Genomic DNA, 144,179 nt, shown 5'->3' with positions numbered 1-144,179 from the left:
ACTGGTGATGGACTCATGATGTCCTCTATGAATCAATGAATAACTGAGGAGCTCTCTCAGACAGATTGCTTTGTCACGGTTTAAATAGCATCCCACTGGTCCCGGATTTGTCCAGAGGGGCCATAACTCTTCCCTATCTGATCCCAGGTCAGGTAAAACTGGATGGGACTGTCTTCCTAGGCGGGGCTTAAACTTTAGGGACTTTGTTCGAAAACTACAGTGTTTTTCACACTGTCGGAGCTGCGGTCAGCGGCTGTCCAGGACTTTGAGGAATAAGCGGAAAGCTGCGGTGCGCAAAAACCGACCTGGAACCAGCCGACATGATGGGCCTGTTCAAGTTTCTGCGTGCGGTTATTACCAGAGCGCTATTTATCCTGGTGTCTCTGGTCGGGGTCTGGAGGGTGACAACAGTGAAGAAAGATCACACTTACTGGTTCCTCACTTTCCTCTTTCTGCCGCTTGTCGCTGAAATGATAATAACACTGAGGAGACGAAAGGGAAAAGATTACAAATGGTAAGATGGGGTGCATGCATGTGTGAGTGGTAATTATATTATGCTTCGTGATGCAATTTTAATTTAATATATTCATTTTTTGTGTAAAAGTGCTTGGTTTGTAAATTTTTGTACACTTTTACAGTAGGCTATAGTACATAAATAAATTAGGCTTTTGTCATCTCCTCCCTAACTTCATCCCTTCCCCCACCTCCCCAAATAAACTACATCCTGCTTGTCCCTCCTCTGCTATTGTTTAATGGGTGCTGGGACGTGAGGATGGGGTGGTACCCCCTAACTCTTATACCAGACAGTCCACGCCCAAACTGTGTTCTCTATTTTATTTTCTTGTGGCGCTTAGTTTTGAACCTTCATTGACAGCAGGCATTTCAATTTAACATGTCATAAAGACCAGTGCAGTACAGTATGTAAGATGATGAGGTTTGATATGAAGAGCAGCAAATGTTCACATTTTGGCCAGAAAAATTGTTAAAATGATCACTTCATTGCAGATTAATGTTTTCCTATCGTCTAACTATCTCAGCTCTAAATAATTGTAATATCTAATTGAATATTAGATGTTTTAAAAAAGAGAATTAAGGTCTTTTTGACATCACATTGATGAATTGCTGTTGGTTGTCTTGCAGGTTTTCTCCGCCAATCTTTCTCTTTCTTATCAGTATCATTCCCTCCATCTGGATCCTGGAGCTCCACCACCAGCACAACAAAGCCAGCGAACCTCAGGTGCTCCACGCCAGAAACAACCATACTTTGTCCACGTCTAACTACTTAAAAAAACATTTCTCATGCTTTCCAAACATGTAATCTAATGATGGATGTCAGTGGGTGGAGGGTTTCTACTCTCTAGCTCTTCGCACTCTTTGCGTCAGTTCATCATTTATTCATTTGTTGATTCCATCAAATCCTGCATTTACTTTTAAACTTGAAGGTTTGAAGCTTTAACTACAGTGAAAAGTTGTCTGTGAAATTCAGCGTGTAATAAGCCTCTTTCAACTGTTTTCAGTGCCAAGAGATTGACTCTTGGGAGGACATGCTCAGAATGATCACTGTGAATGAGACCATGGGAAAACTGACACACCAGAACTACCTGAAGGTGAGAGTGACAAACTGACTTAACTTCACTTGTCTCTCATAGTCGGCCTAGATCATATTCTCTTTCATGATATGCCTACAAAGAACAGAAATGATCTCAATGGTGAGAAAGATGGAAAGTCAGTCTAGGAAACCAATTTCATTGCAGCATGGATTTCAGTAGATACACTATGTGAAGGAGTGAAACTAAACAGGAGCTCCAAAATAGCTATAAAAATACACAAATTTCCCAAGAAGCTCTCAGCAAAATTGCTCACTTCTCTTCTCTTGCTTCTCCTTAAGCATATTCACTTCTTTTATCCATTTGGTGATGCTCTCTTTTAGCGTGATCCACAGTTTAATCATATCTCTGACTTGTCGTTACCGTGAAGCTGCCAAACAATCAGACTCTAGGAAGCCAAACCTGAAAAGGAAATAGCCATTCATTTAAATAACACAACTTGGCATTTCTACTCTTCAGTCTTTGCACTTATTAAAAAAAAAACGCTTTCAAGGTGCTGGTGGGTGGATTTTTTCACCTTTCTGCTGAGCTCAGCTAGCTGATTCCTTTTGCTTCTAGTCTTTATGCTAAGCTAAGCTAACTGCTGGTTGGCTGTAGCTTCATATGGTATCAATCTTATCATCTAACTATCACCAATACTTGAAAATTAAAATGTTCCTCCGTATTCTCCTCCCCTGCTGCTATCTGTGTTTTACCGTTGTTTTTTCTTTTAAGCCTGTACAAAGAGTCAGAAACAGTCTGACAACTGAGTGATGCTCTTCTTGAATGATGCATTGCACTTGGAATTTGCTGTAGAAAATGAAATGATATACTGTCACACTGTCAAAAACGTAAAAACTTTGACAACAACAGCAACTCCCCTCAGCTGTATTTAGTGTTCCTGTCTATCTCTTCTGTGGCAAAGAGTAAAAGACTGTGGTTGTGTAAGGTAGTTTTTTAAATCCTACATCTGTTCAGAAGCCAGCACTGGGCTAATATGGATTCTCTGAGGAGTACTTGGTATTGAAGAGCAGAGTTTTAGACAGATTCCCTGATTTCCCTGAGTTTGGAGTGAATACACAAGAGAAAAACATGAACATCAGAGGATTGGAAAGCCGGATGCCCCTGTAGGGTTTAAGAATTGAGAAAGATTCCACACATGGGAGAGACACAGAGTCTTCTCATGAACACAGGCCTATATCCGCTTCGTCATGGAGATTTTGAGATGATCAGCACAACAAAAGAGTCAGTTAATTGTGCTAGCGATGGGATCAGCGAGGGGTCTAAAGAATCTTCAGTCATCGGTTGATTGTTGATTTATTCAGGCGCCTTTATCTTTGCATACAAGAAAAAACTCACAAGACACTCTCTCGATACAGTCTACTGTTGCACACTACTTATTTGCCCATTACAATAATATATTCTGTTCAAAGGAATTCATACATCCTCATGAAGAGCAGACATTCAGGATGCATTAGTTGCACCATTAGTTGGGTTATTATAAGCCTAAATGCTTCGGTGGTATTGCTTTGAATGAAAGAGGTCTGATCATGGGCAAAGGCAGTTATTTCCGATTTACTGTTGATTTGATACATATAAGAAAGCTATGAGTCATCCAGGCTCTGAATTCAGCAAGACATTCAGCAAGACAATTAAGCAAAGTAGTAAACCTTGAGAGGCTACAAGGCTTTACTTACCAAAATTGAATATCATCACCATAGGAATAGTAAGAGACAATGTGCCCTGAAAGCAGCAGGTAGAGGGAGAATTAAAATAAAATAATTGACCTTTGAGGAACTCGACAGGTCAGAGGAGCTCAGTGAAACAACCTGCCAGAAATACAAAGAACTTGCAAAGTCATAAAATAGGAACTCAGTGTCGTAGATATCCCGGCTCACTTTCTCAACTAGTAAAATGTTATGATCAGCAGTATCAGCAGCGGAATTTAAATCAAGTGTAAGTACGTAACTTTCATCCTGATCTAACTGCATCAGTAATACACTATGAGCCATCTTTTTGCTTTGCTTCAGATGAAAAGAGACAGAGCTGAGAAAAAACCTAATACTTACAGACACTAATGCCAGTATCTACATGAAAACTAAATAAACTAGAAGAGCTCTGATCTCCGCCAATGCCAAGTCCAGATCCGCTATTATTTGCTTGTTTGTGAGTCTGATCCGCCCTAAAATATAATGGATTCTTCCCTGGTCCATCATACACCCATTTGCCGAGTTTCATGAAAATTGGGCCAGTAATTTTTCCATAATCCTGCTCACAAAAAGACAAACAGACAAATGGCACAGAAAACATAACCTCGTATGCAGAGGTGACCATTTTATTTTTACAACCACAGCAAAATAGTCATGGAGTTTGGATGAAAAGTTTTGCTGTGATAGACCGATCACAATGCAACAGATTGAATTTCTTCTGAAACAAATATAAGAGCCTGAAAATCGGTGTGGTCAAGAACAATAAGAAGAGAACATTTAAAATTCTGCATAGAAACAACAGCCAGACCACCACCACACGCATTCAGCCAAGGAGAATTGAAAGCTCAAATTTGGTGGGCTCACATCCAGAAACTGGCTGCATGCTTCAGCCCTTTACTGTGTTTTAGTCTTAAGATCAAACTCCAAGTTGTGCAACATAATGGAGTCATTTGAGGATAAGTCTGGTGATATTCTATATTTTTCTTCTTGTCAACAAGAAAAACAAAGCAATGAACATTGAATTTATCCTTCAAACAATTAGCATCTGTGTTATCAAAGCTCATTTCTGCGTGCCAAAGAGCTCCACCTTTGTCGGAAAGCTACTGAAGAAACATCAATGACTCACAGTGTTGCACAGAGTTCATTATCATGAACAAGGGCCCTGTGGTTTATTTTGAGTCAGTGCCACATACACCAACCCACTGCCTTGAATACTCACTGGCGCATCAAAGATTGGAGTGGTCCCCAACAAATATTATTAAATACTATTAAATACAGTGTGATGCTGTTTTAGGAAATTACTAAGCCCTTTTTATGTGGCCCAAAGGTTTCCATCTTCAGTAGGAATGATTGTACTTGGGGCTGAGAAATATTTAGAGATGGACTAGCACACTGTTGACTTTGGTATTTTCATTGGATTCTTTGACAATAAGAACTAGAGACCATCTTGTGATGGGATCACACCAGCTGCAACACCAAATCAGTGTGTTTGATGCACTGGAACACATGACATGAGAGAAGTGGTATTGGCGAAATAGGCAATCAGTTTCAGAATTAGATTTGTAGATTTTTAAGAAATAACTGTAAATCTCTCCTCCTTTTTCAGAACATTAACCAGATGTTATCAGCGGTCTGTTCCAACATCTGGATCCTGGCTCTTCATCAGATCCACCTCATCCTCCTCATCGTGGGGAAGTGGCTTCTTCCTCTGGGAGGCGGAGTCACACGAGATGAGCTCTCGCAGCTTCTCCTCATTTTTGTTGGCACAGCTGCAGACATCCTCGAATTCACTAGTGAAACGCTGTCACATGTCAAGTGGGTGGCTTTTCATGTCGCTTGCTGGTTGTGAATGTCCTTCATAGTTTCATGCATGTCTACTGAGATCTGTGCATGCATACACACTTACAACATATGCAAAAGTGTACTTTTAAGGTGAAGTTACCTAATCTGTGCTGTCCAGTTCTTTCTGATATGTTGACATATCAATACATGAACTCAAATAAGCAGCACCATATGTATTGACACTCCTGGGACTGACTATGACTTTATTTTCCAGAGAGAACAGCCCTCAGCTGGTCTACATCATCCTATCTGTATGGACGTGGAGCATGTTGCAGTTCCCCCTACATCTGGCCGGTCAGTGTGCGTTTGTGTGATAAACCAATAACTTTGGTGCTCATTAAGCAGTTACAGCCGTGTATTACTGCATGACCTCTTGCTAGTGTGGGACAATCCAAACAATGTGTTTAGAAATTGGCAGAACATTAGTAAAATCAGCAGCATCAGTGCCAGTGCTCTAAGTAAACAGTGAGAAATGGCTGAAATCACTCACTTTGTCAAATTATTACTCCAAAAATCTGTTTTCACTTCCTAATCCTCGAATAAACCTCAAGGGGATTTATCATAGATATTGTCATATCGCTACTCTGAGATATGTAGTTCTAAAAACAGACTTCCCGCAAAAAGAAATCACTAACAGGAAGGTTGCACTCAAGGAGTTTGTGTAACTGTTGACGGTCAGTGTCAGAAATCCAGTTTCACTTGTTCATTACATAAATAGGTTTGGACTGACAACGTCTCCAGTTCTCAGCTTGGCTGATGAGGAGGCCATTATCAGGCAAGGCATTATAAAGTGATTAGTAACACCACAACTTTGTTCTCTTAAAAAATAGCCCCCACTAATGATCTCAATTATTCATAACCTGACCTTTAATAATTTACAAATGGATTCTTAATATTGATACTTTCATGTGCAGCTTTACTGTCATGATGCATTTATAGAGCACTTAGCGCTTGAATGCACAGTGTTTTATGATGAAGCAGCGTTTCCTTCACTGTGTCAGGATGTGCTTGTATCTGCTCATGTGGGTGTGTCTTTTTGTTAGTGTGGATGTGCAGTCATGTCCAGTATGTTCGAATTCTGGGTAAACACAGCAAGCGTTGACATACAGGTGCAACATGTTCATACATCTGAGCCTCAACATTCAAAATACAGACAAGGGCATCTGGCTGAAGGTAATTAGCAGCCCTCACCCCTGGTTAGACTTAAAATTAAAATTAAAATAACTAAACAAACGAATAGATACAGCAGGTTTTTTTTCTGACCTTCTGTTTTTATTTTCAAAAGTGGTGAGCTCCAAACCAGACAGTGAGGGCGAGCAGGAGGTCAAGGAGGTGTCCCTCTGGACCAAACACAGCACGGACATGTGGACCATCCTGGAGGCCTTGTTTATCCATGATGGGCCATTCCTGGTGGTCAGGCTCATAGTCATGACCTACTACAACATCTTGCACCAGATGCTGATTTTCTTCGCCATCAAGAACTTCCTGGTGGTCATACTGAACTTGTACAGGTTGGCTGTCATATGCCAGGACTTCAGACCCTCCAGCAGCGGCAGCGGCAGCGGCAGCGGCAGCGGCAGCGGCAGCGGCAGCGCTGTACCATGAGTTTGACGGGTAAAAACTACAATGTGAGCAGGAATATAAGGAAATGCTTGTTTTCTGTTTTCTTCTCGCAGTGCACTTAACTCTCTGGAATCAATTTATTGTGAATAATTAACACTGTTGGGAGCAGAAAACTGTGACCAGCCATTTTCCTACAATTACAAGGGCATGAAGTTCACATCCACACTTGACTGCCTGGTGTCTGACTCATTTTGAAGCTGACACTTTTTCTGTCCATATGGACCTTACCTCAGTCAACTCATCTAAACCAGTCATGCATGAATTGCTTAAATATAACTATATGAGCATGAACATGCTGCGCTAAAACCTGCTATGAGTCATGTTTTTAAGAGGCCTTATTGTTCAGCTGCAAGACTGTGGTTGGTTTGATTGAATAAGTGATGTGACATTAGGATAAAAGGCATCAGGCATAGAGGAAAATAAGTAAAGGTCCAAGTCCAAGTGAAAAATATCCAGATATGATCAAATGTACAGAGATTAGTGAGGCTGTAGGCACAATAAAATGAATGAAAGTAATCTCAAAGCACTGCCTGTCCCTGTCAACACAGCGCCTACAGTAAGTGAAGCCAGGCTACTGCTTAGATAAGGATTGGACAGATTTGTAGCAGTTTGATGTCTGGCGTCTTGCTGAGCGGAAGTGAGGACAGGGAGGAGAGGAAGAGAGGAAGACAGAGAGATATACTAGATGACACAACGGCTGTGAGGTGCTGACAGAGGCTGAAATCACAGGGGAGCAATTTTCCTGTCTCAACCCGGTCAGGAAGTTAAAACTGATTATAAAAACATCCCGTCCTTTTGTAGTCAGCAGCTTGATAAATGAATTCAAATTATTTGTTTTGGAATTCAAAAGTCAGGAAAGCAAGCAGGAAATAAACTTTGACTGATTTTATGTTATTGCATAATCACCCTTTAAAAGAAGGAGACAAGCTATTCAAACCTCAAAAATAACACAATGTATTTGTTATCGCTAAGTGATTCTACCCTCACTGTCACTGTTGGCCAGCATTGACTGATGGTTGTAGCTGTGTGACATGCTAGAAAGAAATTTTCATTTATGCAATATCCTTAAAAATAAAGAGATCAAAGACACATAAAATATTGCACTCAAGATAATCAACTAAATTTGAGTTGAAGTACCCTTTTAAAATCATGAACTGTTGTACACTTTATACTGCCAAAGAATCAGTATTATGACTCCCTGGTTTATGTGAAGATGTTTACATCTTAAGCACAAATAGTAAGTATGTTTGCTTTTGACACATCATCTTTTCTATTTTTCTACCCAAAATATCATTTCCAGGGCTGTGTTAGTTTTACTATGTCATATATTCATTTTTATATGTTAATGCAGCTTTGTCTGACCCAGCCCTAATAAAACAAATACAATGATTATTTGTCATTATTTCAAAATCATGTTCTTTGATTATTACTTTACCATGAGCAGTGGGTTTAGGTTGCTTGCTGAAGAATACTTTCTGATTAGGTGTTCTGTGGCATATCCTGACCTGAATTATTGTACAGTGCTGTTTATTTATTCAATCTGTAGAGTTGCCAGTGCTGGAAAGTAACTAAGTGCATTTACTCAAGTACATTTTTGAGGTACTTTTATTGTAAAAGAAGTGGACTGGTTTCCGGTATTGAAAAGTGAAGCTATTGCGTAAGTGCTTTAAATCTGCATTCTTTGCAAGGACCAGCAGGGGGCGACTCTGCTGGTGATTGAATGAATGGATGGAATTCTATGAAAAAATGAGCCTATTTCTCACTTGATTTGTTCCCCCAGTAAACACTTTCATAAAGAATTGATGGTCTCAGTCGCTAGTTTTAAGTCTTTTTCAACACAGCATGATGTTCATTTAGTAAATCATGGTCCTATTTAGATTAAAATTGACCATAAAGCAGCGTATGCTTTAGAGCGGGACTACGTCGTGACTAACCAATCGGTCTTCGTAGAACGAACGTCACTTCTGGCTCCAAAACCAAGATGGCGGCACCAGTAAAACAAAGATGGCGACGGAGGTAAAGCGAAACTCTGGGTTTCAAAACAGCGGTACACAAACCAATGGGTGACGTCTCAATGGCTACATCCGCTTCATGTTTACAGTCTATGAGAGAAACTAGCAGGGAGGACAAGTCCATAACAGTGTGGAGAAGATCATACAATCATACCAACGCAAGACAAACAACCGCCAGACCGTAATCTTACCTTTAGCTCATGACTGCTGCTCCGTGCTGTTAGCTCACTTAAAGACTGCCTGTGGAGGTCAGCAGCGGCTCTCTGCCTTCACTAGGCACCGTGGGTGTGTGCTTCATGCTGGTAAATCACGGCTCACTCTGACGCTGAGTTTCGGCTGCACTTTCTCTGCCATTGCTGTGTGACTAGCAGCTAGCTTTAAGATTGTTAAGAGTCGATCATGCGCAATGGATGCATGTGCGCAGATCTACAGGTAGGTCTGCCGTCCAGTGTGGATGAGTTTATCGTTGTCTGTGGAAGCACTTTTTTTTCCATCTTTTTTTTTTTTTCTAAATCAAACTATTCTTTTATCGAAGCCCGTTTCCGCCAGTGAAAAAAAAAGATGAGATAAAAAGTCATAATTACGAGATAAGAAAGTCATAATTACGAGATAAAAAGTCGAAATTACGAGATAAGAAAGTCATAATTACGAGATAAAAAGTCGAAATTACGAGATAAGAAAGTCATAATTACGAGATAAAAAGTCGAAATTATGAGAAAGGAAATGCACATGCGCTTCAGTTGTACCGACAGAGCAGCAGTTCTTGGTATGAATCCTGTATAGTTTGACACAGAAATGGACTGCCAGTACAGTGAGGACTACTTTAAACGGGGCTTTACAACGGATGAAATACTTCATGTACTCTCTGATTTGCATGGGATTATACTGAGCAAACGCACACTAGAAAGGATTTTAAGCAGGAAGAACCTTTGGCGTAGAAAGAATAAGACGCACTGTAACGAAGACCACAGAGTTAGACATTAGAAGATCATTTCAAAGCCACATTAAAGAAATTCTCGCAACTTGTTTTGCTCCCTGCAACAATGAATTAATTTAATATTTCAAAGCTATATCATGCAGTCATGAAGTCACTTGTAATAGCAACCTTTCAACCACAGGATAGCGTCATTGCTGTAGCTGGACAAGCGAGGCGTTCAAGGACCCCTTTCTCTGTCGGTACAACTGAAGCGCATGTGCATTTCCTTTCTCGTAATTTCGACTTTTTATCTCGTAATTATGACTTTCTTATCTCGTAATTATGACTTTTTATCTCGTAATTTCAACTTTTTATCTCATCTTTTTTTTTTTCACTGGCGGAAACGGGCTTCCATAATTCTTTGTATTTCAACAAATGTGAAAGTTGCTGGTCCTGCCTTTAATTTATATTCAATATATGCTACTGAATACTTCAAAACACTACAGGGAAATATTGTAATTTTTACACATTTATTACTTTTTAAATTTTCATTCACTTTTTACATTTATTGAACTGCTATTGTTACTATTTATTATCTATTATAATATATAAAACATGTGACAAACCTTTTAAATATGGTGAATTGTTAAGGCTCCACATGATCTCACATCTGTTCTCAGCTATGTTGCTGATTAGACCTACTCAGGTTGGAGTTGCTGTGAGGTCATCATGTACCTATAGGAATGATGAGGTCATAAACTCTGATGTCCTAAATAAAATATTGTTAATATACACAATAATGACCTGTGTGTACAAAGTATTAACTTGTGTGCATGTGTGTTTGGACCTTCCTGGGAGGGGCCATTCTGCATAGTAAATCAATTTACTTTGATAGTAACTATCAAGTACATCTTGCTAGTTACTCTTCCGATGCAGGATTTTACTACAGTGTTTTTACATTGTTCTACTGGTACTTAACTCAGAGATGGAAAGAGTATTAGTACATTGCACTTAAAAACACTGTTACTGTTTGGCTGCATGCATCATCAGGGGTGTGTTTGTTTTGGGTCGCTTTGTGTGCTCACTGTGTGGTGGTGCATTAATTAATTAATTAATTAAGGTAGATGAGACTTTTGAAATAATCAGAAAAGTACATAAAAATGGCTTTGTCACAGTAACTTCAGTAAATGCAATTTACTTCCACGCTGCTTCTAAAGGATCTGAGTAAATCTTCCATCCCTTGTTATTGCTAATGTACACAGAGACAAACAAATAATATCTTCGGGCCTTATTTGTTTTAATCTGATCTTTCAAAGAATAAATGCACTTCTCATCCAAGATCTAATATGAGGGCTCACCTTACAGCCCCAGCTACTCAATATTAAAATGAAAAGCCACTTCAAAAACAAACTGACATTATGCTATTTGAGTCATTTTGTAGGGCAAATGTCATATTTACAAACAAACATACGTCTACAGATGACGTGTTGAAGTCTTTTGATAGTGAACCACTGACAGAGTCTGTGGACTCTTACAGTTTTTCTTTGGTATATTGCATCAGTTTTATTTAAACAGAAGAGCTTACAGCTGTGAATCAGGCTGTGAAAGTGTCATCACAGTTGCTCTTTTATTCACTGACTGTGAAGAACAATAGACTGTCCCCAGATGGCAGCCATCCTACCAAAAGATTTTGTAGCTCATTCAGTGTTTTGATGATGGTGGAAATGCCAAAATCTTCCCATAATTTGCCTCACGGGGGCTAAAAAAATAATGCAAGACAGTAGTGCAAAAGATTATTATTCAACAAAAGATTATCCTGGATTTTATTTGTCTCATTTTTTAGTGTAGTTGAGTTTATTTGATACACTGAGAGAGAGGACCCAGGTCACACTTGTTGTTGAAGCTTATCTCCACTGTCTTAGTGACATCACATTACCATCAAATCCATTAATCACATATAATACATATAATTAATAATAGAATTATCAGTAGAATCACTCCAAATCAACATGAAGGAGTGCCATATAGGCTGGCCTACATGCTATAAAACGAGAAGCATTTAATATTTACTCTTTGAATCTGAGTCACATAGTAAAACACTTTTGATCTTAACCTGGTTTTGGAGCTATTTCACCATGAATGCATCACGGCTTTCAGTGTGCTGTAGCCCCACTACACACAGCTGGTTCCCTATTATTATTATCATTATTATTATCATCATTGTTATTATTATTATCATTATCATCATTGTTATTATTATTATCATTATTATTATTATCATTATTATTATTATCATTGTTATTATCATTATTATCATTATTATTATTATTGTTCCTCAGACAGCCTGGTCACTGTGCAATGGTCTCTAAATCTAAAGGAACTACCTTGTTGCACGGAACACAGCATAACACCTCAGATTTTCATGGTGAAACCCAATAGTTATGAACATGTTTTATTCTCCATAACTCTAGTTTTCCTTGGCTGTTAGAGTGAGCTGAGCTGCCATCTCGTGGCAAATATATTTACTGCATCATCCCCCCTTTTTGGTTCATTCCTCTTCTTTTCTACCTTCACACTCCACCCACTCACAGCCCAGTCCACACCTGCTGTAATCCCCAACTAAAACCTACCACACTAACTATTGTAAACCGTCGCTCTTTGCTGGGAGTCAGGACTCAGGTTAAACAGGCGCCTCAACAGTTGCATCCTGTTGTTTTTTTCCAGGCTGTAATATGACACAGTAAATGGGGCTGGGCCTGATTCGGCTCTTAAAGTCAAACAAGCCCGGCCCCTCAGGTCCCAAAACAGGTTGCATTTCTCACCCGGGTGGGGCTCTTATCTGGTATCCACACCACACCCTCTGACAGTCTTACTGCGAAAAAGACTCACAAGCCAGGTTACAACCGGACGGACTTCACCGCAGCTCGTCCTCCTCTCTGACCCGCTCCGCACGCTCCGATCGTCGGTCATGTTCCGCTGTGGGATCGCCTACCCCCGGTGCAGGTGGATCGTGCCCCTGTTACTGCTCTTCGCCATTATTTTTGACATTATCGCCATCGCCGCCACCTCTGGATGGGTGGAGGACGAGGACGCCAAGTCTCACTACGCCAGTATGTGGGAGCACTGCCGAGGCAGGGATAACGAATGGTCCTGCAAGTCCCTCATGGAGTTCTGTAAGTGTCACATTACATTTCATATGAGACAGAGTAACTGGACTAGAGCGAATAGCACCAAATTAGAGAAAATACCCAACATAATTCAGCCAGTAATATGAGTTGATTATTATGTGCTACTAGGGTGTCAAATTCAACACTCTCATACTGTTACCTGAAGGACTCGACCTCTGACAAGTAAAAAGTCCAGGCTGAGGGGAGGAGACAGGCCCAAAACACTCAGTCAGTCAGGCCGACTGAACTTTGGTCCTCACAATCTTGTTTATCTTCTCCAGCCTGGTTAAATACAGCAGAAAGTGAGGAGGTTTCATGCAGCTGCTGTATAAAAAGCCTCTTCTCCACCTTTGACTGTACAATGACGGATGAAATGTTTGCCTTTGCCTATTTTTGAGTTTATTTTAGTTTGTGTTGCCAAGTATCACATAAAGTGTTTCAGTGGGGTTTTACAGGAAAGGAAAATCATGGACAAAACAAAAGACTACCTGTTTTATACCCGTTTTTACTTGTTGTATTGTACTTTTATTTGTATTCTGTACGGCGACCTTGAGAGCCTTGAAAGGTGCCCTAAATAAAATGCATTATTATTATTATTATTATTATTATTATAGTCCTATCAGAATAACTCAATATTGTGCGGGATAAAATCGTGTGAAACTGGCAGTGGCTGAGCTGCTTCCTCATACAGGAACTTTCCCTGTTGTTGTATACAACTTTTCCGCAGCAGGCAAGATTTTTTTTTAATATCTCCTCCTGTCTGTTGCAACGTTGTGAATGTCCACATCGTAGGACTAATAAGGGAATATCTTATCTTAAAACATGTATGCTATCACTACAACTGCCTATGCTTTTACCTTGTGGACACAAATGGGACATTTTTACAGTACTACTTTTGCTACCACCACTTGTAATATTGACAATAATAAAACATCCGAGCTGATATGGACACTTGAAAGGGAGTCATCAGTGCAACGTTGATCTAAACTTATTTACTCTAAAACTGCACACAGTCACATCGGTTTGCTGGTTCTGCAAGTTTTAAGGCCACAAATTTACAAAACTCCTCAGGCAGACTTTGAATTTTAAATAGTTTGTGACATGCATTCCAGAAAATGTGGCTCAGGAGCAGAGTTTAAGACGACTATCTATCTGTCACACCTGTTGACACGAAGATGGATATTCATTGAAATGATAGCTGAAGTGTTTCTCCTTCAGTGCAGTGGCCCAACCAAAGACACATGAAGTCACTGACACATATATAGACTCTGAAATGATGTGGAACAATAACTGCGAACAGGGCAGACTTCTGTTCTCACTCTCTCTCCCTCTCAGGTTGTATTTGTGTTATTCCACACTCACTGTCACCCAACAAAGACAGTACTGTTGCTCTTATCGGACTCTGTGGCAGTCTCCCACTTAGGCTAATGGAGTGTAGCTCCATATTGTCATCTGCAGAACATAAACGCATATATTCCCAGAAACATGAGCAAAGTTAAAAACCTTTCATCTGTCCTTCAACTTATCAGTGATTTTGACTAGTTGACACGCTGTTTTAAGTCAGTATGACTTAACCCGAGTCTTTGTTAACAAGTTCTGTTAAGCATTTTAACAGTATCTGATATGGTGCAATGAGGGGCAGCAAAGGTTAGTTGATTGAAACAAAATGAATCAGAAAATGAAGAATTTTTCAAGCAAAATTTGCAAAGATCTGATGGTTCCAGGCTCTCAAATGTGACAGTTTGCTGATTTTCTTGGTCTCTTATATGATAATAAATGGACTTTTAGGAGGTTTTGGTCTATTTCACAAAACAAGGCATTTAGTATTACCACCCTGGACTCAAGGATATCCAAACTTTCACTGTTTTCTGACATTTTATAGACCAAAGGATTCATGGGGTAATTGGACTGTAATGTAATGAATCTAATGAAATGTTACTGCTTCTATTCTGGCCCGACTTCCTGTAGCCTCAGCAGGACTGAAGCAGTCAAACAAAAAACGACCACAGCTGCCAGAAGATCGCTGGCTCCTTTGAACATTCCTGTGTGATGGCTCTGGCCAAATACTTGTGGGGAAAAGTTGTTGAACTCAAAATGGAAGAAACAAACATGACCAGCACAGTTGATGCGTGCGATTGTTAAACCGATGAATATTGGCTTCGGACCAAACTGGCTCCTCTTCCCTTTAATGGTGTTCAGGCCGCTCCCTGTTCAGATATATTCTCAGGAAATGCAGGAATAGACATGTTTTCATGTAGATAATTACTCGCTTGATTCAGAAGGGCATGGCTTAATTATGCTGTGTACTATGAGATGGTTAAAAATTATACACAAGTCATAGCAAGGTACAGCTTCATGACAACATTTAATTCTTATATGAGTTTTGCAGCAATGCAATGAAATACTGTTTTACATTTTTTTAATTCTAAATGTTGGATTATCCAAAAACTCCAAAAATCCCTGTCTGTATCCATTAAGACTTTAGACTTTTTCTTTATTGATCCCCCATAGGGGGAAATTCACATGTTACAGCAGCAACAATAGAAAAAAAAAGAGTAAAGAAAACAACAGTAGAAAATAAGCAGTAGCAAATAAAAGAGCTTTCCAATTGAGTTTCCATATGCTACAACATATTAATGTTGCAATATAAAATTACAAGGGCTGCAACTAACTTTTATTTTCATTATCAATTAATCTGCAGTTATTTTCTCAATAATCATTTGTCTATAAATTGTCAACAAATAACTAAAAAAGCCCAAATCCAAAGATTTTCAGTTTAATATCAATTACAGTTTGACAAAAAAACTAGCAAATACTCATATTTGAGGGGCTGAAACCTGAGAATTTTATTTATATACTATCACATAAGTTACTTTTATAATTGCCAATTAATTTTCTGTTGATCGAGTAATCGTTGCAGCTCTGCATACCATCATTGGATATTTTATACATATCACCCACTCACCAGGCCATCACTTACTTTCTAGCACTCCTCCCGCTGAATTCCACTTACAGGGTTTTGTTTTCCACCTTGCAAGTAGGTACAAGCACCAAGAGCTGCTTCCCAGACAGTGTGTCCTATTACACCTTTTTAAGGAAAGTGCAGGATCTTGAGTTGATCCCGGCTGCCTGTATGAAAGCCTTTTTAAGAGGTTTTGATGAATATTATCCTTGATTGTAAGGTTAGGCCTGATCTGAATACAGGCTTTCAATCCCCTTCCTAGTTATAGAGCAAAACATTTGTCATTATGTGAAAGACTTCATGCAATATATGCGGGAGAGCCAAAATATGATTGAGTGTCTTTAGTGTGTATTAACTTGTACAATTCATAGATGTGTTTTAAAGAAAACAGTTAGTGTGTGTGTGTATGCAGTCGGAGTGCAGTCTAAGCTCTTAAGTTTTGATCAGAAGAGGAAAACAGATGTTGAACAGCTGGACAGCATTAAGTTAGAGTGATCGGACAGGCAGTTAAAGCGCTCACCCACAGACACACACCCAGACATTTTCACAATATTTAGTAAGCACGGCACAGTCCCCAGCTTCAAACAGAATTAAATACAGAGGTATGAGGACACGGCAAGACAACGCAGAGCTGTAGCACTCACATTTTACAGAGCCTGAGACATCTGAGTGTGTAAGTGGACTTAACAAATGTTGTTAATAAATGTGGTAGCACCCTAAAGGACGTCGTATGAATATTTTAACATATTTTAACCATAAAATGTAGCTGAAGTGGATCACTGTCTCTAGTTTATGAGACCAAACTTCCTTCCCCATAGGTTCATCAACAATGGTGAAGGCACACATTTACTGAATTAGAGTCTCGGTCTTTAACTTCACCGCAGCGCAGATGATAAATTATCACTGTGTCACAAAACCACAGAATGCTGGAATGCTAAGATAATTATGTTCAGCATTTCATTTTTATGCTCCTTTCGGAGGAACAAAACCCATATGCTTTAAACAGAAATAGTCTGATTGAATCTTCACTAAGGTTTCATGATACTTATATTGTAGCAAGCTGATCTCTGCCATGATATGATTGTCTCTAACCATTACCACAGTATTATATGGCATACATGTTTTTATGGGAAGGTCTGAGTCTTCCAGGACGGCTGAGATCGCTCCCATGCTGTGTTGATTGACAGTCTAATCTGGAAGAAGGATAATTAAAACAAACTATGATGGAGGCTCCATCATAGTTTCACACACCCTCCATAAACCCTCCGTTGGGTCTATGGAGGGTGTGTTGGTGCACAGATTTGCTTGAGTTTACTCGTGTGTGTGATGACATTTATTTTGTGGTAATTGAAATTCCCAATACAATCTGATGTACTATGACAATGTTTAGTTGGCTTTATCTCCTGCATCTTCGTCAGTATGCACACAAAAAAAGCTTTGAAATATTCCCTTTATTAGCTTTGTTTCTTGAGCTATTATGCTCTATAGTATGCTCTATCACCCATGTGAATACTTAAAAAACAAAAAAAAATTAAATGTATCCTGGTCAGGATAAGTCTGAATTCATTACTCTGGTCCAGACTGTGAGGAACTTTGTGCACCAGCTTGAGTGCCATTTAACATTGTTAGGATTATGGGAGGAAATCTAACCAGTCAAACTAGTCTGGTTTGTGTCCATGTGTGTCTGAACAGCTCAGGCTGAGGTGGGCAGGACATTACCTGAACACACAGGTCTGAATAATTTAGTGTGTTGACTGATCCAATTACAGTGAATTGGGTGTGACAGACGTTGAAAATGCACACTGTGTACCTGATGTTAGTCCAAACATGTAAAAATGTTGTGACTATCTGCACTAATGTTTGTTTGAATAATCATTTTGTGTGTTAAAATCGGACTTGTGTGTTTGCAGGAAGTGCAAAGCAGGTTTTTATTTCAATCCGAGAGGGCTTGAGAAACCTGGTCAGAACACAGTGAACATTTACCCAACATAGGTTATTGTATATGGTAAAGGCCTCTCTGCATACAGCAGTAAAATCCCCATTAAAGTCCATTTTATCTCACATTTTCTGATGATGGTTTGTCAAAGAGTGCAGTCCAGTTAAAATCTGTCATACGTTATTATTTTAATTAATTAATTTAATAATTTGATTATAATTATATGGGCCACACCTGTAGAGTGTCATACAGTGACAAAGAGAACAAGTTTTGTTAAGGGTGTGGCGGGTGTGTGCAGTAGACAGCTCGCCTCCCTCTTTCTGTGTATCAGCTTGAACTTGAACGCTAATCTTGTGGAATGTGCCGTCATTAGTTCACACTGTTATGGTGAGAGAGAGCTCACTAAAGACACATTGCACAACACGTGATATGACACATGAGTTGCCAGAAACAAAGCCACAAGAACTGATACTGATTTAGACCAAAATAATCACATTTTGACAAACATTTTGATGACAACATAAATAAAACATCATTCTGTAATCAGTTACTGCTTTAAATTGTGTGCTTCTCTTGTGAAAGTGCAAAAAACTTGATGACTTTTCAGGTTTTTATGAGTATTTCAGTTTGAGAGCATGTAATTAATCTGTATGTTGGTTTGTGTCTGACTCCAGCTTGGGCTGCGGCAGTGGCTGCTCTGATGATCATCGGCCTCATCATCCTCATCATCGCCTTCATCATCTCTTGCGTGGCTCTGTGCTGCTCACTCAACATCACTCTTCTGCCCCTTATAGGACTACTGTTGATTGTTGTTGGTAAGATACTCACACTCTCACACGTACGAACAAGAAAGCAAGTATTCATGACTCTTTTGAAAATTAGTCAGAAATGTCTGTCTGAAGCAGAGTCTGCTGCAGTTGGCAGCAGCAGAGAAGAAAGCAGGCCATAACATCGACAGTTTGTACTTTTGAGAAGGATACAATTTTAGGCAGATCAAGTGAAATCACCCTGATTCAGTCGTACTTGGTTAGAAAATGAAATAAGTCCTTAATTCACAAAGATCAACATTCAAAAATGATTAAGATGAACTGAAACTGATAACAAACAACTCCAGTCTTACTGGTACTACGGAGAACATGTTTATGCATGCTTATGTAACCTTAATAATGTCAAAAAATTTGATAGCAGTTGGAGGAGCCAGCCTCAGGGCAATGCCTGGTTGAATTCAAGAGTCAGTTGACATAAATCATCCAAAAAACAAATTTTTGTGGTACTCCTGTGGTATTAAGCTAAGGCTTTGAGATGTGATCGCCTCTGAGTCGTAAGAGTTAAGCTCTTGCTGTGGAGGGTTTTCATTGGGGATACTCTTTATTGAAGAAATAGTCCCTTCACGGCAAAGTCTGTGGATTACATGAACAGCTTGGGACCCGTTTCTAGACAGGTGAAATAATTCTTAAATATTTTGAGTCACACAAAGTGAATTTGTTTTACTTTAGTTGTATTGTGGTAGATCTCTCCAAACTGTATATAAAACCAAAACTATCTACATGATTTGATATCTCTCATGAAAGTGTTGTTGGCTCCAGCCCCCCAGTGACCCTTAAGGATAAGTGGTGTATGTATAATAAATGAATTATATGATTCCCAGGGTTTGGTACTAATATGAAAACAATGCCTTGCTTTGAAGAATATGGTCAAGTTCTTCTACAAAACTCTTGTGTCATGGAACTTTAGAAGCCAAATCTCTCAAATGTTGAATGTCGCAGCCAGACAAGAAACATGTTGAAATAAATCACTCTAAAGCTGACATAATCATGATTTTAAATCAGTAAATATCTGATTAAAAATAAGTATTTGATGCCAAACATCTCTGCTTAAAAGTTACAATACTGGTTGCTACATACATATTTTGATTGTATCAAAAAATTTAGGAATTAGTTTTGATACCTAGTTGTAGTGTCAAGTGAGAACTTTCTGATTATTATGTTATTTTGTGGATCTAACCATTTGTACAGATTTTTGAAGACCGTGTGGAAAGCAGTGCTATTGCTCATCATTGTCCAGCGAAAAAAATAAATACAGATTTTCCACTCAGTCTGACAGATAAAGACTAAAAGTCCTTAGAAGTTCCTTAAACCAATTTTGAGAATGTGTGTGGGGGAAGGGGTTTGACAGACTGAGAGGGAGTAGGACACATCAAGGTCAGGCAGTGAGACAAAGGTTATGTTGCAGAGGAGTTAAAGTAGTGGCTGGAAAATGTACATGTCAAGCTCTCTTCAGAGGTGATAGATTCTAAGTGGAGTGATAAAAGGACAAAAACCTGTAACCTGAATCCCAAAGAAAAAAGGGCGATCAGGATGATGTGTGCAGGTTTGACGTAAAAAGGAGAAGGACAAAGAGAAAGAGAGGGAGAGAAAGGAAGTGTACAAAACACAGTTAGACTTTGGCTACGGGAAGAAGGGAGGGTGAGGTTTTGGTGTGACGTTACCATGGGAACAGCTGGTTAAGTCTGTTTATCTGACTGACTCACCCCACAGAGAGCTTCACACCGTCTCACTGACAGTAAAACATCCTTTCGCAATTCACAGGCACTGTAATGTCTACTTTAAATGTGCTGGAGGGAGTTGAATATAGTTTGTATTTGCTTCACGCTGCTGTAGTTACAGAGAAACCTGACATTTGGCTCCCACATGTGACACAAAATGACTCTTGTTTCAGTCATGGAAGAAAAAGAAAGAGATTAGAAAAGAATAATTAGATTAGAACTACTAATACTGATCCCTCTGTAGTGCTTTCATCTCACCAGCACAAATGTTAGAAATAATATCCATGTCTTTGATCTGTGGATCATGCGAGCCATCACAGATCACTGTACCACACTTATTGATGTAATGTATTTTGGTTTAATCTTATGGCCACTTTGTGCTTATTAATTTGATGGAAGTGCAGTGCTGTCCTTTTTCAATGTGGTAATCTTACACATTTCCAAACTTCACTTAGATATAATATGAAAGGTTTGGGATCTCCACTAGAAAATAAAATGTGCATTTAGACAAACTTAAGTGATTAAGAAAATGTAAAGTTACATAAAATATTTATGTATTCTTAAGCTTTTCAGCAGGATTTCAAAGTATATTTTTACTAGTACAGTAAAATATACATATTTATACATCTGTTATTCAGTTGGTAGTGTTTGGCTATAATCCCTTAAATTTAGCAGAATTAGAGATGCAGGTATAGATAACTCTCATCTTTTGAAGTCTCCACAAGTTGCTTTTGAAGGATATACTTCTGACATTACAGAGCAAAAAATAGCCGAAACAGTTCTTTTAGGTAGAGTTCAGAAATTGTCCGGCTAAAATAAGGTATTATATATAAGTTATTACTTTATTAGCCCCACGATGGGGAAATTTACAGGTGTTTCTGATATATCGTGCCTGCCCTCTGTGATTAATAGAAAAGTTTGTGTTGTGCTGAAGTATCACACCTGACTCACTGCCTACCTTGACTTTACCTCAGGGCATAAAATACAATGCAAAACAGGTTTCCAGTGATGACCACAGAAAAGTACGTCACAGGGCAAATTGGCGTCACACCTTTCTCAAGAAAAGCTGTGTAGAGCCAAACACAGTGCTGGCAGCCATCTTATGGCTGTCTGTGAATACTGACTCACGTCGATCACACAGATACGTTGATATGTTGATCCCAGTCACTTGTGCACACTTGTGAAGGCATTTGCACACCCTAATGTTAGCGTCATTGTAGTCTATTTGTCCAACTGGGTGCATGGTTTCCTTATTTTGTGGAATGGTTTCTAACTCTCTAGCTTATGTAATTCATTTTTAGGAGTGAGTTTTACTTGGAAGATATCCCATTTTCTAGAGGTGTGTTAGGAGCCCTTTTTTTACCTCTTTCTCTTTCTCTTTCTCTCTCTCTCTCTCTGTAGTGATTCTCCAGTTCATTGCTCTGATCATCTACCCTGTCAAATTCAACGATCTGATCTACGAGGGCAACTATTACTACACCTGGGCCTACGGCTTCGGCTGGGGTGCCACCATCCTCTCCATTGGCTGTAGCATTCTCTTCTGCTGCCTGCCGCGCTACGAGGATGAACTGACCGGCCTGGCCAAGACCAAATACATCTATTCCTCTGCTTAAAGACAAAACCTGCACACTAGCCCAGTCACAGCCATTTCAGCTGTCCTGGCCATTGAACATTTTTACGCTGTACCATTTCACCTAAGATCCACAATGGCTCAATTCAGTTAAATTTAGTTTGGCAGTGGAAACCCCCTTCCACCATCCAAAAGCAAGGGGTGATTCCTACTGTGATTGGATGTCAGATCTGCTTTAATGTACAGACCTCTATTTTAGATCAAGCCAGCATATTAAAAAATGGTTACCATTATGTTTTTTTTACATTCTGCGTTTGAGTGAAGCTTATCCCTCATTTTATCTGTACTTTATACCTGTACTTCTCAATGCAAGATCACCCAAGTGCACTTAAGGGATGTAATTATGTGTAAATGCATATGTTTAGCCTGATTTATTTTAGATCTTCCAAAAAGAGAAATTCTGATTTTTGCACAGGATGCAAAAGAAATCATTGTCATTTGGTTTTTGTCCCATGTGTTATTATTTGCTTTTCTCAGTTCTTCAATGTATGTCTCGTATTCAATATGTTGTTGTGCATGAGGTAAGAAGGAGGCAAAGGGTTGGACTCAGAAGCTGAATGTAATCGATACATATGGAAATGTTTAACAGTCGTGTTGCATTTTTGGATAATTCTTATCTGTGGGTTGTCTCCAGAATTTTGTATTCTTATTTACTTATTACCAAATGGGTATAACTGTGGGAGTTTGCTCTGCTGTCTTTGTCATAATACACGTCATGAATAGACACAGCTGTGTGACTTTTTATTGACTTTATTGACTGTAGTTGTTACTGCCACTGCATCTGTCACTGTAAACAGGAAGCAAATTGAATTAATTTCCATTGAGCTTGATGATTAATCTGTCTCATGCAAAGTTAGAGAAATCTCCATCAATCCTGTGTAGAAATGCTACCTTCAGTCTTTTCAGTCCAAACTCAAGTGAGCACCCTTGTTTGATTATAATACTTTTAGTTTAAAGGGAGCAATAAAAACCCAGAAGCTCATTCTATGTTTCTAATATTTTGTTGTTTCACAGTAGGTACATTCAGAGAGAACACTAAGATCTTTCACTTGAGTTCCTTTGAAAGATTAAAAGATGACCAATCGTGTTTTCCAAAAGCTTTCATAAGTTTTGATAATTCTCCTGTTGCTTGTGTCCTGTGCACAATCTTCAGACATACTGTGTGTAAAACTTGTGCCTTAGCTTCGTCAGTGTTGTGTTCTTGTTTCCTTGAATGTCCTATCAGACTGGTCCATCTGGTTTGATGTCTCATGTCATCAGTCACACATCTGTTCATGCCAAGACCAAAATTGTCGCCCAAACAACACAATGTTTCTCCGTTTTATTAGATGAAAGTGTTCTGAGGACAGTACATTCAACTGTTGAATGAGAGAAGAGACGTGATAATTGAACTTTATTAGATTAGAAGTCCACAACCAAATGTTTGCTTTTATCATCTAACTTTGAGGCTTTCGAGTTGTTTGTGCACAAGTTGATGCAGAAGATAACTATGAGAACTGTATGGTTTGGTAGAATGAGGACTGATTCAGGCAGGTTTACACTTGTGGAAAAAATTGTCTGTTTTCAGTACCAGCTTTTCTAGTCATTGTTCGTCACTGTGTGGGTATATACTGTGCTTATAAACATTCATCCACTTCTGGAAATTACGCAGCTGTTTCTCTGCTGTAGTATGAATTGGTTATTTTTGGTAGTCTGTGTATGTTTTTTTTTTAAATAAAACATTTCTTTTTGAAGTTGCTGCATTTTGCTTACAAATTTTTTCATAGAAGTCACCATATTTTTGTTTGGAGGGATAAAGAGGATGAGAGGACGATCAAGGGGCAGAAGGGGGGGGGTTTCATAGTTTGTGAGCAAATGCTACGTAATACAATTCATTAAATCTTTCATAATCCTGTCATCACTTTGAAAGAAAGCAATTAAGATTATCGATTTTCTTAAGGCCTACTGCGGGCGAACATCAAAATAAATATATAAAAAACACGAAATTTACTGGAAAATCAAAAGTAATCCAAATCTACACATATGCAACTTTGAACGTTTTAGTTAAAAATCCAGTTGCAGCCCACATATAAAATATGTAAATTATGCTCCTATCACAGAGCTTGTGTTCATGTGCATATGTGTTACATGCACGTGAATGCCAGCTCGTAGAGGAACATATCTGATAAACACACAGATCCACAGAGGTGAGTCATTAATGATGACATGCACACACCCAGAGCGTCCCGCCCCAGGGCCGGGACTGAGTCGAAAATTAGACTTTGCTCAGCATGTCTTGACGGCTCTAGTTTCTCTGGGAAAAGAGGAGGAGGGAAAGGAGTGCAGAGAGGACAGGAAAGAGGGAGAACATGACGTGAGGGTGAGAAATACAGTGTGTGGGAGAGGAGGACAGACAATAATGGAAGGGAGAGAGTAACTGGTAACTGAGGCAGATTAAACGAGCAAGAACAACATAGACTCTAAAGCGGCTACTGTACATTTTCCCCCATAATGCATGTTCTTGTAGTTTCTTGTCTCATTTTACTTTACACTGAATCACAGGAAATCGTGCTGAATCACAGGAAAAACTGACGCTCCATTGTTCACTATAAGGACTGAGATGTTTAAACATGAAAGACCTCTAGCAGTTACAGGTATACAATACCCATAATGACCCATAATCCTCAAACTTGACATTATATTTCACTAAGCTATTTGTTAATCTACAAGAGAGCAAAAACTGAACTTGATATTGCAATTGCAGTCTAGGTACATTGGATGTTTGGTGTTTCAGTTTTTCTGACAGTGTTAACTGCTGATCAGAGTTAAGGCCTGTGGAAAGAAACCATTCTTTTGTTTGCTTGTTACCGCGTTCAACGCTCTCTAGCGCCTACCAGAGGGGAGAAGTTGGAACAGGTTGTCTGCAGAGTTTGATGTGTCTGCATTGACTCTGGACATGTGTACGTCCTGGATGGAGGGGATGTTGGCTCCAGTTATTTTTTCTGCAGTCCTGACTGTCCACTGTGGTCTGTTCCTGGTCCTGTTTGGGGGCTAATCCAAACCAAACAATGATGGATGTGCAGAGAACAAACTGGATCGTAGATGATGAACTGGGTCAGAAAGTAGTACATCCTCTGCTGGACTTTTTTTTGATGACTGTGCTGATTCTGGTTGGCCACTTTAGGTCCTGGGACACTGTGGATTGTGAAACCTGAAGGTTTTCACAGCAGACACACTGCAGGCTGTGTAGCGGGCTCCTCTTGAAGTCTACTGTCATCTCCAAAGTTTTGAACGTGTTCAGCTCCAGGTTACACCACAGACTCAGCTGTTCAACCTCCTGTCTGTATGCAGAGTTATCACAGTCCCAGATGTGGCCTAAATTTGTCTCAAATAGTTACTTAAACTAAACCATCTGAGAACAACTCATAGACTCAAATCATGACAAGGGGCCCCAATTAGGTGCTGTTTTTTGTAAGGAGTTCAAGCCAAAATGATTGGGAACCACACATTTAACCATTTATGAATGTGTTGTATTTGATAAGTTTCTCATGTGTTTCTTAATTTAATTTCTGACCAAATAACTATAGTGGTCAGATAAATGTATTGGAGTATAAGTAAAAAGTAGCATAATGGAGAAACTCTGCTCAAGTACAGTACTTAAATAAAAGTTTTGAGTTTCACTTCCACTAATCCTAAATATTATATCAATCTGTACCTTGAGGTTGTCAATACTTGTAAACAGACAGTTTGCCGCCAGTAATGATTGGCCAGGATAATAAGTCTAATTCACAATGTGTTGACCTAGACATGCATTCTTAAAACACATGTGGAGTTACTGTTTTTCAGAGGGTAGAGGTGTCCATAATACAAGGTAAGTGGCAGCCAATGTGAAGAACATGTATATGGTGAAATGCAGCTTTCCCGTTTCTGTCAAGCTGACAATTGTTTGACTGGGTCATTAGTTGTGTTTCTACATAAATGCCACTAGAGGTCAGGCTTGATCAGTAAATCAGCTTCTCTGGCTCTTCCACCTGTCCAACCCACATTGTTTTCTCCCTCCAGGTTAAACCTCAACTTTCAGAGATGTCTGTGAGGAGTAGTGGCCCAAAAAGCAAATATATGACAATTAAAAAATGTGTGTTAATGTCAGACCTTACCCCTACACAAAGCTGTGTCAGGTGCTTTTCAGTGGGGGTGGGTTTCAATCTGCCTCTGAGGTGCTTTCCACTGAGAAGAAGTGCCAGAAGAACATTGAGATGTTCCCCGTCACAGTTCTACCCAGGGTTCTCCCCAAAGTTGTGCCACCTCATACCGGGACGGGGCCCCCGAGGCTTTTGGGGCTCTGATGGAACGATCTGGGTTCAGAAGTCACTGTGAGGGACTGGCCACACCGTCAGAACACAAGAGACGGATGACTCTCGAGGACGTGTATAGGTATGTATTGTAAGGCTTACAGACTAATGTTAAGTACTTGGATTACCAACAGACAGCCATGACAGTGGCCAGCATGTTTGTGATTGTCATAAACCCCCAATTCCAGTTGTCCTGTACTTTTTTTAAATTTTTAATTTAATTTTTAAATAGAGGAGGGAACTGTACTGTGCTGCTGTATGCCAACATACTGTATGATACTGCTTATTTAATTGATCTTACATATAGCAGGCTACAGCAATACCACAGGCTTTTAAATAAAATAAAAAAAGATTGGGGTAGGACAGAGGAAGATTTCTGACAAAGGTGCTGTGCTGGATTCTATTATATGTACATTTGTTGGATTTGCACTGCTGGAGTCACAAGATTACAGCAACTTTTTAAACGCAGCACATGACTGATTCTCAGGAACAAACGTTCATGTCAACCTTTTTTTTTCTTTGCATTATGATCAGTCAAAGTCTGAGTCTGACTCAGACTCTCTGAGCAAGAGAACATCTTGCCGGTAGCCCACTTCCTTTAGAGAATGAAAGGAGTCGACTGGCATGAACGTAACTGAGGAAAGGCCTCTTTGACAACTCTCTAATCTGGGTGCTCTTGTTCAGCTTTGAAAAAGTTATCAAACTGTTAGTGTGCTGTTGCGATATATGTAAGTAGCACTATGCTTTCAAAATGGCCAGGGTGGAGGAAGTATTCAGATACTTTACTTAAGTAAAAGTAGCAGTATCACATGGGCCAATCACAATATCACAATATCAATGTAAAAATGCAAGTTTATGGCCTGCATTATGTACTTGAGTAAATATTATCTGTGATATGTACTTATGTGTGCAGATAAATGGCCAATGTCAGTGTTATACAAACATTTCTTCTATGAATCTCTTTTTATTGCTGATATATTGATGTGTAGCATTTTGTTGTTGTAGTTTGTCAGGTGGAGCAAATTTTTACTATTGTACTTATATATGTAGTTTTGAGTATTTTTCTTTTTTTAACAATGCATCACATTTTCTAAACTTACAATAACTTCTGCGTGAAGTCTTAATGTGTAAAGTAAGTGTAGTCATCAAATAAATGTGGTGGAGTAAATGTACGACATTTTCTTCTCACCTGAAGTTAAGTTTAAAGTATCAAAATTTAAAGTGTCTCAGATTTGTACATAAGTATAATACTTTAGCACTGCAGTTGTACTTAGATTCATTCCAACACTGAGAAATAGTCATATCGATTAAAATAAATAAATAAATAATAATAATAATAAATTTGATGACAAACCAGTGCTAGAGGCTTGTCAGAGGACATTTTCACATGTGAAAACAATTAAGCAGAATTGTAATTTGGGGGGAAAGTTTATATTGAAGAGAAGACTTCAATATACAATATAGTATAGAATACTTGACTTTAATCATTTCATCTTTCTAAACTGACTTCCAAAATCTTCCCAAAATGTATGAGGAAATCCATAATGCCAAAACACTGAAGTCACAGTAGTCTGACTGACACAGGGCATTTAATGGGGGATAAGTTGAATTTTTTTGATATTTGAGGGGAAAGTTCTTAAGTGATTCATTCACATTCAGAAACAACCCAGAATTCCAGGTTAATGTTTTTGTTGAACTCCTCTGAACTCTGTATTATATCTAACCTTCCCATGTACGGTAACGGCGTAAGAGATTTGGACAGTGAGGAACTTGCAGGATTGCTCATATTGAACCACCTGGTGATTCGGAACAACGGAGTGGGCCAATTGTCTGTTCAGGGGTTTTCCGTGTGCTGATGACTGTGATGCTTTGCTTTCACCACTTCCACAACCAGCTAGTACCGATCATCCCTGCCTGTGACTAAGCAAACATGTGAGCCAGCAAGGAACCTGGAGAGTTAAATCAAAGTAAAGCTGCAATGAACTTGTTCAATCTGACATACAGTATGTGCTAATATTATTATTGAGCTTTTTATAACCCTAACCCAACTGGCAGACACCTTATGAGTCCATGCTGTCAAGTGATTATCAGAGTTTCTGTTCCCTGCCTGAGTAGATAGGAAAGGAACTGTGCTTTCCAGTCCAGGCAAGAGAAAGAAAAATAGAAAATGACTCAGCACATGGGGCACATGTTTTAGTTGGACAACAACAGGTAGATAAGTCTTGTGTCTTATCTATGTTCTGTTCAAAAGCCATAGATCTGGTTATTTGTCTACAGTGAAAATGCAACACAAAATTCTGCGTCTAATTTACTTCACAGCTACACTGATCTCAATTCAAACATCTGGAAGTCAGAGTGTGGTTGAATTATGCTGTTTTTGAACAATGCTGATATGAAATGTGATGCTACGGATGTCGCTGTAGCAGTTCTTAGCACTGAAAACATTGTGGATTACACCAGTGGATTATTTGATCAATCTGTCAGGCAACTGAGGGAAAAAAAAAAAAGTCACCCATCATGAAGACATAATAAAATACTCACTAGTTTCAGATTGTCAGATAGGAAGATGCTGATTTATCATTATTATTATTATTATTATTATTATTATTATCATTATTAGTTGTAGTAGTATTGTTGTTGTTGTTGTTGTAAACTGAATAACTTTGGAGTTTTAGAATTAAAAAGCATCTCTTTAGTCACTACTTTGGACATGTAGCTTTTTTGAAAGTAACCATTTGTTGCAGCCCGATTAGTATGTAAAATGTGTTACTATGGGCAAAAACATGGACTACAAGAGCTTATGTACACTGACATATTTCTTTGTCACACACAAATACACACACACACGTACTTCTACATTCACGCACACAAAGGCAGCTGGTATTTGTCCGTTCACGCCATCCAAATGCATCGTGCATTTCTCTCTCATGTAGCACGCTTCCATATTTACCACCAGCATGTCAAATGTGAAAACTGGAACAAAGGTAGAGCTGTAACTGCTTTCCTGTTGTAGCTGCTACATCAGTAGACCGCAGTAAAGAGTTGCTGCAGGTTGCCACACACTCAGTCAGTAAAATACAACTTGGTAGCCACCATAACCCACAGGTGCACAGAGACACTGAGCTACTGTTTCAACTTCTCTGAGGGCCACGGGCAGGCTGGATGTGGGCTGATTGTTATTGCATATTTTTACTGAACATGTTTAAGGGAAGATAGTCTGTTGATGTTTGGTACAAACTTAAATGATAAAACTTTATTGTTGTATGTGAAGCAGAATTTGGATTTCTGTGTGGACAGTTGTGTCCAGAAGCATTGCCATTAGCTATAGACACGCATAGGTTTAATGGTCTCCCTGAAGACAGAGGTAATTCAATTTAGGTTGGATTGATGACAAACTCCATTTATGATTTAATACTCATTATATGATGATATATGAGAGACAAAATAATCATTTATTGATCCACCTGAGGGGAAATCTGAGTGTTACAGCTGCCTAAAGACAGAAATAAGTACAGATAAATAGAGATATGTAAAAAAAAAAAAAATTTAATTGTAAATATATGCAATAGAAAAAAATAATATAATGTGATTGCAAAGACACAAAAGCAACTAAACTACACTCCAATTCTCCTGGTTGGATCGATAAAGAAATATTTTCTAGGAACAGTAAAACTTTACTGAAGCAGATTTCATCAAAGTTTGGTGTCTTTGTGTCCAATGTAAACTTCTATATAAGAAGTTATGTTCTTTTCTGAGAAACGTTTGAACATCATAAATAACACAGGCCTGAGAAACTGACAAACTATTGAGAGAAAGAGGGATAGAGGGGGTGGGGGCAAGAAACAGATTAGTTGAATGAATCTTGCCCACATGCATCCAGTGTGGAAGAGTTACAACACTTGTATTCACCCACTACAAAAACACACAAACACACATGCATACATTCAGTCAGTTAGTCAAAGTCTTCTTATGACCGGGTGGTGCGCTTTTGTTTCGTTTTCCTGACTCATTTGCAGGGGCTGGACTCATCGCAGGATAGTGATTTATTTCTAAGGCTGTCTCATGAAATAGAAAATGACGCGACCTGTCTGTCTCCCTCAGTGACGCTCCTTTGTGCACAGTAGGTGGGATATGCTTTTCAGTATTGAGTCAGACAGTTAGTGCGCCCCCTGGCGGCGGAGAGCTGCAACTACAAAGGTTGTGAGAGAGAGAGAGAGAGAGAGAGAGAGGAAAATGGGTGGACGGAAAGTCCCTGTGTGGAAATCCCCTTGACTTGGGCTTTTTCCTTTTTTTAAAACTATCATTATTGGACGTGTGTCCTCTTTTGAAAGGCTTCGCAAGCTGCGAAGGCTCCAAAATAGATCTGATACTGAAAGGAAAGAGAAGGTTGAATGGCGCCGAGGACCGCTGCGGTGAGGCTGAGTGAAGTGGCTGAGAGAGGACTAGCCTGAGCAACCGGGAGGGCTTTGTTATCACCCCGACATATTACACAGGTAAGACACCCGTCCTCCGTCCTCTCCCGTGCGGGCACAACATCTCCCTCCAAGGGGGCGACACTTGGTGGGTGCATCACGTTTGGGCCTTGAGTAATGTGTGGTCGTGTTTCTGGGGACATGGAGGAAGCTTGAAGCCTGCTCACGACAGTGGCTTTGACAGCCATTGTTTACAAAGACGTCACCCTCGAGCGGATAACGGGGCATTTAAACAGCCAAATGTAGCATCTGCGCCGCCACACAGTGTCGATACCCGCCGTGTGAGGCGCATTTGGAGGCTACATTGTTTCAAAGGTAGTTGTCATTGGAATTACGTAAGCCTTTAACGTCAGCAAAGTCTCCTGTTATTGTGTTTTTGTGTAGCCAGCCATCCTAAACCGCAGCGTCCACCTCTGTGCCTCCGTCTGCCTGCCTGAAGTCCTCCAGCGGTGCCAACACGCCAAACACCGATCGATGACTCGTGTCAACACGCTCACTGACATCCAGGTGTCTGTTGTCGAGTCCCTCGTGTGGCTGACTAGCCCTTTAGCATGGCCTAGTCTGTTGTTGTTGCACCTGCTGCTGCTGTTTGGGTAGTAAAGGCACAGAGGCCACTGTAAGCCAAGTATTCAGGTGCTGGAGTTGTGGACTTGGAAAAAAAAAAGAGTGTCACAGCTGCTGTGACTGGCAGCATGATATGAGGATGTTGTTGGAAGTTAAAAAGTCAGCAAAACTCCAGGCCCACTTGCTGACCGTCGCTTTCTGCTTCCTGTGTGCTGAGAATGTGCTGACACGCTCCTCATTTTGGGTGAAATACTCCTTTAAAACCCTCACTGCACTTCAGCCATCGCTCTGCTCCACTTCTACTGCACATCTACTATGTACTGAACCCTCAGGCTTTTAAGTCATGATCAAAATACAGAATGTCAAGTACTGAAACGCTAGCATCAAGATTTCTCGTCTTGGTCACTGACATTTCTTGATCCAAATCATCAGACTTTGCAAACTTAAGTTTTATTTTATTTATTTTTATTTTTCAGGCAAAATTCCTGTACAGCTGCTTGTGTTAAGACACCATTAAACAGTGATCGATATCAAGAGGTCTACATACCTCATTGGGTGGAAAAAGGACTGTGACTGTGCTGTTAAGAGCAGTATCAGCACTGAAACTCTGGTATCAAACATTTTCGAATGATTTTTAGCCTTACGCTCCGCGTTAAACAAAGACTTAATGCAGGCCGACAGTCTTGTCCTCTAGAGAAAGGTGTTGGCGAGGGAGGAGGCCGCGGGGCAGTCAGTGTGACCTTCCCAGCAGTCTGGGAAGCCCTGGGTGGCCTTCAGTTCAAGTCTGGAAAACACCAGTTTATTGTTGGAGCGCTCTGAGCTCAGTGGGACACTGGTACCCCCTGTTTGGGGAAACTCACAAACCGTCAAGACGAAAAGAAGAATTAAAAAGAACAAACAAGGATACAAAGGGTTCTTTGTGTACTCTATTCCTTTTGGTCCACCAGAATCTCCAGTGAAAAAGCACCAAACAGCTTTTAAAGTGTGACGATCCTGAGTGTCGGGTGGTTTCCTGAGCAAACTGTAAATTAAGTTGTGTCTTGAGATTCAATTAATAAGGAAGGGGAATCTCCACTGAAAATTTCCCACCAGTCCTGTCGGTATATACTGTACTATATTCTTTTCTACTGAGAAATAACACATCCACTCCCCTTCTCTCCATCCAGTTTCCACGGTGTTCGGTCAGCGGCGGTTGGTTCCTCCTCCTCCTCCTCCTCTTCCTCCTTTCCCTCTCCTTGTTCCTCTTCCTCCCTTCCTTCCATCCACCTGGCCACACATCCGCCATGTCGCAGGGTCAGAACTTCCTCCCCAAATTCCTGTTTGTGTCCAACCTGCTGAAGGCGGTGAAGATCCGTCAGCGAGTGCCCAACGACGTGGTGAAGCCGGCGACCAGTGGAGGCCTGATGCACCACCTGCGGGGTATGCACCGTTACACGCTGGAGATGATCGCCATGAACCACTTCCCGCAGGCCTTCAGGGAGGTGGTGCAGGCCGCCATCCTGGACCGAGCCATGCAGGCCTCGTTGGAGCAGGAGAAGAAACTCAACTGGTGTCGGGAGGTGAAGAAGATGGTGCCCTTACGTACCAATGGTGAGAAAGATTTAGCTGATGTTTAGGAGTTTTTCTGGATTATCTGGTGAACCAAGTTTCTAGGATTTTATTACCTGTGGGCAAAATTTTGAGCGTTTAGGTGAGGCTTTAGGATGTTTTATCCGAGGTTGAGAGTTTAAATTTGTGTTTTAGTTGTTGTTCTGATGGCATTTAATACGAAGTTCAACAACAGGAACAGTTCAACAGATTGGTCACAGAGCTGATGTCAAACTTTTGTTCCTTGATTTCAGGAACTGTAGCGATCTTCGTTGCTCAGGACGGAGGATGTGTTTTGCTTTTGTTTCATTTGCAATGATATAGGAGGTGCGTATAAATGAGTCAGAGCTATTTCGTATGTAAATTCTGAGATGTCATTACTCACAAGCCGGGTTACTGTAAATGACAACAATGGAGGGACACTGGTTCCACTTTCATACGCAGTCATTTGGCAGCCCCTTTGGTTTTACTGAGCTGAGTGTTTGAGTTCAGTCAGCCCATTGCGAAGTCATGTTTTCTATTACACGCATGTTGTATCATGGGAACATCCCAGAGTATCGACATGGGCCTGATTACTTCTGATCATAGCCCTGAACTGGGAAATTCTTTGGTGTCACATGCAGGACTGTTATTTACTGTCGATGATGTTTCAGACCCGACTATTTCCATAGTTTATGATTTACAGCCTTAGGGGTATGTCCCTTCTGTTTTTGTGTAGGGTTGTGTGTGTGTGTGTGTGTGTGTGTGTGTGTGTGTGTGTGTGTGTGTGTGTGTGTGTGTGTGTGTGTGTGTGTGTGTGTGTGTGTGTGTGTGTGTGTGTGTGTGTGTGTGTGTGTGTGTGTGTGTGTGTGTGTGTGTGGAGTGCGAATGTCACTGGATCTTAAAACATCTCAAGTCATTTCACCTTAAGTTCCCCAACATCCTGTCACATGTAGGTTCATGTTGATGGCTTAGTAACTATAGACTAAAATCTATAGTGCAATAACTTAAATACATCTGGTGTGTACATCAGACACTATTTTTAGATTAGGGGAAAAAACAATCTTTGAAAAGAAACAGCAGCCATAGCATTCACAACAGAAGAAGGAAGCGGAAATCAAGCAGGGCTACAACTTTGTTTTAAACATATGAGTTTCCAGAGGAAATGGCTTCTTTATTTGTCATAGGAAGCAATTAACACTTAAGAATGAGAAATTCCTATGTCAATCACACTTGCTGGGTGTTTTGTGTGCTGTGGCTACATGATTATTTTTCTTGTTTTTCCTCACTCTGTGTGAGGTTTCGTGGCAATTCTGAAGTTAGTATTAACTAAAAGAGTTACTGTAACTCCTGTTGACTCATAATTCGAAAAAGACCCCCGAACTGACGACAAACTTCTCTGACTTCTTCTCGCAACCCGGATGGAATTTCCTGGCTTGCAAAGATGATGTCATAAAAATGAGACAGAATTTAGAGCCAGAGCGTCTAACTCTAAAGGACCCAGACATGACTTTGAGCAGAGGACGGACAACACACACACACACACACACACACACACAACTGACTGACTGCTGCTGAGTCACTGGAGCTCAGCAGACACACACAGACACACATACAGAGGGAGAACGTGAGAGAGCAGAAGCCCATCAATGAACGTCCAGTCAGAGAAGGTCGTATTAATCAAGTGTCTCAGAGTCATAACACTCTTATTACCTCAGTCGCCACATCGTCTGGGACTTAAATGTACCTGTTAGCCTGAAATCTTTTTCTCAGGTCATCATTTATGCAAATTTACAAAAGATTAAAACCCCTCAGCTTCTTCACAAAACCCCAAATCATGTCCAGGCCAGAAGAAATACAACTGACCATCCTAAAAACAAAACAATTTCAAAAAACGTTTACCCCTCAGCAGTTTAGATAGGCGTTTTCCTGCTGCATGCAACTTTTCCACCCAGTGAAGAAATGCGTTATTGAAATTCAGTGCATCTTCTGTCTTCTGAATGTTTAGGACGCATCCAAGGGTTTTTCCCAAACAGCATCCCATGTCTGTCATGTGTCCCCAACAGGCAGGATTTGTTCAGCTACAATACACTGACTCTACATTCTGTAGTAGCAGAGAGGACACACACACTGCCACAGTGTTCTTGCCTTGTAAGTGCATCTTCAGGTTTCTCTTCATAATGTGGTATCCGCATCATTTGATAAAAACATACTGTGGCGTTGTATCTCCAATTCTTATCAAAGCAGATGCAAAAATAGTCTTTGCCAGGACTTGTTATGTTGGAATAGTCTCACTCGACAGCTTACAGACAAAGAGTGGGATAGTGGATGATGTGTTACACAAACCTAGAGCCAGAAAAGCACAACATAGCAAACTTGCAGTAAATGTCACCTGGATGGCAACCAGATGCAGATTAAGTCTGGTCCTACACTGGTGTGTTTTCAGGAAGTGTCCCAGCTTGCCACAGAGGAAGTGGCTATATTTAGACAGATGGGACCAGCAGACCGTCTTTCATCTTCAGGCGGCAGGCAGCTCAATTCAGGGTCAAAAGTCTGTGTGTTTTTGTGCATAAGAGGAACTGATTATACATGTGTGTTTGGGCGTTTGTGCCTATTCTTGTATGCCTGTGTACGCATCTTTTTTGAGGATGGTGCTGTTGAGGATGCCTTTTCTCACTAGAGAGCTGTGCACTTTATGTTTTTGTTGAGAGTGATGCAAGAGCACCGAAATGCAACAACAGCTAGCAAGTCTGAAATAGAAGTGGATGTTTTTTTCTCAAGTACAGTGGGATGCTCCTTCGGTTAGATGAAAACAACTGTATCTCACATTACAGTCATCTTGCACCACAGATATAGTTATTTTCAGAAATGTGATCACAGTTTGGTCTATTGCAAGCCACCACTGGCTACACTCATCAACTGTTCCTGCACAGAGGCTAGCTCTTGTAATGTGAACATTTCTTAGATTAGGAGATGTTTTAGATTATATAAAGAAAGGTGTATATGTGCTTCAGGTGTGTGTGAACTAATGCCAGGTAAACCTTACCGAATGGAGGAGGATACGGCTTGAGAGAATAAACACATTACAGCACTTTCGTATACATGTGACTGCGCATGTTATCTCGGCGCTCATTAATCACAGCCTTCGTCGGGTGTTGATAACAGTAGTTAAAAAGATAACATTCCACCCTGTCCAAGCCACACCCCTGTGGAAAGTCCAGGACCAGCTGAGTAGCATTGATGAGCTGGGATCATAGGAGACGATCGCGCACAAAAGGCAGAAGTTAGCATGGGGAAATTCCTGTGTTTAGTGTGGCAACAGGGTTTTGCTGCACACATTGACAAACATAGGCTCTCCTGTTTCACAATGAGAAAAAGACCCAGCGCTGTCATAGGAGACTAAATAAAATTCCAGGGTTTTTAGTTGCTCATGCTCTCATACACACACATGCCTTTTTAGAAACCAACTCTTAAAAATTGATTTTTCTAAAAGGCAACTCTTTATCTCTCCAGACACCAGAGTTGGTAGAATATACAGGAAGCAGTTTACTTTCACGTGAAACAAGACAACAAGTATAGAAGATTGTCCAACAAGATTAAGGTAGTGAAGGCATTTCATTTTTCAAAACGGTATATTACAGGTAAATTAAGGGCCATTTATCTGGTGCCAGCAGGGTAAAAGCCTAGCTTTGTCTATAATGCGTACTTTCAGACATGTGAGGGTCACATAATAGTCTAGACACCAGATAGTGCAACAACTGACCTGACAGCTTGGAAATCCCCAAACTTCTGTTACGCCTATGTGTGTGTGTGTGTGTGTACGTGTGCACACTGCAGTTGTCTGTTGTGTGTGCTGTATACACACTGTATTTGTATTTGCATGTGTGTGTTCATGTGCCCCTGCACAATTTCTGTTCCCATGTACAAAATCAACTGCCCGCACTAATATCATATGCCTCTTCTTGCTTGTAGGAGATGGGAACTGTTTGCTCCATGCAGCCTCTCAGTACATGCTGGGTGTTCAAGACACAGATCTGGTGCTTCGAAAAGCCCTCCACGGTGTTTTGAAAGAGACTGACACGGGTGTCTTTAGAGCTCGCTTCCAGGCAGAGCTGGTCCAGTCCCAGGAGTTCACCCAAACTGGACTCCGATACACCACCACGGTATGAAGATTAGAAGATAAGGCTCAGTCCTTGTCGAAAGGTTTTTCCATTTATTTGCATTAAGATTATTGCTAGAAGACTGAGCAAAAAAAAAAAAGAGGAATGCAACCTATGTATAAGCACATCAACTTATTTTCCAACCTACAATGTAATCTATCAAATGTTTTTATGTAAATGTAATCCATTACACACGTTTGCACGTATCCTAACTCTGTGTATGTGCATTGTCCCAGAACTGGGAGGAGGAGTGGGAAAAGATTGTGAAGATGGCGTCTCCTGTCTCCAGTAGCAACGGCCTCCAGTTCGACTCTCTGGAGGACATTCACATCTTCATCCTCTCCAACATTCTCCGCAGACCCATCATCGTCATCGCAGGTACTCACTTTATATTTTTTTATCTCAAAATATGGAGGAGGCAATAAACATATTGCTCCTTGTTTGCTATCTAAGACTCAGTGGTCATGTTTCAGCATGCTTTTAACAATGTTTTTTTCAATCAGTAGTTACTCTTAAATTGTTCTTCTTTCTTTCAACAGACCAGGTGGTCAGGAGTATGAAATCTGGTTCCTCCATCTCTCCTCTGAATGTGGGTGGGATTTATCTGCCGCTACACTGGCCGCCCACCGAGTGCTACAAATACCCAATAGTACTAGGCTACGACTCCCAGCACTTTGCACCCCTCATCACCATCAAAGACAGCGGCCCAGGTAGGAAACACGGAGAGACAGGTGTTGTGTAGCTGATACAATGAAGAGAGAAAGAAAAATGCTCATGTTTTTTTTTTCTGTGTTATGTCTTGGTCTGAATTTTCCAGAGATCCGAGCAGTACCACTGATCAACCCAGGACGAGGGGGCTTCGAGGAGCTGAAGGTTCACTTCCTGATGGAGAAAGAACAGCAGCAGAAAGAGAGGCTTCTCAAAGACTACCTTCTACTGATAGAGATCCCCGTCATAGGCTTGGGCTACGATGCCACACGGATCATCAATGCTGCACGGTACAAAGAGATTATAAACTTTGTCCCCTGAATGAACAAAATGGAAGAGAAAAAGTGAAAGTGAAAGATTTCTACCCCAGTTGTAGATCCTGGTCACACTGTTAATGCAGCTTTGCACGTTGCACGCTCAGGAAAGAAGAGATTTATTTTTTAGGATTATGGTCACAGATATTGTTGTACAATTGTTTTGACATCTTGAAATCTAATCAGCACTTTGAAGACAGCAGCTATATTAACTTTGATTTTAACTGAAAAAGTATAAAATCACATAAAGTGCAGTTAATTAAAGAACCCCATTGCATGTCTTTGTTCCAAGGCTGGATGAGGGCAACCTTCCCGAAGACATGAACCTGATGGAGGACTACCTGCAACTTGTCAACCATGAGTACCAGCGCTGGCAGGAGGACAAGGAGCAGGCATGGGCTGCCCAGCCGCAGCGCCCACCGCCCTTCTCCGTCTCCCAACTCTCCCTCATCGAGATCCGCTGTGCGACACCACGATGCACCTTTTATGTCTCTGTGGACACGCAGCCTCATTGCCATGAATGCTTTGAGAAGCGTCAGGCTACTACTGGTGGAGGAGCGAGGATAGAGGGAGTGGTTCAGACCAAGGGAGGAGGCGTACAAGGTGGGATAGGAGTGATCGGGGGATCAGAGACTGAGGGGAGCTCCAGAGGTGCTCGAAGCAGCAGCCCCCCATCCTCCTCCTCTGGGAGAGGGGTAGTTGTCTCCAGCCCCCGTTCAGCCCCACCCACAGCTCCCAGCCTCAGCCTGTACAGTGAAACTCATGCCATGAAGTGCAAGACACCCGGCTGCCTCTTTACCCTTAGCGTGGAGCATGATGGACTTTGTGAGCGCTGCTTCAACTCCAGGCAGAACCACGGACCCCCTGGAGCTGGAACAGCTGCTACAGGACTCCCAGGCCCCAATGGGGGGCCTGTAGTCCCTCACCCGGTCCAGGGCTCTGGCTGGACCCAGTGGGGGGGGTGTGAGACGGAGACAGAGCGCTGCAGCATGTGCAGACAGGAGGCGTTCAGGATATTCAATGGCCTGTGTCCACCCTGCATGCAGAGACAGCAGGCTCCAGAGAGGGGAGAGCCACAGCAGAACAACCCCAGGACGGAAGCCTCATCTTCAGCTTGGAGCCAGGCCAGGGACACTGAGCGCCCGTGCCTCACCCTAACCCCAGGGCACACCTCAGCCTGGCAAGCCCCTCTGGCACGACCTTGTAAAAGATCTGGCTGCCAGTTCTTTGGGACGCCAGAGAAGTTGGGTTTCTGCACTATTTGCTACGTAGACTATCAGACCAACCACCGTAAGTGCTGAAACTAGACAAACAATTTTTTAGTTTTTAAGACCTTAGTTATTTTAAACAAAAGCCTTTGTCAGTTTGTTCTGCATTGTGGAAATGATTGTTGCCTAATGTTTAATTGGATTTTTATCTTTCTTTACTCAAATTTACTCAAATCATATGGGACTTTGCTCATGTTGGCCACTGTCTGTTCCAGACCTGACCCCTCCCCCTGCCCCGGTCCAGAGCCGGCATGGTTTGGAGGCAGGCTTCCAGAACGCCTCACGGTGTCGTGGGCCTGGGTGTGGTGCGGTTGGCAAGGCAATGCTGGAGGGCTACTGCGACAAGTGCTACGTCAAAGAGCAAAGCGCACGGCTCAACCAAGTGGCACATCGCACCCCCCACTCCCCTCCTCTGGTCATGGTAGGTGTCTGTCATAACTTTTTGTGTCTTATCCTTCCTATGTTTGTCTTATTTTTCTTTGACTCTCATTGGCTATCCTCTCATTTCTTGCAAGATCCTGCTGGTACACCGTTCCCTTTCAGTTACCAAATGATCTCTCTTTTTTTTCTCTTTGCAACCCTCTCTTTCTCTGTACAAAAAGCGTGACCGGGCAGCCAAACCCAGATCTTCGCAGCAATCCCAGACCCAGACCCAGACTCAGTGCCGGCGGAGTGGCTGCAGTAATGTGTCCCCGGGTTGCACAGACCTCTGTCCAGAGTGCCACACGCGTGGCCAGGGCAGAGAGGCGGGCAGGCGGGCGCAGGCGCCCAAGGAAAAGTCCAAGCAGCGGTGCAGGACACAGGGCTGTGACCACTACGCCAACCAAGAGAAACAGGGCTACTGCAATGAGTGTGACCACTTCAAACAGATTTACCGCGGCTGACCACATACGCACACACGCACGCAACAACGATGATGACACATCGCTAGCATGCTAGAACCGCTGCCCTGCTGTGGGCGCCCCATGCCAGTCAATGCACCTCTGATACTAACTAACCAACTAACTAACTAGCTAGTGACTAACTAGTAACCTTATGGCCTGAAAATCAAACCCCCCATGTAGAATGTGAAGAGAGCGTGTGTGTACGTGGGGGGAGGGGGTGATTGTGTGTGTGTGTGTGTGTTCGCAGTAGACATGGCCTCCAGAATACCTCTTTGTGCAATTATTATCATCTGATGTGCTCTGTGCACTTACACGGTGAGAGGTTTGGCTACATGTCAGAGCAACTGACTTAACTCTTGTGTACAATATGTATTTAGAGGTACGTAGTGAATCGTGCCGGACAAAATGATTGTATGTTGACATAACAAGAAGCATCTGACATTGCTTTCTAGACCACAGCCAAGGATTTATACCCCCCGTCTGTCTATCTGTCTGTCTGTCTATCTGTCTGTCTTAACCCATCTGTGTATCTGTCTGCCTGTCTGTCTAGCATTTGCTCTGTAGAGTGAAGTGCAATGCAGTAGTTTGGGAAGCCCAGCAACAAATCTGTGGAAGTTGTAAGCAGAAGTGCGCCAAAGCATGTGAAGTACTGGAAATGAAATTGGCTTAGTTCTCTAAAAACACTCCAGTGTGTCAAGAAAAGCTCTTGCAATCAATATTGGTAAATTTATTCCATTAGTCAAAAGTTTTTAGTTTATTTTTTGAGCCAAATTAACATTAGTATTTTTACTTATCTGTTAAATTAAGTTAACATTGGGATGGGATTGCTAGACATGGAAAGTAAGAACAGACCATGTGTCTGAACAGTGCAAGACAGACAGGGCAGGCCCCTGCTAGTTTTGGTGCTACATGTACAGAAATACAAGCCTCTCCATTGTAGCCAACATGCTGGCGGTGTCAGCGGACAGAAGGCAGAGAACACTGTAGAGACAGGACTCATTCTCTTTCTATTCCTCCTGTCTTTTCTCTTATTTCCCTCCTTCTCCTCCAAAACAGATCTGTTGCCTTGGACATTGTTTTCCTGTTTACTGACCACTTAAGCACCTAGAAATGCATAGACACATATCTACACACGCGCACACAAATGTAGTAGCTCCAGTTCTGTCAGAAGGGGATTGCCAACTATAGAGAGAACTGAGAACATAATGACGGGCGAAGTCTGGATGATTATCCAGCTTACCCTCACATACACGCATATGCACACACATGCACATGCAAACACAGCTCTGTGAGATTGTACGCGCCCCACCCCAGCCTGAGGTGATGTGCAGGTAAACAAACCCACAGAGAAATGCATTCCTCTCTGCTTCACCCCACTGGATGTGCCAAGGCGACAATTTCAAAACTTTAGAGAGCAATCCAATTGCCTGCTTTGGCTAATCTTGTTTATCTGAATGTGTTTTGTGCTGCTGCTACAACAGCACAGTATTGGGGCTGATCCTCGATAAGTTTTGCCTTTAAGTAGTGATTGAAATTTTATGGACCAGAGGGGCCTGATCAGTGATCCTGGATCAGTGCTCCCACCTATAAAATGCTTTTGTGAATATGGATCTTGGTCCATATTGTAGGACCTTCCAACCCGATGCCTCATCTCCAACAAACACACACACACACACACAAAACGCACGCATGTGTGCGTCTGGAATACGCAAAACTGACATTCCTACTTTGTTTTTTTTATTATTTGTTTTGGGATTTTTTAATGTATTTTGATATATTTGGTTTTGTTTCTGCCAAAAAATATACATGTGCCATCAATCGCCAAACAGTTGTTGTTACCTCCTTAAAAATGGCCAGCCTGGACCATTCTAAACTAATAAGAGTGCCACAGATAGACATCTCCGATACTGTGAAACCACAGACTAGAGCTCATCAAGCTTTGTCATGTTGAAAGTCCCCAAATGGGCACTACCTTTCATGAGTTTCTATTTTGGAAGAAATATTCATCAATAAAGACACTCGCAAGTGTAAAACATTTATCAAACTAACTCAAATGTGATATCAACTGAGTTGTTCCCCTCATACTTCTGCTGAAGGACCCCACTGGTGTAGGTAGATGTCCATCTGTGGCTCTGGTTAGAAAAGCATAGACAAACAGGCTCTCGGTCTGCCTTTTCATTCAACTGTATCTAAAGCTGTCGGGCCAGCCCATGTGTTGATGGCCTGTACGTAGATCTCTGTGTGCTTTAATCACCTCTAGACAAACCTTAATCAATTAAAGGCCAATTAGTGGTCAGCTCATCAGGGCCCTTAACAAGGTTACGGGCATTGACTGAGTTTGACAGGGAGGAGATCACATAAGTTGCACATGACTTGTCTAAGCTGCTGAGGCATTTAGGAATGGTACTCCGACTCGCTTAGGGACATTCCAACAGTAGGAAGAGCAACCTGCTTAAGAGCAGAGGGTGTAACAAAACATGCAAACTGTGTGGAAGTTTCTTTGTGTGACCTTTCGACAATAGGGTATTGTATGAAAAAAAGCCTGGTTTTATTTGTTAAGTATTTATTCATATCAAGATATCTGTATTGTGTGATTCAATAATTATTTATATGTCGTCCTGAAATGAATTATTTTTATTAAGAAATCTGAAATCTGTCTAATGTGGTTCTTGTCTCTAGTTATTGTGTGTGTGTGCGTGTGTGTGTGTGTGTGTGTGTTGGTTTGGAGGGAGAGAAAAATGTGTGTGCGTGCTTGTATGATCACAGACTGTGTGTATGCGACCATACAAGCACATACAGTGCGCTTGTGTGTGCTCTTTGAGATTTCAACATTGCACTATTATTACAGCATCCCTCTCTACTACGCTGCTTATTGCCTAACACTGTTTCTGCTGAAAAGCAGTTGCTCACTACTGGCACTGCATCCATCTCCAGTGTAGGAAGTACAGTGGGTGCTGCAAAAGTCATCAAATAACTGATCACTGAGGCCTGGCTTAGATGTGGCAGACTGCACCATTTTTCCATACTTAACTGGGTTAGCTCGCTTTCTCTTTGTCTTCTCTCCGCCTCTGTTCTTATTTCTTTTCTCATTGTTGCACATTTCCATAAAAAAAAAAAAAAGTACAAGTGATGATTTTTCTTAGGTACTTTTTTTGGTCACTTTTCAGCTCTTTCCAGGCGTATGTTAGGGCGTCATGCTTTTGAAAAATAAATGGGAACCCCCACCCTCAGACAGTTAACTCAGGAGGGGTGGATGATGCAGTGGGGGGAGTTTGGAGTGAGGGGAGATATGGCAGTGACGGGTGGGGAATCAGTGCTAATTATATATGGCAGGGCAGAGGTGACATTTAACAAGTGTGGGACTGCAGGGTTGTGCGTGGGCTTTCTCATCAACCTACTGCTTTACCACAGTAACATTGTTAGGCTGATGTGGTTTCCTGGAAATACCCCAGCATGCAAACACTCCCTTGTGCTGTTTCACTTGAGCGCTTAACTGCAATGGTGCAGTAAACCTTGCCATGCAGAGTAAAAATAATTACACAAAAGAAAAACAAGGTACGGAAGGACTTGAAATATAGATACAGATGTGTGGGTACATAAGGAGTTATCTATTACACAGCAACATAGAGTCACAGTAAATAATGTCCATTCAAATGACAAATACAAAACTGTGTGACGTATAGCCCTATAGACCTGGATGGCATGGTCAAATATAAAGGCATTAAGAATATTTTTCCGATTCAATAAACATCACACTATGGCAAACTGATGTTCACTACAATGAATTGAATTGAATGAATTAAATTCAATTTGCTTGGAATCAGTAATTTGGAGTAAAGACGTCAAAACGCTGGCAGTGTTTGCAGCATAAAGAACAGCTTTGTTGTTCTTATAACATTCATTGCTCACATGCGTATGTTAAAGTAGTGACACCAAAATGTAAAAGTGAACCTGCACTGTTATGATAGTGAATCCTGTAGGGGAATAAAGAGTGATTTAACAGCCAAGTTCATGTTTAATGTATGTGAAAATAACCTTGTTTTATCTTGCTGTCAGAGCAGACACTGTGGGAACACAGTGAATGCAGCAACTAGTTCAAACCAAGCACGAGAAAGTGAGAGAGGGGACTTTGTTATGATAGAAATCAATCTGACGCAGGAGGTATGGGAGCATTTTGCATTTTGTTCTGCATTTCAGATAAAGACAGATGGAAAATGTTGCAAGACAGAAACAACTCACAGACTGCACATTTAGCTGTAAAATGATTGTGTCGCGGTCTGTGTGCACCAATTAAAAGAAATGTGTTTTCATGGGGATGTTGAGTTTGACTTTTATTAAAGAACCCAAAGTACATTTTTTTCCACTCCACTCCACAACAATCACTCTCGGTGCATTGTGTAGGTACCACACAGCAGCACTCATTCTGTGTGCTAGACAGAATTATTATTACCTGAATATTAGTACATTAGTTAGTTTGTGGTAACTTGATTAAACAAAGCTTTATGTATGAATTTGCACCATGTGAGCACAATGAAAACCAAAATGATCAAGGTCTTAAATCTGGATTGTGACACTATAGGACCGCAGCATAACAATGTTGGACCTTTATTGTTATTGTGGTGCAAATTCCTTAAAGGTACTATAATCAATAGTCACTACATGTAATGTGAAAGGTGTCCTCTGTAACAAACTCACTTCACCTCAGCTCTACAGAGCCTTTTAGACTCTCAGTGTTTTGAATTTTACAGTCCGCTGCTTTAATGTCTTTCTTCTCACTGCTCTCATCAACATTGTTTACAGATGCACCAGGTGGCTGTTTTATGCAGAAAAGCTGTAAAAAAAAATACATTTAAAAAAAGCATTACTGTGTATACTACCTGCACAACAACAGACTGTAACAATTAGCAACTTGGACATTGTTGAAGAGTTTACAGCTTGATTCTGCTCCCCTCAAGTGGCCAAAAAATCATTTAATGCAAGTTAAACAAAGTTAGAGCTCAGATGATGACCAAAACCCTCTGACACACAGTGAAAACAGAGGTTTCAAAAGCCACTGGATTGTTTTTCGAAAAACGTTTTCAGAGCGAAAACACTGCTCTCAAATTTACACAATTGAAGAGGCAGATTTAAAATCGATAAAAGCTGAAGTCTGTGTTTAAACTGTCACAATAATCTGTGAATGAAAATGTCAAATCTAGATTACAACAGTGCCTGTTTATGAATGAACCTGCCAAAGTCTGACTCACTGCCTCCTCTGTTGAAAACCAAAATGTCGCAAAATTCAAAAGTACACTCAAGGCTCATTTGACAGGAAGCTATCTGTTATTGTGCAATAGGAAGAGAGTGTATCCATGGTTACCTTTGTCTGACCCTTTTGTAAGCAGCAGCAAATACACCCTTCCACTGAACAGTATCTATGTCATTCAAAACTCCCCCGAGTCTGTGTAATTTTTGCCTGGAACTTGAGGCAGCTTCCACATTTAGGTTAGAGAGGGTCCAGTCATGAAGCACATCTGCATGCTCAGTGAGATCTTGTAGTCAGTCTGTGTTTGATGAAGAGTCTCACTCGGCACACACACTTTACCCCATTTTGGTTCTATTTGCTCACAATCCCATGGAAAATGATGTACCCCTCTTATTTAACATTCATACAAACATGTAAACACTGACTAAAGTGTCTATAACTAACTGTTGTATAGCTGTAAACATATATAAGGACATTTCAAATGCTGGTTAATGAATTCATCAACAGTTATAGAGTTACACACGTGAACAAATCCTTACAGTGTGTTGTGTTTGGTGCATTTGACCTGAGAAATGATAGTTTGACAAAGAAATTCTGCACCCAGTGTCCACTTACTAGATTTCCTCAGTTCTTTCAGCCAAATCTCATGGCCTTCATCAGTGTACACTTTGCTCAATTCTCATAGAGTGAAAAAGTGTTGATAAGTAAATGGATACCAGTGGTGATAATATGTATCTATTACATAATATAATAAACAAATACTTAAAAATCCATATTCATAAACATACTTTAACTGATTAAAACGCTGCTACATTATAGTGTGAATCATTCACTATCTCTTTAAACAACTGCGGATGTTAATACCCATTTCTTCATGTGAAATGTCCACAATTTCATAACCAAATGAAAGTAATTCTAAGTAATCCCACAAGCAATCACCCAGTCGATCATCTTATGTCAGCAGTCTGATCTTTGTGTGCACGTAGGTGTGCTGAGTGGTGACTCAGTGGACCACTAAAATAAGATGATAAGAGAAGTGAAAATAACACAGAGCAAACCAAAGAACATAACCAGGACACAAGGTGATCTTTAGCCCTGTGGCTCCTGCGGACTCTTTCGTTTTTATGTTCTTTCTTTGAGCCTTCAAGCTGTCTCTCTTTATCAGAGGCTGTGTTGCATTTATAGCTCTCCTGTCTCATATTCTTATCTGCATCTTCCTCTCTGCTGCAGAAATTTCCCCACGGGGATCATCAAAGTTTTATCTCGTCAAATCTAATTAACAAGGGAGACTCAAAATAACCCAGTTCTGAAAACTCTACAGTTGCATTACATGTACTGGATATATTCATGTTTTGGTATATTTCTTAAAGTTAGAGAAAGCGATTTCTCATGACAAGGGGACAGAAGACAGATTAATATAATACAAGTAAATGAGGGCATCCTCATAAGCTGTTCTGATTAATGTGTTGGTTAGGGCTGGGTATTATTGATTACTCATTTTTAGGCAGGCTACTTAGATTTTACATTAGTGTTTCCACTTTATATTACTTTTACTTCTACTTAATTACATTTCAGAGAGAAATATTGAACTTGTTACTTCACTTTAGTTGATGAATTTAGTTGCTTTGCAGATTCATAATAATAATACAAAAAAAGTTATTATTAAGATGTATTGAACTCACAAGCTATCCAGCAGTATTTAGCCTGAAATATTTTAAATCAGCTCCAAATCTATTTGCAACATTGAAGCGATGTACATATTCACGTCTTTACTACTGAATATATCAAACAACACATGCAGTCTACAAGCAGCATATTCTGATGCCAACTGACACTTGACACTCTGACACTTGACAGATTTGTTCTCTGCTGCTGTATTTCCATCAGTTCCTTAAATGTAGTCAGGTTATATCCAACATCTTACAACTTACAAGTCTAACAGCGTCCATGAGCAGAAAGTAGTTTATGGTCGCCTGACAAATGTGAGCCCAGTATTCACTGTTGTTGTGGCTCCTCCAACATGCTGCTTTACATCAGATAAGATGGCTGGTGAGAGTGGTCATGGCCAGTGAGGTAAAAGTGGCTCAAAACAACAGGAGCTGCAGACTCGGGTGTTATTTCCCTGTTGATGCTGCACAACAGGCCACACTATCACACACATTGAGCCATTTGATTCAATGTGTAGTGTATATAAAAAATAAAGAAGCATCAGCATTAGCTCAGGTCTTTGATTCTCATACAGTACTTATAGTGATTGTAATGATCTTCTCTGAGACTCTTAACACTTGAGCATCACTTGCAGCAGCAACGTCAAATGTCGTGTAATAGCTGCAGTACACCACCTTCACCACAGGGTCGCAGACGTTAAACTAGAAACCGTGACTACAAACAATGACTACAATTCCCAGCATCTATCTGTGTTTACGGAACTGCGAGAGACGTTTGATATGAAGACAATACATACCGACTTGTTTTCCTGCCCGGGAGGTGATGTAGGTCACAATGTAGGAAACGAAAGCACCTCCCGCGGCACAAGAAGTCACTTAAAACAAACGCACCTTCACTGACGACCGTTGCTGTGGTTATTGAAGGTGTACTAGCATGTTTAGCTAGTAACAAAGCGACATTTAACGTCGGTTTTTACATCAATGAAGCCTGTAGACTCAGATGAGGAGGAAGCGGAGCAGCTGGGCACTTACCAAAAGGAGCTGAGACGTAAATTAACGTTTTATATTTGCTAAAAATGTGCTAGCGGCTAAAGAGACGTTAAATGGTTAGGTAGCTTCAGTTAATATGCAGTAAAGTTGTCTGTGTTAGCTACAGAAAGCTGTCTGCTAAGGTGTTGTTTACAAAACACCTGAGTTAAAGTCGCAGAGAGATGCTATTGAAAAGACGGTACACCTGAGGGTTTAAGTGGTGTCACTGCCACCTGTTGCTCTGCGGGAAAACTGATTCACTGTCAAGCATCCTGATAGAAATGAGTTCACTTTGCCGAGGCTACATGTCCAAGAAAACGAACCTTCATCTGCCATGTGCCAATTTCAGATAGCTAACATCACTTCCAAGCTATTGCCACACAATTACCATCAAAACTTGAAACTAAATAGCCTTTTTCTTATCAGGCATTTTACTCGACTTTTCGTGGAGAACAAAGCACAAATATTGCCCAAATAGTGCAGATATACGCCATGATAGTCTATCATCTAGCACAATTTCAGCTAAATTATTACTAGTTATATGTTTTTAATTACGCCTGTGCTTTTCCTACATGTATTTGTGTTGTCACTGGGAGTGTGCCTGTGAGAGAAGTGAAGAACTTTTTTTACGCATGTGTTATTTTTGTGAGCTCTTGCACCAAGATTTTGTTTCATTTAGCAATAGGAGATGAAGATTAATTTATATATGAAAACATTTATCTAATCCAACAAAGTATGTATGGAAAATTCTGTTATTATGCACCCCAGTGACTTCACAAATTGTTCCTCAATATGAGTGGTGGGTAAGTGTTTTACCCCTGCACCACTTCTGCGGTTCTAAAAGTTATAAAATGAGTTTTGCAAGTTCACATCACATCACGACTAAACTGTAATGGGGCAGAGACATAATATGCTGTATGAGACTGGTATGTGTATTGGATTTCAGAGCGAGCCAACCAGAGCATACAGCAGCTGAGCAGTACTCTGGAGCAGCTGAACCCTGATGGAGAAGAGGTGGAGGAGCTCAGACGCAGTGATGGCAGCCATTTCACCACTACGGCTGAAGAGGACAAGGCTGCATGGAGCCAGAAGACACAGAGCGAAGCAGGTGACTCAGTGATACTGATACTAAGACATTGTTGTACACTGCCTGCTCATAATCTTGTTGACACATAGTGCACAATGTTATAATAAAATGCCTCTTGTGTGTGCATGCTTGTCTCTGTGTTTGGTCGCATTGCAGTTAATCAGCTGAAGAGCCTCCTACTGAAGCAGTGCAGAGAAATTCCCTCTCCTCTCTCTCCTTCAAAGAAACAGTCTCCATCCAAGGTAGAGTATGCACTATAGAATTATCTGTCAGGCTTGGATACATTCTCCATACTTCACTAAATCATTCACGCATTTCCATTACATCAATTTATCTTGTGTTTTGCGTCCTTTTTGATCGTCTGTTAGAGAGTGCAGCAGGAGGGAAGGTCCGGCTTGCCTGGCTTTCAGGATTTGGTACCAATGATTCACAACCAGTCAGAGTATATCCAGCACCTGGAAGCTGAAGTCAAATTCTGCAAGGTATAGGCACACATGTATGAATGAATGTGTGTGTGTGTGTGTGTGTCTGCTTTTTGATTAATTTCTGTGTGTGTGACTTCAGGAGGAGCTGGAGGGGATGAAACAACGGATCAGAGTGGTGGTGGTGGAGAATGAGAAGTTGCAATCAGACTTCAGATCTAAAGCTATGGTAATATATGGTAACACAGTAGCAGTGTTAACAGACAAAGCCCTGGATGGCTCATCATCAGGCCTGTTGTGTTCCTCAGGTGAATGAGAGTATGGCAGCCGAAAGCTACATGGCCTCCACAGGCCACAGCTCGTTGGAGAAAGCCGAACGCACCACTTGGAAAAATGAACTGGTAGGGATGATGGATCTTTTCTCTCCTCTTCTACAGTTACTATTCAGTTTTCCTTCTCCATGTTCAATGCACATGGTCCTCAGCAGTCATTTAACACCTGTAATATCCAGGGGAACACCTGAAAATATCAGATCATTTTACAAATACTTATACATTTTACAAATACATTTATTTATAATTTATATTACCTCAACTTGTGTGTCCAACTTATTTTGTACAGTTATTTGCAATTGCCCCACTGAAACATTCATAAGATGGAACACAATCATTAAACCAAAGAAGAATATACATATATTTCTTGTGCTCAAACATACAGTTGCCGCTCATTGCGTCCCATTCTGTTTACTTTCATCCACTGATTAATTGTATTTCACAGATAAATACATAATCTGCCCTGAAAATGTCTGTGTTCATCAGGAACAATTGAAAGTGATCTACAAGGCCCAGATCGAAAGCTTGGAGGCTCAGGTCATCTCCCTCAGGTCAGTGTACACTCTCACTGTGAACCCATTGAGGCCAGTGACCACTGCAGCGTATTGCTTTTTCTTTGCGTTTTTATTGCTTAGTTGATTTATAGCTTAGCTTTAAAAGAGCAATACTCCTCTTGCCTTACTTCTCTGTTTGTCAACACCTCATCTTTTTGCTTCCAACTTCAGGAAGGATCTGTCGGTCAGTCAGAAGGAGTGTGAGGAGCTTAAGGTTCTTCTGAGAAACAGGGAGAAACAGTCTGCAGATGCTCTGAGGACCGATGGAGCTCCTCGTGTGGCGGGGTTGTGTCTGAAGTGTGCACAACACGAGGCTGTTTTGGCTGGGACTCACACAAATCTACATGTCCAGGCTATTAACAGACTCACAAAGTCAGTGGTAACACACACACACACACACACACACACACACACACAAATACATTCTGGGAATACAACAAAAAAGGAAATGACAAAGAGATTCAAAAATAATTTCACCCATGATTTATATTTGCTGGTCATGCGTTTCTCTTGTCTATTAATCTTCAAGGGAGCGTGATGAGTTACTGGTGGCTCTGCGAGCTGTGCGGTCTAGTCAGCAGGAGGCACAACAGAGGGAGTGGTCAGCCTGTCTACAGGTCAAACAGGCTGTGGCGATGGCGGAAGAAGCTAATCTGTACAAAGCAAGGGTCAGTGAAACATAGAAACACACCTTTCCAGCCATTTTTGATTTGTAAAGCTCTTTCTCTAATGGATCCTCCAGAGCTGTCCACTAAAATAGTGTTTCTTCATCTCATTGTGGCTGCAAACCTTCTGTGTCTGTTTGCATGCATGCAGGTGGAGGTGCAGTGCGAGCAGCTGTCCAGGGAGCTGGCTCGACTCAGGGAACAGCTAGAAAAAGAAGCACAGGCCTTGCAGGAGAGACTGGCTGAGGCCAGAGAGGAGGGCCGAGCTGAGGCCCGCAAACACAAAGAGGAGCTGGCACATACAGTAAATCATATTCACTTGTTGCATATCTAGAAAACTGTATGAACGTAGATCCAATCCACAGTTCTGGATGCTTTGAACTTTTAATGTACAAACTAAAAGTCATCCCTCATACTACTTGAATGATGTACAACCACAAGTGAGAAAGATACTTTTGGCACAGGAGACTGAATTTTTACTGTTTGATCACGTAGTAAAAATAACAAAATATTTTACACTTGTTGCTCTTAACTGTATGGGGTCCATGTGGAGTGGCAGTTCTTATTTAAGCTCTTCGAGTTGCTGTAAAGAACAAGCTGACATTCTTATTTTGTGATGAAATGCCCTTGAAAATGTGTGTGTTTATCAGGTGTCAAGCCTCTCCCAGCGTGTTGCTGAGTTAGAAGGGCAGCTAGACAGAGCACACAGAGACAACAGCTCACTGACCAATCAGCTGGAGGACACTCTGCGCAAACTTTCCAGTCAGGAACAAGACAATACCAAGGTACACTGTGTGTGTTGTGCAAGAAAATGTATTATGAATGTATGTATTGTGACTTATCATTAGTGCTTATGTTGCTCATAGTTAAGTTATGTTGCAAAATTGAATCTTTCTCGACTGGTTAGGATGTTGGTTACAGTATTGCAGTTAAAGACTGAAATGCATTTTGCTTCTAGACCAGCACCTAAAAGCTTCTTGCTTTGAAGGAACAGAAGAACACCTCTCATCATGGTTAGATGCTGTCCGTATTGTCTACATGTAATGCTTTTGTGAATCCACTGGATGGCAGCAAAGTTTTATCTATTTTAGTATTTATTTTTGGCTGTTAGATGGGTGAATTCAACATCAGTGAATAAATAAGTGTACAGCGAGCTAAACATCAAGCTTCATGTGAAGATGCTTAATTCAGGTTTTAATCATGTAGAATTGCAAAATTATGGGTATATACATATGGAAATGGCAGCAAAGCAATGACAAATTTGCTTCAAGGGGGCTTCAAGGTTTTGCTTAAACTGGAAGACTCAGGTTCAAGCATTACATATCAGCAAACATTCAGTCTGTATCTTTAAAACACTGAATCCACACTTACTCTAGTTTGTGTTCTACTGTTGACCCTGAGCTCTGACTGTGTCACAATTTTACACCATTACAATTAAGTATTTTCTAGTGCTAATATGAATTTGTGTTATTAACAATAATTACTTATATGATTGCTTGCAGGAGGGGAGAAGAGAAATAGATCAGTATAATAGCATACTGCATCTAAAGTATCAGTGAGCTTTTGCCTGGTAAAAAGACTTGGTGCAGGGTGTTATGATTCAAATGATTGACCTTCTCAGATAAGCATAGGTTAAGATCAAAAGAAAATCAAAATGATGGCAAATGATGGAAGGAACAGACAGGAATTAATATTTGTTAATCAAAGGACTGGCTGTTCTTAATCAGTCCTCGTCATCTTTAGGTGTGTGTGGATCTGCGATATCAGTTCAGCCAGGCCAAACTGAAGAAAGAGGAGGCAGAGAGAGAGCTCCGAGAGCTCAACACCAAGACCAACAGACTGATGGAAAATGCTGCACAGGTATATCTGCATTCAGCCTATTGATTTGTTTAGACATATTAGATTAATCAGATTAGAGGTCAGCCAATGATCAGTTTGTCAGGTCAATAATTTAGGTGTGTTTAGGTGTAAGAAGCGAAATCAACAGCCAAACATTTATTTCCAAACTTCCAAATTTATCCCAGATCATTTGTACAAGCATCAGTTATGCAGTCTGCCTAGACTTAAAACAATTAAATGAGCAGAGAAATGTCATGGTCACACTTTTAGATTATACAGGGCTTGTTAAATAGAATGTGTCACCAAAAATATGAAGTGCCCTGATATTTTGTGTTTGGAATCACAGCATTTAGAATTTAAGATGATCTAATCATTTCCTTGTCCTACTCAACCTTAACATGAGGTTGTAATCATCCTTTAACATTTTGTTTATCTGAGGGCATAAGGTGGGTTGTTGTGAAAGATTTCCTCACCTCCTCTTCCCTCTCTCCTTCCATCTCTGCGGGACAGGAAGTGGAAAGGCTGAACTCAGAGCTGGTTGGCTGTCGGCAGCATCTGGAGGCGGTCCAAAAGGACGGGAGCCAATGGCAGGCCGAAGCCCTGAGCCTAGCAGAACAGCTGGCAAATGCCCAGCGCCAACTGCACCTCACCAGGTAGTACCTAATCCTATTATACATGCCACCACACTCACACACACACACACACACACACACACACACACACACATACACAGCGCTCCCCTCTGCCCAGCTCCTGCCCAGCTCAGCCCAGTCCAGTCCAGTTCAGACCAGCACACCAACTGTACCGCACCAGGTAACAGCTAATCCTATTATACAAACCACACACACATAAACACACATGCGCGCCGCTGTGCCATGGTCCCGGTACCAACTGGACCTCACCAGGTCACCTCTAATCCTGTTAAGCATGCCACAACATAATGCAACACACATACACACACACACACACACACACACAAACACACTGCCCACTCTGTGCCACCAGGCCAGTGCCCAGCCCAGCAACAGCTCCAGCAGAGCCAAAATGGCGCCTGAGCCTTTCTTCTGTCCCTGGCGCGCACCCACACACACACACACACACACAGAAAAGTGCGGCTGATGGTCACTGGACAGCCTGGCCTCAGTGCCACCTGCCAGTGCCCTGCACCCGTTCTCACGACAGGCGCTACCGGCTCCCCTCCCTTTTATCTCCATCTTCTATCTGATCCTTTTTTAAAATCTATTTCTGCATCTTTCTATCCCATTTTTCCTGGTTCCCTGTAATCACTTCCTCTATCATTCTTTTATCTATTTATCACACCCATCTTTACATTCATCTGTCTGCTCTATTGTTTCTACCTGCAGCTCTTAGCTCTAGCTCTTAAGTGTCCCTTTACTTTAGACACTTCCTTTTCCTCTATCAGCTTCTCTTTCACCATCCTCTCTTTTGCCATTATTCTTTTTTTCTTTCCTGTCCTCCTGCATTCCTCCCTTCTCCTTTCCTTCTCTCTGCCCCCTCTGTCATCCGCTGGCTGCTTTCCCCTCCACACCAGCCACTGCCAGGACCATGCCAGCCCATGCCAGCCGCCCAGGGCACTCTCTCACCCCCGCTGCCCACAGCCGAGGTGTCTGAGATGGGCACAGATGTGGCGGTGGTGCCCTGTGGTGCTGGAGGCTGCGGGAGGCAAGTTTGTGTAATCTATGTGTGTGTGTGTGTGTGCATGTGTATTTGTGTTTATGTGTCTGTCAGCTTGGCGGTATGTGTGTGCGTGTCCACTGCAGCTCCCGGCTTGATCTGTGTTTAAGTGTGTTTGTCTGTCAGTTGGCCAGCGCTAACACACTGACCGCATGGCGGGCTGTCGTGTGTTTAAGGGATGAGGCAAGAAGCGTACGTGTGTGTGCGTGCGTGTGTGTGTGTGTGTGTGTGTGTGTGTGTGTGTGTGTATTTTGCAGCCAGCTGTGGAGAATGACATGAATATTAATATGGCAACATGATGACTTTGACCTGTACTAGAGGAGCCACTGGACTAAACCATTTTACTGCCATGTGTGCGGATGTATGTGCATGAGAGAGTTTATAGTTTTATCTATCCACAGATGCATACTAGATGTTTGACAGCTGCTGACTTGGCTGAGCATGTAGCCATTCAAATTCAATTTGGGTCATTAGCAGTGAAAGCCACTTCTGACACTGATTTGATATAGATATTTCTTTTTCCTTCAACTGTGCACGAGAAAACCTGTTCACACGTTTAGAGCTTTAAAAAGCAGTGCTGCCACCAAGTAATTTAAATAAAACGGAGGACACATGTATAACGGTCATAAAAGCTATAAATCCTCACAGCGATGCAGTAAAAAAAGGTGTTAATGAGGTTAAATAGCATGGGCAGTACAGGAACAGCTTATAAAGACATGCATCTCTGTGTCTATGTGGGAGCCCAAAATATTGTCACAGGATAGGAGATCACAAAAAAAGTCTGCAGGCCTACATTTTCTAAAGATTGGGCTGTGTTTGGTAATATGAACTCACGATACTCATTTTTAATTCATTGCCAAGTGTCTGAAACTGTTCTGTTCTAAATGTTGTGAAGCTATACAGTATACCATCAGTGCTGGCAAACCAAAATGGTATTTTATCATACTCAACTCAAACCACAGAACAACATGTTCTGGACACATGTTGATATACAAAAATTTAGTTACACTATTGGTCCAAAACCAACTGACTTATCACATTGGACGATTTGGTTGATTTCAATAATGTTACTTCCGTGCTTCATTTAGTCTCATCTAAAGAAAGAAGATTATCTGGTTAGGCTACCAACTTCAAGGCAGGTTATTCTCGATATGAACTAGTTTGTACGACGTGTTATCTTTATAAAAGCACAAGTGTTTATAACTGTTCCAAACAGCCAGACTCAAAGGCCGGCTGTGGTAGGGAGGGGCGAGACTCAACAATTGTTCAAATAGGGAGACAACACATACATTTTTGAAGGTGTTCATAATTCTGTGAGCGTTTATAAACAGAGCTTGAGAGAGAAGTTCAAACCCTGCTTACTTCTCTCAGCTCCACAGACACCTGGCCAGTTCCTGTGTGAAGTGGGCATGATATCCAGTTTCAGGAAGTTACAGAAATGTTTTTTGGAAGCATTTACACGATTCAGATAAAGGATGTGGGCGGAGGGGGGTTCAGACAATGTTTGAGCATCCGATAAGCACCTTGGCTGAAGCATACTGATTCAGATACATAAAAATATATACAAATTACTTTTTTTAACTTCAGAGCTGTTATCACTATGTCAGTTTTGATATCGTGCTCATCATTATAAATGTTGCTTATCACTGTGAATACCGAAACAGGTACTCTGGAGCCAAAAGGTCTACAGAGGACACACTAAGGATTTTGATTTCTATTCTCATCACTGACAGTTTAATCTCACCAGTTTTCCCAAACTTGGTGTTTTCTTAGGTGAAGGTCATCTAACAAAACGTAGAGATCAAGCATCAAACACAGATGCACACACCCACACACATCGACATGTCACGTACACACCTGCTGAGATTTGGTCACAGCCTTTGTGTGTCCTCAGGCCAGCACCATATACATGTTTTTCTGCCTTTCCCCTTTTTTCCTCTTGTAATGTTTTCTATTTCTTTTTTTCCTCATGCTGTTCCAAACCAAAGAAATGAACCTCAAGCGATCTTGTCCCTCCACTCTCTCCCTACCTCTGTCTCTTTCTGTCTCTCTTTGTCTATCTGTGGGCCTTCTGGGGTTATGCAGAACTACATGTAGTTCATTCGTAGTCATGCCTCTGTTTGCCCTCTCTTGCTGTTAACTACAGAGCCATGCATGAGTCTTTGTAGCTGTTGTGAGCTGGTTTGTGTAACTGTGTTTGTGTGCCGTTAGAGAGTAAGAGTTTGAGATTCACAGCAGCGAGGCTGGAAGGCATTTATATGACCAGCCTTGGAAGGCAGCTCTTTGATTCTCTCTGCAACTTGCTCGTTCTCCTCTTTCATTCTGTCCTTCTCTCGTGGCCCTAATGATCACAGCCCGCCTTCAAACAGGGGACATGAAGCACAGACAGCCTCTGTTTGATTTCTGATAGCCTTACCTTCCTCTCTGATAAACACATATACGTATGCACACATGCACACACAAACACACATTTGTTTGTACGACTGCATGCCTGCAAATGTGCACACTGACACGCACATCAGTCGAATCCACATGCCTGTACACACAGACACAAACACACACACTCACACACACAGATGCATGCACGCATCCGGGGGTCCCATGGCGGCTGGTGCGCTGCGCTGCGCTCCAGGATTGGATCATCAGCCAGCTGTGAGTTGGACAGCCCAGGATCTGTCCTAATCCCCGCCACTCTGTTCACATCGTCTCACATACACACACACACTCCAGTCCCAGCCCCAGCCCAGCAGAGGGCTTTACTAAGTTTGTTTTGTTTGTTTGCTCCTGTCTTTCTTCACTTTCTTTCTTTTCTTCTTTCCTTGTCTCCATCCGGCCTAAGCTCTCCCTGTGTTGTGATCACAGATCCCAAAGGCCACAGTGAAAACTGCCCAGCATAACTTCTGTCCTCATGCCACATAGGCATGAATGTGTAGATGTGTGTATTTACATGCGTCAGTGTATCTGTGGTTAGTTGAGACCTGTGTGTGCCTGCTTTGTGGTGTGGACGAATTGAATGTCTGCGAGATCCGAAATCTTACACCAGTTTTATTATCCCCATAAAATCAAGCATCCATGTTCATGAGGAAACTCGCTCAGAGCTGTAGATGGACGTAGAGCTAAAAATGCGTCAGTGAATAAGTTAACTTGCGCTCACTTATAACTTTGTGACTATGGATACTTGGGGCATGAAATGTCCCAACAAGATATTTTCTGATCTGTGACTGCATGTCATGAACACTTTTAATACACATTTGGAGAAAAGAGCAGAGATTTTAGCTAACCTCCTGTTAGTGATTTAGCTCAGGAGGCTGCTGGACATACACAGTATGACGAAACTTGCAGTGAGGGTCAACTGTAACTGTCTGGCCAAAGATCCTCACGGCAAACTCATCAAATTCCACATCTGGAGAAAAACAATCCTGCATTTTGACTAAAGGCTATATGAAGGGTGCCTGCAGTGGCAGCAATCTAGGAAGTCCACCAATGGAAGAGCCCTTTAGACTTTAAAGTCCAGGGGATTGAAGCTTCTGTGTCCTCTGAGGCAAAACTTCAGGTGTAGGAAGAGTATGGATGGCCATTAGGGCTGCAACTACCTATTATTTTCATTGCCGATTATTTTCTCAAATTATTGATTAGTTGTTAATTAAAATGTAAGAACGTCATGTTTTGTCCTCAGTCCAAATAGATTCAGTTTAAGTCATAGAGGTGTAAAAAAACATATTTATAATATTTCAAATATTTATATATTTAATAAGCTGTAATTAGAGAGTTATGAATTATTTTTCTAAGAAAATTAGTCAGACAGATTAATTGATTATCAAAATTATCAAAATAGCCATGGGCAACGACTTCCAGCTGGCCTCAGAGGACTGTCCTAAAGTTTTTTCGGCAAGGAGGAAAGCTGCTGGTCTTGACTGAGGATATTGTTAGGCAGTGACTTTCAGGGACTCTTTAGCCTACATGATATGGAGGAGTCTAGAGACCAAAGGACAACTTAGCCCATCTCTCTGGTGGAGATGACTGAGGTAGTCTGAAACTCTGGCAGTGGCACGGCGGGGTAGCCTGTGCTGGAAAGGTCAAAATGTGGAGTGCGGGTTAGAGTTAGAGTTGAAGTTGTATAGGCATGCGATCAAGATGCCTCCCCTAGTACTCACGACATGTCCAATCAGCAGGAGTATAGTGTAGTATAGTTTATATAGAGATGGATGTCATGTGTCCACTTCCTCCCACTGGGCTAGCTAGCTACTTAGCTATCTAGTTAGCTGTGAATCATGACATTTCGAACCCTTTTTTTAGCATTAAATACCTGAGTAAAACCAAACTTGATTTTGTGTTTGTGTTTTGTGTAGATAGAAGTAGAGAGGGAGACAGATAGTGCTCCTGTGATTTAAGGCCACGTTCTCCTTTCTGTGACCCTGAAATCAGAAGATGGTTGCTGAGAGGCAGAGAGATAAAACGCTCCAGACCAACCGCTGTGACTCTTATACACAAAGTTCCCAAACTCTATTAAACATGTCACGCTGCTGCTTTCTCTCTGTACCTCTACCTAGTTCTCTTTTTTTCCCCTTCCCCTCAGTTGAAGATCGTGATAGCAAGGTCTGGAAAGGCGGTGAACAGAACTGTGTGTGTGTGTGTGTGTGTGTGTGTGAGGGCGGAGAAGTGTAAATGAGGAAGGTGAGGCAGCAGATGCCGCGTCCCGCCAGAGGCTCGCTTTGAGCAGCGAGTGAAATCTGGGCGCGACAAAACTGCTGCAAACCAACTCGGCGGGAGGCCCTTGTCCAATCACGGCCCGGAATAAAAGGGCCGGGACGCCACGCAGGCTGCAGTCGCTCAGGAGAGGTGGGGGCCATAATGAACCTTCAAGCGCTGCCAAAGAGCACACACACACACACACACACACTTACACACTTGAGCACAGCATCTTTCTTTCTACCTGGAATTAACAGTGCCTAACCACTGTCATCACACACATGCACGCACACAACCTTTACAACTGTGTGCATGACTTTTTGTGTGTGTGTGTGTGAACACATGCATGAAGTATCCTTCTTTCAGGACGTGTTGAATCGTTCATGAACGTGCAATTAGATGAGTCTGTGTGCATGCCTTTGTGCGAATGTTAAGTGTTGATACCTTTGGGCTACACCTGTGTCTGTGAAGTTTGATGTGTGTGTCTCTGTGTGACAGCAGCGGGGCAGTGCCAGGTATGAGGCTTGCTGTGTGTTTCTGTGTATTTGCGTGTGTGTTTGTGTGTGCGTGTGCTTGTCTGGTCGGCAGCCATGTTGTTGGGTAGCAGATGGCACCATGGTTGGCAGGGGAGGGGCTGCTTAGCACAACTAATCAGACAGTTACGGATAGGGCAGCTGGGAGGGCCGTTGGCCAGCCGTGTGTGTGTGTGTTTGTGTGTGCGTGTGTGTGTACCACTGAGTGCCATGATGTTGACAGTGGTGGGCCCGTTGGCCCGGTGACGAGACCTTGCCGCGTTCTTCTCTCCTCGCTGTCGGAGTGCCCTCTCTGCCATCCTGCCTTCTCACCTCTCTCTCTCGCACGGTCGCTGTCTCTCTCACTCAATCTGTTGAGACCTACTCAGTGTTTTTTCTTTTCTTCAGTTTCTTTGACTCTTTATCTCCTTTTGTCTTTCTGTCACAAAGTCTTATTGTCTTACTCTCTGCTGCATCTTTCTCTCTCTGGTCTTTAATCTTAAGTTCATCTGTGTTAATTTAGTTGATGTGACAGTAATTAAAACAGAATGTGTGTTTCTGCCAAGCTGGATACTAACAAATGGAAATGCAAACCATTTTAAGTTCCATGCGGTGAAATCATGTGTTCTATCTGAACCTTAAATCCTCTTTTCATCCCTTCAAACCCTTCAATTCTGTACACATGTTGACACTGACAAAGTAGGTCTGTTGTGTGTATGCCGGCTAAAATCATGAAGGACAACAAAGTAAAGCCGCACACTTATTTGTGCTGCAACCCTTGATCTAAACACCTGCTCCCTCCCACTGTTTTGTCAATTCCATCCCTCTGCTAACGTCGCTTGACTTCCACTATCAAGTTCACCCTATACTAGTGTGCCCAGTATTAAAGCAAATACACAAAGCATGAAACATCTGAAAAGGAGGCCTAGATCTGAGATAGTTGCAACTCTTGTAGGTCATGTAGCTGCATAGCTTCTTCAACTGACCTCCAGTACTAAGCATGGTGTGCAGCATCAGTACTTTTTACCTTAAGCGGTCCAAACACTTCTGAGCTGTTATGTTTTACTTCAAATTGTTATTTCATTTCGAATGCCAGGATCACACTTGATATGGATTTTATACAACAAGGTTATTAAATCAGCAAGGATATAAGTTTAAATCCATTTTAAGACTCGTGCAAAGCTGGACGGCTCTGCACCTCTTTGTTTTTATTCTTTGTATTGTTTTTCCTCTACTATTCCCTCATGCAGGCCAGGTAGTAAAAGTATTTAGCTGCTAGGAGTCACCTTACCTTTATCTCTCCACAGCTCCTTCCATCCTTATCCCTCAGTTTCTTGCAGAGGATAAATGATACCATGAGCCACTGTAAGCATGCCCCACTATCTAACTCTGGAATTGCATGAACTTATTTGCATTAGAAACGGCATCAAGGTTACAGTGTGGATCCTGTAAATTCAGCAGTGGAAAATCACACACGATTCAAAGCAGGATTATCGGGCAGAGCTGTAATCTGTCCACCCTGCAGGGCTGGGAATGGATAGAATAGACAGATCGCTGACTGGGAGACCTCAGGCAAGATGGAGGCAAATCTGTCGGCTACAACTGTTGTCACCCCAGCCAAGTGTGCCCTGGGACACTGGCCTACATACACACACTACTGCTGGAGGCCAGGGAACGAAAGGGAGAGCACCAGCCCTCTGCCATCCATCCACCATCTACTCTTCATTCTGTGCTCATCTTTTTTTGCCTCTCGTACAGTGCATACGTAAAGCCATCACTTAAAGTTACGTATGTTTTTTGGAGTATCTTGAAATACACTTGAAAATGTTCAGATACACCTGGTTGTTTGTGAGGGTTTAGTGAGCAGTTTAGCATCAGTGTCATAATAGAGCGTTGTGTTGCTTGTTACTCTATAGTGAGAGCAATGTGCATGGATCTTGTGCATCCTGAATGAACTGTGATGTGTGTGTGTGTGTGTGTGTGTGTGTGTGTGTGTGAGAGTCAGTCAGTCAGTCAGTCAGTCAGTCATCTGGTCAACTTTGTGCCTTCACACCCCCTGCTGTGAGGGTGGCACCATCAGTGACTCTACACTGTGCCCACTGCCCAGTAGGCACAGCTTTTATCCAACATGACAGAACCTCTCTCTGCTCTTCTTTACCCCTCATTTCTCTCTTTTACCTGATTGATCTTTCCCTTCATCTTTTCATCCTTCTCTTTTTTATCCTTCATATAGCTGCTCTTTGTTCTCTTTTTTCTCTATTGCCTTCAATCCATCTCTCTCTCTCTGTTGCCCTCTGTGGGCACAGCAGTGCCAAGTAGTGCCTCGTAGGTAGCAGGGCAGTGCCCCCATCAGCAGATTGTATCGGGGGATGATCACAAAGACGGTAGCAGGATAAGATGGGTTCAAGGGAGCAGCTGAAAAGAGATATTCTGGAAGAAAATGGCGATGAATAAAGGAAGAGTGTTTAATGGGACAGGAGCTCCCGAAAACTCCTCCACCAGCACTGGATGTGGGACATTGCAATCAATTATAAAATGTATGCTTTATTTGAAATCAATCACAGTTACTCCATTGGTTCAAGTTGCATTAATGCTGAATTCACGAATTAATGTTAATGTCTCTATTTTCCAGTGTGATGATTACCATAAGATATCCCAAAATGAAAGGAAATCCATGTAGGTTATGATTTTTAATAGCAGCCATAACCTTTTTTCGAGAGTTGAGTATACTTAAAAAGATACTGCTGCAATGCTACAAGATGAAAATGCCAAAAATGCCAAAGCTATATTTATACATTCCAAACAAAGTTTTATTTCCCAGGTTGAAAGACATAACCTTGACGGTGACGCTGTTAGTAAGGAGACATAAGCGAAGACACAGGTGATTAAGAATGGATGACACTGAGGAAATGGAAAGAAGGGCAAATAGACAAAGGTGATGTAGCTGAGAATGAAAGAGAAGAGGACATACGGAAGTTGTGGGGAGAGTACAGAGGAAGCTTTAAATGTAGAGAGAAGTGGGTGGATGGCACAGAGGAGAGCAGAGGAGAAAAACGGTGAGGCTGGCGGTGGTGTGTATATGAAGGCGGGCACCAAATGGGCGCAAGCCCCCCTACCGTTCCATCTCCAGCCCTGGTCTCCCCTACTGAGTTTAAAAAAGCGCCTCTTTGTTTTCCACCTCAATGGCCGCCTCTTCCTCAGTAAGCATCGATCTAATAGAGAAGAGGAGATGAGCTTGCAGGGTGTTTGGGGAACGAGGAAAAGAAGTGAGGAAGTGAGAAAATAATAGAGGAGTTGACTGAGGATTACTTTGGGTGGCTTAGGAAAGAGAGGGGGCACATGTTCCTTCCTGCCAGTTGCCCCCAAGCTTATAAACGGGTGGGAGGTGGGAGGGGTGAGGGGCGTTTGAACGACATCAGGTATGTCTCAGGTGTCAAGTGAATTCCAACACAGGTGGATTGTGCTCACACCACGAGAGAGCACTCCATGTGGTACAGACTTTTAGCTCTCACACGTTTTTGTTTAGATTAATGTGCAATGTGCAGATTAAATATTTTACAATTACAAATGTCCACTTACAAACAATATTTTTCTATTATTTGGTTACTTATTCCTTCCCTAATCCTCCTTTTATGTTAATATATTTATATCATACTTTAACTTTCAAATAACATGTATTATTCACTTTCTCAATTGTCTAATGAGAAGTAACTTGTAGCTGATATCTTCATTGAAATAATTAATTTTAGGCCATCATTTACCTTCTCTGCTGAAATTGAGTCGACCCCCAGCTCTGCCACATATGCTACCGACAACTATTTTTATAGGGCACAGATTTGACACTCATGTTGAGTCCTGGGTTTCTGGATTGGGTCAGTACGGGAGCATACTGAACGTATGTTGTGTGTTTATTTTTAAAAATCACAGATGCCTGCGCTGCCAGTCCACTCTTCCTGTGTAAAGACCATCAGTCATACGTGCCAATTAGGAGTTTTAAACTTCTCTCACTGTGTTTTGTGGGCAGATGATAGATGATGACAGAGGCCAATCAGCAGCTAATTACTCCAATCTAGAGCTGGGTTTTTCTCTGAGGGAATGTGTGCTGTAACAGCAAATGTTTGGTTTGGTGAGGGTTGTACATTTGTAGCTATCTGTTTGTACATGCATGCAGTGATTCATCTGCATGAGAGTGAAAGACGGCGTTTAAGATGTGCATATTTCAAGAGAGTTATTGTCCATATTTAATGCATGTGAGTGTGTTGGAGGGGGAGGGCCAATAGTTTTTTGGGGTTGTTTTTTTTTTTGCTACTTTAACAGTTGCAGTTTTTTGTTTTTAGGGCACGATTGGCTCGCCGCTGACCTTGGTGGCAGTGGGGGGGCTTTAGCGCTCCTTGAAGAAGAAAAGAGGCTCGGGCCGCCCGCTGTAAACAAAGTTGACTTGCCGACAGATGGATTGAATGACAGAGAGGCTAACTGAGCCAGGAACGGGCCTGGCAGCATCGCACTGAGCAGAGAGAGGGAGAGGGAGGCAGAGAGAGAGAGAGAGAGAGATAAAGGGAGGGGGGGCGGAGGGGAGAAGAGAGAAGAGGTGGCCAACAGGAGAGGAGGTGTGAACAGGTGCAGGGCCGCTGAAGGAAGAACCAGCAGATGGAGAGAGACACAGCCAGTTTAGTTACAGGAAAAAAAGGGTGGGAGGGAAAAGAGGAAGGAGGAGGGAGAGATGGAAACAGCAGAAAAAAAGGATCGGAGCAGAGATGAGAAAGCTCCGGACGGATAGATGGACAGATAGATAGAAAGATGGGCTGGGCACAGAGTAAATGAACAGTGTGGCGGCATCAGCCTGCCTCTGTGTTTGATGTGGTTGTCTTATAAAGTAGAGCAGCGAGATGAAGGGAGGGGTGTCGCAAGAAAAATGCGGGAGCAGAGTGATCGGCTTGCATCACCCCAGGGTTTAATAAAAATGTGCTAAAACACATTGAGGTGCGTGTGAGAGAAAAGTGTGTGACTGCGCGATCTGCCTCATGAAACAATTCAGATGTTTATTGTACGCAGCATCAACGATAGCAAATGTTCAATATGTCACTTTATTTTCTCTGCGGTGTGCTCATCCTTTGTTGGCAGTATCGATTAGACGGGCCTACACAAGGCCTCCGTCTCAGTGTCTCTCAGTCATACACATAAACAAGCACACTCTCACACATACGCCGAAATCATCTTTGTAGTTCTGCGTATCAAACTGTTGAATATTAATGTTGTCTGATTGATGTAGTCTATCGTAAATAGCTGCGGATCCACTGATCCCTCCACGAAAATGATTCACCACGAGTGCCACCAGTTTGATCAGTTGAAATACGAGCAAATGGTTAACAGTTGTAATTTTGTAGTTAATTTCAGAAAAATCCCACAATATCAAGATCATCAGATAATTGTTAGTGCTTTGGATGCATCAGTTTAATGGAAATACAGTAGATTTTTTTTTCAAATCTACACATACAGTTCTTATGTGTGTGTTTAATTTCATGTTTAAAATTGTAATCCAGAGATTATATTTTTTGTATTTGTTGATACTGTTAATTAGACCTTAGTTACAAGATATGTCCGTCAATACACAAACCTGTAATAGTTTGAAATGTTTGGTAACAGTTAAGATATATGAAGAATCGACATGAGTATAGCCATTAATACACATGGTCCTCTGTAGTAGAACTAGTAATGTTCGTCCTCCTCTCAATTCTCCATCTCCTCCTCCACAACTCTTTGCAGGGATCATCCGAGTCTTGCAACAGTCAGTCTTCTTTGTTGTGAACAAAGCTCGTGTGTGTGTTCACCTGTATGTTAATTTCACACCTGTTATTTTGCAACACAGGAAAATCGCAGAGCATAAATATGAATGTATAGTACAATGATTTGTGGAATTGTTCTATTTAGTTTTCCATTAGTTTTTATTTATATAATTTCTACACAGTATTTGTCTTTACCTCTTTACCTTGGTTATGATAGTGAATGCTTCCAAAAAGTAACTTCAGAATAAAGAGTTTCATTAATCATGTTGATGTTTCTGAAATTCTAACAAAATGTAGTTGTATATTTTGTGTGTATTATCTGTGTATGCGTTTATGTACCGTTTGACCTCAGTTTGTGTGCATGCGTATTTTGGTGATATTGTGTTTATTTGGAGAGAGTATGGTCTCTTTTACCTCAGTCCAAACAGCGGTCAGTGGTGTCTGGCGTTGGCGAATGTCTCCAATTCCTCCAAGTCCACCGTCTGACTCCAATTTGTGCTCGTTCTCTGATAAACCGCGGCATTTGGTGGTTCTGGCGTGGGATGCCGGCTGCACCATGGGGTGCTGCAAACTCCGTGCTTGGTCAGGCCCTGGCACCCCACATCTAATGGGCAACAGCTTGAATAGTGCCCACTTAGGCAGACAGTGCAGACTGGGCTCCCTCTTCTTCCTCACCGCTCCAGCCAGCTAGCCAGCCAGCCACCGCCTCTGCCACCTCCCACTTACCCAGCAGCCACTGTACCTGGCCGCAGCCCCAGAGCCATTCCAGCCTACCTTAGGCCCCTGGCCCATGCAGCTCTCGCCATACTTATCAAGCTGTCCTACAGTGCATCAGGCCAGGCATATACAAACAGGCCCAGCTATCCGCTAACTGAACACTCAGTCTATTGCCTCCTAGGCCCAAACAAGAGTTCCTGCCACAGGCAGCAACCCAGAGCCCATTCACCAATTAGCTGGAAGGTAGATTATTGTCCAGGGAGAGTTATCCAGCTCCAGCCCCACATATTCAGCCTCTGCTCTAACCGTCGCCCTTAACGCTTGCTCCAGGGCTTGGCTCTCCACTGACATCTCTCCTTTGCTTTCTCTTTTTTATGCTTTAATTTGACAGAACTCATCAGCAGCCATTTTGTGACAGCGTTTTGCAAGTAAACAAGTTGTATTTGATTGGGATACAAAATGGTGCAGAGGAAAAAAACAAATAACTTAGCTTGATATCCTGGCCTTTAGTTTCTTCCTCGATGAGGCTTTCAGGCTCTTGTCATGTGGATTTGAACCCTCAGGCCCCACTTATTGAACCGAAACTTAAAATCAACAACCCTTCTCAAGGTTGCCCCACTCCCACACAGACATGAGTGGGGCATGAGGCCCAGAGTCTGTTCAGTTCTGTTGTCTACAACTTTATTAGGTTGTACTTATAAAGTGTCAGTAGATCAGCGAGACCAAACAGATGCCAAATGTTCTCTGTTTTTTTGCTTTTCTATCTTCCTCTGCTTTTCATTGCTCTCCTCTTCGTCACTACCACTCTATTGCTGACTGCTGGAACTTTCTGGCGGTCTGTCTGATGCTAATTGGTGGGTAAACAGGTCTGGTGTGAGTCCGCCCCCCCCAGTCGCACTCAAACACACACACATAGATATACACAAATACACACGGCCCCCTGGAACCTCTTGCAGGACCAAATGGCTGGCAACGCCTGCCCGCCATCTCCCGCTGAGCCCTGGTGTGCGCTTTGGTGGCTCAGGCTGCTGTTCAAGCCCAGCGGGGGTTCATTCACTCACACACACACACACACTCATAGGCGTACAGACACACACAGTCTCCTTGTGTCCCCTGCACACCCGCCACCCGCTTTCACACCCCAGACAGCAGGACAGCAGGAGAACACACACACACACGAAGGAACAGACAGACGCGGTCACTTTAGAGATGCAGGCCAAGCGCTGTAGGGGAGAAAAGTTTTCACTTAAACTGGAGAATTCTCTCTTCATTAGCGCCTTTGGACTTCAGGAAGAGTTCTGTTTATTTGTTCGTTTTTTTCCTGTCTTTGTAGTTTTTCTTTTCTTTCCTTCTTTGTCTGTTCCTCTGTTGTTTGGGTACATTTGGACTTAGCTGAGTTAGAAAGTTTGGCTCAAACAGGAGTAAAATGCAGTGTTGTTCAAAGTCTGCAGGGATGAGCACCTTGGTTTGCATACTACCTGCACAATTTTGATATCTAGATGAATTAAAGCAGAGATTAAAATAATGTGATTGCTACCAAATATGTCAGGCAAGTCGGCATTCCTGTCGAGCTAAGAACGGTCTGTACTACGAAGTCATGCATTTATTCATATGTAGACCTTGAATAGACACAGTCCTCCTGTTAAAGGATGATGTGTGATGTTACGTCGCTGTAGTGTTATATGTGTTTTCAGAAACTGAATTATATTGATAGACATAAGAAAAATGCACAAGATGGCAGGCAGCTTAAGCTACAGTGTACACCTTGTTTAGAACTTCATCCATGACTTTTATCCATTCAGTGGGCAAAGCTTGTATTCTGGACGTATGTGTGTCTGTGTGTGTCTGTGTGTGTGTGTCCCTCTCTCTCTCTCTTGTGGACAGCTGCATTATCACTCAGGGGTCTTCAAGCTGACCGCGGCCTGACACTTTTACCAGTCTACCCCCTGAGTCTTTTCTGTCATTCTCCTCTCTGTCCTTTCTTTCGTTGTCTCGTGTGTTCTCTCCTCCTGCTTTCACTCTCACCTCGGTCTGACGTTATCGATCCCCCTCGCACACATCAAAAACTTTGATGGACTTCAGGATCAGGAATGCACTGATCAATCAGCTGCTGATCCAAACTGATATATTTTAAAGCTGGTGTTTGACTGCTGACTCTTTTATCTCTATAAACAAACTGATGGCCTGCCCTTCATACCTGTGTGTGTGATCTCGGTCATGTCACATCACTTTAGGTTTACACATCTCATTTTAAAAGAAAATTATTATTAAATTAACTGCTTTCAGTGCTGCTCACATGCAGTATGTTATTCTGGAAGTGTTTTTTTTTAAAAATATATTAGCTTGTATGATTAGAAGCCGCATAAAACCACAAACTGTGTTCAAAAAGAAAACTACGAGCAGCCCTAACACCAAAACACTGCTGTCACATCATCTCACATTTAGTGTCTCTATTAGGATTAAAACTGATTTTACACTCAGTGTTACACTTGCCAAGCAAATTAAAGCCATGCGATTTTGAAATGTCACTGCTTGTGTTTTGTGAATTTTACATTCAAGAAAGAAAAAGTGGATCAATCATTAATATTATTATTTTGTTTTTGTTATTGTCATTATAAGAATGACTGTGGTTTAAATGTTCTTTTAACATCCTGGTCCTTCTCCCCCAGACAGGACAGAGAGAGTGCAGAGCGGGCTCACGAGGAGGAAATGGCGACTGTGACCATTTCGGCGCGGGACAGGGAGAGAGAGCTGGCTGTGCTGCTGGAGCAAACAGAGGCTGAACACCAGCAGAGAGGTCAGTGCCTCCACACTTGGCTTCAGCAGTGATCCAGTTTAAAATAACTGTCCACTTGTGTCATAGCTCACTGTCTCCTTCCCACCTCACTGACTTGAACTAATTTATCTGACCTATTTTAATGATAGTTACGTGTCATTTTAAGACGTCACTTCTTCCAAACCCATCTTTCCATCCCCATCATCCATATTTTGCTCATCAAAGAGTACTTTTAATTTAGAGTCATATGTTGTCTCACTATATGCAGGTGTGTTGTGTTTTGGCCGTGCCACAGCTTCATCATGTCTCTGTCGCAGTTCGAATGTTCACTGGAAGCGTTTCGTAGGCGGATCGTCTTCAACCCGTCTGTCCCTCAGGAGCCACATTGTGTTCAGAGTGGCTTTACAAACATACTGAATAAGTGTTTGCAGCTCATTTACGCTCAATGCGAATAGGAACTTCACTGTGTTGTGTCATGTATTCACAGAAGGAAAATTATAGGATGAGAAAACACAAACAATCAAGGAAAGTAATTTTTTCAAACCAATGACCAATAATTAATGAGATGCATCATTAAATGCTGAGTTCATATCAACTGACAATAGATGTCAGCATTTACATACATTCATTATTGAGTTTTACTCCTCTGGTTGGGGCCTCAATGGCAGTGGATCGTGTCTGGCAGGTGAATAGACAGAGCCACATCAGGTGGACACAGAGGGTCAGACCTCCCAAATGGCAGCAAACATTTCTACACAGCAGCAAATTCTCAAATTTTCTTTGTCAGTAGTTTTCCTGTAGGCCCCTGCGTTACACAGGCATATTAGCTGTCTTACACGGAGGGGAGTGTGATGTGTGTGTGTGTGTGTGGGGGGGGGGCGGCAGAGACCAGAACAGAACAAAGGAGAACTGAATAGGATGGAGCACACAGTCAGAATATCCAGAACTGTAAGGATCAAAACAGCAGTGTTGATCAGGGTCGGCTACAGAATCGCAGCCCTCGAGCTGGGGGAGTGTTTCAGTCTGTTCCTCAAGGACACTTCAGCAGGGTGGATTGTTGCTGGAACAGGGTCTTGAACCTGCATCTTCCACTTGAAGGAAGGTTTTTCCTTCTTACTGTGCCACCTTGCTCCCCACCAACACAGCAGGGCCAGAGTGGGAGGATAAGGACAGGAAGACAAATCATTTGAGCAGAACAAGACTGAGCTGAAGTGACCTCAAAAGAGCAGAACAGAGCAAAAGGAGCAAAACAGAAGCCATAAGAGGAGAAGGGAGAATAGCGGGGCAGAGCAGAGGGAAGGTGATGGGAGCAGAGCGGAGAGACTCAGCTCAGAGCTCCCTGTCTGTCTGCACAGCAGAGCTGCTGCTGCTACCACATCTGTTGCACCATCTGGATCCCCCCTCACACCCACCACCCACCCTTAACCACTCTCTCTCCCTCTATCCCTCCCGTCTCCTATCTTTTTATTTACCTGTGGTTCCCTTCAACAACCAGGGAGCCTGCTGGTACGCAGAACAAAGATGGAGGGTATAGAGGGAGGAATGGATGGAGGGAGGGAAAGGGGGGGTGTAAACAAAGGGTTTGTTTCTGGCGCGTGTCGGCAGCACACATGTTGTCTAAAGAGAGCTGACATCAGAGCACAGCAGGAAACTGTGGATGGGGAGGGGATGGAGGGGTGGACGTCCTTTAGTAGCTCGCATCACTTCCTCTCCCCGTGCAACCCAACAGACGAGCTGGATAATTAGCTTTCTTGCTCTCCAAATCCCGCCTCTCTGTCCATCCGTTTGTCCTTCCATCCATTCGTCCCCCTCTCCCTTCTTCTCCGCTCCCTCCCACCTTTTTTCAGATTTTTTTTTCATGTTTCTTTTTTGAGTAAATGCGTACAGAGCAGCCTCTAGATGATATCAGATATTTGTTTCTCTCCGTCCCTCCCTCCCTGCCACGCTTCTTCTCTCCATCCCTCCCTCCCTCATTTTTTTCTCTGTTTGTTTCCAGTGCCAGTTCTGCTGTGTTTCTGTGTCCCAGGGTTCTTTTTGGCCTACGCATGGCCAGACGCATTCAAAGCCTGTTCAGCTAATTAGCATTCTTCATGCAACTTTTCCAGCACTGACCAAACTTTGTTGAGTGTACGTGTGTGTGCACGTCTGTGAGTTTGTGTAGTTTAGTTTCATGCTCTGTAACATCCAATTTCAGCCCTCCATGCGTTATCTATGGCACTGATGTGGGGAAAGAAACTGTATAGAGTGGAGTGAAATAAGGTCAGTGATAACAAACGTAATCTGCAGCCAGTAAGAAGTGAATACTGCTACAATCCAAGCAAGGAATGAAACATTACTCATATTGGCCTTTTATTCCTCTCCCAGTAATAATTTCCTTCTTTATACTGTAATAGTGTATCTGTAGCACAGAAATAAGATGTCACATTTCAGCCTGCAGGAAAATGGTGTGTATCATAGCACAGAAATCTACCATCATGGCTCTTCCTCTACATTTTTTTCCATTTTTTTCAGTTTCCACATCTTCTGTATGAAAATAAGCAAAAAAAAGTCTTCACAACTCTGAGCTACTTTTCAAAGACTGTGAGTCCTTGGTGTTTTTGGTTTCGATTGACTGTAACAGAATGTCGGAGCAGGTGGATCATTCCCTCCATCCAAACGGCAGCCATTGTTATTTTAAAAGAGGAGACATATGTTGGAGAGCGGAACGTGGACCATTTCAAAGGAATGATGAAAGCCCAGTGTTGGATTGTTCAGAAAGAGGCCCCCATGAGCGGATGAGGATGTGGCAGAAAGGGTGGAAAGGAGAAAGAAAGCGTTTTCAAACAACAATCCCCTCTCTTTCTCCCTCTCGTTTCACCCTCCTCACACACTTTTCCGTTCTCTATTCTCTGTACTTCTGTTTTTGCTCTGTACATCTCCGCCTGCTGTTTGAACAGTTTTGATTTGAATGCGACTGTCGACAAAAGCATTTTTGGGAATACATTCAAAGAGACATATGTATGTCCTTTTTGCAGCAGTATTTGTTCCAGTAGATTTCATTGTACAGCTCTGTCCATAATGTAGATGTTTTCCTCTAGTATGTGAGGATGTCAGGTTGGCTCTCTCTTGGAAATGCGTCATAGGTGTCAACAAGAATAGCCATGATGCCCTGTAAGCATTATTTTTCACCACTGATATAGTACGTTAGGTCGTCTGTTAGAAGATTTATTTGTTTTACAGTGTTGCTTATTTTTCCAGTAAATTATAACTTTAATTGGATGAAATCCTGGGTCAGTGAGGTAAGCTAAAATTATGAATTATATTTGATTTTTTTCCTTTTAATTCAGACATTTGCTGTATGCTACTCTGACATTATGAGGCAGGCATAACCACAAGCACGTGCCCGCTGTGCAACTTAAATTGATCTGTGAATGTGATAAAAAGTACTAACATAACCATTTAAAAAAAAAAAATACAATCATAACAGATCAATCCCAGTTGCAACATTCTCATTGTGACAGAGAAACAGTCGTTACAGTGCAGCAGTATGTTGTACCAGTCAGCCACTAATATGTTTTGTCCAAGTGCTTAACGATTGAACTGACTCAGTTTTCTTGTGTCCGTGTAAATTTTGTTCATAAATCTAAATTTGATCTTAATAACAGACACATTATAGTAAGAACATGTCCTGGAGTTTGTGACTGCTCACACCGAGGGCTTTTACATCTATTTTACATCCAGAAAAGATAAAGATGGGGATGCTGTGTCAGGTCTCCATTCACCCTTCAGAAGAGACTTTTTACCATTATTTGCTCTTGTGCAGCATCAAAGTCTTGTTCTTCCATGAGATGGTTAGTGAGTCCATTTAATCCATTTAATTTGATTTAAAGTGGAGTAAGATTACATAACATCACACAGCTCACTGCCAGCCCATTGTTAAACATCCATGTCTTTTTACTGAGGTTGTCTTCCTTACTTAAAACAGCACTTAATTTCAGGATGTTCTCAGTTTAGGTTCAGTTTAATAAGACTTAGACAGTAAACTTAAAAAATGTATAGTATTAGGTCAGAAAGAGTTAGTTTACACTGAGGTTTGGCTCCGTTTCTTTGGGTCACCATAAAGACAGACAGTATATAGATTTTTACTAGATATTAGACTATAGATACTATATATAGTAGTTATGTATTATGTAGTCTGCATTTCTGTGTAAGGTGGACATAGAAATAGTAATATACAGTGTCCCAGACTGAAACCAGACGTTTGCTTCAAGAAATCTGATTCGGCAATTATTTTTGCCATTGAATTATGTGCAAGTAGTAAGTGCATGTAAACATTACATTGATTATAAAAAAAAGTGGAGGTGGGTGACAGTGGTGTCCAGTGACAACAGATCCCTGAGGCAGGTTTTTGAGTTTGAAGACGTCTGAACGTGTGTCCTGAAAAGTAAAAGTGTCCAATCGAAGTGACACATTGCTTCAACCTCTATCAGTTTCTGTGCAGCCAGGATCTCTGACAGCTACTCAAAGTGCACACAATCACCCACGATTGTTAACCTCACGGTAACTGGCAATTTCCCCGCGATTGATTGCAGTTGGGGAGTTAGATGGTCTGCTGAGTTCCCAGAATTCCCTGATTAGGAAGCTGAAGGAGGAGTGCTGCTCGCTGGGAGTCAAACTGGAAGAGCTGACAGAAAACAGCAGGTCAGTATTTTCCCTTTCATTCTTTCATCATATTTCCTCTTTGGTTGAACATTCATTCACTCAGTTATGCCTCCATTTACCTTCAATTTCTTCTCTAACTCAGTGATTTACATCCTGACTGATTATTTTTCCATTTTGAAAACGTTTCTGAAATGTATGTCGAGTTTAAAATTTACCTTCGGTGTAGTTTCTTTTTTCCAGTTACTTATTTACTCGCTTTGTTGTTTATTCCGTCTATCTGTTGGACATCCATGTCATCGTTTCATCTATCCAGGCTGTTTGGACAGAGCATGTCAACACACTACACACTGCTTCCCAGTCTGACCTGTTTTCTTGTTAACCTGATGCTACAGTAGTCACAGCAGGCCGGCACAGCTCTCCATCTGGGCTGCCTGTGTGTGTTTCTGTGTGTGTGTCTATGTGTGTGTGTGTGTATGTATATGAGAGTGACCCTGGGCCCAGTGTCCTGTCAGCTGTTGGAGCTGCGCTGCACATTAGTCACATGACAGCCCCCAATCTGGCCCTGCCAGACCGCGCTGGCCTCACCAGCCACAGGACACGTGTGCACAACACACACACACACACACACACACAAACACACACACACCAAAGTACCCTGTGTGTTTCCTGAAGGATGGACATCAGTATCAAATACACACATATGTGCACGGTAATAACTACCACCTCGAGTGTGTTTTTTATGGGTAGGAATTCACATACATGCTGACACACTGGCATGAAGGCCCATACCCTACATCTGCTGTGTGCGCTCTGTAGTTTAGCAGCAGTGCGGTGTTGGTGTGTTTTGTGCTTCAGGCTGTTTGAGCTCCTGGAGTCCAAGCCCAGTGTAGCGGTTAAAGTCCTGCTGGACGGCCTCAGTCAGGCTAAGTGAGGTTACACTGAGACAGTTGCAGCGAGAAGAACAAGAAAACTCTTGATGAATTGTTTCCAGGAGTTAGTCTGACGGTGCGTTTTAGGGAGGATTGCTCCTCCTGATCGGCTAGTGTAATGTTGTGCAGCAGATGATGAGGTTCACGGCACTAGGTGGACTTGTGGGTAACACCTACACCACACAAGTCCGTCCAGAGATGTTTGTTGCACGTCACACCCCCTTTTTTTCTCCTCTCATTTTCTGTCTGTATCTCTGTTGTTGCTTACAAATGAATAATAAATAACTTTAGTAGCGGAGTGAATGGTCTTAATATGTGAGGTCATGTATAATTTCAAAGTGGCGATGAACTGTTGCATTACCGGTGTTTGTCATTCAGCATGAGATGGACAAAATAAAAGAAACACCTGTCAGTTTAACACAACAGCACCACAACCAAGGTCCCCAAAGCTCAATCAGCACCTCTCTGACACAGTTTAAACAAAAACACTATCACCTTCGTGAAGGTTTGGTTTATTACAGGACTGCTGCACCGGACTGAATTAATTTTAGTGAGATGTACCTAGTAAACTGACAACTGTGTGCATAATATTTATAATCATATTGTACATTAACAACAAGGTACTACACAGAGCTCCAGGATGTCTCCCCAGATCTTTGGACAACCTGTTTAGACTCTTTTATTTTTCCCTTCTTTGTGTTTTATTTCTATTTTATTTTTCATTTGTATTGTGTCTCTATTTCACCTTTTTCTTTTCTCTTATATCATGAAGCACTTTGTGACACCTGATATAGAAATGTGTTGTATAAATAAACATCTACAACATTTTCAATAAAACACTATTTAGTATTTTCTGCTTGCATCAGTTTGTGGCACATGGTCCATCAGTAAGGTACATTTTGTTACACGTGTTTTAACTGTGTGTGTGTGTGTGTGTGTGTGTGTGTGTGTGTGTGTGTGTGTGTGTGTGTAGAAGTGAGATAGAGGTGCTGTCCTTGGAGAAGCGACACCTAGAGGAGACGGTGAAGAGTCTGAGAGCTCGATGCTATGACATGGAGGAACAGTGTGTCCAACACGGCCGCATGCACCAACGCATGAAGGACAGGTACACAAATACTCATAATACAAAATACACACACAGCTGCACATCCTCTTTATACATCGTACCTAATTTGTCTAATTGTTTCTGGGTATTTTGGTCCTTTTTAGAAGCAGTTTAGTAGCAAAATAAACATTAGATTCATACTACTATGATTTGTTCGTTCCTCACTCAAGATGGTTTGATGTTCACTGTATTGTTTTTAAACATTTTTGCTTTTTACCCCAAAGAGCTAGTGCACTTATTTAAACTGGCACACAAACTTTAAAGGTGTAGTTTGGATTTTTCAGCAGATGGTGGTCAGCAAGCCCAGAGTTTGGAAGAGCAGATAGGATTACCACTACAGATGCTAACCAGTGTACTGCTGTGGACGGGGTCAAACATACTTTAGCCAACTATAAAAAGGCCCCCCTAAAAACGCCAACATCAGTTTAAGTGTACACTATATTATTATATGTAGTTATATTATTATTATTGTCACATATTAGAGTATTTTCACTACTTTACACTGCAGTCAGACAGCTCTTTTGATGGGGAACTGAAGCTGTTCTCTCTGTCTCTCTTTGCTTCAAAACCACCACTGACCAGACTCCATTGACAAAAACAGTTCTTTTACCTCGCAGAACACTAGAGTCCGATGTGCCTTGATCAGTGAGCTAACATATTAGTGAAGTAACTGATTGAGTCTGGTGTCTTTGAAGTGAGCGAAAAGAAAGAGAATGTGGTTCAGTTCCTCGTCAAAAGGGCTGTCTGATGGCAATGTGAAGCGACAATGATGTGAAAATATTCTAAATATAGCTCATACGCTTAAACTGATATCGATATTTGTTTTTATGTGAGCTTTTTTTCAGGTCTCTAAATTATGTTTTCCTGCAGACCCCATCCACAGCTAAACTTGGGGGTGTGCTGACTGCCATCTACTGTAAGCAATGCACTGACTATGGATAAGTGCCTCATACAACCCCCGCTTAAAATATTCTGAACTATCCCTTTAAAATTGCCACGGTGTGTCTTTTACATGAATCAATAACGAGATCATAACATTTTTTATTATTACAGTTACCTTATTAAAAAAAATAGCAGCCTTGTTGGAGTTAAATGTTTCCAAAGTGGTTTTTAGTTTTAATTTCTTCCCATTTGTGGAATCTGGCAGCAGGCCTCACAAAAAAAGATTAAGTGCTGTTTTCTTCACAATCTGTCCCTAACCAGTCCATCTCGTGCACATCTAATGTTTGATTCTTACATGAATTGATTTATTTTTTGTTGACGCAGTGGTTCTTCAGTGGTCATCTGTAGTTTACTCTCCTGCTGTCTGGGCAGTGGCAACATTTTGTACTTAATCAGGCCCGACATCAAACTGTTCTCTCAATAAAAAAGCATTTTTGTCTTATATAAAGAACCAGTTATAGACCCCCTTGGATCACGTGTAATGGTCACAGAGGGCAGTGACTGTGTGAATATTTACGAGCCCCATAAGTATAACAGTGACTAGGGGTCATGCAGAAGGATTAGGTTTTAAAATTAGGAGTTTGAGTGCTCATACATCAGATTAATAGTTCATTGTTGAGTTTAAGTATTTTCAGTTATTTTAGTAGTTAAAATACCTCAAGGTCTCTTTTTTGAGCTTCTTAAAGCTTATTGGTGGTTTTCTTCGTCTTCTATGATATTAAATTGAATATATTTTGGGAGCTTTTTGTATTGTCTTCTGACATTTAATGGACCAAACAACTAATTGATAAGTTGAGAAAATAATCAGCAAATTAAATCAATAATGAAAATAGTTGTATGAAGTAGTTTGCATGCTATTGTTTTCACAATTTTGTTCCACTGTGGACATTTTTCGGACAGTATACAGAACAGAACGCACACTGTAGCATATAGGGAGTGATTTTGGAGACATGGAGTGGAGCTAAAAGTGTCCATCTTTGTCTCATGCTACAGTATCTGTGTGTGTGTGAGTGAGAGAGAGAGAGAGAGATGCAGGGGTCCCTTCATCCCTAACTGCCCAGTTGGTGTGTGTCTCCACAGGGCGCCTGGCACACAGCCTGGCTCTGCCAATGTGGGTGAGGGTGTGTGGGTGTTGTTGCCCCACTCTGCAGGATCTCTACCCCAGTGCCCCCCCCCACCCCCACACCCTAACTCCACCTTCCTCTTACACAAAACTGAACACACGCACACACTCGCTCACCCTTCTTTCCTGCTCCATTACTGACACTACATATTGTCTACCACCCACCGGTGTTAACCTGTCGACAGTGAGACGCTGCCAAAAAACAAAGTTTACCGAGTCACAGCTGTCTCCTGGTTGTGTGTGACTCTTTTTGTGTGTTTCATGGGAAGAAATCCGAACTAAGTTGTCAAAGAGTGTGAAATATGAATATTCTGTATGTTTCTGCGCATATGTTCTGGTGGTATTTTTATGTGTTTGTGCGTGTGTCTGTATGGGTTGCTATTGCATGTTCTCAGGAGGTTTAGCAGAGTAGGAATCTGGCTGCCAAAAGTGGATTGGCTGGGAAGTTGGCACCTAACTTCTCTCTTCTCCCAACTGAACCACGATAATCACTCTTGGCATTTAGTGAGTTTTATTTTCTGCTTTGACACTTACTTGGTTGATGAATCCTCCTGATATTTAAAAATCTCCTGAGTTCAGTTCTACATGAGGTCACTTTTGGAGTTACTGTCAAGCCGCTTGACCACATTTTTGCATTTCATTTACGGAGAGAATTCTTTTGGTAGAAAGCGTGTGTGTTTGGGAATGCATGGATTAGTTTTGAGCAGTAAATGCATGTATTTTTGGCATTCATGTATTATGATTTAGGTGACTTATTGTAAGGAGGCACAGTACAGAGATACGAGACATGTGGAGGCGAGAGAGGTATGACTCACGTTTACGGTGATTCACATTGCAGCTGGTACTTGGTTTTTCCAGTATGTATTTCTGGTACTGATCGTACTCCAGGGGCAAAACTAGAAAACTTGAAAACAAATATATTCATATCATATTGGTTTTAGCTCAAACAAATAAAGAGTAGATCCACAGTATTTATCAGAGCTTTGTTGCAGTCATGTCTTGCAGTTTGTGACGTCTGAATTAAGATGCAGAGACAGGACTGAACTTTGTAGAGATTTTGTGTGTGTGTGTGTGTGTGTGTGTGTGTGTGTGTGTGTGTGTGAGAGTGTGTGCAGTTACGCTTGTTTTATGTGAGCATATTCATTTATAAGCAGGCACGTCAGTCTCTCTAAATAAGGTTCTGTTCTCATACTGAATTGCATCCATGTTCTTGTAATTCTGTGTGTGTGTGTGTGTGTGTGTGTGTGTGTGTGTGTGTGTGTGTGTGTGTGTGTGTGTGTGTGTGTGTGTGTGTGTGTGTGTGTGTGTGTGTGTGTGTGTGTGTGTGTGTGTGTGTGTGTGTGTGTGTGTGTGTGTGTGTGTGTGTGTGTGTGTGTCTCAGTCCATACATTGGCTATATATTAGTTGGTCCCTGCAGGCCCTGAGCTCTCGGTGGGAACCCTGCTGCGCCGCTCGAGGGTTAAGGTGTACGTGTTAACAAGCTGGTGCAAGTGGGTTCAATATCCAGCGCCCCGCCCCTCCCCACAGCCTCTCCATCGGCCTGCAATCTGTGCTGCGAAGAGCAGCAACAGCGCACCACGCACAAAACATTTGGAAAATCAGCTTGATTTATTTTTACATGGGCAAGCTGATTGCCAAACTACACAGGGGTTTTAGCACACAATGTTGTGCTTCACCACTTAATTATTTATTTCACTATGTCTGCGTTGTTGTTTTTTGTCTTTATGCCTGGAAATGAAGGAATAGAACGGAGAGTGTGGAGATGGAGGAGAGCAGCGAGATAGGGAGGATATAAAGCCGTAAAGTTTCTCTAAATGATTAATTTACAGGTTATCTGTGCTTTTATGAGCAGTCTGTTTGAGGAAATAACACATTACATTTTGGTTAAGTTAAGTGTATATTTTATACGAGTAAGCACAACTTTACATCTTTGTTTTCCATATTCTCTTAGCTTTTTGCAAATTTCTGGTGTTTTTCTTTGAAAATACAAACAAAAATAATAAATATCGATTAATTTGTTAGTTTGAAATGATGATAGCTTGTTTCTTTGTGAGAAAGCTCTCAATGTATATAGCTTATACAAGAAACCAAATTAAAGATGCAAACAGAGTGGATGCACGTTATTTTACAAAGTATATAAAACTGAGCACGGATATCTTCATAGTAAAACAAAAAATCTGTTTTGTTATTTTCAAATAATGTTAAGTAATTTATCAGCTTCCTAATCTGATAAAGTAAGAGAGAAACATGCAGCTGAAGATCTAAAGGAAATCCACTGTAAAGATTTTAAATATTTTGGAAAGCTTGTGAAGATTACGGCTCTTAAAATATTTCCTGCTCACAAACAGTTTTTAGTTGCTGTGAACAATCTCTTAGATAATAATAACAATAATAATGATTATAAAAATAGATATCTGGCTTGTAGAATCGGTTCTGCGTGAGCGACACAGTCGGTACATGTACAACAGTCTGTGACACTGCGCTACACCTCTCTGCAACAATTATTTCTCCTTTTGTATATTAAAAGAATAATTAATATCTTCATGTAAGAAGAAAGACACTGGTGCTGGTGAGAAATATAAAAAACATGCGGAAAAAGGTTTTCTGTTCATGCTTAAATTTCAATCACTGTTTCTCAACTTCAACTGTGTATCTCCTCTGGCCTGTTTGCCTCCCCCCTCTTCTGTTCTTACCTCACCCTCTCACCCTCTCTCTCTCTCTCTGTCTCTCTCTCTCTCTCTCTGTTCACTTTCCCCTTTGCCCTTCTCTTATTTTCTAACTTTCTCCTCTCCTCTCCTCCTTCTCCCCCTCCCCTCTGCGTTCTGTACCAAACACCACGCAACCTTTACTCACCCCACAGCTGCTGGCAGGCTGTTTCACCAATTATCACTATGCATGTACACACTGAGGTCACACACACACACACACACACACACACGCACACACACGCACACACACACACACACACACACACACACACACAGACCAACATAACACCAACATTTGCTTAACCACACATAGTGACAGCAGAGTGTGTTTGTCAGCCCTGGGTGTGTGTGTGTGAGTGTTTATGAGAGCACACAGCTCACTGTGCAGCCCTTTAAGGAGAGCAGCAACATATACGCAGATGTGCCTGGAGATCCACAGGCTTCACTGGGCCATATGGCCTCCACGAAGAAAGATGGTGCATGCGTCTGGAGGAGAGCGGGGGAGGGAGGGAGGGAGGGAGGGAAGGATAGAGTGAAGGATGGAGGAGGGATGGAGGGCCATGTGTGGTATGAGCTGTGCAAGCAGTTGTTGAAGTATGTATGCCCGTGGATGTGTGTGTGTGTGTGTGTGTGTGTGTGTGTGTGTGTGTGTGTGTGTGTGTGTGTGTGTTTGCACCAGAGGCTCCAGGAGATTGGTTAATGGAACAAATGGTCGCGGCGGGCCGGGGAAGAAGGAACAGGCTTGGTGCTACCGCGGGCGGACAGCGAGCCCCGGGCGAGGGCTGCTTCATCTGGGCTCCTGCCACACACACACACACACACACACACACACACACACACACACACACACACACACACACACACACACACACACACACACACACACACACACACACACACCTCTGTCAAACCCTCTTCCCTACCCTCCACCCCCAAACACACAGTGTGCTGCCATGCCCCAGAAGCAAAAGGACGCTCCTCGCAAAAACTTTTCATTTGCAAATTAAGTTGGCAGCGGCTGAGCAGAAGAAGCAGGGCAGCTTTCATTTGTCTCATCTGTGTGTGCACGCACACACACACACACACACACACACACACACACACACGGGTATTTTTGTGTGCATCTGGGTGTATGATGAGTTGTAACTTTGTGTGTGATCTGAGAGGTACGGAGAGATGGAGGGATGATAACAGAGTGAGATGTGGATGAAGACAGTGAAAAAGGCCCAGAGTGCAGTGCAGCGTTCACGTTTCACACTTTGATATTAACATCGCTGCTAAAACCCCATTTATACAGATTTTGACGTTTTTTAGCTGCTGCTGTATATTTTCTGAGCTCTTTAAATTTGTTATATTTAGAAAAACATTTGATATAACTGACTCGATGCACTATTGAAAAAATACATAAATTCTCAGATGTGGCTACTGACTGACTGTAAATGTGGGGAAATCTGCACCGTATTAAGACAGAGGGACAGGTCAGTCCACTATTGGTTCTGTTCTCCGTTTTTCTCTCAGGCTCGTGTTCTCACCCCTGGATGGCGCTGTTGTCGTCCTCCCTTCTCCTTCATCTTCCTGTCCTTCTCTTCTCCTCGCTTCTATCTCTGCGTTGCCCAGCTGGCTTCTGTAGCCGGGAGCGACTGCAGGGCGGCCTGCTGAAAGAGCATTGTCAAACGGTGGCTTTACAGCTCTATCACATGCACACACATACACACACACACACAGGCGCACAGATTTACAGCTCAGATGTCGCGCTGTAGCCAGAGGCTTGCAAGCTGGAGCGTTAACTGTGCAAAGCGTCACATCTCAAGCCCCAGTCAGTGACACTCACTAACGCTGCTTCATAACACTACAACTAGTGCAGAAACACCTGCCCCTTCTTTAGAAAAATGTTCAAAGTAGCAACAGCAGAAACACTTTAATGCCGGGAAAGCAAACACAAGACTTAAAAAGAGTCAGCAGGCCTCACGGCAGCAAACTCTTTGACATTAAATAGATGATAACAGCCTGCAGCAGCACTGAAACCTCTGTTAATGCAGTGGAGAAATGAAAGCAGAGACAACTTCTGTGCTCATCCACAGCCGATCATAGCGTGGCTCTTTTAAGTCTGTGAATATATTTCCAACATCCCTCTTGAACGCTTTCCAAATCTCTTTTTAATATATTGTTTAGAATACCATGGACATTTTATTTTACACTTTTTGAACTTTGTCAACCGTCTCCACACTGACGTTCATTAACTCTCTCCTGTGACACCATGCTATTTTAATTCCCTTATTTCTCTCACCCTTAATGTTTATATTCTTTATTTAGAAAGCAGAAAAGGCAGATCTACATTCTGTCAAATGAATAATAAGATAAGAGAAAACAGCACTGTTTTAAAGAGGTGTAGGTCTTAAGCACTTCAGAATCCCACATTTTTGCATGAAATTATATTTTTCTTTCTGGTGTGAGACAACTGTGAAATAACTGATAAAGGAGTTCGGGGCCAACACCAATGCTTGGTAACGATACTTTTAAACATTTTAGCCACCATCCAGGGATCAGTTGGCTTCATATCTGATATCTTATTTTTAAAATAACATTATACATTTTCTGTCATCGAGTGCAGACTTTTAAAATCAGTGAGCACTTACAGCTGCATTCCCACACAACAATAACTCTGATAACAAGCAGACGCGATGTTTACTGTGATTAATGAAACCATTTGATTTTCAATTCTGTTTCAATTTTCTATGAAAAATTTTAAAACGCAGCAGAACATTTTGGAAAATGCAGCAGAAACGTAAAGCACATGATATTTATAAGAAAACAGAAAACACTGGTGTAATATTTTAAAGATTTGTATTCCAAAAAGGATTTGGCCCACTAGTGATTTCTCACAAAACTAAACTGACATTAAAATACCTTCACTCATGTCAGTCAGACGTGGAATCAATGAGTAAATAAGTAAAGATTTATTTATATTGTAAACTGTAAAGCACTTTTCAAAACAAAAGTGCTTCACAATAAAAGCATTTAGCACCAAATATCAAACAAGATTGATTGTAACAAGCATATCAATAAAATAAAAACAAAATATCTGCTGAGAGAAGTGAAGGAACTGAAGTGAGTCTTGAAAGATCAAATATTTAGCGAGTCATTATTTAAAATTTAAAGGACAAAAACAGCCACTGTTCTTTTTTTAGCCGCTGGTTGGCTCTTATTCAATCCACTGTGTTCAGTGTTGAGTTGGAAAATATGAAGGAGAAAATTCTCACGCAGGCAGCATCACCGATTTTAAAACTGATTTATCAGTTGAATGATTGATTATCGCCGCAGTGTGTTTGCCCTCTGTGATTTAGAACCGGGAGGTCACTCGGCCACACGGTTTGTCTGAGCACCAGAAGATTTTTACATTAATTTAATCATTTATTAGATGTCTGTTTTTATACAGCACGCAAACCAGTCCAGTTAAAAAGCATGTCAAAGTTAAGTGGCTCTGATTTAATTCTTAATCACAATATTGATTTTGTTATGTTTTACTGGATTTTTATCCTTTTGAAGCACTTGAATGTGAACATAAATGATGGCTGGATGTTCGGGAGGACTTTGCTTTTTGACTTTTTTCTTTCTTTAGTTCTACAGCATAAGCATTTTTTTTTAAATACTCAAAGTGAAATTTTATCATGTGCATTAGAAATGATGTTATGCTGTGCTCTCTTACACATTCAGTACAAGACACTTATGTGTTATATATTCTAAAAATATACTATCTGTATACATAGTGTATAATATTTAGATGCTGATCTTGTGTGTATGTGTGTCTGTTAGTGTCACTCGGTTGTATTCACACTTGAGCTGCGAAGGAAGAGTTACAGACATGTTACGAGGTCCTGAGCAGGCAGATTTGGAAATGACAGGTAACACGAGGTGACGAGACGCCACAGGAAAATCAACGAAAATCAAATAACTGAGGGAACGCGTGACGGCCTCATCCTGATCAAAACACACAGTGTCACCAATCGTGCTCCCGTGTCAAACGTGCATGTTAGCAAGAGCAACAACTGGCATGACAGGTTGGTGGAGGGGAACGGGGCCCGGCCCTCACACACACACACACACACACACACGCATTCTTGAGTGCAGTTGTGTGCTAGCCAAGATTTAGCTAGAGCGCTGGGGTGTGAGGGTGGTGATGGTGGGCCTGGGATTGGGCGAAATATGGTTGTGTGTGTGTGTGTGTGTGTGTGTGTGTGTGTGTGTGTGTGTGTGTGTGTGTGTGTGTGTGTGTGTGTATGTATGTGTGTGTGTGTGTGGCAGCTGTAGCCTTCATGCCCCTGGCAGTGTTGTTGTAACCAGGCAAGCCAAGTCCGTCTGCCTGCATTCTTCACCCCCAAGGCCCCCTACCTCACACACACACACACACACACACACACACACACACACACACACACACACGCATGCATGCGAGTTCAGTTAGTCAAATGATGAGATTTTTTCATTATCTTTTAGGGTTAGAGTTACGCTTTCCTCTTTGTGCGAGTGTGTGTGTGTGTGTGTGTGTGTGTGTGTGTGTGTGTGTGTGTTTCGTCGTGTGACTCTCTTGTTGCAGATCTCCTTACAGGAGAGCAGTTGACATTTGCTCTTTAATTATAGTCCACATTCATCTTCATACTCTCTTTATTTTTCTGCCAATAAAGCAGAGGTCTCCATACTTAATCTCATAGTGTCCCTCAGTGTAATCCACGCTGAGTGGTTATTTTTGGAAGGACGTCACTCTCATAATGTATGCACTGTCCAATAAACATTTTCTTTTAACGGACACGCTCCACTAGCTGATTTGTTTAGTAATAAAAACATTCATATGGGGCTGTTGAATGACAGGCCTGAACGCTGCTTCCATATCTCCTTTTTCTATTACCGACTCCCTGTTTCTCTAACATGACGTTAGCACTTTCCCTTTGGACCGTGCCTTTAGGACATATGCTCCCACCTGTAAATAAATGCAAACACAGACAAACACACACACAACAGAGTTTAGACACTAGCTGTGGGCTACGACTGATGTATACCACAGAGAGGTAACTGTGTCTGCGTGTGTGTTGTAATTAATCTCCTTAGTAGCAGCAGTCAATAGAGAGTGCGGCGGTTCGAGGTGCAGATTGTGAGCAGAGTTTGATTATCGGGCTGTCAGGGGAAATTACTGCAAACTGCCTCCCAGCAAAACTTGCTTTTATTATGACTGCTGGAGAGCAAAATGCACACTTACTACCTCGACTGCTCTGGAGGCTGTTTCAGGTATTTTTTGGAGGACAACTGAGGGATTGTTTCAGTGTAGGTGTGTGTCAGTAAACCGTAGGATCCAGCAGGTGGTGTCCTTTCACCAGGTCAGTGGGGAGGCTCTCCTCCTCCAACCCCCCCTCCTCACCCCCACCACCACAACCCTCCCATCAGCCAGGCCAGCAGCAGGCGGCAGGGAGGTGACGGCTGGAGCCCTCAGCCTCTTTGTTTCTCCGTGCTGCACCTCACCCAGCACCACAGACCGGCAGCCCTTATTTTCCACACACTGCAGATCCTCTTCACCTAGACATCCATTGATCTGCCCCACCATCAGTCCATCTATGAATCCATCCAAACTTCCTTCCCTCTCCAGCTCCAGGCAGCAGGCAGAGGCGAGCCAGCCTGCAGTGTGTGTGTGTGTGTGTGTGTGTGTGTGTGTGTGTGTGTGGGTTAGTGGAGGGCATTGCCCGAGCATTAAGCCGTATTAAGCCCTAATTAATGAGTGTGCCAGTCGATAGAGGCCAGTTATTGGATTTGCTGCTTTAGCTGCTGGAAGGAGTGCTGCCTTAATCACACACACATACACAACATACACACACACACCCTCTGAGGCAGGGTATGCAAGGTGAGACAAGGGGCGGATTAGAGCAAGAGAGAGTGCGTGCGTGTGTTGTATAAGAAGGCCAGAGGTTGGAGGCTCTCTGGCCATACAAACTGAGTGCGTGAGGTTGTTTCTGTTTGTGCCAGGGTTAAAGCTTTGCTTACTGTGTTACATAAACCTTCAGCTTACAACCTGTAGCCGCTTTAAACATCTCAGGCCACGACCTGACCGACTGATTTACTGGCTTCCTGTTCATCTCCCTTACTGTCAGACTGCTATGTGTGAAAGCCTGCTGGCGTTCTGCAACTGTGTTTTGGACTTAAACTACAGACATTTCTCTCATTTTCAGATTATTTCTTACAGGTGGTGCCATTTCTTCTTAATACTTGTATTTCTCTGGAAATGGAAAACCAGAGTTGTCAATAAAAGCTTCATAAAGACATGAGGACTAGTGTGCTCTCAGATTATAAAAATATATAAACTATAATCCACCTGAAAACAGTGGTATGTTTTTTCTGTGACGATGTTTTCTGGATAATCTTAAAATTCTGATGCAAGACACTGTAGGATACAATATTTTTTGAGTTTGACACATTTGAAAAGGATTGATTTTGATTGATGATTTGATTTTTCTTTCTCTCACCTTTATGGAAGTTCTGCATTAAATCCCTGGAGTACTCCTTTAAGTTAAAGCTGGGGTAGGCAGTTTATTTTTGGTTTCATTGAGCCAAAATCCATAATTACCTTTCAGCATGTTGTAATTTACGTTGTCTGAGAGAAAACTAGCCCTCTGCATGTCCCCTGGCTCTGTTTTTAGGATTTATACTAAACTCTAGCAGTCGACGGGAGACATTGGCCAATCACATCCTTTTCAGAAAGAGAGCATTCCTATTGGTTGTTTTACAAATGTATGCATGTCCGTTCAGATGACAGTGAAAGCCTGATGTAATGGTGAAAAGAGGCTATTTCAGTATTGGAACAACTGTCTGCACTGCAAAGTAATACAAATGAAAGAAGACAGGCGTAACAAAAAGACACTACAAGACAGGCAGACAATAAACGCACTAAAACATGAGTCAATATCAGTGAAGCGTTTAAGAGTTGGAGAGAACTTTGCGATGAAGCTAACTTAATTTTCCTGTAATATGTAAATGTTTGCAGTGGCGTGCTAGCCTGTGTACACAGGTTTTCTATGACAGCAGGCGATGTGTAGCTATGATTAATGTTGCTGATAGTTTAGCCTTCTGCTAACTGTAGCCAAAGGTTGCAACTAATTCTAGTTCATCTTTATGTAGCTAACATTAGAGCTTTGAATCACAGTACACCATCTCAAAGGGCTTCACATGTCCACACACTTGCAAAGAAAACACCTCTCATACCAGATATACAGTATAACGGCTCTGGAATCACAAACACCATCAGATGAAGCTTCTAACTTCATTTTCCTGCAAGTATGAAACATGTGCAAACATGCTGCTCACTCGTTCTTTGGGAGAGCTGCAGGAGGAGAGCTGTATTCTTCAAATTCTGGCGTTTTTTTGCCTTTTCAGAGAACCCCCTCCACTTTTAAACCATAAAACCTTACATAGGTAACTTGTTATTAAAACAAAAACTTGTTCTTCTAATACTTCTAGACGTAGTTGAGAAAACATGTTTTTAAAAGGGTGAACAGGTCGTTATGAGAACAGATCATGAATGCACTGTATGATTCCTCAGAAATGATTCTTTTGTTTAGTTACCATATCAGGATGTTTTCTATCAGCAAGTTGAATAAACCCTCTTTACACCGTTACATTTATCTCTGCTAGCACCCCAAGTGTAAAACTCTTCTTGGCAAACAGTGTTGGCGCATCTGCTGCTTTACAAACGTGGACTGGATAATCTCTAAAGGAGACTGCTGTATATTCACTTTCCGGAGAAGATTATTTTGTTTGGTGCATCTACGTGTACTAAGATCAGAGGTTGTGATTGGATAAGGATTGGCATTTTCTCAGCATGAATCAGATTAGTTTGGTGGTGTGGAGTTAAAGGCCTTCAGTCGACACATTCTCAACACTTCCCTCATCAAACATTTACAGGCTCGGTTTCTGACCTTTAGGTCCTCCGCTGTGTGTGTGTGTGTGTGTGTGTGTGTGTGTGTGTGCGCACTTGTCTCCTGCACTTTGTGTGTAGCACATCGGTTGAGTCTGTATCTTGTGTCTTTGCTCACCACAGCAGGGCTCTTTCTGCATGTATGTGTGTAACTGTGTGACGTGGTGGTGGCCTGCTGTGTGTCTACGTAGGAGGGAGAGTGGGAGGAGGAAGAGAGGGGGTGGCTGGTCAGGACAGCTTGGCAGCCGGCTGTAGGAACACCAGGCAGGGAGGGGAGCCACCGCCCTCGGCCTCCAGGACTGGACAGAGCCTCCAGATCTCAGATAAACCGCCCAGCGCGCCTTCGACCAGGATGGAGGAGAGAGGGAGGCTGAAGGAGGGCAGGTTATAGCTGGGGGGGTAAGCAGGGGCAACTGATGGTGATGTAAAAGGAAGCTGAGAAAGTTGATGATGATGATGGAGGGGAGTTCCTAACAAAGAGGGACAGGCAGGAGCAGGATTAAACCCTGCGGTTGAAAATGAGGCAGCGCAGGGCAGAGTGAGGGCAACGTGGGGGGAAAAGCAGGCAGCAGATTGTGGAGGAGAGTTGGGATGTTCGCTTCCCCCCGTCTGTCACACACAGGCAGCCCTGCCACTGCCAACACGACCAGCAGGGCAGGGGCATCTGTCTCCCCCCCAGCTACCTCTCTGTGCCCCCAGCTACAACTCTCCTCACCCTCCTCCTCCTCCTCCTCCTCTCTCTTCCTCTTCTCGATCACACGGATCACCCCTGTCTACTTGTCACCCTCTGAACCTGTGAAACAGTGACAGATGATGACTCTATACATAGTGGCGTGTGATATTTTAAATCAGAGGAACTCCTACTTGCAGTTCAACCACAGAGTAAAGTTTCTTTTTCTGTTTTCTTTTAAATAGTCTCTTTTGAGGCCTAAAGAAGTGTGACTCTCCTGTAATTTCACAGGAAAAAAAGACTAATTTCAGACAAATTAATAATCTCACTGCTCCTCAGACTTCTATTGTGACCCCTTGAGGGTCCTGATCCCCAGGTTGGGACCCACTGACACACTGCAGTGGGCTGTGTGTGAATGGGTATGTAAATGAATGTGTGTGTGTGTGTGTGTATGTGTGTGTGTGTGTGTGTTGACTAACTGAATGGATGAATGAATGAATGAAATGATGGACTGCTGGTGGGAAATCTCTCAATAGACATTCCACCTCCACCCCCAAACACAGGCAACACACACACATTATTCATACAATTTCCCCCCAAACCCAGCTGGAAAACACCACCTCCCAACACACACACAGACTCCAGAGAGTTTACACAGAGTTTACTGTCTGCAGCCGCCTCTGTGTCAGAGGGGACACACTAATTAGGACGTCCCGGTAATGATCAACGCTTTGCTTCATTACAGCGCACACACACACACACACACACACACACACACACACACACACACAGAAGTCTCTCATCAGACTGTGAACCGACTACAGGATGACAATGTGCTGATATGATGTCAGATTTTATGAATTTGATCAACTGACTCAGTGCCCAGACGTGCTGCTGTAGACTGCAGTGAAAATTCAGGCTCATCCTGAAGTCAAAGTTGCTGTCAGCGTGATTTCTGCGTAGAAATGATCACTGACATCTTACTCAGTGCTCCAACTCTGACCAGGGTTTCACTTTGCAGTTCACCAAAACTACAAATGCACTGTAACATGTTTTGTTTAGTGTGGTATCAAGCCTGCAGTGGTGGAAAGTCTGTTGACTTAAGTACTGTACTTCCATTTCATGCTCCTCCATGTTTCTACTCCACTACATTTAAGAGGAAAATATTTAAAAATATTTTACTCCTCTACAGTTATCTGACGGCTGTAGTCAGTAGTTACTTTTCAAATTATATTATATTATTAAGATCATAAAAACTATACCAAACCAACTGCAAAGTTGTGTCTACTTGCGGTGCCTTAAAGGTTCGCTGCTTTCTCATTATGTTTACAGTCACTGTTTCACCCACCTGAATACATTTTGTGCATCCTTGAGGTCTAACAAATGCCACGTAGAACATTTAAAATCCCGTATTCTTTCATTTATGTTTTCTAGCTTGCAGTCTTCTTCTTCCCTGCCTTTTGTTTGCACATTCCTACATTTCTTGGTGCATTAGCGCCACCTGTTAATCAGCGGTGTGGTGTGAACTCATTGGCTAGATGTGTTTTGCATCAACCGCACGCAATCCCAACAAATCACTACAAATTCATGCTGCAGAACAATTTTCTCTCGTACCATAATCATCTCACAAGATCTATTTGGGTCTATCTAGTAATGTAATATACTTAAAGGATAACATACAGCAAGCCGGCCGTTATTGCAAAACTAACCCTGACAGGATGATGCATCATCCTGTAGAATGCCACAACTGACCAATCAGAATCACGTATGTGTAAGAAAGCTGTGTAATTAGATAACGAATCAGTCCCAGGGGCTAAATACTTTTACAGGCTGTACATTCAGTACTTTGGGTACATTTTGCTGACAACACTTTTACTCACGTAAACACAGTTGTCTCATGCATTCAAACGTTTACTTAAAAGTGCCACTAAAGTCTGATAAAAGTGGTGCAGCAGTTCAAGTGACAAAGAGCTGTGCATCCTATAAAAATGTGATCTTATTCACTCCTTACAGTTTAAAGTTTTAAAATTGGCAGCAGCCTTTTAGCTCTTAAAGTTTAGTTGTTTGAAGTCCCTCAGAGCGCACATTGTATCATCGACGCTGTGGGCTGATTGGTATTTTGCCAAACTCCAACTAAACATCTCGGCCCAGTAGAGACACACCAACCTCTCCCCTTCCTCCCCTCATACCTGATCGCAAACTTTAATCAAAATCAGAGAAAACTGATTCAATACAATTGTCATTTATTTTAATTATTCCATCCTCTAAAAAAGGGAGACTGTACTGTAGTAGAGATGTGATTTTATTTAATCGATTAGTAGATCAACAAGAAATCAACTGCCAGCTATTTTGATGATGGAGTTATCACAAGAAAGACATGTTCTTTCAAAACGTTTGCTGGTTTCAGCTTCTCAAATGTGAGTATTAGATCCTTTTCCTCTCATGCAGAAGCGTAAACTGAATATCTTTGTTGTTTTTGGATTGTTGATCTGAAAAAACAAGACGTCATGTTCGGCTGTAGGAAATTAAGTAAGATTCAATACACAAAGCAAGCGATTTATTGAGAGAATCATCAGCAGGTTAATTGATAATGAAAATAAATGTTAGTTGCAGGCCTTGTCCGATCCATACATCAGTGTCAGTACTGTCCAACATCGATTGTGTAGCAGATCAGCTATTTTTCAGCTCCTTCATCACTCTAATTATAAAACGATCACTGCTGCCACATTTATGTAAACAGTGTTGATTACTTGATCAACACAAAGTCCAGTGATATTAAAAGCTCTTTGTGGATCCAGCTCTCTTTCAATATTTACAACATTTGGTTTTATATCAGCCAGGAGGGTACGTTCCTCTCACACAGTTTCAGTCAATATTGTGTGTGTGTGTGTGTGTTTTGCAGACTGCAGCAGTTGGACCGTCACTGTCAGAGCAGCGCCCAGCAGGTGTGTGAGCTGCTGGCCAAACAGAACCAGCTGATGCAGGAGAGAAACACACTCGACGAGGAGATGCAGAACCTACACATAGAGGTACCCACACACACACACACACACACACCTACGCACCTTATACACACAGCAGAGTGTGTGACTCACTGCTCTGTTACTAAATGAATTTGTGATGGTGTCTTTGCTCTCCAGGAGAGAAGCTTTTTGTCAGTTTACTGAAATAAAGTCAGTCAGAAGACATTTGTTCCTGCATGACTAATGATTCTGTCTCGTTCTGGATTTACTGAAAAACATGATGTCTATATTCTGCTCTGATTCATTATCAGAGATTATGTGTGTTAGACGTTCAGATACCAGTTTTATTGAGTGCCGTGTTTGTGTCTTTCTAGCTTCCTAACACCAGACGAGTCGATGCTCTGTCCACATGAGTCTGTCCTGCCTGTTTCCTCCTCTTGTTTGTTTGGATCTGGATGTTTTCACTGTCAGAAATGTTCTGTTGACAAGAGCATTAAAACTGTTATTTATGCTGTTTTACAGCAGGTGATGTGCAGGGACACAGGTGTGTTCATCCCTTTTTTATTAAGGTACACAAATGTTTTATTATCACAGCTGAAAATCAGGTTTCTATTTTATCTTTTACATTTGCCAATAGACTGTTACTGTGATATGCTGAGTGCTTTTTTTTAAAGTCTTGTTTATTGTTTTTTTCTCACAGATTTAATAAGAAAAATCACTGGTGCACCAGTGAGCGCCTTAGCTGTTTTTTATCAGTTGAGAAGATAATAAATATTATTTTTAGCCACAAACCAAACAAGAAGTCAAGACCATCGCAGCAGATTGACATAGTGCTTTATTGAAGCCGTCTGTAAGAAGGAAAATAATGTGCATCCCTATCATATACATTTTATGTGTAAAAATACTAAGGATGTACAGTGTAAAAAACAGCTTCATGTTGATGGTAATTTGTTGTTTTCACATCCTCGCGGCCTCACTGGCCAGCAGCACTGCATCTTAACAGCATGAGGGACAGAAAAAGGCTGTTTGATCGATATGCTGAGTTTCCCCGACACTGTCTCAGATTCAGCATCATCTCTGCTCCACTGACATGTCGTAGAGCAGAGCCGACTTCAGTGTTACGGGGCATCAGGGAAACGTGGCCCACTCTGCGAACAGCTTGCAGCTGTCCAGACATGTCTCACACAACTGTAAAGCTACAGTAGATGGACATGGACATGAAATAAAAACTGAGTTACACTCTGTAATATTTGTACATGTTTGCCGTTTTTTGTTTGCTGTTTATAAATAAATGCATCTCATGCTTGTTATTCTTGTTAATAATCATGATGATAGTAGACTAGTACCAGAGAGAGCAAAGAGAGGGGAGGAATTCTGTCGTAGACACGAGGTCAAACACTTTCAGAAATCCTTCCAAAAACTGGAGCCATTTACTTAACATCTGCATTAAATACCGGGCTGAGTGTGGCTTGTGATTTTGTTTTGGCTGACGCCGTCTGTTCATTAACAACAGACAAGATCAATACAGAGCAGCTGAGGTCTTTGAAAGGATTTTACATATTCAAATACTATTGGAGTCAGATCTGTTGTATGATAGATTTACAGTACAAACAGCAGCAGCTTTAAAAGTGAACACTGTCAGTGCAGCGTCAACATCTCACATACCGTCGATTCACGCCAGTCAAGGGCACCAGTAAAGCTGTGAAGAGGCTTAAACTGAACTTCAGCATCCAGTTTAAAAACCTCTGTTTGGTGACAACAACCGAGGAATGAAGTTAAATCACCTCCTGCGCCCACGACTGATTCATAGTCTTTAAGGGAAAACCCATGCTGATGAAGAGGACTACCAAGCTCCACCTTCTCCACTTACAGTAGTTGGAGGAAAACTTTTTATCTTTTATGATCTCCAACCGTAGAGTCAGCCTCTGGCATTGCTGCTGCCAGTAAATGAGGACTGACCAAAGAGAGCTGGAGGCTCTCCGGCAGGAAAACTTTTCAAAACATAAGAGTGACATCAGTGGAGTAGCAACGACTGCTCAGTGGATTTCTCCAAACGTTTTTGTTAATGAAGACTAACCAATTTACTGAAAATGTCCACTGAGTGTGTTTCACAGCCCACTCTACAGTGGCAGCACTGATTCGTCTCTGGCATGTGGGACACAATCACTCGGGTCTTGCCAACTCTGGACATCAGAGCGACACCAAAGCTATCGGTATATGCGGAGGGGAGATGTGCTTTAAAAATCCTCATTTTCTTAAAAACATAAAAAAGCTAAAAATCTTCCTTTAAAGCAGGGCTGAATCAGATTCCTCTGAATCATATAAAAAGTGATGGATGTGAAAGTGCTGTGGCCAAAGCTACAAAGCAGTATTTTATGAACTCTGGTTTCTAATGATTTTGGCGTAAGCGTGCACATACAGCTAGAACTCCTCAGTCACTTGCAGACCTGGGTCAAATCAAAGCTGAAATCCTTCCAAATACTTCGGAGCGTTTGCTTGAGCCTGTCGAGGGTGCCAGCTGGGTGGGATTGGGCTGCTTCAGCTGTGCCAGACAGGCTCAATCGATCACAGAAAAGTATTTTTCATAAGAGTTCAGAGTGTTACTTTGACTCGGGGCTGGTAGTGCGGACAGAGGACTACAGCATGCAGGCCAGCGCCATCCTTTTATACTTTCTGCCATAAAGCGCCTTTGCTAGCTAATAGCAATTGAATGGATGTGCAAGAGTAAAGCATATGGACTTCAGAGCAGCGGAAAAACAGGTAATGTGTCGTATAAGAGATATCTCTAAAGACAAAAGAAAAACACATTTAGGAGGCATTTAAGTTTAGAACAAAGTCTGAAGACTTAAACTGCTGAGTGAAACACAACTACACCCCCTTTACTGCTAAACTCCAAAACAAAATGACATCAAATAAATTAAATAGAAAAGAAATTCAAGTTATCCGTCAATAATAATAATAAAAACATTCAAATAAATATGTTGGAATACAATTTTCTATGTCTAATGAGAGCACATCCCCTGGTGCTCTCTTTTTAATCCGTGTCATCCAGATATTGAAGGCGTCTTCCATATGATAACACATTTCAAATTTTTAAAAATATATTTCCTCACATTTGGTGATTTTTTTTTATATTGACTGAAGTGCTGGGTGTCAAAGGTTTTGACTTGTTCTGAGCGAAACCATAAGGCTTACTGGCGTTTGAAGACAGAAATTGAGGGGATTTGAAATCTTGTTGGTCAGACTGGAAGACATGACGACGCAAACAAACACAGTCCAGACCGTGTTGACAGGTGACAGCGCACGTTAAAGACGGCACAGATCGCAGGGATGGCTTCGTCTGATCATCCCCACTTTCAAAGTAAAGGTAACGTTATCGGGCGAAAATACTAAAATCCAAAGAACCAACAGGAAAACACTGACCGACCTTACGCCTCTCTTTCGACTTTCTCGTCTACTCTGTCTCAACACACTTACAGTAAACAGTAGCACTTACAGTTCAGTATCGAGTCCTTTCCATCCTTCCTGCTTTACATTCAGACTTCTGTGCTGCACTTGTTTCCTCTCTGCTCAACTTCCACTTCGTCGTTCTCCCTGAACTCTGACTAAGCCTTCACCGACACATACCTGTTTTAGGATTAAAGGTGGGGGACATTTGTGAATCAGTGGGATGATTTGGATAAAGCTGAAGGAGAAAAGGTGATTAAATAAATACATTTCTGGGTCTTTAAAAGAAAAGGTGATTAAATAAATACATTTCTGGGTCTTTAATGTGTCCTGTCACCTCTCGGCTGTCACATTTTGGTCACAAAACACAAAAACATCATTTAAATAAACAATGGAGCAGGAAGGCTATCTGCTTTCCCTCCTACATTCTTCAGCCATTTTTGTTTCTTGAGGTGCCTTTTTCCTCTCAGCCCTAAGAAATATTTTTTTCTAGAATAATGTAATAACAATAGAAAAAGTTAAATATAAAACCGATGAGAAGAACAATAAATAGAACATATATATATTATAGCCATTGCTGTGATTGGTGTAAACCCATATCTGTTGATGCGTACCTCCTAACAGACCATAATGTCTTTTAAAAAAAAAAAAAAAATCCTTCATAATCTCACAGGAAACAGGAAATCTGCTGTTACCTCACTCATCAATACGTCATAAATGATCACATTATAAATATTTCATATCATTCTTGGAGCCTGTCACCTGTACTCTCTCTCTTCTCATCACAATGCAACAACCTGCCGTCCTGGACTTTTCACTCAGTGGTGAATGTGTTCCTGCTGCAGTTTCCCTTTCCTGCATAAAGACAGAGAGGTACAGCCGTGTGGTTTCTAAAGCCATGACAACAACATGTCACAGTAAAGCTTTCCGTCGTCGACACTAAAGTACCATTTCATTTTCCCTTTTGGGACAGAAGAGATTTAAACTCAGAGGGAGCTGTGGTTGAGAAATTAATTAAAAAACAAAAAGTTTGAGGGGACCATTCAAACCAAACATTTTCCTCTCATTTTCACCTCTATGATGGACATATCAACTGCCTTGCACTGCATTGTGGGTAACGTAGTGAAGCTCGAGGTTTGGGAGCTTCATCCTTATGAACTGCTGTGCTTTGAGGTGTGCTCTTAAACACAAACTCTTGATGGTACGTCTCTCACACACACACACACACACACACACACACACACACACACACACACACACACACACACACACACACACACACACACACACACACACACACACACACACACACACACACACACACACACACACACACACACACACCCCATCGTTCTCTTAATCTACAGAGTTGTTGTGTATTAGAAGTACATTAGGAATAGCAGCAACACCTGTTCTGCAGCTGTACAAGCATGGACGTCAATACAGGTGGTTGATGGTTGCTGGCACCTGTGTAATGATCTGCAGCATTAAGCTAGTAGTGTAGCACCGGGTTTTAGTAGTAGCAGTAGAAGTATAGTGGTAGGAGGAGTAGTTGGAGTAGTTGTAGTAGTAGTTGAAATAGCAGCAACAATAATGAATTGCACTGAGCAAAACCTGAGTCAAATCCTGCTTGACAACATGAGGTGTGTAGGATTCTGCTCACTGATGACGACTGTTTCCTCAATGCCAGGCAGCCTCAATCCATCCCAGAATTATTTATGTGAGGATTTAATACCAGACGCCAGTGCCTCTCTGAGTCTGAGTATCTGTCCATTTGTAAAAGCCTGAGATACAACTGGTAACGGCAGTTTGGGGTTTGAATGACTTAAAATGCTGTATCTCCATCTTACAGAGAAGAAGCCACAAAAACTTCTCCTTAAAAATGCATCAGCTGTTGTCTAACTTGCTCAGAAGTGTTTAGAGTTTGGCAGGACCAACACATGTCAAAGCACAGCAGCTCATCAGTGATGCTCCTGTCTTTTAAGAGACATTACATAGTAACTGATCACATCACAGTTCGGATCACCAAGGGTTGCAGTGCAGGATTAGAAGGTAATTTGCCTGGAAGTTCTCTCTGAAAAGGGATTCACACAAGCTGAAAAATAAAAAATAAATAAATAAAGAAGCAGACTGAAGAGGTGAAAAAGAGAGGAGAGGGAAGAGGAGAGGAGGGGAAGGGCAAAATCCTTCGGTTCGTTCTGGGCCGGTCCAATCTGTGGGTCTTTTTGTCCCACGCTGATGACCTCATAGACCAGCTGTGATGATGTCACTGTGATGGACAGTTCATTCCCGCCCACTGGCCGAGTAGGAGAACTGAGGGAAGTGTGGTCGTCTCTCATTGTCCAGACAGTCCATCCCGTCCTCGTCAACTACAGAAAAATGTGGATTCAGGACTCAGTTCATGTGTATTTCCACGTTGATTTTATAATCACAAAATACAATCAAACAATACAAAGCTCTGTGTTTGTGGTACTAAGTTATTGTACTGTAGAGTACAGCACAATTCAATTAACAAGTGTGTCTTTGATGTGCCTCTCTCTTGCTAACTAACTGATGTACGACTGATAAAACAAGTGGAACCTCACATTAGCACAGAAAAAACACATCAGTTCCACTCATGCATAATTCAGTGCCATTTTGAAACCGCCGTCTTTAGTTCACAAGCTTGTGAAGCGCTGCATGTGTGGCCTGAGGACTATTACCAGAGACACTTGAGTAAACAGGCAACAGACACTTTGGAGTGTTTGTTCCCCTGGTTAACTCAAGTGGAAAAGTCTCACCTGAAGACAGAGGGGGAGTGCTGATAAACTGTTTAAATCTGCAATCATTAAAGTAAAACTAAAAGAGCAAAAAGGCTGAAGTTGGTCACTATCAGGTGCTTTACAAATGCAGCTTTCTGAATATCATGATCTTCTGCATAACGATTGAGACAATATCTGATGCTGCTCATGTGGGGATTCTTGAATCCTTAATTTTGAATTCCTGAATCTTTGGGTCTCTCTCTTAACTAAAGAGTTTGGTCTAGACCTGCTCTTTATGGAAAGCGCCTTGAGATAACGCTGTTATGAATTGACGCTATATAAATAAAGATTGATTGATTGACATACAGTTTATGGTGGGATGTGTGCTTCTTTATTTTGAGTACCATGTCATAGTTAACTTAAACAAGCACACCCCAAACCAGAGAATTAACTTTTCCTGTCACTCTAATTCCATCTCTCCCCTGAGGATATTTGCAGCTTTGTAAAAAAAAAAAAAAAAAAAAGAGAGATTCGTTAAGTTTAAATGTGGGCATGTGTTTGTATGTATATTTGTGAGACTGAGAGACAGAGAGAGACACAGGAGAGACTCACATTTCTCTGGTGGAGTGATTGTGATGGTCTGGGCTGTGAACTCTTCATCAAAGTATCTGGTGTCTGTCTCCGATGTCACCTGAGGCTTGAAGGGAGGGACCAGCTGGGGCAGAGACGTGAGGAGGACACAATGAGGAGAGATTAGATCGTACAATAACATGCGTTAATGCTGTTCAAAGCTGCAGAGCAGCTGCTAGAAGGACATCAAACTCTGGATGTCTCCATGACTCTGTTGAAACTCACTGCAGTTAAACAGAAAAAAGCAGGTCTGTGCACTTTTGAAGTCTGAACCCCTCAGAAACACTGATCCATCCTCTGAGTTATAACTGATCCTGATCTTGTTTTATTCAGAAATCAGCAGATTCAAAGTACCCTTCCATTATCTCAAGATGTCAAAAATAGCATGCTTGTCCATGCTATTTTAATCAGCAGACAAGATGACAGGGAAGGAAAGGAGGGAGGAGAGGAAACAAGAGGAGGTGAGGAAAGGAGTGGAAAGAAGGCAGGAGAGGAGAGCAAAGGGGACGACGTAGAGGAGAGGTAGATGTGAGGAAGAGGAGAGGTTAGAGTGATCAAAAGAGGAGGAAGCTCAGCAACTGTCTACTAAAGGTGCTGCCACGCAGGACCCGACTTACACTCAGTGGTGTCATACGAGCAAATACATCCACAGACTGACAGGTCACACTTCTCCAAATCCACGTGTTACACAAACTAACCTGGAGCCTCTGCATAAATTCGTCACACATCCATTACAATATATTACATTTGAACCTTAGAAAGTGTGGGGAGCTCAATTGGTAAGTGCATACCGTCACCCTAACAATGACAACAATGACACATTACACAGTGCAAACACACAAATTTATCATGGATCATGTTGATCCATACCTTTTTATCATAGACATCCTGCCAGTCAACGCCAGAGAAGAAACTGTGTCTCATTATTTCTTTAGCGTCATCTGGTCCTCCACCGAGCCTAGAGGGGAGGAACGGGGAGGAGAGTTATAAAACAAAACTGAGAGGCAATATGAACTATCAAATATGATACTTATAAAATTCTTCAGAACTGATGAGGAAACTCTGTATTAAAAATGAAACAACCGAAAGATAAGGGACAAACCTACAAACCTCTGTATGAGAAGTCTGCCCACATTTATCTACACTAAACCACCACACATACCGTTTATTGGGGTCTTTGATGAGCAGACCGGATAGTAGGGACTTGGCGTCAGCCGAGAGAGTACGTGGGAACTTGATGTCCTCCATGAGGATGAGCTCAAACAGCTTCTCGTGGTCCTGGTTGTAGAACGGCAGTCGGCCGCACATCATCTCGTATGTCACCACACCCAAACCCCACCAGTCCACCGCCCGACCGTAGTCGTTGTCCTCCAGGACCTGAGGAGAGAAGGGAGAGACAGATATACAGTTTCTGCTTTCTGGGACCATTTGTTTTTATTGGACATCTGCTTTTGCTTGGGTTTATTTTATTGGACAATAGACACTGCCCAAGGTATTTGATGAAGACACAGATGAGCAAGGGAAGAGTCAATATGCCATTTTGCTGAAGGGTAAAAATAAAAAATAAAAAAACGTAAAAGCTGTCTGAGATTAACAGAAATGGCTGGACAGATAATGAAGGCTGAGGTGTAGATGCTATCCCCCCCACCATTAGTACACAGACACATGCATACAGAGGCAAACATCATGGGATGGCAGGTCTTCAGAGGCCCCTGTTACAGTAAGGGAGTCAGTGTGCTGGCATGGCCCACCAGATGCCCCCTCTGGTCCCTGCCAGCTCTCTCTGGCACACTGATTATCTCCTGGCAGGGACAGAGAGGAGCGTCCCTGGATGGAAAAGGCAGGAACAGCTCGCAACATGGGTCAGGGCCAGTCCAACCTTCAAGCTGGCTAGCACAGGTACTGTACTGTGAGCCGCTGTGTTGTTCGTGTGAGTGTGTGGAGCGGAAAGAGATCCTGTGAAAGAAGTCACTCCTGTATCAAAGTCTTGTGTCTGGGCTGCCTTCCTACTCTTATTTCCTCCCTCCTCTCCTTGCGCTGTCCTCTCCACGCCGTCTTATCCTGCATTCTTCTCTAATCATGTTTTCCCTCAGTCATTCCTTCGCTTTCATCCTCTCATTTGCCTGTTTGCACACCTCTGGTAAAGTGAGGAAGAGGAAGTGGAGGAAAAGGGAGGCAGACGCAGGAAGAGAGGTATTTCAGGTGCTGTTAATAATCTTATTAACATGATGAGTGTATGTGTGTGTGCACGCATGCTTGTGTTTCGTGTGTGTGTGTGACTGACAGACAGACAGGCAGGGCTGGAGAGCAGCCAGAACAGCATATGTTGTAAATCTCGCCAATAAAAATAACATCTCACTCGCTGTTAATAATGGACCAGGCAGGGTGGACACAAGCACACGCTAACACACACACAAACGATTTTAAATCACATGATAAAACTCTACAGCAAATGTCTTCAAATCAAAAGATGTATAAATATGGTACAGTGACCTAATATCTGCCATTAGCACTAGCGAGATGGGTGGCAGATGCAGATAGCACAAGTGTCATAAATACATAAATAGCTTAGATTGATTGGAGACTTGTTTATCCAAACTGCAGACTGACAAGACTGTGAAAATAAAGACCCGAAAAAACGTGCAAAACAAAACACAAAAACTCAGACATTAGGTTCATCATCAGTATGCATTATGTATGTCTGTCTGTGATTTGATGTTCTATAGTGAACAATCACTGGAGGTTTTGAACCTCAAATTTTAGACACATGAACATTTCAACATTTTTGTCAAGAGATGAGAAGGAGGTGGTTTAAGTGGTTTATAAAATGTATTTTATATAATATTTCTATTTTTTAATTTGATTCATCCTTTATTTAGCCAGGAAGGTTAAGATACAATATTTCTTCATCCAGAAAGTCCTGGTCATGACAGCAGCAAAAGCATATTTCAAAATTAATCAATATGATGCTCCTTATAATAAATCAGATTCATATAATGGAAGTGATATCACCTGAACGACAGCAAACACCTATCAGACAGGAATCCAAACCAGACAATCTTCGGTCAGTTTTGGTCAGTGATAAGAATTCAGTGTTGTCTTGATATTGCACATCATGAATCCTGCATTTATAGCCCACAGTTTTGTAAGAACTGCTGTAACTTAATAACCAAAGTCATAAAAGGGCTCTAGTCTGATTCTTCTCTAATTTTAATTTTACTACCTTTGGCAGTTTCTTCTAATGAGCGTCAGATAAAGGCTCAGAGGTTCTGTTGTACAGCCCCAAAGGTAAATCATGTTAAATGTCACAGTGCACTGAGACCAGGTGAGAGAAAATACCAAACAGCTGCCTGCAAGTTTCCACTGCAGCTCAATGCCACAGAAGTCTGGTCATTAACTGACTGAGCTCACACTCTGCACTAAACTGCTAATGATGCAGGCGGCTGCTTCAGTGTGTACAAGTCAACGCGCGTGGAAGTGAATAAGAGAGTTATGAGACATGTTTTGTGTGTGTGTGTGAGTGAGAGAATTAAGCTGGTCACCCTGTTGGCAGCTGTAGAGAAGAGTTCGGGGAACGAAGCGTGCCGCCAGCTCCAGATATACTATTGATTGGTACGGCTGGAGGGATAACACTGGCTTAGACTGCTGGGAGACTGTCAGGCACACAGACACACACAAACACACAGCAGATGGAATATTTATCCATCTTCATCCAATCATAAAGTTTTGAGAGTGAAGCAAACTAGGGAGATGTTTGGTGTTGTTGCTGTCCCTGCACCTTGAGGAGGGACACACACACTCACACACACACTCTCTCACACACTCTCACTCACACACTCACACACATACACACACTCTCTCACACACACACACACAGTGGGGTTTATGAAATTCAGAGCAGCTTAGAAGGTTGTTTTCAATGCTGATCTACAGGGCTGTGAGAGTGCTATGTGTCGAGTCTTTGTACAAAAAGGTACAAAAATGTATACAAATGCAAGCTGTCCAGTTGGGCATGTATATGTATGTGTATGTCAGAGTAGGAGGGTCTGTGTGTGTGTGTGTGTGTGTGTGTGTGTGTGTGTGTGTGTGTGTCCTGGGACCAAAGAAAGTGGTGGCAGCTCGGTTGAAAGCAGGGAGCAGATTAATCCACATAGAGCCAGAATGCTGCCCCACAGCCTTAGGCATGGACGCATGCAAGTGTGTGTGTGTGTGTGTGTGTGTGTGTGTGTGTGTGTGTGTATATATATTTTAGAGAAAGACAGGACAAATAAATAGGACAAGACAGAGGAAGTAACAAATGAGATAAATCAGCAGGAGAGAAAAAAAGAGAGGAGCTCTGATTAAAAGCAGCCGTGAGGGAGAAGGTCTTGTCCTGTCCTGGTCCCTGATGGGACAGCCATGTGGCAGCTAGATGCTGCTCGCGGTACGGGGGCTTTGGCAGCCTGGACAGGACTAGATGGGACGGGCACACACAGCCTGTGGCTGTACCAGCCCAGATACCCAGCAGGCTACAGGGAACACACACACCCACATACACCTTATATACTCAGCACAGCAAACACACACTCACATCTTGTTGGTGTCGCACAGAGACCTTCTATCTCCAAAGTGTCATCATTTGGATATTGGTTGTGTTAACGCTGTTCTGACATTTTGCAGTGTTTTAAGGGCTGACTGTGCTGCTATGAAACATTTACAGTTACAATAAAAAAGAAATCACAATTCCGAACATATACATCATAAAAACAAAATAAAAACAAACACATACAAATAAATGGAAAAAAGGCCCAAATCCATCGACTTCAACACTTCCAAAAAAATAGCCACAAGGAAATGTGTCAAAACAAGAAAAACACTCCATGTGTTTTCTCTGATCCTGTTCCATCCCTTTACAAGGACCTGACACTGCTTATTGTTCATTAATATCACATCACTCTTTTTTTTTTTTTATTTTAGACCAACCTTGAAACAAACAATAATACTTCAATCTAATGCTTTACAAGTTCGACTGAAGAATAATTTACTTTACGGTGTTGTGTTGCTTAAGTATTTGTGTACGAGTTCCTTCAGGCATGCCACAGACACACACCCTCTTTATTCACTTCTCATCTGCCTTTTTCACTGACGGCAAACATGGGAACTGTCTGAATTTCACTTCCGTAACCCTGAAATATTTTCTCTCCCTTCTCATCTTCCTCTGTCTTCAACCCCCACCTCCCCCTTTCTCTTTTTAATCCCGGCTACTTTGCATCTCTGTAACTTGGCTCAGAGCAAACTGTGTTATTTTTACACGCGGGCGGGCGAGCAGAGCGTGCAGGCGGGTGAGTGGCGGCGGCGGTGGTGTAGATTTCCAGGTTTTTTCCGAGCACCTTCCTCCAACCTCGCCCATCTGCCGCCATCTGCCTCGCTTTAGCCTGCACTTTCTACTGCAATCACACACACAGCATACACGCGCGCACACACACACACACACACACACACATAAATGCACACAGACGCACATCTTGTGAAAAATAACCAACAGCCTCCAATCAGCTTTTGGCACGCAAAGGAAGGGACTCTAAAAAAAAAAAGCACAAAATGCTGCGCCAAATTGTCCTCCATACTTTTTCAAGTGGGATATACACTATGCCTCTCCCCTCCTGCCTTCATCTCCACATCTACATCACTCTGTCTCCACCACCCACAGGCCTGAAACGCTCCTGCCAGTTGATCTGCTGGCCTTCAAGTGAAGCAGCGCTGATGGCTGGACAGAGGATGGCTGCAGAAAATCTATTAAACAAATGTAGTTTTGTGCGTGTGCGTATGTGTGTACTGTGCCCTTTTCCAATTCAACCAACACCCTCATTCACACGCATAAGCTGCATATTCACTGTTCATCCTGATATTATGGAGTGTTCGCCTGTGAAATCTGCAAATGAAAATGTACGTACATAAATTCCACTATAAGAAGGTTTCAAACATCGGAGTCCCTACAAAGCACACGGTACTATGGGTAAAGGGTTGTGAGAAAGTACCTGGATCATCATGTCGTGACTTCCAGGCGTGGTGCATAAGTGGATGCCACAGATGCTTTTATGTACTACAAAGCCTCAGTCAATCTGCTCAGTTTACAGAATTTAACATACAGTCTCTGAATATTCTGTCATTTATCATTTCATCAAGGTAGTTTATAGTGAATCTACATTATGTTGTCCACCACAGTGGACATTACACATGTTCTTAATGTAACCAAAATACCCAGACTGGACATAATCAGTCTCACATTAGTCCACCAGGTGATGAACTAATGCTAACTTACTTGATCTGACAGTATATGGTTCTACCTGTACATGATGCATGGAGTTGCCATACTGTGCAAAAGCTCACACACTGCACTCACAGAGTCTTTCCTCCTGGCTCTTACTGCCTCTCTTTGTAAAGGCACATAAATGTGTTGCAACTGTTTAGGCTGTAGTAGTGGATGCTGTGACATTATATTTTACATAGTGCATCATACCTTACTTTTGGTTGCAAGTTAGAGACCCACGGTTAAAGGTTATTCTACTGTTGCACTTTGAACTTACTGCATAATAGGGCTTCACAGTGTACAAATGATGAAGATCAAAGCAGAGAGATTGGGAGATTGAAAAAGTGGAAAAAGTCACAAAAGAATCTTAGAAGATAAAGATAAGGAACAGGAAAATATAGAGGGCATTACGGTTCAAGGCATGAGATACTGAAAAAAAGAAACTATGAAATCAAAAGAAAACCACAGAATGAAGAAAACAGATATAAAGAAAACAAAACAAACCTCAGGAGCGAGGTACTCTGGCGTGCCACAGAAAGTCTTCATTGTAGCAGCGTCTGTGATGCCCTCCTTGCAGAGGCCAAAATCAGTGATCTTGATATGGCCGTCTTTATCCAGCATCAGGTTTTCCAGCTGGAAGGGAAACAAAATACACAGCAATTCCCACAATGCAACTTTCATCATGTGAAATTCAAAAATCGGCTGAAATGGAAGAGAAACCTGTAATCCTGACAAAGCATTTCTTACATGAAGGGGGGAACTGGCTTGATTTCATCTCAGGAGATTGTTGTCAAAGAGACTGACTAATATTTAATTCTCATTATTAGTGTCTGAGAATCAACACCAGCTTTGTTAATAAATGCTTTTTCCATGCAGTGGAGTCAAGTTTTTAGCGCTGTAAGGGGGACAGCCGAGGCTGATGGGAAAGGAAAGCAGTATTGCGTTGCCCCACACAGTGGCAGCACACAGATTCAGACACACAAACTCCAGGCAGAGGAGCAAAATAAACTTCAGGCATGTAGTGAAGCCACTCAACCTTTTAATTTTAATGGCTGAAGTGTTTTTCTCACTCTCAGTCTGCTTTTTCTCTTTTCTGTTTTCTTGGCTGCTGTGAGCAGGGCTGAGGCCAAGGCTGCCAGGCAGACACTCAGACAGAGCCATCTACCTCTCTACCTCTGTGGCATCAGCACCCCCCTTCCTCCTTCCCTCCCCACCACCTCCCCCACCTCCCACGCTTCTTTACTGCTTTATGTCTGTGTAAGCTTGTCCCTTTAATTACCACACTTCCTGAGCCACTCCTCTCTTCCTGGATGAAAAAATAAATAAAAAACTGGAGAACACAAGAGATGTGCAGGCTAAAAAAAAAAAAAGTTTTCCCTCAAATATCTGATCACTCTCATTCATGGCCGCCAACCAGCCTCCCCTCTCTGTTTCTGTTTACCTTGAGGTCCCGGTACACAATCTTGGCTGAATGCAGGTAGTCGAGAGCCGAGACGATCTCGGCGCCGTAGAAGCGCGTGCGCTCCTCTGAAAACACCCGCTCTCTGGACAAATGGAAAAACAGCTGCAGGAGAAAGGGGGAGGAAGAGAGAGGGTGAGAAGGGGAGAGAGAGAGAGAGAGAGGGTGGGGGAGAGAGAGAGGGGAGAGACAGCAGGGACGGCAAAGCAATAATTACTGATTTATTGGAGGAAATTAGCACAACACAAACTGGCTGCCCGCACCATATTGAGATGATAGATAGCGGAGGGGAGGGTGAGCGGGGGTGTGTGTGAGAGGGGTGCACGCGGAGAGGGGTTGGGTGGTGGGGTGGGGGGAGTCTCGGAGGAGGGCGGGTGGAGGCGCTCGGCAGCTGGCGCCTCATCTAGTAGCCCCCCTCACCACACACACACTCACTCACATACCTCTTCCACGTTACCCTCTGGGCTAGGTTGGCACAGTGCTGGCGTGGAGCTTGGCGACGGGGGCCAAATCAAGGGTTTAATCAATACACCAGTCTAGTTAAAGACAGGCCGACCGCCGCTGCCGCCGCCGCCAACACCGCCAACAACCACCCCCCCTTCTCCTCCCATCCTGACTGCCTCCAGTGCAGCACTCATTAGTGGCCTAACTGGCCTTGCCCCCTGAGCCTCCGTCTTCATTTACTCTATTCTCATATCCATCCCTCTCTGCTTTTGGCAAGAAGCTCATTTTCATACTTTAAAGACTACATGACTTGTTTTTTTCCTGCAGGTGGTCTGACCCCCCCCGTTTCTCCCCCATCTTGCTTTTTTGATCGTTCACCTCAAATTCCTTTCATCCCTCTCGCTCTCTCTTACTCTCTCCCTTGCCGTCAGTTGTCAAGTTATCACTGTCACCCAGCTACACATGTGGCACCAAAATGACACCAGCCTGCTGCGGTGCACCAGTCAAGTCGTACAAATTACCCATGAGGCCAAGGGGCACACATCTCCCCATTAATTGTTCAGGGAGGTTTGCATATGGCCGCTGGAGTGATGCTCACAGACCACCTTGCTCAAATGGTGTCCATGTGTAATATGTTTGTGTGTGTGTCTGTGTGTGTGTGTGTGTGTGTGTGTGGTGGGGGTGCGGTGAGACGGGGTAACACGACAGGTGGGCCTTCATCAGTGTACTGGCAGCTGTGACTGTGGCAGGTTTGTAATGGGTTGTGTGTGTGCGTGTGTGTGTTTGTGTGCCTGTTTGTGAGACGTGTTTGGTCACAATTTGTCCGTTGAGGTAAAAATTTGCTGTGTGTGTGTTTGTCTAAGTATGAGCGTGTTTGCTGGTGTTTTCTGTGTGTGTGTGAGTGAGTATGTGAGCGTGTTTGCTCAGGCCTGGCGCCGGCTGAACAGCCTAACTAACTGGGAGGGGAGCAGGTGACAGTTACACTGAGGGAATGAACCAAGATTGCAAAAAAACGGACCGATTAAAAATCTGAGAAGTGGAGAAGTGGGGGAATCCAAACTCATTTCATCTCCGACTGTCATTCTGGCTATATCTGCCCCATAGGTGTGTTCATAAATAGACACAAGCAGGAGAGGGGTGGAACGGAAAAAAAAGAGACGAGAAGGCAAGCGAGAGGCCAGTTGGTTGGCAAATTAACTGTGTTAGAAAGCAATCGAACAGTCAAACTTTAGCCACTTCTTGAGTGTTTGCACGTCTTAACATTCCTTTGCTGCATTGTTGTTACAGACTCTCGCTCCTACAATTAAACTATATTGCCCCACGTAAAAATTGTGTGATCATTCGAGAGAGGCATTTATAGACGCAGATGAATGTTTAGGCCATCTTTGATATAATATTTTAAATAACTCTTTTACACTTAGAATACAGTTTATGGTGGTTTGTTTGACACTTGCATCTGCAGCATCGAATAGGGATACAAATATAATTTAAAACGACGTAGACCCGTAAATAACTATTACTAATGTTTTATTATCATTTTTATTTCATCAAACTAAAACACAAAATGGGCAAGAAGTCTTTTTAGATACTGTTAATGTGTAGCCATGGGCTGTTGTCAGTTGCCTTCAACACAGCTTTAAGCTCACAGTAGAATAAGTGGAGTGCCTAATCGCTGTCTGTCAGTTAGTGTGGCAGAGCTGTGGTTTAACTGACTGTTTAAAGCAGTAACACAAAGATAGGTAACCACATACAGCACAACCATCATGAAACTGGTGTGTGTGTGTGTGTGTGTGTGTGTGTGTGTGTGTGTCTCTTACCTCTCCTCCATTCACATACTCCATAACGAAACAGAGGCGGTCTTTTGTCTGGAATGAATACTTCAATGACTGAAACAAGAAACACACACACACACACACACACACACACACACACACACACACATACACATACACATACACACACGCACACACACACACACACACAATCATTAAACATTAAACATTATTTTATCCCTATGGTCTGTTTTTTTTTAATCAATCTGTTCTTGCGTAGCCACATTAGGGGAGAGTGGGATTAGCTGTCTCATGGGGTTGGTTGTCACATTGCTTATTACAGCCAAACTAGAGGGCGCTGTTTCATCATGTTGATATCAAACATTTGGCGTAAAGTGTTGCTCATTTCTATCTGGCCATTTTGTGAAAGCCACACAAGACATTGAGGAGAGGACAAATTTTTTCTTTTGGGTCAATCTTTAATGCTAATGTTGTTGTTGAATTAAAGGTTGGTTGGCAATCAGGCATTTCATAATCAAGCCCTTATTAAAAGAGCAAGGCACTAGCTTTAATTTTAGTCTACTTCTCAGTTGCTAGCTAAAGACATGTGGTAGCTACCATAAAACCTTTATCAAGAGGTCAGATGGGGCAGGTTGTCACACTTGTGGCTTTAATAAAAACTAAACACTGTTAATTCCTTCATTCAACTTCTCATTACCGAGAATAATTCAAACAAATAATCATGATTCACATTCATGATTTAAACATTTAGACAAATACACTGAGTATTATGGAGATGATGACTCTATTCACTTTTTAAACTGATTTGGTGCCTTTACCTTAAAACACGTAACAGTTTATTTTTTCTAAATTTTTTACTGGAACCCCATTCAATGTGTGACACTGTCTTTGATAACGGTATATAGTGGACTTACATTGTCCCACAGTGAAATAGAAAAAGTGATTGTTACCAGTCTAGTGCCAACAACCATGATGTATTTACTGACAGAATAGTTTTCACTTTAATTTCTGTAATAGCACAGACATAACCATTTCCACAGCTGGATGACTTGAATGTTATCAAATATTGTTTTTTGATTTTGCTGAATAATACGTTTTGTACTTATCCTCTACAGGCACTCCCTATATAGAGCAGGGTGAAGTGAATGAGTGAACGTTTTTGAACACAGCAAGAAGTCTGGTCCCATTCCAGCTAAAACAGCAGCGGCAACAACACACGATCACTGATAGCTTCAAACAGTTTATGTCTGTATTTGTTTATTCAAAACAAGTAGGCGTGTGTGTCTTTTCTTTGGAGGGAGAAAGCTACTAAACAAAAGAACAGTTGGTTGGAGTGTCTTTGTGGCTGCAGGTGTGACAGGGGTAAACTCAGATGTGAACAGTAATTGCTCTCACAACTCTGCGTGTGTGTGTGTGTGTAAACATTCATATATATATGTGTGTATGTTTCTCCTGCGAATATGACAGAAATGAGTTGCAGCTAATGTGTGTATGTGTATATCAAAGACTTGGTTGTGAAGCCAACAGATGCAGTCGTTAATGTACAGCAATTTGGTGTCTAACTCATAATTAGCCTCGAGAGACTCAGGTATGAATAGGATCAATATGCTGTGTTCGCGTATGTGTGTGTGTGTGCGTCTGTGTGTGCACATGCATGCACTCTTACAGATTTCACAACATTTGCTTATGCACATGTGTCTGAATTTAAACCATTAAACGATGTGTTTTGTGTATATGAGTTACTTACAGTGAGAAAGGGATGTCTGGTGTTTTTTAGTACTCTGCTCTCTGTGAGTGTGTGAGCCACTTCATCCTGCAAACAGTAATATTTTAATTAAATTAAAAGGCAGTTACAGTGCACTCAAGGAAAGGCATTATATACAGTGCTATGAAAAAGTATTTGCCCCCTTACAGATTTCTTCTGTTTTTGCTTTTTTGTCACACTTACATGTTTCAGATCATCAAACCAATTTTAATATCAGACAAAGATGACCTGAGTAAACACAAAAAGCAGTTTTTAAATGATGATTTCATTTATTAAGTGAAAAAAGCTATCCAAACCAACCTGGCCCTATGTGAAAAAGTAATTGCCCCCTAAACCTAATAACTGGTTGTGCCACCCTTGGCGGCAACAACTGCAATCAAGCGTTTGCAATAACTGGCGATGAGTCTTTCACATCGCTGTGGGGGAATTTCGGCCCACTCTTCTTTGCAGAATTCAGCCACATTGGAGGGTTTTCGAGCATGAATGGCCTGTTTAAGGTCATGCCACAGCATCTCAGTTGGATTTAAGTCCGGACTTGGACTAGGTCACTCCAAAACCTTTATTTTGGTTTTTTTTTAGCTATTCAGAGGTGGACTTGCTGGTGTGCTTCGGATCATTGTCCTGCTGCATAACCCAAGTGCGCTTGTGCTTAAGGTCACGAACTGATGGCCAGACATTCTTCTCTCTTCTCTTCTAGAGAGCAGAATTCATGGTTCCATCAAAAGTTGTCCAGGTCCTGAAGCAGCAAAGCAGCCCCAGACCATCACACTACCACCACCATGTTTGACTGTCAATATGATGTTCTTTTTCCCAAATGCTGTGTTAGTTTGACGCCAGATGTAACGGGACACACACCTTCCAAAAAGTTCCACTTTTGTCCCGTCAGTCCACAGAATATTTTCCCAAAAGTGTGAGGGATCATCAAGATGTTTTTTAGCAAGTGTGAGATGTGCCTTTGTGTTCTTTTTGGTCAGCAGTGGTTTTCACCCTGGAACTCTCCCATGGAGGCCATTTTTGCCCCGTCTCTTTCTTATTGTTGAATCATGGACACTGACCTTAACTGAGGCAAGTGAGGCCTGCAGTGCTTTAGATGTTGTTCGGGGTTCTTTTGTGACCTCCTGTGAGACGTTGATGCACTCTTGGAGTCATTTTGGTAGGTCGGTAGTCCTGGGAAGGTTCACCACTGCTCCATGTTTTCTCCATTCGGGGATAATGGCTCTCACTGTTGTTCGCTGGAGTCCCAAAGCCTTAGAAATGGCTTTGTAACCCTTTCCAGACTGATAGATGTCAATGACATTGTTTCTTGTCTGTTCTTGAATTGTTTTAGATCGGGGCAGGATGCGTTACATTTTGAGATCTTTCAGCCTACTGCATGTTGTCTATTTAAGTGATTTCTTGATTCTACAGCTCTGGCAGTAATCAGGCCTGGGTGTGGCTAGTGAAATTGAACTCAGCTTTCAAAAATGTGGTTAATCACAGTTAATTCATGATTTAACAAGGAGGGGGCAATTACTTTTTCACATAGGGCCAGGTTGGTTTGGATAGCTTTTTTCCCTTAATAAATGAAATCATCATTTAAAAACTGCTTTTTGTGTTTACTCAGGTTATCTATGTCTGATATTAAAATTGGTTTGATGATCTGAAACATGTAAGTGTGACAATAAAGCAAAAACAGAAGAAATCTGTAAGGGGGCAAATACTTTTTCACACCACTGTATATGACATCTGACATTGTGCTCAAAATTAAAAGTAGACAGAAACAAAAGCTTTAGTGCTATGAACAAAGATAGATACACAGTCTCTGCACTAACCTTGGCTATGATGACTTCTTTTTTAAGGATCTTCATGGCATAGTATTTCCCGCTGGCCTTTTCTCGGACAAGAATCACTTTACCAAAGGTTCCCTTTCCCAGCAGCTTCAGGTAGTCAAAGTCGCTCATAGTCTTGGGGAAGGAAACGCAGAAGACTAATGTCAGCAATTCATCTTTGAGTTGAATAGTTGATGTGTTATGGCCTTGGAAGTTTTGCCCACTTGCAGCGTAATGCTGTGTATTGTTTGAAATGTATTTGAAAATACAATACCTGAGTTTGAGTACCAATTTTGAGGAACATAATGTTTTTCTACAAAAACCTTTTCTCATTTAACGAAATAAGTGTTGAATGTTATCAAAAGTCAAGCAGCCAACAACTTTGCCTAAATAAAATGCAAAATCAGGAACTGTCTGATCAAGTCAACAATATTACCGATCTCTGAAAAACCTGATGCCAATCTTCTCTAGGTACTCAGTGGTAGAGAGGCATTTCGGTCAGTAACAACGAAGTATCAAGATTCGAGACCAACCTTGTAGTGTCAGTGCCCAAGCATGGCAATGTTAGTTTGGCTTGTTGTTCTGCTGGTTTGTGCTATAGCAACATATGTGGACAGTTACTGGCCAAAAATACCAATATATTTAGAGCAGATGCTAATGGTATCAGCTGGGTGACAACTGATGATCTTCATCAAAACTCCCCCTTTGGTCCACGACAACAAATACACTGACAAATGTATGTTTTCAGTCTCTGACATATTTGACATTAATGTGTTTGTCCATGTGTTATTTTACTTGATACATCTAGAATACATTTTACCAAAGTGTAGCCTTTGCTGTTGATACAACTGCATTTGCAAAAGTTATTTTGCATGACTGCTTACACCAAAAACCAATTTACTGGCCTTGTTGTTACAGGTGCTATTTCATGTTGACACAAATCTGTGACTGAGAGGACGATTTTTAAAATTGCAAGCAGTCAAAGGTAATAACCCATTACATGACAATGAACAGCAGTAGAACAGCTCAAATCATTTTTTGAGTAATGAGTGTGTGAGAGTGAGTATGAGTGTGTATGTCCGTGTGCACACGCGTCTGATGTCGTGGGTTACCTTGCGTTTGTGGTGTGTGGTGGAGATGTCCATCTCCTCCTCGACCATGTTGTCGATGTTGGAGGTGGGGCTGCACTGGATCCTTTCCTCCTCTTGTCTCTGCAGCTTGTCAGCCACCATCTGGATGGCCTCCGTCCACTCATCTCTGAGTTAAAAACATACAACAAGATAAATTTAGGGAAGCACCGATACCACTACCTGCTGTACCCATCCACTGCATCGGACACACACTAATGTGTAATTGGATGAAAATGACCTTTTCAAGTAAAAGTACCAAACAGCTACTGCTTCCAGCAATTTTATTTATTTGTTTTTTTTTATTTTTTCATTTTTGATCATGTACGGTGATCAACTGAATGTCATTGGGGTTGGACTGGTGGGCAAACAAAGGAAGATGAATATTTTGGCTTCAGCTCAGGGAAATTTTAGTATGCATTGTATACTATTTTTGACCTTTTATGGAAAAAATGATTAACCAAGAAAATCATCATCAGATTAATTGATAAAGAACATTACTGTTATTTGTTGCTTCGGATGTTCTGTTTGCCTTTAACTCCTTGAATTAACATCAGTTTAATAAAGACTCACCAGAAATTAAAAAAATTAAGTTAGAACCAAACGTATCAAAGGGCTATCAAAATATATTGTATAACATAATGTTGTAACTGCTCCAGTTATTGCGCCCTGTCTGGTGTTGACCCGACTTAAAATGTTTAACTGAACGAACAGTGTACTACATACATACATACAGTAATATATGACAAGGTAACAATATATGACAAGGTAACAATACAGTACACGTGTGTGAAGTGTATTATTCGTCACAGATTCTCCAATAGGATGGCTAGTGCACTTATTCAACCAGGTTTTTAAAGGGGCTAAAGTGTTTTCAATTAACAAAAACACCTATTTGTTCAACAGAGAGGAAACATGGTCAACTAGAGAATCAACCAAATGAGCAATGATCATGGAGCAGAACTAATGCCTACATGTGTGTGTGTGTGTGTGTGTGTGTGTGTGTGTGAAAGTGAAAGTGTCTGTGCGAATGTGTGAGTGAAAGTGTCTGCACGAATGTGTGAGAGGGTGAGTAAGTGTGTGCACAAACGCACATCCCTGTGTTTGAGGGAACAATGCATTGTTGTTTGCTAACATTGTTCCTCCCCATTGACTTTCCATTAGCGGTGTTGTTCAACATCTGTTGAGTGAAAGTGTGTGTGTGTGTGTGTGTGTGTGTGTGTGTGTGTGTGTGACCATCATCTGTAGCAGAAAGCCAGCCATGCATCAGGATGTGGAGACACGTTAACTATATTTAACGATGATGAATATAATGGTTTAAAAATGGGGCCGAGCTTCCCTCTGCTCTGATTAACAAGAGTAGAGGAGAGGAAAATAACAATAGAAAGACTATTTATTGGGTTTTATCAGTGTCCTGAAATTTTAAATCTGGTTTATGATATTTCTGATTTTAAACATAAAATGAAAAGCCTGAAAATGTTGTTTCCTTAAGACTGAACTGGGTTCAGAGAGAATTCTCTTTTGAACTTTCTTTCCCCACTGATCTTCACTCAAACAGTGTTAATCTTGTGCTACATGCAAGGGTTACATGTTTGTAGAAAACACTACAGAGCCTGAGTTGAGGTGAACCGAAGATGATATTCAAATATTCAGAAATCCTCAGGACTCTGGAGAAGCAAGTTGGGATTTACGAGTGTGCACTTTCAAATACGCTTACCCAGTGAGGAGATCATAATAATGAAACCTGCCTGACTCCCAAACGATCACCCCTGTGTCTTTTGTTTTGTTTTGAGTTAGATGCCCATATGTTTCCTTGAGGGATCTGGAAGAACATCCTTCTGAACCTAAACAGAGCAGTGTGTGTGTGTGTTTTTAAGATCTGAATCCCTTTCTACTGCAAAGACTTCTGACAGTACCCTACACACTCCAAAACAAGGGCAAACTCAAGCAGCACTCAATCTACAACAATGGAGCACTCAATTTGTGGCACCCATGATGTGCGTGTGTGCGTGTAACTACATGAAAAGCAATGGGAACTCTCTCAAGGTCAGGCAGCAGATAAATGCTCTCTCTCTTGGTTAGAGTGTTTTTTGTATAATGAGTTTTTTTTTGCTAATGAGAGATAATGGGCCTGCCTACAGTCGGGCACTATGCCAACACGTGCCACCCTCTCTGCTCACGACTGGGACTGTGGTAGCTGGAGCCCTGCCAGCACTGGTACAGTAGAGCAGATACAGTAAAACACACACAGAACGCCCAGTTGTGGCACAACTACACACTTCTCTCAAACCTACTTAAACTTCAGTGATTTACACACTTCTACAGCAAAACACACACACATCTGGAGCTTATAGTCGCCCACTTATAGACCTGCATATTGTATTCACTTGACTTTATAAAACAATTAGTTTTGTGTTAACTCTGAAATGTTTATTTGATTATCCAGAGTCAAAACTATTATGAAGCAGCATAAACACAGACAAAGTTGGACAGACAGCTGCAACACACACACTCACACACACACACACACAGATAAAAACACACACACAAACTCAAAGGATGCGCAGAAGCATCTGTGGTCTTCTGGGCAAAGCTGTTCATTTTCTGGAGATAAACACCTCAGCTCCTCAGAAAGGAACTGAGCAGCTGGAGAATTTATGCCAACGCTACTTGAAAGGTCTCCTTTCCACTCTGTCTCTCTCACCCTCTCTCTTTCCCTTAGACACACACACACACACAAAACTTGCTACAGTACACATCTCCTCACACATACATCTGCCCTTGATGAGACTTTTACCCACATAATATACTGCATATATATTTCATCTATCTTTAGTCTATTGGCATGGTCTTTTACAAGATTTTAAGTTTGGCATGTTTATTTCTTTTTCTGTAACTTGAACAGAAATTGTACACAATCTTTTTCATTCGTTTTTAAGATGAACTGTAATGGAGTTGAATTAGGCAAGTCCTGTGGCAGTGTAATCTCAACAATGCCTCCTCAAGCATTTGGAAAAAAAACAAAAAACATTTGGGTGTTTTAACTTGCAGGTTTTAACTTGCTTAAAGTTAAGCAAGTTAAGTTAAAAACCGAGAACTGAGTCTTTAGGGAACTGACCTCTCATCAGGCGAGTCCACATGGAAGGTCCTCTCGATGACGGTGGTCCACTGGAGGCAGCGTATGATGAAGGTATTTGGCTTCGGCCTCTCTGTCTTCATCAGCTGACATTCTGAAACAGGCAGCCAGAGGTTCAGTGCTGTCTCCTCATTACAATTACATTATTACATTTCACATTACAAAGAGGGAGGAAGACAAGAGAGCTAAGAAGAGCTTCTGACTGTACCTAGAATTAGATGTGCTTTTAGTTACTGTACTGTAGTCCTGCATTGATGACCTGATATCAGTCACAGCTATGAACGTTAAAAGTAAATCTTCCCATTTTCTCTGGCTTAAAAGTTACAGTGTGTATGAGGGGTTTGTCAATGCCTTTTTTGTTAGATGGTGATTTTCTTTTCTTCACATCTTCTTTTGTTTGGTTGGCATTTTCTTATTTTACTACATGCTTCTCTATACGCTGTATGTATTTTAATGTAATGTATTGTAATAGCTCATTGAACATTGAAAAAATGTAACTGCCATGTTTTGCTTTGAGCAACAATGAAAAGGTAGCTACATCATGTAAATGTAGTTGTCCTGGCATTGTGCACGCTGCCAAGGCTTAGTGGGACACTTGAAAACAACTGAGCCATTGTTTATGCTATTAGTAACACTTATGACAGACATTTCTCCTGTGAAAACAGCCTGTAAGTAAAATTAACTACTTGAACAGACATCCATATTGAATATCAAGTTGCTATTAACTCTATGATTGAGAAAATATGCAGCTTGATTTTGTAAGTTTAAAAATAATAATTAATAACACAAGCCAGCCATGATTCAAATAAAAGTGCTTCCTTGTGCCAAATGTTATTATGTGTTGCAGTGCAAATGCATCTGGTGAATATCTGAAGAGACACATTTCTGTGAAAATGGGCAATGCAGTAGGCCATTATTACACAAATGCATAATACAGTACACAAACGCAGAAACGTATGCACACATAGCCAGATGGGGCTGTGGGATCGCTGTGGGAAAGAATGCATCTTCATTGTCCCTCAGCAGTCTCTGTGGTTATCGGGGACAAGAGCTGATGTAAAAGAACATAATGATCCATCTTCTGACCTCTCATCTCCCCCTCTTCTTCTTTGTTCTACATGCATCATCGTCCATTCCCCTGCCCTGTTTTCTCCTCCCTTCTGCTCTGCTTTTGTCTCCTGTCATTCTCTTCTGCCCTCATCTCTCCTCCACTCTCTTCCTCTCCTCTCCTTTCACCTCCTGTCCTCGTCTATCCCTTCTTCCAATTACTTTCTGTTTAAGTGTGGCACAGCACAGCACGTCATGGCTCAGCCTAAATATAGACAGGAAGGTTAATAACGACAACACCACTGAGGTCGTACACACGGCAGACTTTCAATGTAAATTTGCACACACTCAGACACACAAAGAGACGTTACTACCTGCCTCTTGAACATGGCCTGCTGTGCTGTCAGGAAACAAGGTCATGCTATGGGCTGATGCCAAAAAAAAACAAGCACATCCAAACATGGACACACAGACAAACACACACACACACAGACACACACATATAAGTGATATTGAAGTTTGACTGTTAGCTGAAATTGCGTTGTTTGCCACAGCAGGCAATTGTGAATTCTGTGTAGCAGTTTAGTGGGCGTGTGCGAGTGCATGCATCAGTGTGTGTGTGTGTGTGTGTGAGCGACAGGCTTGTATGTATGAGTCCCTCTGCAGGGAACAGGCCTGTACCATCTCTGTTCCATCTGACCACTTCTGTTGTTCACACACACATAAACACACACTTACAGGCACACGCAAATAAACAAACACACACATACACATACACATATACACACGCAGACACACACACACGCCACCTGGCCTCCCAGCTTTGGGCAACAGATGTGGCAGTGCCAGCGCTGTGCCAAGCAGCCGGGGCCGGATGTATGGCCTGGCTTGTCCTCCTCCCAAACTCTTTTCCTCGTTCTCCAATCCTGTCTACGTCTCCTCCTCCCTGTCTGTTCAGTGCTGACGATCCTCCTCTCCTCCCTCATCCTCCCTTCCTCTCCCCCATATTTCATCCACAAAAGACTCACTCTCCAATCCCTCCATCTCTCTCTGCATCTCTCATCCGTTGCTTTCCACTCTAATCATCCTTCAATATCTGTCCTCTCTCCTCTTCCTTTCTCCTCCCAATTTTCTCTTCCTCTGCCCCCTCCAATCGACTCCCATCGCTCATTCCCTATACTTGTCCTCCCTTCTGGACTCGTATCTTTCTTTCTCCTCCTCCGCCCTTCGGTGTAACATCCTTTATCATTTTCTCTGAGGTATCAGCTTGGATTCTACCATTCGTCATCATTTTCTTTTCTGTTTTGGCCCTCATCTCGCACTTCTTCTCCTGTATTCTCCTCTGCCTCCCCTGTCGTCCCCTCCGTCACCGATCCTCACTGCACTGTTCTGTGGATATTTCACAAAGAGCTCTTCCAAAGCCATTCAACTCAAAAGCCTGATTGATGGCGTGTCCAAATCCAAGGTCCTGTGCAGTATCTGACATCTACATCAAACCTTGGGCCAAGAGGTGAAACACCAGTTTAGCACCTATCAGATTATATTCAGCAGACAGCAATGTATAAATATGAGATAGAGTAAACAACTACAAAAGATGCACCCATCTTTTTATTAAGATGACATTATGCTGCTATATGACACACTCTATACACGCTAAGTGTTGTATCCATTTTATTCAGCATTAACATGGATTCACATCAACCAAAATCTAAGTGTATTTTTGTTTTCATTTTCCAGACAGTCAAATAACTTAACAGTCCAACTTTTCCAAATGTAAGCGACTTATAAAAGGTCACCCACCATGCCTTTATCCAATTTACAACATTTCTCCTGCCAACAGCTAAATGCAGCAGTTAGGCTTCCAACTATTGCAAGTGATAAGATCACATTACACCAAGACTTTTATTGGTAATGTCTATTGTAACTATTTTGTTTAGGATTTTATTTCCTTGCCTTCTATTTTTCCTTTCGTCTTTTGGACCAATGTTAGCAGATGTATGTTTGTTGTGTTTGTTTTCTTATAGTAAGTTATTATTATTATTATTATAATTAATAATCACTAGAGTGATAACTATAGTCCAGTAGCAGAGTCCAAAATTGAAATCTGAATTTCTTGAAACATAAAACACATTACTTTGGTGCATCAGTTCTAAATCACCAAGAACTCAACTGTTGCTTGTCTTTTATGTACTCAGTGATTCACAATAATGTCAAACTGAAATGTTTTGTGCTTTAAAAAGTAAAAGTAAAGTAATCCTAAATGCCAAAAACCTTCTTTATGCTTTAAGTTAGTAGTAGATCAACTCTGTTCTCTCATTATTCACAATGATGATACTGTGACAGAGTATGCAGGGTACTGGGGTGCAGTGTATATGGATAGGTAGGTAACGTACTTGCTACCGAGAAGTTATTTAGTGGGTAGGGCAGGTCTGCATCCTGAGGTTTCTCTTTGTAGCCGATGAAAGAGCCGTCTGTCTTCAGGAGGAAGTAACGTGGCCGCCAGTTCTTTATGTATTCACCTGAAGAGAACGATGGAAATAAAGAGACGCACAAAAATGCAAGTTAAATATGTTCATTCAGACAGTTGGTGCAAACACAACTAAATTCAGATCAAGAGGGCAACAGTGATGATGAGGCTGAAGGCAATGATTCACTCAGGGGTCACAATGATTATGACGATCACGATGATATATGGAAAGTATTAATAGCAATAATGATGATGATGGTGATTTTATATACAGATTTTATTCCCTTGACAGATAAAAGCCGCTCAGCTCTCATCTGTCCAAAGGATATCACACACATACACACACTGTAGTGTTTACACAGGCACACACAGTATCTCTATGACTCCCAGAGTGCTTGCCAGATTCGGATCGGATTATCATGTAAAAAATGACAAAAACATGTTTACCAGCACAACAACCAAACTATCCATGCCAGAAACATCATCTGGCTGATACATGGGCAGGTGTCGAGGTGATGACCCCACACACTCACACACACAAGCACACTGCGCACACATATATACACAAGCACACTTATGAACTCACAATTTAAGCACACACACATCCATACAAACCACTGGTCGCCAGTACAGGGGGAAGACAAGAAGAGAGATGAGATAAGAAGAGATGAGATAAGGCGAGATGACATGAGATGAGATAAGATTAGACGTAGAGAATGGCCCGTCTTAGACCACAGCAACAAATAACAACATCTGCTGAGCAGCTGGTGGTGAGTATTACCCAACTGGCTGGCACAGACTGGCACTAAGGTGGCACCACAGCTTTATCAGATGACCCGCTGCAGGATTACACGAGTGTCAAACATTTCCACACCACAGAGGCGGATAACACTCGCTGGAAACAGCATGGATACACACATGGATTAAAGTACACATGTGTGCGGATTCACACATAGTTGGACGATTACAATGCGTACAAATACAGGGATGAAACTGTGCGCGCACATGTACGAACGCACACAGTATACAGCTGAAGTTATAGTGAGACACACAGCTCTGATGAAAGAAAATGACAATCTCAACACTTTCCAAAGCCGGGAGCTGTGTAAACATTTCAATTTCTCATTTCAAACAACAGAAATAAAAACCACAGAAGGACACAAATGTTCCCTCCTTCTCAACCCCTTTTAATTAACCAGCCGTTCCTTGACATGCACACGCACACACGCATTTACACACCTTGTGAAGACATACTAATAGACAAAGATGCATATGTGCATGCACGCAGAAACACACTGAAAGCCGACACACACACAGAAGAAGCTCGGTAACAGCTCTGATCACCTTTCCTGGGCTAATTCGCTAGGAGAGGAGAATAAGCAGTGTGTGCATGTGTGTGTGCGTTCTATTTGTGACATCCATTTAAAGCGGAAATGACAGCAGGCCGTGCTCGTTAACACGTCGCAGAAAAACACCTGCTCCGCCGAAGGGACCATGCGACTGCGGGGCCTGCCGGTACCTCTGGGTGGTGCTGGTGGTGGACGTGTGTATCTGTGTGTGTGTGTGTGTGTGTGTGTGTGTGTGTGAGATGGGGGGGCTAGCGGCTGGTTTGAACCACCACACAGGGACTGAGAGAGACACAGATAGACCGATAAAATACTGTTGAGTGCCAGTGCGTCATCAGGATTACCAAATCACACCTCTCTCTCCTCTCCTCTGTCTCTATTTTTCTCCTTTTCACAAATCCACCCACTCTCCCTCCTCTCCTATTTCCTTCTCCTGCTCTCTCTGAAACAAAGCATCTTCTTTGGATCACTTGCTACAGATAAACAGAGTGCTGCGAGAGGGACTGAATGGAGGGGTGGGAGGGGGTTGGATGGAGGCATAAGGATGAGGAAGGAAAAAATAAAGAAAGCAAAGCAAAAAATGAAAGAAGGGGAAGGAGGTCATAATTGAGCGTAAAGAAAATATCTCAATGACCAAACCAACACCATATAAGACTCAGGGTTACATATAAGTAGTTAAGCATTTTAATGTGCATTGTGGGTGTTTTGCTTCCCTGGAGAGAGATTACATGTTAGCAAGCTTAATGAGCTTAAATTCTACCAGAAAAATACTCATGTCTTACACTCAATGTTAAGAAAACTGTGTAAGTGTGCTTCTCCTCCAGGGCCCGGTCCTCAACAGAAGCTAATGAGTTAAATCTACAGATTATTGAGGTAAAACATCTCAGCCTTCTCGCGACCCTGACGGATTAGCGGTATAGATAATGGATGGATGGATGGATGGTAAGTAAGGTCACAAACATGTAGAGTATGTTGCTATTATAATATATAATAAGTTATTATGTAACCTCTTGGTCACAAGAACCTGTAACTCATCTATAAAAGCCTATGCAGTCAGGCTCCTCACTCGCTCAGTGACCTCGTGGTTCCAGCATCCAACAGAAATTGTGAGGTACCCTGACGTAATTACATACTTGTCCCTATACAAATAACATTAAATAAATAAATGTAAGTGAACATAACAGAACTCCATGAAATTTGTATGTCTGTGTTTAATGTACATTTGAGCTTTCACCTAAAACACTTGCACAGAGATGCAGCTTTTTGTAAATCCAAACTACAGAGGCTATAGCAAAAGCAATACAATAGAATGGAAACCAATAAAGTAGCCCTGCAATATAATCTGGGGATTATAATGTTTTGTAGAGACTGTGTCAGAAAGGTCATAATTCAACTATATGGTTTGCGGTATTAGTGAACTTGATTTCATTGTACAGGTGTTTCTTGTAATGATTTTAGCTCCTGTTGGGTCACATCATACAAAACATGCAACTAAAAGCTGATCATCTAGAAAAGAGAAACTCTGCATAACTTCAAAGTGGATAGGAAAAGAGATGTATTGACTGACAAAATGGATGGGGATAAACAGAAAGTTAAGCTGATAAAACTATTATAAACTGGCAGAGATGACAGGTTTTCTGGTCCAAGTCCAGTCATTTCTCTGAGTCAGTTTCTAGATGAAGTGTCCAACCAATGGAAGGCTGTGGCTGGCCACTTCATCGCTCAGCTGTCCAGTACAACTGAAAACATTTAAGCAATCCTTCTGGCCGGGCCTAGACAACGTGTATGTGTGCGTTTGTGTGTGTGTATGTGTGTGTGTGTACTCGTCCACTGGGGGGCGGGGGTGGGGGCAGCCAGGGGTGGCACAGACGGAGAGAGGAGATGGACAGTTGTCCACACATGCCGGTCCAAACAAACACAGGCATGCGCACGCACAGACACGCACACACAAACTAACACAATTCAGTTTCGACCGTTCCAATTTTCCGATGGTGTTCCAATGGTGTTCTGTCAAGCTATCCCGTCTTGGCCCTGCCTGTAATGAGTCCAGCGAGCTCTCCCACTCTGGACAGCTTGTCTGGGGAGCCACATGTCTCTAGTTTGGACTGCTGGAGAAAACAGAACAGCCGGTCTCCTTCCCACACCATCTCTCTCGGACTCCTCACTTCAGATTCATTTAGTTTTCTGCACAACTTTACTGTTCCCTTAAGGCCAATTAGTAACTACTACACTATACAGTCCTTAAGACAACAGAAGTCTCTTGTTTCTTGTTAGAATGACAGGATATCAGTCATATAGGACGGCCTGGGTGATCTGAAAGATCTAAGGAACAGAGGATATTTAAGATGATAAGATAAATTGTTTTAAAGTGTACTTAAATTCTGGGCAAAATTTGTTCAAAATATAAATGTGCCGCACTTCTAAAGTTCTCTCTTCCATCTCATTTGATGTCTAAATTGGATGTGCTGGATATGCTGGATGTACTGGATGCACGGAAAATGGTGGATTGCCCCCTACCGGTTGGGAGCGAGTTGCTTCCCCAAGTAGGGGAGTTTAAGTATCTTGGGGTCTAGTTCACGAGTGGGGGTAAAATGTGGTGCAAGCTGAGCCGGAAGGCGAGGCTCTCCATTTACCTGTCGATCTATGTTCCAACCCTCACCTATGGTCATGAGCTCTGGGTGATGTCCGAAAGAACGAGATCACAGATACAAGCGGCCAAAACGAGTTTCCTCTGTTCCTGTTGAAAACAGAATAAGTAAAGGTGGCAAACTTTGACAAAAGTCTCCACCCCAACAGACCTTTTGTTTTTGAGACACAAACTGAAGATTAAAAACTAGACTTTTTAAAAGTTATTTTGGAATTTCAGGGAGAAATAAATCTTGTTGGCACATCCTCCAGTTGCAGCTTGTGGATTTAGAAGTAAGAGGCAGAGATGAATCAGCTGTGACTGTGTGCGTTCCAAGCTTTCTGATTGGACAATTACAACAACGCACTGAATAACTGTCACTCAATTAGCGGACTGATTAACTATTCATTTCAGGACAGAGGGGGAAAGGAGAGAGAATGAGAGAGAGAAATGCAGAGAGGAAGAAAATAGGAGACAGGTACAAATGGTAAGGCTGAACTTCAGCCAGAAAAACAGAAATGAAAACTTTACAGTCTCTCTCCTTCTCGCACTCGGTCCTTCAGGACACCAGCACACCTCTGCTCTCCTGCTTGCCGGATGCCACATTTCAGCAGAGAGTGAGACAGACGAAAACCAGGAAAAACCTTGATGACAATTAAATAAATAACTCCATAACTATGTGAGCTCACCAGCCATTTGTTAATCAACCCAAACAGGGATTTAATTTAATGCTTTGGCCGAGGATGGAGCCGATATGCAGATGGCGCAGGGACGGGGCTGTGTGACTGGCACTCTGGGAGCTGGAGGGGTGGCGGGCGGTGGTGTATAGAGGTAGGGGGAGGTGGATGGAGAGGGTGGGTGAGGGGGTGGGGGGGGTTCTGCCATGTTCCAGCATAACACAGCAGCTCACCGGCAGGGAGAGGAATGTGTCGTCTGGCCACATGACAACACACACACACACACACACTCTCTCTCACATACACACATATATTTGGCTGAAATGGGACAGAATAAATAACAAGTTTACTAACTAAGTGACTGAGTAGACAGCTGGTTGGTCGCCCAACTGATAAGCTGACCGACTGAAGGAAAATACTACTTAGCCTACCTGGAGGTGGACTTTTCCCAACTTGACAGGCAGGTTGTAACTGTGCTGACGTGGTTGTTTGAAAGGTAATAAATCAACAGTTCTGACTATAGATTAATCATTTAAGCCATATAAAAAGCAAAAATGCTTAACATTTGCTAGCTGTAGTCTCTAAAATGCACCATTGTTGTGCTTTTCTCTGTTTTATATCATCATACAGTAAACTGAGCTGTGTTGCTCAGACCAAAAAAAGCTGTACGAAGATGACATCTTATGGACCAGACTATTCACAGATTAAATAAACATTAGAAGTAAGCTTTAGTTGCAGGCCTATCATAACAGCATTAAAGTGTGAGTGTGCATCAGTTTCCTATGTCATATATACTTTATACTGTACAGTTGAATTGTAGTAAGTACAGTTAATAAGTAGGATATAGATCTCTTACAGCCAAAGTTCAATAAAATGCAAATCGCTATAGCACAGCGTAGCAGTGTGCAGTCAAACTGATGGGTGGGTTTGAGCTGAAATGATTGGCTGGCTGTTTGAGCTGATCTCCTTATAAACAAAGGTCAATGCACCTCCAGACACAACAGTGCAGGGAGGGATTTCATGTGTTCATGTATGTGAGCATTAGCGGCTAATACTTGAGTAAAAGCTGTAACGCATAAGGAGGAGGAGGAGAAAGAGAGATTAGCTAAACAAAAAAAAGGTAGCAGAAGTGAGGGAAGGTGCAACAGAGAGGGCACTGGGGTTTAAGAAAATGGGGAATTGTGCCGTAAGACGCTTGAAGAAGACATCTGTTTCAGAGTCTGCCCATGAGTGCTGGAAGCAAGTAAGAAAGCATGTTGCAGAGCTGCACAGACACTTGCAGTCACTCTTTCTGGTCCAAAGCATTGTTGAGAGAAAGAAAAGAATAGTAAAACGACTTTTTGAGCAAGCTGTACAGTTTATTTCATTGTCCATCTGTTTTTTCATGAATACCGCTGTGTGTGTGTGTGACCCCGACCCCAGCAGTTCTAACTCCAGTCTGTTCAGACATCTTAAGGTGAATCCAGGCTCTTCAAAGCCAATCCACTTACAGTGCATTAGTCTCATTACCACATCGGGCTGAACTGGTGTTAGTGTGTGTGTATTTGTATGTGTTTGTGCATGAGTACTTTAAAATTAGCCACCATCACTGATGACATAAAAGTGGTGCTGTGTGCTACCTGTAAAAAGTTCAGAATTTGTAATAATCATGGAGGAGTGAGGGGAAAAAAGATTTGAGGAATCAAATAATTCAATTTAGTTTGAAGCTAGGGCTGCGGCTGGGTTTAAAGGTTTAGTGCTGAAGTAACTGTACAAGCCTGTACATGGAGGTTACAGCAGCCTAGAGATGAAGAAGACGCTAGAGTGAAGGATGAGGGAAAAGAACAGGGCTGAACAAGAGGAGAGTTGGAGACAGAAAGAGAGGGGCCTCACAGTGTATGTGGTTAAGGCTATGACAGTGACAGAGAGGTGGGACAGGGCAGGGCAGCCACAAGGCGGCCAGATTGAGTGGAAACCCATGGGAGTGTGGCCATCCCTTGGGGGCCACTAAGAGATTTCACCCAGCCAGATGCACACAGCCAGAGCCTCCTGGTAGGCTGTGCTGGATGCACACACAAACACACACACACGCAGGCGGCCCTGGTGCCCCTCTGCTCCCCCAGCTGGTACAGACGGAGGCACATGCACATGCAAAGACTCAGCCACACACGCGTGCAACATAGTCCTGGTTCACAATACTGCAAATATATACTACTGAGAAGCACCTCTAAATCACTGCTAAGTTAACACTAAAACACCACTTCTCTTTAAATTTCCCTTAAACATTTCAATTTCTCTTTATTCTTAGTCATTTTTTCTTCCTCTCTTCTCCTCCTCTGCAGTACCATTACAGTCCAGTAGATGGGGGTGGCTCCCTGGAGCATGGTGCACCGCTGTGATGCTGACACAGAGCTGGAGAGTGACTGACAGACACACCACAGCCAAGACACCTTACATCCTAATCCCCCCACAGCACTGTGTGTGTATGTGTGTGTGAGTGTGTGTATATTTATATATTTATATATATATATATAAGAATAAATGGGGTCATATATGTGTGTCAGTTGGTGTAAGTGTGTTTATTTCTGCATGCTATAAATGTAAATGTGCCTGTATATTCATGAGTTTGTTTGTTCATGTGTGTTGCCGGGGAGGAGGAAGGGGTCCATTGCTTCCTAAAGCACCCTAGGATTAGTGTGTGGTGTTAGCATATTAGCATCTTAGCTGGAGGGCTGCTGCTCAACACCACCTGTGCCAGACAGGAGGCTGTGGCTAACCAGTCCCCCCCCCCCCACCTCCTGCCCGCACGTCTCTGCCCCCCACCCACACACACTCACATATGTAGACACACTTACATACAACAGTGAGTGGGTGAAGGTCACTTAGCTACAGCAACTCCAAGCTTACTGTCTTAATTCATTACTGTAGCTACTTTATCTGTCTTTTAACGTGCAGTATTTTGTTTTGTCATGTTAAACGATCATTAGCTTTATTTTCAACATATCAAATTCAAGGTCAAAGTCAAGCATGTTGGCAGTTTCTGTGACATTACAAGTAAAGGGAGAGATGACCAATTACATGAGAGCACTTTTACTGCACAATATGCCATTACAATAATCTATCACGAATGCAGGTCCACAGCTATTTTTAAGGAATAAACCCTCACCAGGAAGTACTGAAAGGGGAGATAATGTACACATAGTTATAGTGATGAGAAGAAAAAACATTAAGAACCTCAGACCAGTTGTTAATCCCCCCCTAACCAAGTCAGAGATGAGCTGTATAAGTCTCTATAACATGGTACTGCTACACTCGGGGAAGTCAGGTCTAAAGGTATAAGTCAAGTCTGCTATACTAAGAAATACAATATTTGTTCTTTAATATTTAACATGTAAGGCAGCCATCAGACTTATGCAGATCGAGGGCCTGTTTCAACACCAGACATTGAGTCTTCTTTTTCCAAAAAAAGAAGAGACGTCCAACAGCACAGAATAAAATACCCAAGGAGACTTCTAAAATGTGTGCAACTAAAGTCAGGGTTTCCTCCTTAATGATGTAATTCAAAGGATTCTGTAATGCCCCTTTGCTGGTTTCCTGCTCTGTACCCTTCTGTTTGCAGAGGCCTGTCTTGTGAAGCAGGACCATTAATGGCAGGAAACACACCTGGGTCCAGTATGACCTCCTGTACAGTACATAAGGCCGGCCGGGTCAGCCTTCTGTCCAGTGGTTGAACCTTCTCCTAACAACTTACTATGTGGTGGTTTCTTTTTAAAGATCACTTCTGCTCATCCACCCACCACAGTAACGACTGTGGTGCTGACATTATCTTTCATTCATAGTTTGTTAGTCAGAGTATAAGAGCGCGGCTGTGAAAGCTTCAACCACATGAAAATGAAGCTAAAAACATGAAATGAAAATATGAAAAAGAAATGTAACAAAGGAAGTAACAAAGTCCTGCCTGTTGCGCTAACAAAGTGTAAAAGGAACTAGACTGTCTAGCAGATTTAATCTCTCTCACACATGTACACATAGACTTCATATGCTACAGGTCAAAAAGAGTTAAGAACAGACTGCACATACAGTAGAAGGCATACATGGCATTATTATTAACGAGATGAGGCAAATTCAGGTTTATGTCTTAATCAGTGGTTTGCAAACTTTTTTATCTGGGCAAGCATTTATGAAGATGAAACACCCAAGACACACTATTTTTTTTACTCAAAATAATGATGTATGCATCCACATAAATATAGAATATGCTGTATTAAAATATATATAGAAGCTATACTTCTCAAATAGATAAGGCAAAAGAAAGACAGACCTCACAAAACTTCTGTAAAAGTACCACCACACGCTGGAAGCCACACTAAGTGTAGTGGCTGCTATGAAACTTGGATTAACAAGTTCTTACTGACCACAGTCGGTCCATGCATTTAAGGCGCAGCTGGTTCAGCTGGCCTTCGAGAGAGACCTCATATGCAAATTCCTGAATGAATGGAATGACAAGATCCTCGGGAGATTCCACACGGAGACATGTTGCCTGCAGCTCTTTCAACGGTGAGTTAAAAAACTGTAGGTGGTGACTCACTGAGCTGTGGAATAAGGCGACGATCGTGAGTTATGTTGTAGCATTTTGATGGAATAAATTGGCTTGTGCTTCGGCGACATTCTTGTTTGTGTTCATTAAGTTTGCATTGGAAAATGCTGGTGTTTCGCTGTGATGCGCTCTCACGCAGACATGGAGTGAGTGAGGTGTTTTTTCTGTTGGGCTTGGAGTGTGTGAATAGTCTGTAATGGGTTTTTGTATCAAAGCACAGGTTGGTTTTCTTATCATGTGATGGTATTGGCATTTTTTACACATTTTCCAACCCTCTGTAAGAACTGAATGTCCCCAGTTCAATTTGTTCTGGCTACTTAGCTGCTTGGGAGCGAGGTTCTGTACACAGAAGAGCCTGCACAAAATGTAAAACATAGACTCCTCTGTGTTTGTTGTTTGTTGCTATTTGTTCATAATGATTTTACAGTTTTAAATTTGTACTTTATGAAATATTTGAAAAGGGCATTTAAGAGCTAAAATTTCATGGCACACCAGGTCTGCTCCCACAGCACAGACTGAAAACCTCTGGTCTAAATCATGGTTAACACTATGAAGAATATTAAACACAGCTCAGTTAGATGCTCTATTTCCCCTGTGTCCACACACACCTGTCCACCCACACACACAACTACCAGGGCATAACATGTCATTGAAAACACAAAGACTGATCTGTTTGGATGTTTTCTAGCATGTCAAGAAGGTAAAAATACAATCCGAGGTAACCAGTACAAAAAGCCCTTGCATTCAAACACCCAATGACATTAGGAATGCCATGCTGCTTGTGTTCAGAAAGAGTGAATCCAATGCGATTAGGAAGGGCACACACAGCCAATGAGCAGGCTAATCAAATTGCACTGATTGCTGGTGTATTCCCGCTTTCTCGTTTGCATGGCATTGCATGTTGCTATAATTGATTTCTTCAGTTATTTCACGTCATTGAAGTTCACATTAAGTAAGAGTTTATTTCCAGAACACTCTATATCCTTTTCTAAATATAGCCATCAGAAATGACATAAAAATTACATAAAATCCACAACACATCATCTCCAAAACAGTATAGAACCTGTTAAAGTCACTTTCTGCCAATGATATCTATTTTTCTTTAACAGTCCTTTTAAATAGTTGTATAATTTTGTTTGACTATATATAACAACTGTCATTTATGTTCAGCTTGTGGATATTTGAGAATGGTGTTATTTACATACATGAGTATAATAAACATAATGGAACCTGACCGGTCATTAACCTCCTTTTTTCCCCCCATTCAGTAATTCTTACATTGTGCATTTATAATTGCACAGAGGAGTGGGCTTCTTTGAGATTCCCCATTCAAATCTGGCATTCATATTAAAATTTTTATTCTGTTCCTTTTGCCTCATTGGCTGTAAAACCACCCAATCAGGGGAATAGAGTGAGGCAGCTGGACCAATCAGTCAATGAGAGTAGCTGTCGATCAGAACAAGCAGGGGAGGGTCAGGAGACAGACACAGCTGTCTAACTGTTGCCTACAACAGACAGGCAACAAGGAGTGTGTGCGAGTGTGTGCATGTGTGTGTGTGTGTGTGTGTGTGTGTGTGTGTGCCTGTGTGGGTGGGTGGGTGTGTGTGTGGCTTAACCAGCCCAACCCTGTCCAGTCAAGCAGTGGTGAACAGGTGCAAAGCTTTGTGGATGTGTGTGTGTCTATGTGTGTGTGAGTCACTATTATTCCAGAGTGGTTGGCTCTGTATTATTAATTCAGATATGCTGGGCTGGGGCTGTGGGCAGCAGCTGGCGTTACGTGTGCATGCGTGTGGTTGAGTGTGTGTGTGTGTGTGTGTGTGTGTGTGTGTGTATGTACAACATATGACCACCCTGGTCTTTTGTGAAGCCCCCCTCACTTTGTAGAGCTGCAGAGAGGCATTGTGCTGCATATCTCCCCTGTTTGCCTGTAAACTTATACACATGCACACACGCTAACACACAGTAAACTCTGTCAACACAAGTATGAACACACACACACATGCACACACTAGAGCACAATAGCTCAGCCTAGCAGGCAAGAGTAAACAATCAAGTACTATACCCCAACTACTGTCAAATGCAACCCCCTCCCCAAACACCCCCCACACACACACACATACACACACCAGCCCAGCCGGGCCTCATTGTAAAGCTTCCATTCATGTGCTGCACTGAAGGGCCGACAGTAAGTGCTCTCCACCTCACTAACTGCTGCTCTCTGCTCTCCCCTCTGTCCTGCATGGCTACCTGTCTGTCTGCCTGTCTATCTGCTTGCCTGTCTGTTGTTCCACCTGCCCCAGTGCCTGTCCATCTGTCCGTCAGGGTGCATTCACACTTGGCAACTTTGGAGCCTAACCCTAACCCAAACTCTGGATAATTCACTCTTTAACTTCTGTTATTTTGGACAGGTGAGAGCGACCAACAAGTGACCACAGTGTGACACCTCTATCTGTCCTTGTTTTCGAATGTTTCCAACCATAAGGTTTGCCACAGGTACGACGCATGGTTATATCTGCACGAATCACAGTTTTATGGATATAAGCAGACTTGATTGGCTGCAGTTCATCATGCTTGTAAAGCACAACATTACAACATGAAGCAAGGGCAAAACACAGCCTCATGTGATTCCCTGACAATAATTCCATCGTACGTAACTGACATGCCTGAGTTACAAAGACTGGAATCATGTTTGTTTGGCTCATCTGCTGCTAAAAATCCCTGATGTTTTATGCACAATCCATAACACTGTCCAGAGCTTCTCGTAAGCCCATGTGACTTTTGTTTAGATGTTGTTTGCTTGATTAGACAGTGTAACTCCATGAACTACTGTAGAGTTTGGACTAACAAAATCACAGTGTGATGGCAATTAGTGACTGCCATGTGCCTGTCTATCACACTCTGACGTGATAGACAGCTCTATATGTCAGTCAATCTAAGGCAAACACTTCTCTCTCTTTCCCTGAGAGCTGGTGTTTGTCTTGTAGTAACGTCTGTCTGTCTAAGGTGCTGGTTTTGACAACATGTCCACCTCAGCTGGCCGGCATCAGGCACTTGAGACTCTGAGACAATTCAAAAGAAACAAAGATGTGTGTATGTGATCTATGTCGTAATCAATATAAGACAAAAAAAAATACACCGAAAATTCCATTTTCAAGAGAAATAAGTTCAAATAAGTTCAAATTTTATATAAATAAAATGATCAATCAGGAGAAGAATAAACTCTGAAATTTTCAAATTTGTGAATGACCAGACAAAATTCAATATTTCTTTAAACAATAATGATCAACACTAATGACAGTAATGTAAAAAATCTATAGACCACTGTGAGGACATTTAGGCAAGAGGTATAGACCACATCTACTGCAGCCATTATGGGCTGCTGAAGGATACATAGTTGCTTATTAATATAAAGCAAGAACCTGAACGAAGGTGAAAGATGTTCTGCTTTAAAAGATGGTAATTACGAGTCTCTTAAAAACAGGATCAAATCTCAATCTCACAAACCTTGAGAGTTGTTTCTCAATCATTTTTATGAAAGATAAAGATGATTACAAGGCTATCTTGTGGTTATTTTCAAGAATTTTAACAAAGGATTTTAACAAAGGATGTTACCAATTTTTGCAAAAAAAAAATTATTCTCGATGAGAAGCAACCTTAAGATGAAAAAATGAAGCCGCTGTATTATTGGTCAAATATATTGAAGAATATATGTGAAATCTCCACTAACATTCAGTGCTCTCTGAACTTGACTGCTTAGATCTGCAGGATATTTAATGAGCAGGCTGTTCCCCAGGTATATTCAAACTCTAGATATTGTATAGAAACACTCAAACCACAGAGCAATATCTGAATATGGCAGATGTTCACCCTCTTTTCTTCTCTCTACTCCCCCTCCAACTCCTCTCATGCAGCAGCCTGCCATTGAACCTAATGTTCCAGCCTCTATGCTGTGAGACATCTGCACCTCACTCACTGTTTCTTTCTTTCTTTTCCCGTCTCATCTTTCCTCTGTATACACACACACACATACGCAGATAGAACTCTTTTCTTGATGACAGATGGCAAGTCAACAATTGTGCAGCATCAGTCTCTCAAAACACAGACACACACACCACACACACACACAAACAAACACCACCTCCTTGTCCTCCTGTCCCTTTGTGCCCAATCCCCTGTCAGATGTCTTGATTTGTTTCTTACAGCTGAGTGTGTGCATTAGTGTGTGTGTGTGTCCCTCTTTACCTTGGTGTATTAAGCACTAGTTTAATGGGAGCTTGGTGAGGTGCAGGCCCCAGCCAGTGGACCATATGGGGTACATTTAGCCCCCTCAGAACATTGAGCCAAGCCTCCCTGACATGATTACCACTGCCGTCCGCTGCTCTACACTAGTGTCAGATTGGGAATGGGGAATTTTGTCATGGACAGCTAATTAATGACTGGAGATTGGCAACAAGAGATGGAGGGGGCTGAGGGAGGATGAAAAATTCTGTCACTGTTTGGTCTCTTCTTCTGCTCTGTTTTTAATCAGGCTAAATAACTGAGACTCTGTTAAACACTCAGAAGACGTGCATGCAACCACACACATTTAAAACCAGTTAAAACCAGACATATATTTTTCCTTCCATTCCAAGAATATCATAATATTGATCACATTTTATACACTTGTGTGGTTTGAATGGACTATACACAATGTGCATCTTTGTGAACGCATGTGTTAATTCATGGCTCACATTTTCAGCGTGTCTGTGCAGCACAGCAGGCTGAAGCTAGTAGCTTAGTTAATCCTGTCAGAGACAGATTACAGGTGGGAAGATATAAATAGAGTGACTGTCCCTTTAACCTGACCACTGTGACATCAGCATGCAGCTCAACTATTAAGTCAGGCATAACAGAGGCCAACTCAAACCAAACCCACCAAAGCTGCCCATGGTGGCTGTTAATTTACACATGTGACTGAAATGTCCAGATGTTTCAACAGGTTGTCACAGAACACAAGCAAGCTTTCTCTGTACCTTTACATCACATCTGGGTGCCATCTGTGACATACACATAAACTGCTACACCTTCCAGCTTTGCTGTTGTGAAAGTAATATTAAGGCTGCCTTAGCACTATACATTAGCTGACATATTAAATTGTTAACTAACATTCATTAAACTCTACAGGGCTCCAAATTACCAATAACTTAAAGTATGACAACAAAAAAAATTATACAGTTAATTTAAATATATTTCCCATTGAAATTAACGGTTATGTTATTTCCTTTAAAGAATGTGTTAATGTGAGGTATTAAATGGATTCAGACAGAAATATGATATGGTAATGTAGAAAATTTAATTAAGCAGCTGTGTTACATTATGGCAGATTTTGGACTGCCACAAGCCAGTGTCAAAAAAAATAAAAACAGTTTCACATCATACGGTACGCTGTCATTTGTTTTTGACAGAGAGGTTTTTCTCAGACAACCACAGCAGTGTTAGTATGTCTTTGTTTCACACACAGCCAAGCTGACTAACAGTCGTTACACAATTCCCACAGTCTCTGTGCTAAACTTGAGTTAGTGGCTCTGCTTTACATTAGTGATATCTGTGTCTTATCTGACAACCAACAGGCTGGGTGATCAATTCAAAAACACTAAAAGCACAAGTGTGTGCCATAGCCTCTAACAGCTGCTGCCTTTATGGTCTCCACATACGCTTCTGTAACAGAGGATGCTCTCTGGAATTGATGCTATGTTTTACAAATTAGGCAACATAGAAATTTGTGCAACAGAGGAAAAAATGCATCAAGGATGTAAATCAGAGCAACAGTGGTTGCCCAGTTGCCCTTGGCAACCAGATGTAGACCATTGTCCATCATTATGGGTGGTGTGATTGCCCCTGTGAGAAACCACTTTTCCTGTGCCAAAAAAGAAAAAAGGAAAAAAAAACTCTGTGCCCAACAACTCACTAGTGGTGTACAATCACCTGCTCAGGTTAATGTAGGTTCATGTACAGTAAATCTTATGTAGGATCATTATCACATCAAATATAAACTATTACTGGAATGGTGATTAATCTGTCAACTTAAGTAAGCAACAGCCTGCAACTGATGCTCTGTTGTCAGCCTGAAAGGCATCTCTAACAGACTGTACTGTTTTACTATTTAATAAGGAGCCAAATGAGTGTATGTTTGATTTTCTATAGTGCCCAGTACTGGAGAAACAGAAGTTTAGAACAGGCCTCTACAACTCTGAACAGCATTTGCCAGAAATACACCATATATTTTGTAGCTTTTGATAACAAAAAACACAGTTGAACTATAATTGCTCTAGAGGAAAAGTTATGGGTCAATATTTTATGGACTTGGGTGGACAAAGAAAAAAATAGGTGGCAATATGAGATTAAATGATCACACTCCGGGGTCCTTCTCCTGCCATCCAACACTTACACTAGCTGTTATCCACAAGGCACTAATCTGTTGGCCTAAATCAGCCAAACCAACCCCCACTCTAACCTGCCTCCTCTAATCAGCCCAAAGCCTACTCCAACCAGCGTACAATACCTTTAAGATGTTAGACTGCACACTACCCCCCCGGTATAATCTGTGTGTTAGCACACTTACACATAGAATCTGGACTCAGCTTAAACTCAAATTGCTTTGTCAAGTATGGACGGAGCTCCTGCAGCTAATGGATAGCCATGAACCACAACAGAACATATAATCGTTGCCTGTGGAAAGAGGCAGAGAGAAGCCAGATGATATAGCTGAAGTTGAATCGGCAGAGAAACCGACACTTTGCAGAACTCCGCCTTCTTGTAGCAACATTTTATAACATTATAACATTATGTATAACTGTATTGTCATATTCAGAGAAGGAAATGAGTTAGCATTAGCAACAATATATATGCAACAAGTGGGTGACACTGGTTAAAGTGAGCTAATAGACTGCTGTTTATAGAAATACATAGTAAATAATTTGTTAGATATTGTATTTGGCAGTCGAGAGGTCTAATAAGCTTAGTTCAAATGGTGTTTTACTGTATAGTTCAAAAAAAGAGATGAAGTATTTATTTGTTACAAACTGCAAAACCATCATCCTCTGTTATTTCATTAATTATTACTCAAAGATGACATATAATACATCAATAAGTTTGGACTGGGCTGTGCCTGCAATCACAATTATTACTAATAAATAAAACAGGCATGATGTAGGCTATAGCATGTGAATGTTTCAATGGAGGAAAGTATTTTAAAATTGAAATTTTAAATTCAGGATTTTGACATTGCTTTGTACAGTGTGGTGGTAATGGAGCTACTTAAATAATAAGCAAAAGAATCAGGTGTGAATGAATGTGTGTGCATGCATCCAGACCGATCAAATGTTTGTATAGCTGAGGATGATCAGAATACTCACTTCAAACTAATTCACTTACTTAACCTCTCCTCCCTGCATCCCCTTCACTCTTGCTCTATCCAAGTTTTCTCTCTGCAGTGATCAGCACTCCATTCATTGATCCATTCATTCATTTATCCAAGAGTGCCTCACTCTACATTAGTTCATTCACTCACCCATCCATTAATCCGTCGCTCTGTTTGTATGGCCTTTACAAGGATGCTTATCACTTACCACTGATCTTATTGACTGGCTGAGTTTGCAGAGTTACACACTTTCAAAACATTTAGTTCAGAAATTGCACATCTTATTGCATGTTTCTGTGCTCATCTGCAAGCAGCTACTGTATTAGCATATGGGATGTAGTGTGTCAAGAAATTAAAGTTACATCTCCTTCAAACCCATTCTCTGACTGGCTGTCAAAAGTTCCTCCAAGAAAAGGGAACGGATACAGAACATGTAGTCTGGCATTTTATCTCTATTTTCTTCTCAATAACTTTCCCAAACAAAAATATCATATTCCAACTGAATACAAAGGTGACACACTCTCTGCACCTTGTCTGTGTATGTTACCCATCTGTCTTTCATTTGGTGTCTGTACCAGCTAGTTGCAGGTCTCTTCTGTATTGGCAAGTTGTCTGCCTCTGTGCTGGCTGTATCTGTCACAAGCTATCTGTCTCTCTGCCTGTCGTTCCTGTGCTGTTTGTCTGTAGGCTCTGCAGACTAGTCTGTCTGTTTGCGCTGCGCTGTCGGTCTGTCTGACTGTCTGGCTGACTGCCATTCTCTGCAGTGTAGAGTGAGTCATTCTTAGGACAATGGAGACAGTTTGTAAAGCCACACTGGAGCGTACACTTCCTCCGGATGTGCAAGAGGATGCCATTCATAACAAAGCCTGCACTGTCTGCCTGTCTGCTACTGCCCTGTATACATGCATGTGAGTTTGAGAAATATAGGATAGGAAGAGGAATACAGGGAGATGGAGGGAGATACAGGACAGATAGATAGAAAAAGAGAGGTTGAATTACAATAAAAGGACTGAGATGTGTTGACAGACTCAGCAGCAGATTCAGGACAGAGGAGGAGGAGAGGAGAGGAGGAGGAAAGGAGGGAAGTAGAAGGGCAACACAGCAGACAGTGGCAGCGGCGGCGGCAGCAGCAGCAGCAGCAGCAACAGCAGCAGCGGCTGGTGATTGATATCAGAGATCTGGCACTGCCACCTGATCCAGCCAGTCAGGCAGCCTCCAGCAACATTGAACTCACTGAACTCACTGAGCCAAGATGGCTGCCTCACTGCACTGCACCCGATGAACCCCAGCGCAGTCTAACGTATACAGTACAGCACACAAAGCTCCCACGGGGATTCAGTTGTAGAGATGGAGAGTGAAAAGAAAAGAGTATAAAAGATGATAGGTGTGTTCCTTTGCATTTCGGCTTAATGTTAATTATTCAATCATGACAAGATTCATCAAGTGACAGGTCAGGAAACATAAATGGATTTTCATACAGGGGGGCGGTGAACAACTGATGGAGCCACTTCCTGACTGTTTCCACAGTGAAGGGGCTCATACTGTGATCTGAATTAACAATAAACAATGCAAAGATACAGGGAGCTAGATCAGAACAGATCTACAGATGCTTGAGACATGCAAAGCAAACATTACAGTCAATGTGTGGGATGCAGCAATGTAATTTCATACTGAATCATGTCCAATACAAAATCATGTCATTTTTATGTCAGTATGAATGTGTCTGTAGCCACTACAAGCCCCTTGAATTTTACCCAAAATGCTGTGAAAGAAATCAATCATAATCATTTCCACTGCAGTAGAAGGAAAAAAGAGAAACGCTCCCAAGTACTAAGATGCTGATTTTAATACTATTAGAGGACGGTGTTTGATGAAACATGGTAGGTTATTTGTAGTGGAATTCCTTGTATGTTGCAGGGTATGGGCATGGCAGATTTCATTACAGTCCCACACAAAGAGGGCTTTAGAATTCAATTATATTTTAAACCTTTATTTGAGCTACCACAGACAAATTTTTGTAAATTGCACTTCACATTTAGTGTAACAGATCTATGTAGTAAAATCTTTAATATCTGAAAAGGGCTAAACAGGAAACATGAAATGTAGTGTGTGTGTAATTGGACTCATTTAAAACTGCTGAATTAAAATTATGATAATGTGACACTTGTAATTGATACAATTTCTGTGCAGTTCATGAAAGAAATACTCAACAAGTGTAACTGCAGAAAATAAAAACAATCCATCATCAAGGGCTGTGACTTGGCAATATTTTTGTGATTGCTTAAAGCCTCCTGTGAGACAAAGAGTCATTGATCTAAGACTATTTAAAAAACAAGTCAGTAACAACACCCGCTCCACTTAGACATAGCCCCATCTCATCTGATTAGTAACTGTGCTAAGAAACACGTCTGGGGGGACAGAAAATGTCAAAGAAAAGATGATGGTGTTCTCCCTGTCTCTCTCCTTCAGTGTTTCTCTTCCTCTCCTCCCTCCTGGCCATCTGTTGTGCTGACTGCTGTGTGGGCCGATGCTGGTGGAGGTAACAGTATCCTCGACTACAGTGGCTGACGGTGACCTCTGTGGCCTCACATGGGCTGACAGAAGGTAAACTCCTGGCCTGGGTGAAAGTGAGGTGGACTTCTCTTCAAACTCAGATGTTTAAGGTGCAATAAAACAGCCTTGTAACTTCTGTTGACTGAAAGGAGAGCAACATCTGATTTTCACCTCCACAACACAATATCCTTCCAAGGCTACATCTGCAGCTCACATCTATCTGACAGATTTTCAAGCATCTGTCATTCAAAGTATCTTTTTTTATTCATTCAGTCTTAATCATTTAGATCTGTTTAGACATTGGTTATTTTGGTTTACATGCAATTCTGTTGCCTTTACACAGACTCACAGATTCTGGTATTTATCCTCTGTTCATTATAAGATAAATAAGTGATGCAGCTGAATGCACTCCCTGCTCTGATTAAATGAAAGGAGGAAGGAAATTATCGCCATGGTAGTGAGCATGAGAGAACTAAAAGGCTTGGTCATCTGAGGACATACTGTGGTGTACTTTGCAGGGATGATGTTCCTAAGGTTTGTCTCTATGTTCAAGATGACTGACTTTGAGTTTACGTAAAATAGGTAGAGATGTTTGCTCTGATGATCTCGTTATATTTTACAACATTTTTATGCTTGTTTTTATTAGTGTCATCTGTTCTGGTTGTGTGTTTTATCTCATTGATCTTTTATAACATGCGAAACACTTTGTGTTTTAAGTTGGACTGATTGGCTAAAGTGCTGAAGGAATAAAGAAAAGGAGGGAATTATAAAGAAAAACACTAAAGCTTTTATGCTGTTACAGTACATTTTACATTAGCAGCCCAAGAGAGGAGAGCCCTCATTTCTTTGTTCTTTTCTTTCCACTGCTATTGACAATCTGACATACTGCTGCCACCACCACCACCAGTGATCAACATCCACCGACATGTGCTAGTGTGTTAGTGTGTGGCATTGTGCTGTACACATCTGTCATTTTCGACCAATTATTCTAATGGTTGGCGGCTTGTCAAACAAAAGCTACACACTCACAGATACACACAGTCCCTTCATAAAACGCACAGAGAGGCGAGCATCTCCATGAGGCTGAATGAACGAGAAGTCACCACCAACACTTTGTGCTATGATTGGGAAACCCTTTCTTTCAATCAATCATTTCCCTTTATTGCCAGACCCATTTGTAAGTGTGCATTTTCTACTTTTTTAAGCTTTGTTCTGGTCTGACTAACATTAAAAATCCTCATCATTACTATCAATTAGCCATCCTGGCAAATAAGGGTAAAATAAACTCCCGCACCAAGTTGCCACAACTGTGCAGCCACTGGTATGACTCAACATCAACATTTAATTTACTCAGTCTACACATACATTTAAAGTACACAGGGTTCCTGTGCTGAAGTGAACATATCACAAGCACAATAAAATCTCTGTGCATAGCACCATCAAAGCATCATGCTGTGAAAATGTGGGGTTCTGCATACAGCTCTTTCATACCAAACTGTGCCTGAGCCATATATTATAGAGCAGCGAACAGTAAGTCCTGAACAGCCACAGCATCACATCAGTAGAGCACATGTGAAATTTATGTACAAGTGTGTTGCTCCGACAATAAAATTTACAACAATGTCGATATAAATCGATGTTGTGCATTAAGTTGTCTATAAAATGATGGCCTGACTGCGTAAGTAGAACCGAGAAAAAATACATTCTAAATAACCATAAAATCATCACTAAATTACTTTTTTGGCAACAAACTTGCACCATATACTTAACAGGTTCAGCAGAGCGGAATTACAGGAGGAAAATATAACCTAACCAACCAATTAACCTAACATAAAATGATTAATTATGGGATTACCAAAAACACAACCTGTTTTAACAAGCGTTTACCTGCATATACAAATAGGAGTGGAGATAATACATTACTTACTCACTAACATGAAAAGAGTCACATCCCTGCCCATCTAACTTGCATGGCTTAATAGGCTAACAAGACGCAAGAACTCAGCACATATCTTGGTACTCCTCTGACACTCATTATAACTTTTTTATTACTCATTTATTGAAAGGCCATGCATCCAAGACGCACATGAGCATCTATCTTTCATAGAGTTCTATTCATCATTTCACCACAATTTCTTTCTCATCTGCCGCTCTTTACGTGTCACCGTCTTCATGTCGCTCAATTTAAAACGAAACGAAAAAAAAGTACAGGGCCTTCCAGACAGTCAAAACACAACTACATGTAATCTTAATCATACAAAGGGTTCTGTGTGTGTGTGTGTGTGTGTGTGTGTATGTGTGTGTGTATAGAGGTTTCTCTACCTTTCCCGGTCGCTGTTTCCTTTCAGTAAAAAGCTGTCTAATGACTAAGACTGCAGTCGTTGCTGTATCACGACCTGGACAGTGAGTCAGCACCCTGACCCTGCTCCTCTCCACACGCACAAATACAGACAATGATTTAGCATATGATGCAGACAAACATTCATATTCCTGACACAAACAAACCCCCCACCACCACCGCTACCTCCTCCTTCCCTACAACCTCTATCTCCATCTCTCTCACACACCGACAAACACTGGTAGAGCTGTGTCGTGACTGGGGGCGATGTGTTCCTCTTAATATGCACAGACGACTGTCTGAGGATCACACTGGCTTGCTGGCACACATGGAGAAAGATCCTCCCCTCTACTTCAGCTTTACAGAGCGTGTACTGTAATTTTGTGTGTGTGCGACGCAGTGAGAGAGAGCTTCCACTCCATGAGTAAGGAGCACTCTGTCGTCCAACATGTTCTCCTGCTGTGCCTTAGTGTTAGCCTACATTACCCAGAAGCCTGCTGTCTGTTATGCATCCATGTCACTTCCTGTCCAACAGTTAGCCTAACACATTCCTAGACACCACCACATAGACAAGGGGATGATGCTCATTGGCCTTAAAGGCTGGATATTGCCCTTTTTCTATCCCTGAGTCTCTCTCCCTAAAATGCACATGCACATTTACAGAGACGTACACTTGTGCCTGGAGGAATCAGCATCAGCAGACACAAGAACCATGAAATCCTGGTTTTGGGAGCAATGTTCAGTCCTAAAGTGCCTTACAGTCAGTGCTGCAGTCACTCAGTGAGTTATAGTATATAACTTTTTGGCTGTTTCTGGTTCAGTTTATCCCTGTTACAAATGACTCTTCACCTGTTGCAGCAACAGCTCACTGAGCACAAGCTGTGGATGTCTGAGAAAAGGGAAGTACTATCTTTGCTACATGCTCTTCAACTATTACAACATTTTTTCCTATTTCTCAGTCAGTTGGTTGTAAGCAGGATGTGGTGTGAGTGCCTTAACACCCCCCAACCATCCCCTCAACCCAAAGTCATATGACTCTCCATGACACCATTGAGAATTTTCTATGACCTTTAGACACCGCAACGTTAAATAAAACCTCAGAGACAGAACTAACTTGATTTCACAGACTTGTAAACACACTGGCCTGACACAACACTATCCACGAGCCCTGTGACCACAGGCCTGGTACATGTTATTAACTGCACACACACATTTGTGCATACAAATACATGCACATACCCATGCACACAGTCTTTTTCAGACACAACCTGACTGGAGCACATAGAGGCTTAGCAAACAAACAGCAAGCCAAGCTTATATTAAAAGAGACACACATATACACTCGCACACTAGATAATCAGACATCCATGTGATCACACACACACACGCACTCAATCGCAAACAGTCACATCCTCCCACCGGCACATGTGGACAGGCACAGCCAGGCCCTCAGTCTAGACAAGAGGCAGGGAAGAAGAGGTACAGAGGAGGGGAGTAGAAGAGGAGAGGTACTGGATGTACTTACCCCGTTTCTGGAGCCATCCCTCTCTAACGATGGTGACATCGCTCATGGTTCCTTCACGCAGAGTCTGATGCCGCTACACGCCTGCTCCACAGAGAGAGAGAGAGGGAGGAGGGGAGGAGAGGAGAGAAAGAGAGGGAGAGGAGGAGAGGAGGGGGGGGCGGCTCTCCCAGCCTCCGCGTCACTCTCCCTCCCTTCCTTTCCCGTTCACCCTCTCGTTCGCGCAGTCTCCCTCTCAGACACACACACACAAACAGGCGGTGTGTATGTGTGCGTGTGTGTCGTTTTGCTTCCTGTTGTGGCTTATCTCCCTGCCTCCCTCCCTTCTTCTTCTTCTTCTCCCCCTCCGCCTCCACCTCCTCCTCCTCCTCCTCTCTCGTTCCCTCTCCAGACCTTCCTCCTCAACAGCAGTGACTCAGCCTGGAAGGAAGTGAAAGGAGAAAAAAAAACATAAAAAATAAGGCATGGATTTATTTTTCTCGTCCTCTGCTGCTCCCTCTCTCCCCTCTTTCCCTCCAAAACCCTTTCATACAATCTGACAAGACAAACAGCTAGTTATTATGAGAACAAATGCCTGCTCCGCTGTCCCCACACCCAATCTTACACCCAGTTCCTCTTTCTATCGCTCATACGCTCTCTTGTATAAACAGGATGAATTATTGCAGAGCTCTTGATGAAGCAAAAACTGACCTTGATTGCCTAACAAATATCCCTGAGCTCTACCTCTCGTTCATTCATAGATCCTTT

The 144,179-nt window shown here is 42.0% G+C and overlaps 5 protein-coding genes across 5 annotated transcripts; 4 read left to right on the top strand and 1 right to left on the bottom strand.

Annotated features, from left to right (window-relative positions):
* The first annotated feature begins 323 nt into the window (after nt 1-323).
* LOC139210654 (transmembrane protein 26-like) lies at nt 324-8,049 on the top strand. Its single transcript, XM_070840744.1, has 6 exons — nt 324-514; nt 1,141-1,237; nt 1,518-1,607; nt 4,902-5,110; nt 5,352-5,431; nt 6,423-8,049. The coding sequence occupies exons 1-6, from the start codon at nt 324-326 to the stop codon at nt 6,740-6,742; spliced, it is 987 nt and encodes a 328-aa protein (XP_070696845.1). The 3' UTR covers nt 6,743-8,049.
* Nucleotides 8,050-12,515: 4,466 nt separating this feature from the next.
* Nucleotides 12,516-23,661, top strand: perp (p53 apoptosis effector related to pmp22). Its single transcript, XM_070841385.1, has 3 exons — nt 12,516-12,861; nt 18,428-18,568; nt 21,700-23,661. Exons 1-3 carry the CDS (start codon nt 12,657-12,659, stop codon nt 21,909-21,911), a joined length of 558 nt encoding a protein of 185 aa, XP_070697486.1. The 5' UTR covers nt 12,516-12,656; the 3' UTR covers nt 21,912-23,661.
* Nucleotides 23,662-30,509: 6,848 nt separating this feature from the next.
* On the top strand, nt 30,510-42,847 carry tnfaip3 (tumor necrosis factor, alpha-induced protein 3). The gene is made up of 9 exons (XM_070840908.1): nt 30,510-30,752; nt 32,462-32,885; nt 36,834-37,024; nt 37,258-37,399; nt 37,561-37,731; nt 37,839-38,019; nt 38,336-39,333; nt 39,527-39,732; nt 39,914-42,847. Exons 2-9 carry the CDS (start codon nt 32,579-32,581, stop codon nt 40,193-40,195), a joined length of 2,478 nt encoding a protein of 825 aa, XP_070697009.1. The 5' UTR covers nt 30,510-30,752; nt 32,462-32,578; the 3' UTR covers nt 40,196-42,847.
* A 5,174-nt stretch (nt 42,848-48,021) lies between these two features.
* Nucleotides 48,022-93,552, top strand: sdccag8 (SHH signaling and ciliogenesis regulator sdccag8). Its single transcript, XM_070840505.1, has 18 exons — nt 48,022-48,155; nt 49,083-49,244; nt 49,380-49,465; nt 49,592-49,705; nt 49,788-49,874; nt 49,954-50,046; nt 50,464-50,528; nt 50,703-50,903; nt 51,061-51,199; nt 51,348-51,500; nt 51,847-51,981; nt 52,940-53,056; nt 53,546-53,688; nt 69,101-69,228; nt 73,779-73,887; nt 75,751-75,882; nt 92,182-92,308; nt 92,617-93,552. The coding sequence occupies exons 1-18, from the start codon at nt 48,089-48,091 to the stop codon at nt 92,653-92,655; spliced, it is 2,097 nt and encodes a 698-aa protein (XP_070696606.1). The 5' UTR covers nt 48,022-48,088; the 3' UTR covers nt 92,656-93,552.
* Nucleotides 93,553-97,820: 4,268 nt separating this feature from the next.
* Nucleotides 97,821-143,730, bottom strand: LOC139210504 (RAC-gamma serine/threonine-protein kinase). The gene is made up of 13 exons (XM_070840506.1): nt 143,436-143,730; nt 120,322-120,447; nt 116,864-116,975; nt 113,731-113,875; nt 112,622-112,753; nt 110,793-110,858; nt 109,070-109,138; nt 106,791-106,913; nt 105,854-105,982; nt 100,223-100,437; nt 99,931-100,018; nt 99,043-99,145; nt 97,821-98,058 (listed from the first exon to the last, which is right to left on the bottom strand). Exons 1-13 carry the CDS (start codon nt 143,479-143,481, stop codon nt 97,973-97,975), a joined length of 1,440 nt encoding a protein of 479 aa, XP_070696607.1. The 5' UTR covers nt 143,482-143,730; the 3' UTR covers nt 97,821-97,972.
* Nucleotides 143,731-144,179: the final 449 nt, after the last annotated feature.

Source organism: Pempheris klunzingeri, chromosome 12, assembly GCF_042242105.1.
Source record: "Pempheris klunzingeri isolate RE-2024b chromosome 12, fPemKlu1.hap1, whole genome shotgun sequence".
NCBI classification, from domain to species: Eukaryota; Metazoa; Chordata; class Actinopteri; order Acropomatiformes; family Pempheridae; genus Pempheris; species Pempheris klunzingeri.
Note: the sequence above shows the minus strand (reverse complement) of the source record. Positions and strands in the feature narration are given on the sequence as shown.

Bases quoted from the DNA above. Each gene is read 5' to 3' on its own strand.
- LOC139210654 (XM_070840744.1), top strand. From the start codon at position 324: ATGGGCCTGTTCAAGTTTCTGCGTGCGGTTATTACCAGAGCGCTATTT. The intron at 1,238-1,517 runs GTGCTCCACGCC...AACTGTTTTCAG, and splicing joins ACAAAGCCAGCGAACCTCAG to TGCCAAGAGATTGACTCTTG. The intron at 5,111-5,351 runs GTGGGTGGCTTT...TTTATTTTCCAG, and splicing joins GAAACGCTGTCACATGTCAA to AGAGAACAGCCCTCAGCTGG.
- perp (XM_070841385.1), top strand. From the start codon at position 12,657: ATGTTCCGCTGTGGGATCGCCTACCCCCGGTGCAGGTGGATCGTGCCC. The intron at 12,862-18,427 runs GTAAGTGTCACA...GTCTGACTCCAG, and splicing joins CAAGTCCCTCATGGAGTTCT to CTTGGGCTGCGGCAGTGGCT. The intron at 18,569-21,699 runs GTAAGATACTCA...CTCTCTCTGTAG, and splicing joins ACTACTGTTGATTGTTGTTG to TGATTCTCCAGTTCATTGCT.
- tnfaip3 (XM_070840908.1), top strand. From the start codon at position 32,579: ATGTCGCAGGGTCAGAACTTCCTCCCCAAATTCCTGTTTGTGTCCAAC. The intron at 37,025-37,257 runs GTATGAAGATTA...GCATTGTCCCAG, and splicing joins GACTCCGATACACCACCACG to AACTGGGAGGAGGAGTGGGA. The intron at 37,732-37,838 runs GTAGGAAACACG...TGAATTTTCCAG, and splicing joins CATCAAAGACAGCGGCCCAG to AGATCCGAGCAGTACCACTG.
- sdccag8 (XM_070840505.1), top strand. From the start codon at position 48,089: ATGAAGCCTGTAGACTCAGATGAGGAGGAAGCGGAGCAGCTGGGCACT. The intron at 50,047-50,463 runs GTAGGGATGATG...TGTGTTCATCAG, and splicing joins CCACTTGGAAAAATGAACTG to GAACAATTGAAAGTGATCTA. The intron at 75,883-92,181 runs GTACACAAATAC...TGTGTTTTGCAG, and splicing joins CACCAACGCATGAAGGACAG to ACTGCAGCAGTTGGACCGTC.
- LOC139210504 (XM_070840506.1), bottom strand. From the start codon at position 143,481: ATGAGCGATGTCACCATCGTTAGAGAGGGATGGCTCCAGAAACGGG. The intron at 110,859-112,621 runs GTTAGTGCAGAG...TACTGTTTGCAG, and splicing joins AAGAAGTCATCATAGCCAAG to GATGAAGTGGCTCACACACT. The intron at 99,146-99,930 runs GTATGGATCAAC...TCTCTGCCCCAG, and splicing joins AGGATGTCTATGATAAAAAG to CTGGTCCCTCCCTTCAAGCC.